Source organism: Anolis carolinensis, chromosome 1, assembly GCF_035594765.1.
Source record: "Anolis carolinensis isolate JA03-04 chromosome 1, rAnoCar3.1.pri, whole genome shotgun sequence".
Classification (NCBI taxonomy): Eukaryota; Metazoa; Chordata; class Lepidosauria; order Squamata; family Dactyloidae; genus Anolis; species Anolis carolinensis.
Genome location: NC_085841.1, coordinates 260562988 through 260706068, shown reverse-complemented (window position 1 = coordinate 260706068; position 143081 = coordinate 260562988). Strand labels below are relative to the sequence as shown.

The window sequence follows — 143081 nt, the reverse complement described above, 5'->3', positions numbered from 1 at the left end:
TGGACCTGCATTGTTTGAACTTCATTGAACTCTGCACCCACTCATCACATAATGCAGTTGAAACTACATCATTTGGCAGTGTAGATCCAGCCCAAGACAGAGAATCTGACATACCCAAGTCACCTGAAGGCACAGAAGCAACAAGGGGATTTCCATGGCTAAATGGGATTCAGATCTTGACTCCTGATTTCACATCTGAAACTCTGCTTTTGGAGGCTCCTGCCCCATCTATACATATACTGACCATTCAATGCAGTTTGAAGCTAGCTTCAAACTGATGACCAGAAAACAAACTCTCCCAAAAGCACACAAAATAAAGCCCTGACTGTGCATTGGTGCAGGCCTCAAACTGTTTCCAAGATTTCCTATGTGATATTCTGCATAGCAAAACCACTTTCTTCAATACCGATTTGAAAATATATTAAAGAGTTAGTGTAGATGTGCCCTAAAATTGTTCAGCACTAATTAAATCTCAAACATACTTGAAACATCAACAAAAGATGCATTTAATATTGGGAATACCAAATATTTTTCATTTTCAAAAGGTGCTTCCACCTGTAACCCATTGTAGGATATAAATCTAGATTCATCTATACTGAAACAGTAGCATGAGGTGAGCAATATAACTTCACTGATCACTGCCTGCTTAACAATGAATGTATATTGCCTACTACCTCATACTATTGTTTCAGTGCACATTGATTTTTTTATTATTTATTTTTGGCTTTCCTATTGGATAACACATGGAAACTTCCATTGTCAAAAGTGAATCAACAGTGACAGCTGTGAAACATGCGTATAGCAAGACTTTTTAAAAGATGCAAGTCACAACCTACCAACATTACTGTCTTCCATTTCATGTTTTGTTGCCATTGTATTTTGCAGGAAAAGGTTTGTTTAAATTGCTATAATATTGCAGAATCCAGTGTCACCTTGAAGGTCAATTAGTATATTGTGGCATAAGCAACCTTGGTGTAAAAACTCCAAAAGTTAGATACACATAATGATATTCTTGGTTGGTAAGTTCATATAGGGCCTGTCCACACAGCCCTATATCCCAGAATATCAAGGCAAAAATCCCACAATATCTGCTTTGAACTGAGTTATCTGAGTCCACACTCAGATAATGTGGGGGTTTTCTGCCTTGATATTCTGGGATATAGGGCTGTGTGGAAGGGCCCGTAGTCTCTCCTTATTTCTCTTGCTTGCACATACTCATACACATTCTTAATGTTTCCGTTGAACTGCTGCAGTGCTAAGGCCTGTCATTGGTGTGCATAAGTACACACCAATGTCCTATTCACCTCGGCTGGGTTAGTTCTGAATAGATATGCATAGGAGCACTCAGGAGGCCATCCTATTGCAATTTATTCAGTGTAATTCTACAGGACTAAATAGGACTGCTGAAGAAACATAAATAAAACCAAATGTGAATCCATGTTGTCTATATAGCGGGTCCTCGATATCCACCAGGGTTTGGTTCCAGGACCTCATGTGGATACCAAAATCCGTGGATGCTCAAGTCCACTCTCCTTAATGCAGTGAAGAATTACATTGTCTTTTTTTGGCCCATGTATCACATTGTAGGTTGATATTGCATCCATTACATAAAATGGAGAACAACTCACATGAATGCTGGAGAGAGCCTGAGGAGCTGTCTAATGGCAGTAAGTATGCTACATACAGCAGGGTAACGCTCAACGTGGCAAAATCAAGGAACCGGATTTGCTATCTCTACTGGATGATCTAAACGTACTGTGTGGATTGCTGCAGGCTCAGTTTGTTCATGGGGGTGGAATTCTGTTAATTCCTTGTAAAGTTTCTGAAATCCTGCCTGCTTCCTGAATGTCTCACGCAGTAGGGAGGCCACCAGGAAAAGAGATGTAAAGACACAAGAAACAAAGCCCCCTTTCCTTCTGAAAACTTTGAAAAAATGCATTATGGAATATTTTCTTTTAGAATAACAGATAAAATGTTTAGGACACATGTGTTGCTCTCAAATCACTTATAAAAAGTATGCAAGAGGAATAGTGTATGTAAAGACTACATACTGCAGGGTTGGGCAAAATAGAGTGTTTGGTCTACTTGTGGCCTTCAGGGCAAATTTTGTTGCCCTTCAAGGGTATCTTACATTTTTATGGTATGTCATTCTTTGAAAGAGAAAGTGAACAAAACTTCTATTCATTTGTTGTAAAAAAAAAAACAGGCCTCTTCTGGATGTAAAATGTCCAAAGAGGAGCCAAAACCATGATGAAAGTACTCCTTGTCCCCAGAGGGCCATTTGGAGCAAAAACAATACTTTCGTTTCTTTTGCGAATGTTGCAATTGACCACCTTGATTAGCATTGAATACCCTTTCAGCTTCAAAGCCTGGCTGCTTCCTTCCTTTACACTTGCTTCAAGCAGACAATAGTTCTTTATCCCACCCTGGACCTTCCACAGATACCATGTTTCCCCAAAAATAAGACAGTGTCTTATATTAATTTTTGCTCCCAAAGATGCGCTAGGTCTTATTTTCAGGGGTTGTCTTATTTTTTCCATGAAGAAGAATTCACATTTATTGTTGAACAAAAAAATGAAAAATTATTATATACTGTACAGTAGTTGTTCTCACAAACCAGCATAACCACACAAACTATTAATCCTATCAGAAATTTCTTGTTACTACCATTATTTCCATCTATGGGACATACATTTACCAATCCTGCATACTCTGGTGTTCTGTTTGGCGGGCATGCTTCCAAACAAAATTTTTTCTAGGTCTTACTTTCAGGGAAGGCCTTATATTTAGCAATTCAGCAAAATCTCTGCTAGGTCTTATTTTCAGAGGATGTCTTATTTTCAGGGAAACAGGGTATATAAAACCCACTTGCCTAGTTTCCAACAGACCTCATTACCTCTGAGGATGCCTGCCATAAATGTGGGTGAAACATCAGGAGAAAATGCTTCTGGAACATGGTCATACAGGCCGAAAAACTCACAGCAACTCATTATAATCATTGTTCTGTGAGATATATATATATATATATATATATATATATATATATATATATATATATATATATATATATATGAATATATATATGAAATACATGTTAATATGTGTGTCTTATATAATGATTATATGTTTTGAGCTATGAGGAGAGGTGAGTAAGAAAGAAAATTATTATTATTCCTTGTCTTGTTTTTTAGCCCTCATTTCTTTGTATAATTTACAAATCCAAAATCATTTCTAAATTTTAGGAGCACAGAAGTGTGTTATTACTGAATGTTTCAATTACCGGTATTCTAGAAAATACCAGGAAAAACTGGTTTTTTCCCCCTATGGCTTCCAAATTTCTGGAATGTTTTGTTTCTAGTCAGGCACAGAAACTAAGGTGACATTATTCTTCAGTAGCTTATTCTATAATTAGGTGCCACTGCCTTGACATCCCCAAAGCATACCATTATGGGATTGGGCACCCACGTTGCCGCCCTTGTAGTATTTGTGATTTTGGTACAATTTTATATTGGTTGCAGGAACAAACATAAAACAGCAGCCCTTGATGTGCAGACATCTCGTTTCTGTAAAACTGATACATATACTGAAAGCAGCACCTTGCATATTGTGCCAAAGTCTTAAAAGCTTGCAGCCTGGAGGTGGATGTTTTAAGTGTCTGGTTGAGCTATTTGAATCTATCTATGGGGCAAGGAATTGAAGTTACCTAGAAGGATTGCTGAAGAAGCGGAATTGTTTAAACCAGGGCTTCTTAAACTTTCCCAGTCGGGACCCATTTTGGTCTGAGAAATTTTTACATAATCCCAGGTATGTAGATATCTAAAATAGATATAAAAATAAAACATTGACCTATAACACATCAGCATTTGCAAGGCTTTCTAAACCAACTGCTTTTCTTTTTTATGAAGTACAGCTGAAGCATAGCTGCATCACAAATTCGTCTAGACATTTAAACGAGTGACGTTCAGAAAATTTTTCCTGTTGCCAAATTTCTGGGGACCCTAGCATTGAGCTAAGGGGATCCCGTTTGGGGTTGGGATAAACAGTTTAAGAAGCAATGGTTGAAACAATTTGATGCCCAGGAAAAAATCCCAGGATCCTATGAATAGGATCGTGCACACAGCCAAAGTTCAAGATGTGGAAGAAGAGAGTTTTTCTGATCCACAGACTGTATGCTAAGGATCCTACATCATTCTATATTAAAAGGAGGTCTGGAATCCGTATACCTGCCCTCTTTGTACAGAAATGGATTGATATTTAAGCCTTCAAATACCAGCATGCATCACCTTCTTTTAACCCTAGGTACCTGGAAATCTTCCAACCTTTACTGACTATTCCACTATAATACAACATGACTCCATGCAAACAGGTGTCTTTTTCTTATCAGCCAGTCTATAATTAGTGGTATTCTCTCAATGCAGCCTAGTTGGATTTTTGTAGAAATGACAAATTACATCCTCCACATACAATTATTGAAATTAAAGGTTTCCATTCTCCTGCCAAGGTTTTTTATTATTAGAAAGGAAAGCCAGTTCCCCAGGTCCTATAGTTTTACCTGGGGTACTAAAAGCCAATTTTCACATTTGTGTCAAGCTTGTATAAAGGAGGCATGAATGATATAACCTGCTGAGTATATATTTACCTACAGCACGCACAGAAGAGTAGGCATTGTGCATCAACTTCCTGTTATGTTTTTGCCCATTTGTGTTATTTCCTTGAGCCTTGCCATCGGTCTGGGGAAGGAGAGAAGAACTGTGCCTCCCGCTTCTGCCTTTGCTTTGATGGCCGCGCCGAACCGGGCGACCACCTTCCAGCTTCCTTTCCTATCTTCCCCATAGTGAGAATCAGGCCCCAAGCCTCCTTATCAGCTCTCACAAAGAGAAGACAGCTGGGCCTTTTCACCGGCCTTAGCGAACCGGGTGGACTGTACGAAGCGGCAGTATTAGGATCCTCAGTGCTGCAGCCGCCATCTATTTTATTCTATTTTATTTTACTTTATTTTATTTTATTTTATTTTATTTTATTTATTTTCCCCATTGAGTGTGTATATGTGTGTATTACAGATAGGAGTGAGAAAATTTTAATGTGATGCAGGGAGATAGATTAGATTGTTGATAGGAAGCGGGCTTATGTATTTGGTACTTAGACATAGGAAGTGATCACATAGGATTTGTGAGTTCCTTGAGGTTAATTTGACTGGTATATTGATGGTATTAGAATGTGAATTGATGGTGTGCGCATGTTGGCTGATATACGTCTGAGTGGAAAGAGTCAGTAGAAACGGTGTGTTAACTTTGAAAGATCAGAGTGGTTACTATAAGAAGGTTTTTGAGAAAGTATTAGGAATGAGTTGGCAGAAATCTCCGAGGAAAAATGAACTTCTTCACTTATGTGATTTGTTGGGGAAATCGTTCAGTACTGTTTTGTATCAACTGGAGACACTGAACAAGAAAATTGATCACCTTTTCAAGGGAATTTCCCTGATTGTGAAAAATCCTTTCCTATAGACACTATAACAACTGTACCAACTAGTCTTACTAAGATTAATGAGGAATTAAACGCTTTGGAAGACCATGGAAGAATAAAGCTAGAGGAGCAGAAGGTAGTTGATAGGTCAGATTTGGAAGTGGCCAGGGATGGGGATGGGTTTTTATATGGGGAAGAGGGTCAGGGGAGGGTTGCCTGGAAGGAAATTAATAGAGTCTCTCAGAGGACAAACAACATATTGTCCCCAGAACTGTTTGGACAATCTCGGGATACTTCCTGCAATCTGTTGAGAACCACCAAGGTAGCAGTGGAAGTTTCAGACTCTCTATTGAATAGAGGCAGATGGACATCTAAGCGAGCGGTCCAGATATCTCTCTCACAAATCCTTTCCTTAAGCCGGTCAGAAGTGAAGATCAAGACCATTGACTGGCTTCGCAGAGACTATCAATCCTGGAACCGCTCCTTATGTCTTCTCATTGGGTTGGAAGATAGAATGGTACTGGAAGAATTGTTTATGTGCGGGCCGAAACTTCAACAGTGGGGTATCATTCTTAAGAAGGTATTAGTAGACCCTTTGATTCGCCCTCTAGTCATCGGGCGGAACTGCAATATACAAGATTCCCCAATGTCTAGCCATGTCTGTTCTACCCCTCAGCCCTTCCATCAGTCATCAGTGGTGCCTAGCCCCCCTCCCACGTTAGATGATGTTATCATATTAGATGACACCTCTTCCCTCATCCCAGCGGAGATAAGCCCCTCCTTTAAACAATCAAGTACACCTGGAGGCTTCCCATCCCAAGACAGTTGACTATACCCCTCAAATGGCAATCTCAATCAGCCAATACTTCATGACAAAGAGGATCCACACGGGTGGGGCCCCATTGAGGTGGTGTGGGGGAGAAGGAAGAACGGTCACCAACGATCCAGGGAGAAGCGCAACAGAGTTATTGCGACCCTGGAGAGGAATAGGTGTGGTAGTCTGCAGGACAGACCCCCCAGCCTTAAGGTCCTGCTTCTGAATGCCAGATCCGTCAATGGTAAGACAGCTATCATCCAGGATTTGATCCTGGATGAGGGGGCGGATCTGGCATGTATTACCGAGACATGGTTGGATGAACTGGGGGGGTGAATCTCACCCAGCTGTGTCCACCAGGTTTCGGGGTTCATCAGCAGGCCAGGGCTGGGGGGCGGGGAGGAGGAGTCGCGGTGATCTTCCGGCAGTCCATCACCCTGATCAGATGCGCTGTTCCGCAATCTACGAGGTTTGAATGTGTCCTACTGAAGGTGGGAGCCCGAGACAGCTTGGGGATTCTGTTGGTGTACCGTCCACCCCGCGACCCAACAGTCTCCCTGTCTGAGCTAGCAGAAGTGGTCTCCAATGCGGCCTTGGTCTCCCAACAACTTATAGTTTTGGGAGACTTTAACATCCATGCCGAGACCACATTAACAGGTGCAGCTCAGGACTTCATGGTTGCCATGACGACCATGGGGCTGACTCAAGTTATATCTAGGCCCACACATCAGGCGGGACACACGTTGGACCTTGTCTTCATTGTGGACGGTGGGACAGTCAGAGTGGAAGAGCAAAATATTCTTCCATTGTCATGGTCTGGCCATCATCTGATCTGTTTAAGTTTCGCCGTGTCTTCTAACCTCCGCAGGGGTGGTGGACCCACTAAGATGGTCCGCCCCAGGAGGCTGATGGATCCGGATGGACTCTTGAGGTCTCTTGGGGATTTTCCTGTTCTGGAGACTGGCGATCCTGTCGATGTCCTGGCTGATCACTACAATAGTGAGCTGTCAAGGGCACTTGACACGATCGCTCCCGAACGTCCCCTCTCGCTGCATAGAGGCACGTCGACTCCTTGGTTCACTGAGGAGCTGGCTGTGATGAAGCGTGCGAGGAGGGGACTGGAGTGCATCTGGAGGAAATCTCAGGATGTGTCTGACCAAGCACGGGCTAAAGCCGCTATTAAGGCTTACTCCGTGGCTTTGCGAGCAGCCAGGAAAGCTTTCACGACTGCCCGCATAGCGTCTGCAGCCAACAGGCCATCGGAGTTGTTCCGAGTTGTTGGGGAGCTCCTGCGGCCCCCCGAGACCCAGGGGCTTCCCGATGGCTTGGCAACTCGGTGCAGCGAGTTCGCGCACCATTTCGCAGGCAAAGTTGCTCAGATACGTCGTGAGTTGGACTCCAGCTTAAACGTGGTCTCAGCGGAGGTAACCGAGGCACCTGTCTGTTCGATCTTGTGGGATTCTTTCCGGCTTGTTCTTCCTGATGACGTGGAGGGGATTCTTGGGTCTGTGAGGGCGACCACTTGCGCTCTGGATCCTTGTCCCTCGTGGCTGGTTAAGCTGGCCAAAGATGGGTTGTTGGAATGGTTTGTGGCTATAATAAATGCCTCCTTGGGTCAGGGGTCATTTCCATCCTGTTTTAAGCAAGCGGTAGTTAAACCGCTACTAAAAAAGACCTTGTTAGACCCATCGGTTTGTGACAATTACAGACCAATCTCCAACCTCCCATTTCTGGGCAAGGTTCTGGAGCGGGTGGTTGCCACGCAGCTCCAGGAGTTCCTCGATGACACTGATTTTCTGGACCGCTCGCAGTCTGGCTTCAGGCCTGGGCACAGCACTGAGACGGCTTTGGTCGCCTTGGTGGATGACCTCCGCAGGGAACTGGACAGGGGGAGTTTGACCCTGCTGGTTCTCTTGGACATCTCAGCGGCTTTCGATACCATCGACCATGGTATCCTTCTGGGGAGGCTCTCTGGGATGGGGCTCGGTGGCACGGTTCTGCAGTGGCTCCAGTCCTTCCTGGAGGGCCGTTCCCAGATGGTGAAGCTGGGGGACACCTGCTCGGACCCCAGGCCTTTGACCTGTGGGGTCCCGCAAGGGTCTATCTTATCCCCCATGCTATTTAACATCTACATGAAACCGCTGGGAGAGGTCATCCGGAGTTTTGGAGGGTGTTGCCATCTCTACGCAGATGACACGCAAATCCACTACTCGTTTCCATCTGATTCCAAGGAAGCCCCTCGGATGCTGAACCAGTGCCTGGCCGCTGTGGCGGACTGGATGAGGGGGAACAAGCTGACAATCAATCCTGACAAGACAGAGGCCCTCCTGGTCAGTCGCCCGTCGGATCGGGGTATTGGGTGGCAGCCTGTGCTGGACGGGGTTGCACTCCCCTTGAAATCACAGGTCCGCAGTTTGGGGGTCCTCCTCGATTCAGCGTTGACGCTTGAAGCACAGGTGTCGGCGGTGGCTGGGAGGGCCTTTGCACAACTCAAGCTTGTGCGCCAACTGCGACCATACCTCGTGAAGTCTGACTTGACCACGGTGGTGTATGCCTTAGTTGCCTCTAGACTGGACTACTGTAATGCGCTCTACGTGGGGCTTCCCTTGGAGACGGCCCGGAAACTACAATTGGTCCAACGCTCGGTGGCCAGATTAATAACGGGGGCAAGTTACAGGGAGAGATCCACTCCCCTGTTTAAGGAGCTCCACTGGCTGCCGTTCATTTTCCGGTCCCAATTCAAGGTGCAGACCATCATCTATAAAGCCCTGAACGGTTTGGGACCCACCTACCTCCGTGACCGTATCTCCTACCATAAACCTGCCCGATCTTTACGATCATCCGGGGAGGCCCTTTTATCACCACTGTCTATATCCCAGGCCCGCCTTGTGAGTACAAGGGAGAGGGCCTTTTCCGCTGTGGCCCCCCGACTATGGAATGCACTGCCCACTGAGATCAGGCAAGCTCCCACTCTTTTGGCCTTTAGGAAAGATTTGAAAACATGGCTCTTCCGCTGTGCTTTCGGTGAGTAATTTTGCTATATATGTCTGTGTTACTCCCCCCTTAGCATTTATTTTCTAGACTGCCCTACTTTCTTGTGTCCCTGCCCACAATGGAGTACCCCCTCTGTCCCTCTCACTCTGAGTTTTATCCTTGTGTCCATGCGGCCTGCCCTTGTTTAACTGGTTTTTTTTTTTTTTGGATTTCTTGATGTAATGTCTATTATCATCTATTGTATTGCTTTTAATTGTGTTATGATATGTTGTTTTTGTATGTTATTATATTGTATTGCTCTGGGCGTGGCCCCATGTTAGCCGCCCCGAGTCCCCATTGGGGAGATGGTGGCGGGGTATAAATAAAGTTTTATTATTATTTATTATTATTATTTCAGTGTAGAAGTATGTGTTTTAACATACAAAATGTCCATATTTAAAAGTCTGATAAGTTCTTTACTCTTCCTTTTGGCTATCTTACCTAAACTACACTGGAAGCAATGAAACTTCCCCTCTCACTAACTTTGCTTCATTTTGGAACTGGTCCTGAAAACATTAGCATCCAAATATGAGTACATTGTTAGGCACAGTCAATTACAGGGCTGAATTAATCATTATACTAAGTACTCTGCAAAGTGGATCCCCCTGCCAAATGGGGGTTCTTGTCATGCTCTAATTATCCAAGAGCATTCCCAATATGAAGAGTATATTGAAGATGCTTTCACTACGGCCTTTTAAAATCCCCTCTGGTCCAGAACTTGATGGCTATAATTTTATCATAGAAAAGGGTGCCAAGTAAGGGGGAATGGGATAATGGAAGTCTTGCTGGCAAAGAAGCAAAAAACATTTCAATTTGCAGCGATGTTTCTAAGTGTGCGTTCATGTTTATAGCGGAATAGTGACAAGAAGCAGATCTTGGAAATTTAGAGCCATAAAATGTGGTTTAGTTTTATCTAATCACAGACTATTTTACCCTATAAACTACAAGCTGTGAAAACCATGGTGCTACTAAATTGCTTGGAACCTGCAAGTTATTGTTCAAAAGCCTACAGCACAAATACTTTCCAATGCTGTTTCTGTTGCCAGGTTATTTTCACAATATTCTTGCTATGATTTATATATTTAAGCATATGTTCCATGGAAATCATGGGTTGTTGTTTGACTCAGGACACAGAAGGCTAAATTAGAAATTGAATTTTCCCTCTGGTCCTGAAGTTTGCGTCCAGGAGATTTTTTTGGAAAAACAAAACAAAACAGAACTCATTATAGATAATAGTATCCACTGTAAGAACAACCACAATCATATTCATACTCGGACAATGAGGGATTGCCTAAGTAAATGTTGTGATGGAGTTTTCAAATAGAGATCCTACTAGTTGTATTAGAAGAGACAGGAAAACTGCTCGTGAGCAAGACTGTGATGAGGAGCAACAAAGGAAGAGAATCCGGGAAATACTTACGGAGCCCTCTGATGATGATACCTTTGAGGGTTTTGAAGGGGATTGTGGGACTGGAAGTCAGGAGGATGGGATGTCAGACTCTGGGAGTGAGGTGATGGATTGGACTAAGGTTCAGGAGATCTGGGAGATTCTTGAGGAGCCCACAAGCAGTGGTACATTTGAGGGATTGCATGGAGAAGATACAGATGGATCCTGGGGAGTTATGGGTTTGGATAGAAGGTGGTCTGGCTGGAGAGATCGTAGAAGGGCTGCAGCTGGAGGTGGGGCGTTGGGTGATTCCAGCTCTGATGAGGATTTGCAGCAACCAACTGTGGATGGGGCGTTGGCTGGCTCAAGTTCAGAGGAGAGCTTGTAGATAAAAGTAAGTTTGTTGCTAATGTAACTTTGCAATCGGCAAGGTGTTTTGTTGGGCGCTTTTCGGGATCTCTGTTTCAGAAGACGTGTTTGGAAGACTGCTTTGGGACCTGCTGGCTTCCCTCCGTCGCTTTGGCTCTTTGTGTTTACCTTGGACTGGAATTCGGTGACTGTGACTTCTTCCTGATGACCTGGACTGGAATTCGGTGACTGTGACTTCTCCCTGACGACTTGGACTGGAACTCGATGTCTGCGACTTCTTCCTAACAATGCGGACCGGACGTGGCAGCTGTGACTTCTCCTTTACAATGTGGTTTTGCTTTAGCAACGTTTTGGGGCATTGTGTGGCCATTGGTCACTGTGGGTTACTGCTTGTAGCTTTCATGTGTTTGTTTAGCTCCAACCAGCAGGTGGAGCTAGTTTCCAGCCTTTTCAAATAAGTTTGTTTTAATCTGGATTATTTCCCAGGATAATCCAGATTATATCCCAAGTTTGGGTCTTTTGAGTTCTTTTTGGACATTGTTACCTCACACTGAAGAGAAAATGTTTTGAGCCTCCTTTTGGTTGTTTCTTAGGCTCTTTTGTGTTGTTTTTGCAATAAACTGAGTTGTTTATATTGGCTGGCATCTGACTCATAACAGTAAAAGTCTGTAATGTCTTCCTCAAGCAGTTGCCTTTTTCAGATATTAATAATATAATATTTATTTTTATATCCCGCCTCCATCTCCCTGAAGGGACTTGGGGCGGCTAATGTGGGGCCAAGCCCAGGTAATCACAATAACACAAAATAAAATACATACATAGTAAAGATAAAGGTTTCCCCTGATGTTAAGTCCAGTCGTGACCGACTCTGGAGGTTGGTGCTCATATCCATTTCTAAGCCAAAGAGCCGGCGTTGTCCATAGACACCTCCAAGGTCATGTGGCCGGCATGACTGCATGGAGCGCCGTTACCTTCCCGCCGGAGTGGTACCTATTGATATACTCACATTGGCATGTTTTCGAACTGCTAGGTTGGCAGGAGCTGGGGCTAACAGCAGGAGCTCATTCCGCTCCCGGGATTTGAACCTGGGACCTTTTGGTCCACAAGTTCAGCAGCTCAGCGCTTTAACACACTGTGCCACCAGGGGGCCCAAGCCCAGGTAATCACAATAACACAAAATAAAATGCATACATACTTTGTTGTTATTATATGTCTTCAAGTTGATTCTAATTTATGTCAACCCTGTCATGAAAGTTTCTTGGAAACATTTTTCTGAGTAGGTTTGCCATTGCCTTCCTCTTAGACTGAGACAATGTGACTTGCCTAAGGTCATGCAATAGGTTTCCATGGCTGACCGGGAGTTTTGAACTCCGCTCTCCTACAGTCCTAGTTCAATCACTCACTCCCCAGATAGTGCTACTTCTTGTGAAATCAATTCCCTAATAATATCTCTTGGGGGATACAGATTATTATCAAACTCTACTGTGGGTTTCTTTACCTTAGAGAAAAAACCTCAACTGTAGGCTGTTTCCCTCCCTAAAGCCACATTCCAGAGTTCAAAGCTAATCTCATACAATGAGAATGAGGCAGGATTTGTTTATTGCTTACATCCTTGATAAGCAGAAGTTTTTTTTATTCAGGGCTTGGACTTCTCATTAAGATGGAATCACTATTACTATTATTATTTGTATCCTGGTATCTCTCTAAAAAAAAAGAGACTTAAACCACTCATAATAAAACCAATACAATTTAAAACCTCAACATATACAAACACAATAATAATAATAATAATAATAATAATAATAATAACAACTATTTCTTATCCACCTCTCCTCGTTGCTTGAGGCAGGTTACAGTATAATTAAAACACACAAACATTGTAAAAATATCACAAATACATGTATTAAAATGTTTTTTTAAATAAAAGATACATATTAAAACTTATTCCTATAAAGTACATGTTAAAATTCACAAAACAGAGATTAAAGAAAGGACATCCTTAAATCATGCTTAAAATTAAAATTAAACATCAATGATATTAAGTAAAAACAAACAGTTAAAACCCTTGAAACAAATTAAAAACATATTCAAACCATCTTTAAAAACCTGTCTGAATAAAAAGGTTTTAGCCTGCTGTCGGAAGGACAGCAGGGAGGGGGCCATGCTGGCTTCCCTGGGAAGCCACTGAGAAGGAAGGTCGCTTTCTTGTTCCCACCAATACAACTTGTGATGGAGGTGGGACAGAGAAGGGACTCTCTCGTAGACCTCAGGGCGACCTGAGTTATAAAGGGCTTTAAAGGTCATAACCAATACTTTGAATTGTGCCCTGAAAAAAACTAGCAGCCAGTGGATTCTATCTGAAATTCTATCTTTTTCAGAACACCTAAAATGTAGGATGGCCATAACACCTTATTGGCTTACTTTCTTTTTAAAAGTCTCAGTCTGCTTCAGAGAAACTGGATTAGTTTACCCTCTTTCTTCTAATTTGCTGCACCTACTACAAGAGCAGTGCTCCCCAGATCCTTCTTAGGAAAATCTAATGAGATACAGCAGATGTGTTGCCTGTATAATCTTTCTCCTCTTCCTCAGGTGTTTGTGTTTTAGGAAAAGATCTTTACTGCCTCCACTTTTTAACCAATCTCTCTGCCCTAATTTCTTCTATTGTGTATGTATGTGCTTTCAAGTCACATATAGACTGTGGTGATCTCGTGAATGTTATAGTATTTTCTTAGGCAAGGCATACTCAGAAGTATTCCAACTCTTTCCTCTGAAATATAGTCTATATAGCATCTAGCATTCATTGTTGAGCTCTCATCTAAATACCAACCGTGGCTGACTCTGCTTACCTTCCAGTGTTGGATGGGGCGTGGTGCCTTTAGCGTATTTGGGTTCTCTGACCACTGAATACAAAATTGCTTCTCCTCCTATAACATCCAGCCCCCTATAACATCACAAGTGTAGTGTCAGTCTGGGTAATGATATGCCTTGCCCTCAGATTAAGTGTGAGTTCCTATGGTCTCTGAACACAAACTATATTTGGGGACTTCAGCATTAAAATTCAGCATTTTTTTACTAGACTGTCTATTATTTGATCCAAGGCTTGGAATAACATCTACAATATCAAATGAATGACAGAATGAAGCCATAATATTAGAGAGGAAAAGCCAGAAGTAACCAGAACATGCAATTCTTGGGCCTGCATAAGATTTACTAATGTCAAGAAAGGGTTTTACAGATCTAGGATGAACCAGTTGCTCTATGATTATAAGAGAACAAACTAGCCTGAGGCAGCAAGAGAGATATGAGAATAGGCCATTGCTGTAAAACAAGGAAGTCTGTGATTACATTGTTTTCTTAACAAAACCATTGTAAATTAAGCAGAATGTACTTGGATTTAAGTTCCAATTGCCTCAGCCATTTACAACAGTTTTCAGAATAAATTTTTTAATGGAAGTTGTATATTTGTACACCCATTTTCTCATCTTTGTGATCAGGTAGCAGAAGAAAACAGTTTTATTGGTCTAAGACTGAGGATAAGTTAATATACTTGAGTGTCTCCAATGCCTTTGTAGACCTGTGCACAACTCCACACTTTCTAAATATTTTATGTATGCAAATGCAAATTGCATAAGGGGAATCAGGCATTTTACATACTGACAGTAGTGGGCCAAAATACAACCAAATCATAGAAATAACATAGTATTGGTTCGTTATATACTATTTTTGTTCTAAGAATATATTTTTCCAATACTCATTCACAGAGTTCAGGGAAGCACAAAATTGCATAAATCTGTGCAATGCCTGGCCTGGCCCAATAGGATTTTGCCTCCCACCTCCAATATTATTTGTAGTATAAAAGGTCACAGAATCCTGGAAAGACAAGGAGAAAGTATATATACTAACTTTATATAAAGTTAGAATGTAATAATTTTATTGATTAGCCCTTAGGCTGTATCACAATGCCAAACCAAACAACAAGGCTTGATAGGATTTAATTACACTCTATGTAGTAAGTTAAAATAATACACTTATAACAAGACAGTAAATAAATGTGATACAACTGAATATATACATCATATTTCCTTATCACCCCTACAATTTAGAATTTTATAAGTTTAAATTGGCTTTCTGAATTGGAAGGCAGCAGATTCTCATGGGAAAATGCCTTTCAGTACAACCCTTTACTTGGTATTTGTAAGGCATATACTATACTAACTTTATATATCACATGTTCATTTTCTTGTACATTTTGTTGGGTACTTCCAAATGAAGCATTTATTAAGTGCCAATTCACATAATTTTACAAGGAGTTCAGATATTGTCTTTCATTTGTAATCACATCCACACTCACCTCTGATGTTTTCTCATTGGCTTTCCTCTCAAAACTTCACATCTACTCGACAGAATATCTATTCATTTGCAGAGAATAGAAGTTCTACACAATGTCTTCTGATTGGTAAGCTAGGAGTTGTCTGTTGGAAAATATGCCTTGACAAAATGAGCAAAGGAAAAAAAATGAACCATTGTGTTATATACAATATACAGACATATTTGCAGTGTTGCCAAAACCACAGTAGATGGTGCTGTAAGCCAGTTCAACATGTACAAACAGATGACATCTACCAGTATTACCCTGAGTAATATGGGCTGCCAGTCTGGCCATCACATTACAACTATGAAACATGTGTCATATAAACACATACCTCATACTCAAGTTGCATCTACACTGTAGAATGTATGCAGCTCGACACCACTTTAACTGCCGTGGTTCAACTGGAGGTTGTAGTTTTACAAGGTTTTTAGCTGTCTGCTGGTGCCTCGCCAAACTACAGCTACCAGGATTCCACAGCATTGAGCCATTGCAGTATAAGAGGTGTTAAACTGCATTAATTCTACAGTGTAGATGCACCTTGTTGATTTGTACACAAACATTTTGATTTCCAGCTACCACCCAAATCATATTCCAGATGGTCCATTGTCTGTGGAAATCCAGTCTTTAAGGCAAAACTACATCTCCGTTGCTCAAAGGGGCTTATATGAAAATGATATAATCTGAAACTTCAACAACTTCAGTTGATGACAATTGTGATAATCTGTTGTACTGCTTTCTGTTGTACTGGATATTTAAAGATATGGCTCTCTGTTGCGAAGAACTAAAATCTTTTTATAGCTTTTCGCTTTTGACCTGTGACTTTTGACCCAGTCTAGTCTCTGTTGGACAACTCTTTATATGAGGCAGTTCCTCCACAACACAAAAAGGGCAAAAAACACACCTTATGGAAACCTTTGACATAAAATGTCAGTTCCTATAAATACTCATGCATTTCTCCTTGAGTTTCCAGTGAGTTATGGTGATTATCAGTTAAGATAATATATGAGCCTGTAGCAAATGCAATGTGCTAGATGTCTTTATACTCTATTGTGAGGTAGATGTCAGTTCTTTTATATATATATAATTTTTTATTTACATACATTAACAACTTTCAGTAAAACAAAACACAAAAGCAATGAACATTTTACAAACACATAACCCCCCACCAAGGCCTGAACAAGTATCATTTCCTTTACCATAAGATTTATAAGTCAATCATTAAAAAAATGTCATATCCAAAATTCCTGACCAACATGATTATATTGTCAGTTCTTAATGGAATTTATTAGCATTGCATTGAGTACCTACTGCATAGGTCAATGGAAATATATGTATGCTAATTGCTTTTACTAATAGTTTGCATATACATCTTTATATATTGGCTGACAAGGATTACAAACTCACCATATAAAATCTTGGAAATAGCCATCTCATCATTAGTTCAGTGGTGCATGCTTCAAGGAATTTGGGCCCCTTCTACACTGTCATATAAAATCCAGATTATCTGCTTTGAGCAGGATTATATGGCAGTGTAAACTCATATAATCCAGATCAAAGCAGATAATGTGGATTATCTGTTTTGATAATCTGAATTATATGGCAGTGTAGAAGAGGAATGCAGTTGGACTTAACAAAGAGTTACAGTATATGGACTTCGTCATCGTCTTTTGCAATGCATATTATTGCAAGTTGCTTCCCCCACCTCACAATGTATACAGAGACTGGTTAATTTCTTGTTACATGTTTACCTTAAATACATTATTGTGGGATAACACAACTTAAAAACCTTATTAGATATTTTCAACTTTATTATTTCCCCTTGACATTAAGTCTAGTCGTGTCTGACTCTGGGGTTGGTTCTCATCTCCATTTCTAAGCCGAAGAGCCAGCGTTGTCCATAGACACCTCCAAGATCATGTGGTTGGCACGGGCTCCCCACGTTTTATAACTCAGGCAAAAAATCCCGGGACCTGACAGCAAGTCCACAAACAGACCTGTCAGACCTGGAAAATGGTCCCCTGCCGGCTTCATAGCCTTCCTTTGTAGCAGATCAGGATAGAGGGCAGATGAGGGACATTGGTGGAAGTTTCTTTCTTTTTAAAAATTCAGTCTAATGTGCTGGACCTCATATATGCACATGCAAATATCTTAATGTAAACTCAAGCAGATTTGCATGTGCGCATATGAGGTCCAGCACATAGCACAGTGAATTTTTTAAAAAAACCTTCTGTTGAATCTCTCTCTTCACCCAATTGTTAATTCAAGCTCTCCTTAATATTATCAAGTTTAAAAGAAATAAATTTCAGAGAGTTCTACTTGCTTTTCCATTCTGCATTCCTTGAGCCACCTGTGTGTTTGTGGCTCCATTTTTTGACAACCAGATCAGCTGATAAGCTGCTTTGGGCTTTTTAAAAGTGCATGTGCACTGGAGCAGTCCACACAGGGAAGGGAAGGAAACACATATTTTGCATGACTTCCCCCTTTAACTCTGTTACTTCCAGGTTTTTAGCCATGTGTAGAAAGGCCCTAAACTACAGCAACTATATCTAGGCAATCACACTAACATAAACAAATCCGCACCAATAAACACATTTTAAACATATAACTACTGATTTGGTTTGGTGAGAGGTTGAGCTCTATGTTTTGTTCTATGTTTCTTTCAGGGTGGGGTGCCATACCTCTTGGGAACCACAGTCCTAAAGCAGTATTTTGAGATATATATATGTATATATTTGTTTATTTATTTACTACATTTTTACCCTGCTCTATCTCCACCCCGAAGGGGACTCAGAGGGGCTTCCAGTTTGGCAATGATTCAATGCCACATAGCAACATAAAAGCAAATAAATATACAGCACATTAAAAGTTAAATGCATAATAAACCGTATGAATACATTTAAATAACTTATTAAAACCATAGCATCTAATCCCATAGTCGTAGTCCAAGCCGATTCGTTTGTCTTAACTTTGTGGTTGCATATTGCATTGTGGATGTACTACTCCTCAAACTCCTGATTCCACAGCCAGGTTTTAACTTCCTTTCTGAAAACCAGGAGGGAGGAGGCCGATCTAATATCACTGGGGAGGGAGTTCCATAGCCATATTATATCTACACTATAGAGCCCCCAGTGGTGCAATAGGTTAAAGACTTGTACTGGCAGGACTGCTGACTGACAGGTTGGCGGTTCAAATCTGGGGAGAGTAGGGGAGCTCCCTCTGTCAGCTCCAGTTCCCCATGCAGGGACATGAGGAAAGCCTCCCACAAGGATGGTAAAACATCAAAACATCAGGGCGTCCCCTGGGCAACGTCCTTGCAGATGGCCAATTCTCTCAAACCAGAAGTGACTTGCAGTTTCTCAAGTCACTCCTGACATAAAAAAAACCCTATAAAATTAAGGCAGTTTGATTCCACTTTGACTGCCATGGCTCAATACTATGGAATCATAGGAGTTGTGGTTTGCAAGGTCTTTAGCCTCTATTAAAGTGCTGGTGCCCCACCACACCGTAACTGCCAGGATCCCATAGCATTGAGCTGTAGCAGTTCAAGTGAGGTCAATGCATTGATTCTACAGGGCAGATGCCACCATTGATTATAACTTTTACTTCCTGCACTTTGCTAAATATATATACTGCATATACTTGACAGGTTTTTTCTTTATAAATATTGTAAATGAGTCATACTGCCTTTGACACATATTTTTTCTGTAACCTACCTACCTCTACCACTTTTGCCTATGTCGTATTGTTCGATTGCATTTTCTGTTACCTTTTCCTGCCTTGAAGAGGTCTGCTCTAGCCTACTTGCAGTGCCAGGATAGGCTCCTGCCTGCTTATAGTTGTAAAGTATGTCCCCTTCCCTCTTTTCCTGCATGTGTAGAGAAAAGTTTGTTTGTAGCCTTCTTTCCTCAGCTTCACCACTCTTACATATCTAAAAGGTGGTTCAACTGTGTTTGTTCAGTTTTTCCTCACAAATATGGCAAGAATGCAAGCAGAAATCTTACTTTTCATGTTGTGGAAGCTTACTGGAATTTTTTTATTAAAAATCTATCTTATTTATGAATTATTTATTAATTGAATTTATATTTCACCTTTCTCCCAGAATGAGATTCAAGGTAGTTTAATCACCCTTTCCAAAGCCTGGACTGGAAAATCAGAATTTACATTATTGTTTTGCATCTGTGCAAGTGACTTGTATGTAAAGACAAGTATTTTAAGTCCTTCTGCATTACATTCAGATATTTTTGCATAGCCAATTTTGAACATAACACCAACTATCTATATGCTTTTCCCCATTGCACACAATCACACCTCTCTTGATTTCCAAAGTTTAGGAGACAACATTAACATCTGAACAGCAAGTTCCTTCCAGCATGTAGTGTAGGAGGGCATACATTGCTCCATACACCAATGTTCATGGCGCCAACCATTTTCTTTGAAGAGACAATATGTACTTCTTTAATTGCTAATGGGAAATGCTAATTAACTTGTTCATGAGGTGAATCGTTATTGTCCAGGAATTCAGACAAAAAGCAACTACAGAGCTTCCTTTTATGGGGAAGAGGGTATGTAAATAGGGCAGGGTTCAAAATGGCACTATTCTGGAAAATACACCCCTAGGAAAGGAGAAAAGGTGTCCCTGCTTCTTTTAATTTCTCACACTTCAGAACTATAAAGCTCAGATCCAACCGTTGTTGAAGGGCAAAGGACCTTTCCCCTGAATTCTGCTTGGTTCTGCCACCTGGAAATCCATTTGGGAATGCTGAGATCAGCTCCAAGAGTTTTGTCACTCCAACCTGGCACCCAAATTTTGCACTACAATGACTGCTGCTTGTCATGCTAAAAGCTTTACCTTGCCTGCAAGGAAGTTCTGACGTGCTTGGAACATTTAGTGGTCAGGAGTTCCAAGACAAGCTCAAAGAGGGGTCACTCCTCCCCCTGAGAACCACATTTTGAACAATGAATATGGCTGGCTGGGACTGGGATTGAGGAGATACATTAAGGATCCCACAGACTCATGGCAGGTCCCCAGGGTCGCCAAAATAATTAGAACAGAGCTTTCCGAACTGTGTGTCCTGACACAGAAGTATGTTGCATGCATGTATGTGATATAATACCAACTCACATGCATTTTTATACAGCAAAGGTGTTGATTAGTATTTGTAACATTGTTAATATTAGTATTAGTAACATATTCACAAGTGAGAAAAATCTTGGAAATGTATGTTGTTATCTTACAATTAACATATTTTAAATATAAATAAAAGGTTTTCATGAGATATGTTGTGTCTCCATACATTTCATTATTGTTTCTGCATGTACTCTCTGCCCTGGAGTGTGGTGGAGGCTCGTTCTTTGGAGGCATTTAAGCAGAGGCTGGATGGCCATCTGTCAAGGGTGTTTTGAATGTGATTTTCCTATTTCTTGGTAGGGGGTTGGACTGGATGGCTCGTGAGGTCTCTTCCAACTCTATGATTCTATGTGTTTCTTATAAGGGATTGGTTTAACCTTCGGTTTGATAGTCAAACTGAATTTCGATGTCACTAAATGACGCTTATTGAAAAAATGTGTCATCAACATGAAATGTTTGGAAAGCTCTGCTTTAGAACCTAGTAAAACTGAGAGACAACTCCCACAAGGGGATTCCCTCAAGAGCCACTCCAAGATCAGGCAGGCGGGACTTAAAATGAACCCATCAAAAAGGGGTGGGTGGGGCCACCTGTCACTTTTATTGTCCTGATACTATTTTTATAGTGTTGACATAAGAGCAAAAGACAGAATGGGAAATGCATATAGTCTTTTGAATTGTCTTTATCTTTTTCTCATGTATTTGCTTGATGATACTGCCTTGTGCCTGATTACCCATATAGTTCTGCCAACTACACTGAAACCTATTTCCTACTTGCATGTTTGTTTGTTTGTTTTTTTGTTTTGTTTTTTTTGCTGCAGCACAAAATGCAATCTGCTAGATACAGTATTAGGATACAGGGGTGAATCTACACCATCCATAACACAGGGCTGATCCTGTGTGCAGAATGTCCGGTTGACCAGGAGAATGGTTCCAGCCTCTGTGGAGACGGGAGAGAGTCCCTGATGTCCAGAAGTGCTGAACTTGGCTTGACATTACTAAGTGCCCACTCTAACTGTCCCCTTGCTTTTGTTATCAAGAAATGTGCACCAAGGGAGGCAGAGAGGATGAACTCCTCTCCTATGCCCCCCCCCCATGCACCGTGTTGCCCTAGCTGACATCATGGCCTATGATCACAGGCAGGGAGGAGACCACCATGACACCAAGGGCAAGTGGGTGAAAGGGCCTGGCCACCTGAGCACAAGAAACACAAGATAGCAGTGTGGACTGTTGCAGTTGCTTCCTTTTCAGAGTCCATCTGTTCCCATAGACCCTAAGTTAGGGGAAAGTTTGACTTTTGCCTATCTCTGAGTAATGCTGGGCAAGGCTGCTTTGAGGTGGCATTGCCCTGAGTTACTTCAGATCTGCCTCCTATGACGTTTGGCTGCGATGGGTCTGATGCACCTCTAATATATAGACAGGGCCCAAGTTAAGCATCCTTTATCTGGAATTCCAAAATCCAAAATACTCCAGAACCTGAGGTAGCACACCTTTGCTTTCTGATAGTTCCATGCACACAAGCTTTGCTTTGCACATTAAATAATTTTTAAAAAATACTGCATATAAAAATTTGGCTTAACACTATGTGCAATAAGGTGTACATGGAACACCAACAAATATCATTGTGTTGTCAAAGACTTTCATGGCCAGAATCACTGGGTTGCTGTGAGATTTCCTGGCTGTATGGCCATGTTCCTGAAGCATTCTTTCCTGACATTTTGCCCGCATCTATGGCGGGCATCCTCAGACCTCACAACCTATGAGGATACCCGCCACTGATGCAGGTGACGTTGGGAAAGAATGCTTCAGGAATATGGCCATGCAGCCCAGAAAACTCACAGCTACTCAATGAATCTTATGCTTTGCCTTGGGTTCCATCGCCAAGATAGCTTTAGGTAGGTACTTACTTAGGCAATCCCTCATAGCTTGAGGATGATGGTCCTCCAAGTGTAGTGTCTTGGTGGTGGATGCATAGGTAGCTGTGGAGCCCTATTCTTGACCTGCATGTTCTTCCGCAGTGAAGATATCAGTTTCCAGACAGAAGGTGGTCCTGGTTAGGGTTGGCTTGACGTGCCTTCCTCTTGCATACTTTTCCCTTTCACCCTCCATTTGTGCCTCTTTGAATTCTGCAGCACTGCTGGTCACAGCTGACCCCCAGCTAGAGCTCTCAAGGGCCAGAGCTTCCCAGTTCTCAGTGTCTATGCCACAGTTTTTAAGGTTGGCTTTGAGCCCATCTTTCAATCTCTTTTCCTGTCCACCAACATTCCGTTTTCCGTTCTTGAGTTGGGAGTATAGCAACTGCTTTGAGAGACAGTGATCGGGCATTCGGACAATGTGGCCAGTCCAGTAGAGTTGATGGTGTAGGAGCATTGCTTCAATGCTGATGGTCTTTGCTTCTTCCAGCACGCTGACATTTGTCCACCTGTCTTCCCAAGAGATTTGCAGGATTTTTCAGAGGCAACGCTGGTGGAATCTTTCCAGAATTGAGTGTGACGTCTGTAGACAGTCCATGTTTCAAAGGTGTATAGCAGAGTCGGGAAGACAATAGCTTTATAGACAAGCACCTTGGTATTCCTATGGATGTCCTGATCCCCAGACACTCTCTGCTTCATTTGGCAGTGTTGTATTTCAGCGTCAATGTTGACTTTTGTGGAGAGGTGGCTGCCAAGGTAGCGGAAATGGTTAACATTTTCTAATGTTACACAATTAAGCTGTATTCCTGGCATTGCAAAGGGATTGGCTGACAAATGCTGGAAGAGCACTTTGGTTTGCTCAATGTTCAGTCAGAGGCACAACTTCTCGTATGCATCTGCAAAGGTGTTTAGAGTGGCTTGTTGGTCTTCTTCTGAATGCGCACAGACTATGTTATCATCAGCATATTGGAGTTCTATAACAGATGTTGTTGTGACCTTGGTTTTGGCTTTCAGTCTACTGAGGTTAAATAGCTTCTCATGTGTCTGATAGATGATTTCCACTCCGGTGGGAAGCTTCCCATCAACAAGATAAAGTATCAGAGCGATGAAGATGGAAAATAAGGTTGGGGCAATAATAATCCCCCTCGATGGATTGTCACCTTATTGTGGTGAGGGGACTTGCGTGTTCCAATGAACCTGAGGGCACAACCACTGGAGTGATGCACTCCCAGGAGTGGCCACACCAAGACCTAGAACAATCCAAAGACCCAAAGACCTCAACAGCGGAGAAGGCGGAGGATATTATGGTACATGTTACAACGGCTGTGAAGGCGGAAGAAGGCTGCAACAGACTGAGAAGCCACTCTCATTGTGTAATCACACCACTGCTGGAACCTCACTCTGTGAAGACTGTGTGTTGCCATGCACCAACCTCCACACATTAAAAAAAATCATGCACAGGCATCTTCCAAGAAAGATGGAAGATAATCGTCCTCGAACTACGAGGGAACACCTAAGGAAAGTTTGATAGGGAAATACAGATATGCAAATACAGAGACCCCCAGAGTCACAAAAGGAGGAACCCAAGACGCTTCTGGTCCCAAGCATTTTGGGCAGGGAAGACCCGCCCTGAGACCTGAGTGTTTCCTTTCAGGTTTGGCCTCACTGCTGCTGCTGCTGCTCAGTCGCATAGTCATTCCGACTCTTCGTGACCTCATGGACCAGTCCACGCCAGAGCTCTCTGTCGGCCGTCACCGCCCCCAGTTCCTTCAAGGTCAACCCAGTCACTTCAAGGATACCATCCATCCATCTTGCCCTTGGTCGGCCTCTCTTCCTTTTTCCTTCCATTTTCCCCAGCATGGTGATCTTTTCGAAGCTTTCCTATCTCCTCATGATGTGGCCAAAATATTCCAGCTTTGCCTCTAATATCCTTCCCTCCAGTGAGCAGCTGGGCATTATTTCCTGGAGGATGGACTGGTTGGATCTTCTTGCGGTCCAAGGCACTCTCAGGATTTTCCTCCAGCACCAGAGTTCAAAAGCGTCTATCTTCCTTCGCTCAGGCTTTCTTATGGTCCAGCTCTCGCAACCATAGGTCACTATGGGGAATACCATTGTTTGACTATGTGGACCTTCATTGCCAGTGTGATGTCTCTGCTCTTCACTATTTTATCAAGGTTGGCCATTGCTCTCCTCCCAAGAAGTAAACGTCTTCTGATTTCTGGCTGCAGTCTACTCTGGAAATCCAGTAACCTCACCCAGGGGGCCAGTAGGCAAGGCAGCCCCCAAACCCAGGCTTGCTTTTTCCTGCCTTCCTGCCTGGCTTCCCGCCTTGAAGGGCGCGGGGCGGCTCCCTCTGGCCTCCGCGGCGAAGGCGGCCCAGCCAAGGAGGGCATCGCGGCGCCCGACGCGGAAGTCCTCCCTCCACCACCTGCCCGGGGCTTCCTCGGGGCTGGACACCCTGGGAGGATCCCTGGAGGGAGGGGCGAGTGACTGACTGACGGAGTGAGCGAGTGCCAGGAGGAGGAGGCAGGAGCGTTGTCGTCCCAAGGAGAGAGAGGCTGTGCCGCCATGCAGGTAAGCAGGAGGAGGAAGGGAGGGAGGGGCGCCCTGGGCACCTGCGCTCCCTGGGACGCCCCCAGCCCCCCCCCCGCGCCTCTCCGCCCCCTTCCGCCAGCCCCTCCACGTCCTGGAGTCAAGGCAGGTTGCGCCCACTGGGATCCGCGCTAGGGGATCCTAGAAAGTGTCCTTTTCCAAGACGTTTCGCTTTCTCTACCACAGAGGGCTGGCTGGTGCCTCACCAAACACCGAGGATGCCACAGCTTTCAGCCATGGAGATAAAAGCGGTGTCAAACTGCGTTAATCCGACAGTGTGCGTAGGCGTTTCGGTGCCTGGCAGCCTGTCCTGCGGAACAAGTGGCTTGAACTTCGCTTAACGCTCAGCGCCGCAGGAAAAGGGGAAGCGGTGCCGTCAAAGCGTTTCTTGTTTCTGACTTAGGCAGCCCCGAAGCGAGGCCGTCATGGGCTTCCTTGGCAAGCTTGCTCTCAGGGCATTTCTTTTTGTCTTCCTCTAGCCTGAGAGAGTGCGCTTTGCGTTGCTTTGTACCTTTCAGTCATTTCCGATGTATTCCACCTGAACATGAGGAAGAACTTCCTCACTGTGAGAGCTGTTCAGCAGTGGAACTCCCTTCCCCGCAGTGTGGTGGAGGCTTCTTCCCTGGAGGCTTTTAAGCAGAAGATGGATGCCCATCTCTGGGGGTGCTTTGAATGTGATTTCCTGCTTCTCGACAGGGGGTTGGACTGGATGGCCCATGAGGTCTCTTCCAACTCTATGATTCTGTGATTCTATGATTCTATGATGAATTTTTCCGGGCGGGTTTGCCACTGCCTTCCTCTGAGGCTGGGAAAGTCTGACTTGGGAAAGGGCACCCAGTGGGTAAGGAGCCCCCCCCCCCCGGTGGAGCAATGGGTTAAACCCTTGTGCTGGCAAGACTGCTGACCAAAATGAACGAATCTGGGGAACGGGGTGAGCTCCTGCTTGTCAGCTCCAGCTTCCCATGCGGGGACATGAGAGAAGCCTCCCACAGAATGATAAAACATCTGGGTGTCCCCTGGGCAACGTCCTTGCAAACGGCCAGTTCTCTCACACCAGAAGCGACTTGCAGTTTCTCAAGTAGCTCCTCACACACACACACACACACACACACACACACAAACCCAGTGGGTTTCCATGGCTGAGTTGGGGTCTGAACCCTGGTCTCCAAAGTCCGAGTCCCATACAAATTACTAGTACAATGCACTGGCTCTTGAACCCATGGATTTTGGATCCACAGCTTGAATATATATATATATATATATATATATATATATATATATATATATAGTCCCAAAAAGTAAACCTTTATTTTGCCATTTTGTACCAGAGACACCATTATGCCATGGTATACAATGGGATTTGATCATACACAGGTTTTGGGATCCACACGAGTCCTGGAACAAAATTCCAGCAGATACTAAAGGCCCACAATATTTACATTCTATAAATTTGGAAGACTGTGAAATCTAGTTATATCAATTTCGCTTCTGGTGTGAGAGAATTGGCTGTCTGCAAGGACGTTGCCCAGGGGACTCCTGGATATTTGATGTTTTACCAACTTGTGGGAGGATTCTCTCATGCCCCCCCCCCCATGGGGAGCTGGAGCTGACAGACGGGAGCTCACCCCGCTCACTGGATTCGAACCGCTGACCTTTCAGTCAACAGTCCTGCTGGCACAAAGGTTTAACCCATTGCGCCACTGGGGCTCCAGGTGGATTAAGTAAATCCCCAGTGAATTCAGGAGGACAGACTTTGATGTGTTATTGTTGCAATCTTACCTCAAAATCTGTCTTCCTGAATTCAGCAGGGACTTAATTTTCAGTAGACAGATCAAAGATGTATTTCATGGTTCTGACTTCCCATATATTCAGTTCCTTTTATTTTCCATCCATTTAGAATGCTTGGTGACCCCAAGGCTATGATGGTATTTTCTTGACTAGCATTTATCAGAGGTTTGTCATTGTCATTCTGTGAGGCTGAGAAAATGTAACTTGCCCAAGATCACTCAGGGTATTTCCATGGCTGAGTGAAGATTGGAAGTGTAGTCCCTCAGAGTAATGGTCCAGCAAGGACTGTTTTCCAGCCACAAATCTCCCCTTTTGGATAATGAAGTTAAGAGCATTATGTATATAGATATTTTAAATAAAACATTCTAGATACTTTACAAAAAATGACCCTACTCATGAGTTTGTTATCTTTGGGTAAACTAGTGTTTCCTGATTACGCTCTGCTGGTTGGCAACTTCTTTGAAGGGCACCAGGTTACAGAAGGCAGGTTTAGAAAATACAGTATTTCTAAAGGAGTGGTTCTTAACCTGGGATTCCCAGATGTTTTGACCTTCAACTCTCAGAAATCCTAACAGCTGGTAAACTGACTGGGATTTCTGGGAGTTGTAGGCCAAAACATCTGGGGACCCACAGGTTGAGAATGCTAATGATGCTAAAGTATCATTAGCAAAAATTTCATTACTATTACTTGGAGGACAGGACACATTTAGCATAGAGGTTTTTGGCTCTATGCACACAGCATACAGAGAACAATGTAGCCCAGGCAGTAACCCTCAAAGATTCCCTAAAATGCTGCTAAAATATAAAACAGTCATAAGGCAAAAGGTGCCCACCCACCCCAAAAAAGAATGAGGAAGCCCTGCCTGCCAGTGCCTGTCTCAGTGTCTCTACAGCAGGGGTCCTCAAACTTTTAAAGCAGAGGGCCAGTTCACAATCGTTCAGACTGCTGAGGGGCCAAATTATCATTTGAAAAAAAAATTCTAACAAATTCCTGTCTTATTTGCAGTGCAAAACAACAACAATGAAAGAACAATACAATATTTAAAAATGAAAACAATTTTAACCAACATAAACCTATCAGGATTTCAATGGAAAGTGTAGGCCTGCTACTGGTCAATGAGATAGTCAAGTGAATTAGGATTGTTGTTGTTGTTGTGTGCCTTCAAGTCATTTCAGACTTTGGGCGAGCATAAGTCTGAAATTAATTAATTAATTATTCACTACATTTCTTTACTACATTTATATCCCACCCTTCTCACCCCGAAGGGGACTCAGAGCAGCTGTATGTACATACAATATATTATATTTATTATTTATTTATTTACAACATTTATACCCCGCCCTTCTCACCCGAGGGGACTCAGGGCGGCTTACAAAAATTGGCAAAATTTAATGCCCAAAATGCAATCATAAAAACAAAACAATATAAACAGATCCATTAATAACATCGTTAAAACACATTATAAAAACCTTAAAAACGTGCTTCATCCTTAAATCAGGCCATGTCAACTTTGTCATTTACACATCAAAAGCTATTGATATTATATTATTAGCATAGCACAATATTAGCATTCTATATTACGATATTGAACTATACCACTATACTGTAATATTATATGTAACATATAACGTATAATTAATATTATTATATGGTATTATTATTAGAATTATATTGTATAACATTATAATATTTTTATCAATATTATATGTATATACAATATATGGAGATGAGTACCACACCCCATTGTCAGACATGGCTGGACTTAACGTCAGGGGAAACCTTTACCTTTACAATATATTATTAAAACTGATATAAAATATTATATTGTAAAACTGAGGGCGGGGGCCAGGTAAATGACCTTGGAGGGCCGCATCCGGCCCCTGGGCCTTAGTTTGGGGACCCCTGCTCTACAGCATGCAAAGCTTCTCTCTCCTTCTCTTTCCCCAGCACAAAGAGTCAGCCTCAGCTATAGTAAGCTATAAGTTAAGCAATAGGCAGTCTCTTTCTCTGTCTTCTCTGGTGCAACCTTGTACTCTATGCCTGCCTGCCTGGAAAGCTAACCCAGTGAGGAACTCCTCTCTCTTCCGTTTCCCAAGTGCGAGTGGAGGGTTCGGTGAGATGCTGGGGAATTTAAAGAGCAATGGCTGTGGCTCCACCTCCTCCCCCCCCTTCCTCAGCCCTGATTGGCTGAGAGGCATGGCAACTTTTTGGCTTCTCCTCCCGTTAGTGCTTGGTTGCTCTGTGGATTAAAACTGCATTACAGAGGGTTACGACATTTACGCAATTTACAAAAAAAAAAAATACTAGGCTAAAGTGTTTTGTTTTTTGTTTTGGCACGGACAATGACCGTGCATCGGATCTCACATCGTAAGTACAAATCTAATGAATTTAATTCGACTTATGATGAGTTACGAAAATTCTGCACAGCCCTAATGTTTATTCAGGAAAAGATATTCTAGCACATTTGGTGATACTTTATTCCCATGGAAAGGGCTAATTGGAGTATAAATTGTGGCGAGATGCAATAATATTTAAACATTTCATTAACTATCATCTTTTTTATTAGTTTCCTTGTTTAAAAGCCTTGAACTGATTAACATTCCAGTTTTGGGGAAGTTGGCAGTTGAAAAAAGCATGCTGAATGTGCATGTAAGCACATTCTCCTTGTGTAAGCAGTTTCCCAAGTTGTATGCCTTTTCAGGGTAGTGGCACATAGTTGGCAGAACATGGCAAGGGATGAAACTGAAGCTGATCGGCACTCCCTTATTACCAGTTAGCTGGTTTCTTTATTGATTTGATAATATAGGCCTTCAACTTTCACAAGCATGAGGGGCACAGAACCTCGTAGAAAGATCTCTGGAGTCTCTGGGGCTGCTGAGAGCTGGATTCCTACAGGATATGGAGGACTACACACAGTTCTCATCCCTGTTCTGTTGGATCTCAATGCACAGAGGGGGGTTACCTCAAGTCCCTGGGCTCCTTTCTCTGACTTCTCCTTGAGGAGCATACAGAAACATTATCTTCTCCAATTCTTCAGTAGAGTGAGTAAATGGGGTGAATCAGAATAAGAGACAAGATAAGAACAAGAATGGATCAGCTTGGAACAAGTCCAGACATTTCTTTATAGCTATGAAGACAAAGCATATCTGGAAAAATCTGCTGGGTTATTGACTTGTTGGAAATCTACAATATTTATTGCCTCTGTTGTGTAACAGAATTTTACTTCTCTTGAAGTGTGAGGGCAGAAGATAACTTTGATGCAGGGTGTTTCTGCTCCTAAAAGGGAAGCAGATTATGGATTGAAGCAAAATGTAGAAGTCAGACCAAATTTTTATTTTTTATTGCTGTTGCCTTCAAGTTGTTTCTAACTTATGGTGAGCCTGAGATGAATCTAAGTTAAAAGTGTGTGATTTCACAAAGTCATCCAGTGGGTTTTAATGGTTGAGTAGGGACTAAAATTCTGTTCTTCATAGTGATAGTCCAATGCTCAAACCATTATGCCACACTGTCTACTTATAATGCTAAGCTGAACTGTGCTATATTACAGAAATAAGTAAAATAAATCACTTGAATCCCTATATGTTTTATCGTTATTGTTGTGTGCATTCAAGTTGTTTCTGACATAAGGCGACCCTATGACTGTGTTTTCTTGGCAAGATTAGCCAAGAGGATTGTCCTTGCTTTTCTTTGAGGTTGAGAGAGCAAGACCTGCCCATGGGCTCTCAAGGCATTTCTGTGAATGAGTCACAATCCAGTGCTCAAACCACTACACCATGCTGGCTTTCATATTTTCACAGTTCAATGCAATTATGCATTGATAACAGGAATGCCATTTGCCTTAAGATTCTTACCATGTTTTGTTTTGTCTTTTTGCTAGATTGTCAAAAACTCATTATTGGTGCTCACATGCAGAGACAGGAAAGATTATTGTTTTGTTTTGTTTTTGCAGTTGTTATTTGGTTATCTATATATATAAAAGAGTGATGGCATCACGGCGATTCACAAAACAACAAAAGTACAGGCCCCCCAACCTCAAAATTTGACAACACAACCCATCATCCACGCCTCAAGGTTGATACAACAAAAAGAAAAGAAAAATAAAGTCCTAATTAGAGGGAGAGCAATAATTTTTTTATCCAATTGCTGCCAGTTTAGAGGGCTAATCTCTGCCCACTTGGTTGCCTAGCAACCAAGGGACAGCCAGGTTTCAGTTAGGGGACAGGCAGATTTAGGCCTCACTTAGACTTCTTCCACAGATTATCTAATTTGCACTGGATTATATGGTAGATTCAAGGCCCTTCAACACAGCTATATAACCCATTTATAATCTTATATTATCTGCTTTGCACTGGATTATCTTGACTCCACACTACCATATAATCCACTTCAGTGTGCATTTTATACAGCTGTGAAGAAGGAGCCTCATATAATCCAGTTCTAAGCAGATAATATAAGATTAGAAATATACAGTAGAGTCTCACTTATCCAACGTAAACAGGCTGGCAGGATAAGTGCATATGTTGGATAAGAAGAAGGGATTCAGGAAAAGCCAATTAAACATCAAATTAGGTAATCGTTATACAAATTAAGCACCAAAACATCATATTATACAACAAATTTGACAGAAAAAGTAGTTCCATGCGCAGTAATGCTATGTAGTATTTACAGTAGAGTCTCACTTATCCAACGTTCTGGATTATCCAACGCATTTTTGTAGTCAATGCTTTCAATATATCATGATATTTTGGTGCTAAATTCATAAATACAGTAATTACTATATAGCATTACTGTGAACTGAACTACTTTTTCTGACAAATTTGTTGTCTAACATGATGTTTTGGTGCTTAATTTGTAAAATCATAACTTAATTTGATGTTTAATAGGGTTATCCTTAATTCCTCATTATCCAACATATTCGCTTATCCAACGTTCTGCCGGCCTGTTTATGTTGGATAAGTGAGACTCTACTGTACTGTATTTACAAATTTACCACTAAAATATCACAATGAATTTAAAACACTGACTACAAAAACATTGATTATGAAAAGGCAGACTGTGTTGGATAATCCAGAACATTGTATAAGCGAATGTTGGATAAGTGAGATTCTTCTTTAATATGAAATAATTACTGGGATAGAATAATGCAGAACAATATAGTCTCTAAAACCAGGACAGTAAATAAACAGGGGAATTCCACACAGGAAACAATCAGGGCCAGCTAACACCTCCCAACAAAGTATTCCCATCATCAAAGTCTGGAAAATCCTGTTTTCTCAGGGCCACAGACAGTAGAAGCACATAAAATATCGCAAACAACACCACTCTGAAAACAAGGGAATTCCAAACAGGAAAGAATCAGGGCCAGCTAACACCTCCCAACAAAAAATTCACTCAGGGAGGAAACAGCCAGGCTTTAAAGCTGCAAGGCCATTACATCCTAATCATTTTTCCTAATTGCAGCATTCATACTTGCCTCCAACAAACAAAAAAAAACAATCAGAAATATTGTATATTCACAACCTTTAGGAAATAATATCCCCTGATGGCGCAGCGTGTTAAAGCGCTGAGCTGCTGAACTTCTAGACCGAAAGGCCGCAGGTTTGAATTGGGGGAGCGGAGAGAGCCCCCACTGTTAGCCCCAGCTTCTGCCAACCCAGAAGTTCAAAAACATGCAAATGTGAGTGCATCAATAGGTACTGCTCCGGCGGGAAGGTAATGCCGCTCCATGTAGTAATCCCACATGACCTTGGAGGAGTCTACGGACAACGCCGGCTCTTCGGCTTAGAAATGGAGATGAGCACCAACCTCCAGAGTCAGGGGAAAACCTTTACCCTTGACCTTAACTACCACCAATTCCTCAATACTTTATTTCCCATACCACCAGACTTCGCCACAGCAACGCGTGGCTGGGCACAGCTAGTGTTTCTATAAAGCTAAAACCTTATCTTGAAAAGAAGGAACTGTATTATCAAACCACTGTTAATTAAAAGTCAACATTTCCATTTATTTTAAATTAGTACATTAAAACCCTACTAGAATTAAACCTCCCATCCCATCCGTGGTTATTTCCTCCCTGCCGTCATTATTTATTTTGAGCTTGGGACAGAAGAAAACATCAGCATGCATTTGTTTTAATCCTATTTCTCACCCACTCATAGGAAATAAAAGAGTAAGGTTAAACTAATTATATGCATATACCAAAATTATTCAGAAACAAAAAATAAATCTATAAAATAGAAGCTAAGTTGTCAATACGCCACAATAAAATCAAAAGCTGCAGCAAGATAAGCCGGCTACTTTTCAGATTAAATCTATTTCAAAATCCTAATGAAATCTTGTTCTATAATAATCAAAACATAAAATAATATTCCTCTATCCATTTTCATACATCAGATGCTTGAAATTAATAATTAGGTACACAGTCATGTATGTATAACATCTTTACTGGATGTATATAGTTTAAGTCCTATTTCTTACAACTAAAGGCCCTTCCACACAGCCATACAACCCAGAATATCAAGGCAGATAAGCCACAGTATCTGCTTTGAACTGGCTTATCTGAGTCCACGATGCCACATAATCCAGTTCAATGTGGATTTTATACAGCCGTTTGGAAGGAGCCTAAAAATATTTCTCTTTTAAATACCTTCCAATTGAGCATATCTGTCTAAAAAGGTGGATTATGAACTATTAATTTTATAATTAATTACAGTGTCTACAAAATAGCCCCTGATTTTATGAACTATGATATATTTTTTGGTCAGTCCACCTCTGAATGACCCATTTCCTTTCTCCTGGCTGCTTGATCTCTTTGTCCTCTCTTTATTCTTCTTTTCCCCACCTCTTTTAAACAGGAATGGGAAATTGTGCAGAGGGGACTTCTTTTTTCCATCCTGTATCCATTGGGTAGGCCACATTGGTGCATTTTGGTGCTCTCAAAGTGATGTGACATCATATCTATCATTTTGGCCAATTAGCAACTGAGTTTTTAAATTTCTGTTGAGGTTTGACAGCTCAAGGGAAACATACCACTGCAATTTGGACATATTTTGGGTGGGTTGACAAAAGAAAAATCACCAAAAAATTGGCATGGGTTTTTTTGGTATTTTTTTTCCCTCTGGGGTCTGTGAAAGGGGCAGACTTAGGGCCTCCCAAAGGTTGTATAAGGACTGTATGTCACACTTTTACCACCTATCTTTATAAGTCTACTAGCTAAACCCGCCTACGCAGTCACCCCAACTCCTGCGTGTATGTAGTGTTGGCCTTGTGTTTGCATGCCAGGTTTGGTCCAGATCTGTTGTCAGCTGAGCTGGATAAGGGTGATCTACAACTCCCATAATCAAAGACAACTCCAATATATCACAGCAGTATATTCAGTTGGTCATGGGGTTTCTCTGTGCCAAATTTGGTTCCAGTCCATTGTTGGTGGGGTACACAATTTCTCTGGATGCCGGTGAACTATATAACTCCTGTAAATAAAGGTTCATATCCCCCAAACTTCTCCAGTATTTTATGTGGGTAATGGGGAGTCTGTGTGCCTAGTTTTGTCCATGTCCATCATTTGTGTGGTCTGTTGAAGTTGTGGCTGAATCGTGTGAAGGTACTGCAAATCCCATCATTTGTGGTCCATCCTCCTCCTGTCAGCATCATTACGTGAAGTGGGTATTGGGTGTCTGTGTGCCAGATATGTTCCAGGTCTGTCATTCGCTGGGGTCATAGTGGTCTGATTTGGGTGAAGGTATCGCAAATCCTATCGTCTGTGGTCTGTCGTCCCCCAAATGCACCAGGACATAAAGTTATGTGCTAGGTTTGGTTCTGATCTGTCATTGCTCCATGTCGCAATGGTCTCTGGGAGGTTAAGTGATTGAAAATATAGCACATCCCATCATCCATGGTTCTCCCTCCCCCAAACTCATTATTAAAACATACACGTATTGGTATGCCATTTTGTTTCAAAATTTCAAGTTGATTGACCAACTACTTTTCGAGTTCTGCGTGCACAAATATACACAGGCTGTATTTTTATATATAAAGAAGATTTATCCACTTCTGTTGTTGCCAGTGTCCAGGTCCTATGCTGCAATTACACAAAACAGCAAGTCAGGATTGTGAACAGGATGCCACATTTTGTTACTTTTCCTTTTTTTACCAGCAGAAATGGCTACAGTCAGGGCCATAGCCAGAAAGAAATTCGGGGGATTTTTTTTAAAGCAAATAATGAAGAGTAGTTCCATAACACAAAATAATGTAAATTATATGGTTCATTCTATAGGTTTATATATAGACTTAATTAAATCAAATTTCTATTTTAGTTACATAGTTTCAAGTCTTTAATTGATAATTTAGTGCTCACAAAAGAATACCACAATGCCTGTTGGAAACACTTGAAAACTATGTCAACACCTGTATAACCACGGAGTGTTAGGTACTTTTTCAGGGGACAGACTAGGACCCGGAGAAATGGGTTCAAATTACAGGAAAGGAGATTCCACTTGAACATTAGAAAGGACTTCCTGGTCATAAGAGCCGTGGAACCTTCTGCCTCGGAGTGTGGTGGAGACTCCTTTTTTGGAGGTTTTTAAATAGAGGCTGGATGGCCATTTTTCAGGGGTGCTTTGATTGTGTTTCTCCTTAATGGCAGGAGTTTGGACTAGATGGGTCTCTTTCAATTCTATGAATCTATGATTCTATAATCTGTTTGATCACAAATGTGTCTTCAATTCCCAGTTGAGGGTGATAGTTGTCGATAACAGAGTATTTATTTTATTTATCACGTCAGAAGCCAACCGAGGGTACAGTTATAATGTATTAAAAACACAAACAAAGTTAAGTTAACACCCTTTGACAGAAATAGGGCTTCATTGATAAACTTTGATGGACACTTAAGCATGAAATTCCAGTCAGTGTTTCTTGACCCATTGTGCTTCTTATGTGTGTTTTCAAATGTTTAAGAGTTGAAAATGACCTTTTATTTGTAGCTGTTGACACTGGCAATGTTGCAGAAATCTGAAGAAGTTTTTTCACATTCAGAAAAAAACCTGTCAGTCACACACAAGATATGCTTCCAATGCATTTGATGGTTTTTCTGCAGGTGCAATCTTTTTCCATTTTCTACACTAGAGGTCAAACACTTTCATCAGTGTGTCAGTATCTTGAAGGAATTCATTGTAAAGTTCTATGCACTTATTCAAGTTGGATCCAGAATGGTCCCAGCCCGAGGCAACAACATCCCAAAGGTGTGAAGCCCGACATGAGGTCTGAACAAAATAGAGACCTCCCAATGGCTTCCTAATATACTGGTAAAGGCTATAAAGCTGAACATGAGACCTAGAACAAGATGGACGCCTCCCAATATAATGACGATGCCTAACATGAGGCCTGAAACAAAACAGAGCGCTCCCCTAATATAATGGCAAGAGCTACACCTAACATGAGGCCAAAGCTTAACTCCTAACATGGAGTGAGAGAATTGGCCATCTGCAAGGACGTTGCCCAGGGGATGCCCGGATGTTTTGATGTTTTACCATCCTTGTGGGAGGCTTTTCTCATGTCCCAGCATGGAGCTGGAGCTGATAGAGGGAGCTTATCCGCATTCTCCCCGGGTGGGATTCGAACCTGGCAGTCTTCAGGTCAGCAACCCAACCTTCAAGTCACAAGGCTTTTATCCCCTAGGCCACCGGAGGCTCCTTCCTGGGGCTGAGAGAGTGTGACTCCCTCCAGAAACATTAAGCATTATTTTAAAGGAAGGAGTTGTCAGGAACCCTCATCTGTGATCTAACAATCATGACTTTAGGTCGATAGAGTGTGACTTACCCCAGCAGCAATTTATTAAGAGATTATTCTAAAGAGGGGAGGGAGGGCAAACCTCCTCTGGTACAGGATGTGCCTTCTTTGAGGCAACCCAGGAGAGGAACTCTGCTTAGTGCAGTCACCCAAACTTCCAGTTTAACCCTTATGCTCTGTTGCTGGGAAATCCCTGCCAATAAATGCCAAGGGCAGAAACTGCCCAAATTGTAGGTTGCTCCCTTTGGAAACCCTACTATCCCCTGGAAAAGGGGAGGGAGCAAGGAGGGAAAGGCCTAATGCCTCATAGACTTAGCATGGGGGTTTGGTTAACCAGTTAAAATTCATGAGTAAACCAGTTTTTTTACCTGAAAATTTTCAAGGGGGGAGGTTGAACCTGGCTACAGTAAACCCCATACTCACCCTGAGGAAAAAGTTTAGTATTATGCCTGCATCAGAAATTCTGGTTTGTTGCTTCTCTGCTTGCTAGTTTTTCAACTTGATGTTAAAGTGGATGCTCATCACCTATAGTCGCTTCTGTTTATGATTACATGCCTGGTTATCCTGTTACTTCCAACCATGCTTATTTGCAAATTAAGACCTCGTTGAATTGTTAGGATTATCACCCCAATATACATGTAGAGCAAACTTTTTAAGCCAAGGGCTGGTTCATTTTCTCTCAGACAAATTCCTATGCACACAGCATATCTTATCTGTAGGGCAAAATTAAAAAAAACAACCCACAAAATAACAATGCAATATTTAAAATGAAGAAGAATTTTAACCAACATAAATTTACCAGTATTTCAATACATCTTCACAACACCTTTGCCAAAACACCGGGCTGCTTTTGCTCTCTCTCATGTTTTTACCTAATGTACACTTAGCTGCTTGAGACAAGCTTCCCATCATTGTTGCCCTCAATATGCTGTCTAACACACTGCTGAAGTTAAATTAATGTCACATAGTAGGAGTAGTTATGTCTGATTTAAGGCAGCACTTCTTACACAAGCTTAGCAGTAACCACAGAGATTGATGTTTATGCTTCATACAGGGATAATAGGGCAGACTCTCACAAAGTGATTTAATCTGCAGAGGGAACATTTAAAGTGAACAGATTGTAATGGAATATTATCATTTCCCCAAATATCTAAATTTTCTTGTGTTGTTCTGTTGAGATGTCTGCTTCTGTCTATTGACATCTGGGCCTAGTTACTATACCAATCCATGGAACGTATTGGAGAAAGAGTCACCACCAACCAGTAGTACAAACCAATGTTTCTGATAGATTCCTCAGTATGACAGTTTCATGAGAGGTAGGAATTCTAAAGGGAAAATTTTCCCTTATTTATGTCACATTGGAAAAAATCAATTTAAGCACCAGGAATAGCACTATGATTATGCCTAACCAGTATTGACTCTAGGAACTGATCTAAGAGGTGCTATGTCTACATGTTGCATAGAAATCTGGATGCTTTAATCTTAGGAAGAATGTATGCAGGATATAGATCAAAACAGCTCTATTACTATATCATCTTTTTCTGGTGATATACCGTATATACTCGACCCAAATATAAGCCGAGGCACCTAATTTTACCACAGAAAACTGGGATAACTTATTGACCCAAGTATAAGCCGAGAGTGGGAAATGAAACAGCTACTGGTAAATTTCAAAATAAAAATAGATACCAATAAAATTACATTAATCGAGGCATCAATAGGTTAAATAATGTATATATATGGATACAGATATACAGGTACATAGATCTATATGTATATAGGATTTGCAAGGACCTGCAAACATATGAGGGGAAATTCATATATAAAATTAATGTATATAGATAGATAGATACAGATATACAAGTACATAGGGAGTGCAAATGCATGCAGGGGATTAATCCCTATATATCAGTAAGAGAGATTACCAAATATTTCAGGGGAAAAGATTAATGGATATATATATTTCTTCTTCCTACCTTGCAAGGGCGTGTTTGCCTTTTCAAAACATTCTCTTGGTTAAAAGCAAGGGAGGCTTTGGAAAACACACTGATAAGGGAGGGTAAGAGAGAAATATATCATATATTGCAAGCCATGGTTTCCAGGTTCTGCTGCCTGGCCTTGACCTTGACCCCATTATAATCCGAGGAAGGCTTTCTCAGCTCAAAAAAAGGGCTGAAAAACTAGGCTTATCTTCAAGTATACACGGTATTTATCAAGTAATTCAATAGGAAGGCAGGTATGCTGGGGAAGGTAGAAGACAGCAAGAAAAGAAGGCCACATTACAGATGGATCCATTCAATCAAGGAAGCCTGAGTTTGCAGACCTGAGCAAAGTTGTTGAAGATCTCTTGTTCACAGAGTTACTATAAATCACTGATAAAGTGATGGTGAATAGCAACAAGTAGCAATTTCAGGAGTATAAGGTACCCCCATTTGTTTCTGATTACAGAAGGAGTTTTTTTTTCACAATTTCACGATTTCCTATATCACTGGGAAATTCTTTGCAGGTGCTTCCAGATGCAACTGTCATCATACAATTGCATGGCTTTGTTCATGGAATTGTATGGAGTTCTCAGCTGATGGCATCTTCCACTTTTCAAATGCTGTTTCCCCACTGCTTATCCCATCTGTTTTATTTTCAAAGAAAATCTGTTAAGGAGGGAAAGACAGAATATCCATGGAATCTCTTTGGGTTAATAGCCCTCTGCATCCAGCAATTATTCATCTACAGTTTCCACCATCTCCAGCTTGAAAATATTGCCTAAAAATTAAATTAAAATAAAAACAGCAAACATTGATTTTGCCATTTTATATAAGGGACACAGTTTTACTGTGTCACTTTATATAATAGAGCTCGAGCATCCACTGATTTTAATTTTTTATTGTTTTCTTGTGTATATAGGAAATAAAACAATCCAAAAAAAGGGGGGGGGGGATATACAAAAGAATAAACAGGTTTACAAAATACAGTCAGCACTCGTTAAACAATTGAAAAGTCAAAATTGGCTGTACATTTATTATACCTTAACATTTCTTATCCCCTCTAACCTCACAGATTTTGGTATCCAAGGGGCATCTGGAACCAAACCCCAGCTGATAACAAGCTGATAACTAATACCTCTAACCTGGAAGCATCTTGAATCTTAACTCTTTGCCTAATCCTTTGTTATAAATTATTAAATGCATATTTTTATTACAAATAGGGCTGTTTTTCTGCTTGTCTTCCCCTTCCATTGCTACTGCATTTGTACCCTGCTTCTTAGGGCAAAACTCTCATAAAGCAGATTCCAACATACTTTAAAACGAATAATTAAACTGTAAATGCTGTCCCACACATGAAGGTCATTGTGAGCAGAGTCCACTTACTAGGCAACAGTGCCAATGGAAAACAGTAGGATGTCTGAGTATTATTTGGAAGTAAACAGAACTAAGTACAGAAAGACACACTGCTGAATCAGCTGTAGGCTGCATGGTTACTGTGAGAGAGAATCAAAACATGTCATGTGCATTAAAAAACATGAGTTTTTGTTTACTGAAGGTGACATGATGAGACATGATTCCAAACTCAGGTAGAAGTGAAGTTGATGTGGAGGGCCAGACAAGTTCTTCTGGTTTTTGTTGCCAGCAGAGTAATCTATCTTGCAGTTAGGAAATACTGCATATTCTAATCAGTGCTTGGCAAGATCCAGGCAGAGTGAAGAAGTAACTGGAACCATGTTTCTGTTCCTGCAAAATTTAGTCTGAGCAGAAGAAACTGGATTAAATTAAATACTCGTCATCACATTGCTGATGGTGAGTAAGTGATGATAGTTATCTTAGAAGAGAGTTCTCTACCTTTGATTGTCCAGCTATTTTTTTTCAACTTTCAGAAGCCTCTACCTGAGTGGCCAATGATAAAGGATCCTAAGAGCTGAAGTCCAAAGGTTGAGAAGCCTCTGTCTTAGGGCCCTTCCACACAGCTAAATAAAATCCCACATTATCTGCTTTGAACTGGGTTATCTGAGTCCACACTGCCATATATTCCAGTTCAAAGCAGATAATGTGGGATTTTATTCAGCTGTGTGGAAGAGGCCTTAGAGCAACGTTTCTCAACCTGGAGGGTCGGGACACTTGGGGGGTTCGCAAGAGGGTTGCAGAGGGGTTGCCAAAGATAATCAGAAAACACATATTTCTGATGGTCTTAAAAACCCAAATTGCTCCAATATTTTCTATTGGTCATGGGGGTTTTATGTGGGAAGTTTGGCCCAATTCTATAATTGGTGGGGTTCAAGGAGCTTCTTGATTGTAGGTGAACTATAAATCCCAGCAACTACAACTCCAAAATGTCAAGGTGTATTTTCCCCGAACTCCACCAGTGTTCACATTTGGGTATATTGAGTATTCGTGCCAAGTTTGGTCCAGATCCATCATTGTTTTGAGTCCACAGTGCTCTCTTGATGTAGGCGAACTACAACTCCTAAATTCAAAGTCAATGCCCATCAAACCTTTCCTGTTGGTCATGGGAGTTCTGTGTGCCAAGTTTGGTTCAATTCCATCATTGCTGTAGCTCAGAATGCTCTTTGATTGTAGGTTAACTATAAATTCCAGCAACTACAACTCCCAAATGACAAAATCAATGCCCCCACAACCCCACCAGTATTCAAATTTGGGTGTATTGGGTATTTGTGCCAAATTTGGTCCTGCATATCAGATGTTTACATTACGATTCATAACAGTAGCAAAATGACAGTTATGAAGTAGCAACGAAAATAATTTTATGGTTGGGTGTCACCACAACATGAGGAACTGTATTAAGGGGTCGCAGCATTAGGAAGGTTGAAAACCCCTGCCTTAGAGGATTCCAGTTGCAGGTTAATCTGCAGTAAGATGGCTTACTACTTTGAGAGTTTACACCATATAAATGGGTTCAGTTTGTTTCAATTAGAGCTGGGCTTTAACCATTGACAGCCTATTCAGGTGTTATAAATAACAGGTTTTGATTAAACTAGAAGGAAACTTGTGGTTTCAGAATACTGCCATCTGAGCTGGCTCCACAGTGGCAGACTGCTGACTGTGCATAAAAGTATTACAATGGATGATCACATCATCTTGAGAAAACTACTAATGCAAGATAAGGCAATTCTAGGAGAGTCGGTGTGGGGCAGTAGTTTGGGTATTGGTTTATAACTCTGTAGACCAGGGCTTGAATTTAAACAAATTGAAAGCACACATAACAAATGCAATCCTAATCAAGGCTATGACTATTACTAGCATTCTATCAAATTTAATATTCAAGGAAAATGTATATGAATGATGGAGCTCATAGAGCTGACAAAGGAGACCACTCAGTAACTTGCAAGTGTTAAGATTTCCCCCTGAAATTAAGTCCAGTCGTGTTCGACTCTGGGGGTTAGTGCTCACATCTCCATTTCTAAGCCGAAGAGCCGGCGTTGTCCGTAGACACCTCCAAGGTCATGTGGCTGGCATGACTGCATGGAGCGCTGTTACCTTCTTGCTGGAGCAGAACCTATTGATCTACTCACATTTGCATGTTTTCGAACTGCTAGGTTGGCAGAAGCTGGGGCTAACAGCGGAAGCTCACTCTGCTCCCCGGATTCAAACCACCGACCTTTCAGTCAGCAAGTTCAGCAGCTCAGAGGTTTAACCCATTGCGCCACCGGGGCCTCCTGCAAGTGTTACCTGTAATAAAATCCTGCCTCTAAAGATGATACTCCTCACTTTCCACCAACTTCCTACTTCCCCTATTTGCTAAGTAAAAAAAAAAAGAAGGTTGCAAGATGGAATGCATCTGTAATGCAGTTTGACACAACTTTATTAGCTGCTTTGAGTCCCCTTTGGGAAGATAAAGCAGGGTATGAATAAATAATACTTTAATCGCCATGGCTCAATGCAGTGAAATCATGGAAGTTGTAGTTTGGTGAGGCACCAGCACTTATTGACAGAGAAAGCTGAAGCTCTTTTAAAACTAAAACTCTCATGATTCCATAGCACTGAGCCATGGCATTTAAAGTGGTGTCAAACAGCATTAATTCTACAGAGTAAATGCATCCTTTGAGATCCTCCATTTTCCCAAAGAATTGCTATCTCTGGTCCCTTCCCGACAGGCCCCATATCCCAGCATCTGATCCCAGATTTTCTGCTTTAACCTGGATTATATGAGTCTGCACTGCCAAATAATCTGGGATAAACAGAAAGCCTGGGATCATATCCTGGTATATAGAGCCTGTCTGGAAGGGCCCTCTGTTAGAGCTGGATAGGAGACTCAGTTTTGTGGGTTTTGGAAGCCCTGCTGCTTCTCTGATGTTGATGATGGTGTGAGGGTGGGATTGGCTGCTGCACACTTGTTTCTTTACTCTGTAACTGCTGCACAATTGTACTGCTGTGAAACAGTGCAGCTGCAAAATGCCAGAAATCTATAATGTATATTCCTCAAAAGAAAATATATTTGTCACAGAATTTCCTGCTGGGAAAGTAAGTAAATGGGAATCTCAGTGGTATGCAGTTGGAAGATATACTACGAGAGCTTGGATTCACTTTAAATCCACTTTAGGGAAGGGGCTTTAAACAGCTCAGCCAGATAGGTCCAGGGCCTCCCCAAACTACAAATCCCAGAATTCTGCAGGAGGCAGAAACGGGATTTAAAGTGGATCCATGCTCTGATGTGATGAGGCAGTAGGTCGTTGTACGGCACTTGGAAAAATGACTGCCACACTGCAGTTATTTGAAGTCATACTGGCATGACACCACACAGAAAGCTCCATGGGTATAACAGCTTTTCTGGTGGATTGATTGCCATTGTACAGTTGATTTCCACACCGTTCTAGGCCAAGCTTATGCTAATTTTCTGAAATAAATGCAATTTCTCATGTGGCATATGCAAAAATGTCCAGCATATTCATTTGAATATCTTCCCTTCTGTTTGGAAAACAAAAACAAAGCAACCACATATCCATTCTTTTATTCTCTCTTTGTGGCTTGTTGTGTGTTGAATTTGCTTTAAATTATTTTATGAGATATCTGCATAGATTAAATGACTTGCAATAGTTTTTTTCAGGACTGTACTTAGCACTTTGTGGGAAAAAACACAAGCAGGATTTAAGCCTCATCCATAAAACAGACAAGAAATATTCCAGAAAAGCAGACCAATTCATCTGAGTGTGTGTGTATTACTGTTATTACACTGGGTTTTATGGAACATGCACAATAACAAACAAGTATGATCATAATCTCTTTTTCCATTTAATTAATATTTAACTATTACCAGTGACTCTGAACCCAATTTAGCTCTTATCGTGAAAATACAAACACATACCAAGCATATGTTTCTTGTTAGCACAGCAATTAAGCATGCTGCAGCTCCTTATACAGGATAAAAATATGGTATATTATTAGGGGATTTATTTCTGTTTTTTATTCCTGAGCATTTCAAACTCATTGCTTTCTAGTCTTGTCTTTGCAGAGACAACAATAAAGCCCGGAGAACACAATTTGAATAGTTTGAAAAGAACTGAAAACAGTTTGAAAGCATCTATATAGTCTGTTGTGCTATTTTTGTTCCCAACGTTATCTCTGATCAAATAGATGTGTCATAGTTTTGGAAGACTACAAAGGTGACATGAATATATTTACCATGCACAATGATCTCTCTTTCAAACTGCCTTCAGTGTTATGCAAATACAAATATCCACCTCCCCCCATTTAAACCTTTAAACTTTGAGTGGAGTTTCATATTAGACTGGTCAACATTTTAATTGCCTTTACTTCTGTGTCTTGCCCTTGCTATTTAGATGAGGATGATTATTATTATTATTATTATTATTATTATTATTATTATTATTATTATTATTATCATCTTTATTTATATCATGCCTTTCTCCCCATGGAGACTCAAAGTGGCTGACATCTATCCACACTAAACACTATAAAAAGAGCAATATAAAAGTTAAAAAACCAAATAAAAACAGTGTGATAAAAACAATTAAAATACAGCAAATACATCAAAGTGGCCTTTAAAATTCATAACCTCCACACAATCCACCCCAGTAGATGTTTAGTAGGTGAAACATTTTGATATAATCATAAAGTTATAAGAGTTCCTAACACTGATTTACAGCCAAACACTCAAAAATTAGTAATATTGTTTGAAAACAATATTAGCAATTAAGTCTGCTACATCTTATTATATTTTTCTGTAATGTCTGAACACACACCTTTAACATATTTAATCTCTTTCTTTAGGCTGAAATTTCACTGATGCCTTTATCTCCCTTTGAGGACCATGAAGCTCTGCTTCCAGTAAGTTATATTCCTTCTTCTATTTTGGGCTTTTAACAATTGAATTGCCATAGTCCTATATAAAATGGGAAATCAAACTAAGGCCTCTTTTACACTGCCATAAAATCCAGATTATCAAAGCAGATAAACCACATTATCTGGTTTGAACTGGATTATCTGAGACTTCACTGCCATATAAACTGTAACTGAACAATTATCAAAGTAATCTAAATAGTGGAAATATTTCTCATTGAAATTGAGACCCTTCAAAACTGCCATATAAAATCAGATTATCTGCTTTGAACTGGATTATATGGCAGTTCAAAGCAGATAAACCATATTATCTGGTTTGAACTGGATTATCTGAGTTTACACTGCAATATAATCCAGTTCAAAACAGAAAATCTGGATTTTATATGGCAGTGTAGAAAGGTCTCAATTTCAATAAGAAATATTTCCACTATTTAGATTACTTTCCTAATTGTTCAGTAACAGCTTCCACAGTTGTTAAGAGTGTTTTAGCCCAGCCTTTATCACAATTATTACTTTTTGCTATAATTAGATGTAGCAACTCCTGTGATTTGCTATATGTAAATGTATGCAAATTCTTCTGTGTAATTCCCATTCCTTTGAGTTGCTAACATTCTAAGGAGTTCAATCAGGAGTTAATATTGTGCATAATAATACCATGCCAATTGCTTGATTTAGAAATTCAGTGTGCGTTTTACACCCTTTTAAAGAGTTTGTCAAAACACCAGATTAGAAATAAAATACTATAGTAATTGCAGCTAAATGAAGCAAACAAAGATTACTGCAACGCACTTTACGTAGGGGTTGCCTTTGAAAACTGTTCGGTCCAACGGATGGCAACCAGACTGCTCATTGGAGTGGCGTACAGGGAGCATACAACTCCCTTATTGCGCCAGCTCCACTGGTTGCCAGTCTGCTACTGAGCACAATTCAAAGTGCTGGCTTTAGCCTATAAAGCCCTAAATGGTTCGGGCCTAGCTTACCTGTCCAAACATATCTCTCCTTATGAACCATCTCAGAGATTAAGATCATCCAGGAAGGCCCTGCTCTCGGTCCTGCCTCTCTCGTAGGCATGATTGATGGGGATGAGAGACAGGGCCTTCTCAGCAGTGGCTCCTCGGTTATGGAACTGCCTCCCCAGTGACATTAGATCAACCCCCTCCCTCCTAGCCTTTAGAAGAAAGATAAAAACCTGGCTGTGGGATCAGGCTTTTAGTGAATAGGGCAGTGCAATAACAGATCTGGAAATATGAAATTGACTATGGAAAGGCCTGGATTATGATTATGGATGGCGTGATTTTAATGTAATGGTTTAAAATGTTTAATATGGGTGTTTTTTGATTAATTTATTTTTAATGTCTGTATTATATGTTTTAAGGCATTCTATTATTGCCTCCATGTAAGCCGCCTTGAGTCCCCTTTTGGGTAGAGAAAGGCGGGGTAAAAATAGAGCAAATAAATAAACAAACAAATCTCACCAGATAGCCAAGCACTTTTCTAGAGAGGTACATTTTAAGCCCTTTCTATAGGCTAGGACTAATAGGTACAAAATAGCACTATCTCTGTAGTGTTATTTTGTACCTATTAGTAAATATAATCACAGAACGCAGAATTACCTCATCTCTACTTATGATGGAACCTAAAGCAAGATCTATACTGAAATGTTTATTTTCCAACTGTATCAATTTGCCATAAATACTGCAAATTAATCCTGTTATCCTATCGCTTCAGCTGCTTTTAAAGTGTTCCAGTTTCTCCCACTTTCCTCATTTGTCTTACTTCCATTGGTGCAAACTGAGTATAAAGTGCAAGAATAGATTGTGCTCAGTTAACTCAGCAGTCAGGAGAGGAGAATCTTGTCCTTCTCTGTAGACTCCAGGAAAGACAAACTGCTGCAGTCTTTTCGAGCTTGCCTGTTCTTCCCTATTGGTGACTTTTGCCATTTTAACCAAACTCTGATCTTGCTTGTGCACAGTTTTCATCTGTGAAATGTGGGTAAGTATACATTTAACAAATCACATGGAGAGAGGGGGCCTCTGAGCAAACACTCAGATGCTGGCGATTTCCTTTGAATTGTTTGAGTGGCAAAACTTAACAAGCCGTGAAGCTTACAGGAGACAAGAAGACCCCAAAGCTAAACATGTGTGTATTCGTACAGAGATTTGTAGGTTACATTCGCTTTGAATACATTTCTTTGAAAGATATCCCAGTTTTTAAAATTGTCATATATTTCTGTTAAGTTAACTTGTGATTACTGTGCTAGCTTTGGAAAATATTGGTAACTGGGCAGTGCTTATAGCCTGCTCATTCTTAGAGGGACTCCCTGGTAGTCTCCTCTTACAGGCAGTGGTGGAACTGAGCCTTTAAAATAATGAAGTCACATCACCTCATTATTTCCTGAGCACAATGGGTTTGTGTGTATGTATTCTTGTAACACTCATGCTGCAAGCTTACATGTATTTAAAGAAGTATGCCTAAATTAATAAATATTACATATCTATCTCTGTCTCTAAAAGAAGAAGGGATCTTGGGCAAATTAAAGGTGTTGTGCTATATAGAAATTAAGTATTTGGGTCAGCTTAAGAAATGGGAGATTAAGTATCACCCTAAGAAAATGGTGAAAGGCAAATGTGAGAAGTCGTATGTTTTTACTGATTTAACACCCATCTGTACCTAGGAGTGTATGGCTACTGGCAAAATAGTTGAGATATTCAAACCACTTCTTTAATTGTTTTGAAGTGAGCTAATTATTAAATATATATTTATTAGTTGTACAGTATTTATAGCCTGCCTTGCCTTCACTGTCCTAATGTTCTGTCTCTCCTTCTTAAGCAAAAAGAGACAGACAAGCTGGTACAAGGTCACCCTGTTGATTTCATTGCTGAATGAGAATTTATTCAGCCATGACATTTATTTATGCTCAAATGATGCTCAGTTGATACAGACACTTTAAAAACTCCAAGTAAATAACTAAAAAGTGTCTCTTTTTAAAAAAAGCTTTAAAAAGTGGAGCAGATACATGATTTCATTTAGAAATGTATCCATAGTGAATGGATGTTAGTGATCTTTTTTACTAGCAGAAGCAAGATAGTAAGGGAACAAGTAATCATAGTCCATTGTGAGACAAGGATCTGACACTTGGTTTCAGTTTATGTTGTTTTCAACCATTTACATAAAGCAGGAATGGTATATTAGTGACTCCCTGGGTATTGATTATCATTCGTCACCATTGGTTCTACTTGCTAAAACTGATGGGAGTTGCAGTCCAGCAACAACTGGGGAGCTATAACTCCTCCATACCTGATTTAATGCATTTCTCTCACACTTTTTCTACAGTTAAGGAGTGGCTTATATGACAAAAGAGCAATTGTCTCTCCCAGCAGTCTCATGCTGGGGAGGGAGGTGACATTTCCTGTATTCTCTCTTCCATTTCTCAGTATTTCCCATATCGCATGTCCCCACTCATAGCAGACTAGGTGGCCTTCCAGGTGTTCTTGGGCTGCAATGATCATAAGCTGAAATCCAGCAACACCTAGCATACCCCTTGTTATTGGACAATGACATAAGGCCATCTACAAATAAGGTGATGGCTTCTTTGTATTATAGAGACCCCTAGATATGCAAAAGATTAAAGCCTGTCTGTCAAGGATCTTGTAAATCTTCCTAAATTACCTTGTTTTTAAGATGTTTAGAATCCCAGGCACTATTGTCTGGAAACTTGAAATTCCACAGTATTCTGTGGAATGTCAGCATTCAAGAACTTGGAATGCCAGAGTCAGCATCATTCGCAGCTTAAATGACAGTGAACCTTCCCCCATGAAGGTATCATGACAGCCATAGCTTGATACAGCTGGAAACTCTTCTCTTTCCAGAATTACCTGCAGGTCTAGTGGTTGATACTGGAGGAAAGGCAGGATATAAGCCATGCTCAAGATGGGGTATGTGACTTTCCCCCACTTTATCTTTAAAATAACCTATAAGGTAGATTAAACTGAAAGAAGGTAACCGGCTACTCCATGGATTCTGTAACTCAGTAGGGACTTGAATTTCTTAAGTAATCTGTGCTTAAATTTGGTTCTTGATTACCGCAATATCATTGGTAGTACTTTCAATTTGATGATGTTCATCACTGAATTATACTGTTTCTCTGCATCAGTAATGTAATGCCATTGTGTAGTTCACTGGTTCAATTACATTTTTTTGTCTATCAATTTCAAAACAAGCTAAATATACCACTAACTGTATGAAATTGTGCATTTTTGTTGTGGCTTTTCCACTTGCCAATTTCCCATAATTATTTTTATAATCTTTTTTTTATCTTTTGGCATGATTGGATAGCTATTAGATCCAATATGCATGTGGGTGCCATATCTGTTTTCAAAAGATTGTGGGCGAAAGGATTCCTTTTCCTAAACCCTTAGGCTGGTCCTGGCGATAAAACATTCACAAAGAGGAATATGATGATTACAAAGTTAAAGCCACGTTTATGTAGTTCTAAGTTTCAGTAACATTGTTTCTCCTTCGTGGTATCTGTTGAAATGAGCACATATGGTGCTTGGTGCACCTGTACAGCAAGTACCATATGTGCTAATTTCACAGATCACCACTTGAAGAAACATGGTTACAAGTAAGCAACCAGCATTTTTCTTGCCGTTTAATTAACATTGGATTGTGTTCACTGGCATTTAAGTGATTGTGATTTCACTGCTTGAAAATATGCTTCAGTTAAATTATCACACTTTAAGTCATGTCTTATCATTAAGTAAGAAGCACATTCTAACAACACTTCCAATGCATTACTCTTTGTCTCCTCAAAAGCAAACACTAGTATGTTCAGAAAATATAGCATATTCCCTAGAAAATAAATATATGATTGCAAGACCTTTTCTATCCATGATGTGTTTTGTTCATGCAAGAACAGTATTATAGTATTATTGTCTTTCCAACAAAGGGATAATCGGTACTAGTATTAAATGTATCAAAATGCAATATGCGTAGCTTGAAGAAACAACTAGAATTAGAATAAAGGCCGAACTAGTTCTTCCAGATTGAATTCCAGTTGCTGTTATTGGCACACAAGCAGTCATTTACTGATCTTATGACATTTTGAGTTCTTTAACACCATAATTGTGTTGGACAATAATGCTTGAACCCTCATGATTATAAACTAAAGACAATTGCCTCAATTTCATGTCATTTTGTGAAAAATGTTTATGTGGCAAGAAACATACAGTGGTTAGAATTCATGAAAATGTAATTTTTATCTGTTTGTGATTGTGGGTTGGTTTTTATTTTTTTCTGTTTAGACTCTATCTGCCCAGTAAATAATTCTGTGGTCCAGTACACCATTGCTGGACTACAAAAGCGTGTCTCTATTTGTTGGTGGACATATGGAATATTCACCTGTATAATATCAAAGCAATACAAAACAAATAGGAGGGAGAATGAAAAAAATTAAAGAAAGAATGTAGAGGAAATGACAGTCATTCCAACAACAGTTTCTAGCAACTTCATGCTCAAAAATCCTAAAACAAAATTTAAAAAGTGCAGTTTGTTAAAAAAAAGCAAAGATTAAACCATCGCACAACTGAGAAAGTACAAAAAAGGTGAAATCTAAGCAACAGATACTATAAAATCACAGTTAAAACTTGGGAGGAAAAATATATGAGTGCAAAATCAGAAATAATCTGAAGGGAAAACTATTGATAGCATGGAAAAAATTTAAAAGGTCAACCGTGTTTTTTTAAAGTATGACAAAGAGTTCTCATACCTATTATTTCTCAGGTCAGCAGTGGCAAATTATAATCAGTAAAGTTAAGTATGTGAGTTCAGTATAAGATTACCTATTTGATATCAACAAACATGACTTTCAGCAAACAGGTAGTGTTGCCTGTTGACTTCAGATGACCCAATGAGTTTCACAGGGGTTTCTTAAGCAGAGAATACTCAGATGTGGTTAGCTATTGCCTTTCTCTGAAATTTAGCCAACAGGTACTACCTACAACAAAATGCCAGTCACACTATCCTCCAGAACTAACAATTTCTCTACCACCCATTTTTCCAGGCTTCTTTCTACAACAGTCTGTGGCTACTAAGCATGTTTCAGTTCTCATCATTTTGGGTACCCTTCCCCATTTGCTTTTTTCTTCTTCCAACCAAATATTCATACTTCAGCAAATCACACCTTCCCCGTGCCTGGTGAGCTGCCCTTCTTGTTGATAGGTGGTGATCAGGCCTGTAGCGAGGGGGGGGGGGTGGGTGTTAGGGGTTCAACCCCCCCCCCCCCGAAATTTTTCAAGTTATAAAAAAAATCTCGTTTACTCATGAATTTTAACTGGTTAACCAAATCCCCATGCTAAGTCTATGAGATGCAAAACATTAAGAGTCCCTCCAGGCACTATCTCAAGCAGATATTGACAGGTTTGTAGCGGGGAGGGGTATGTGCTAGGAGTTCAACCCCCCCCCCCCCGAAATTTTCAAAACCCCTCCCGAAATTTTTTTCTGGCTACGGCCCTGGTGGTGATGTCCTGCCCGTGGAAGCATCTGAGCACTAGAAATAGAAAAGGAAAACATATACATGTTTTATAATAGAGCTAGGTTATTTGAAACAAAATAAAAACTAAGTAACACTGCGGAATTTTGCATAATATAGGGAAAAGAAAACTACAGTATTTAAAGAGGAAGGAAAAATCTCCTAAATTCACAAATTTTATGCAACTGTGCCCTCATTAAAAATGCAAACTATTTAAGAATGCAGGAGTAAGAGAAAATTTGATTTAACTAAAGCAGATATAAATATTAAACCAAAGCAGCTATTAAAGATGCAAGAAGGGGTATTGGAAGTGTGGGAAGAGAGAAGTCTCATTCTTAAATTAGAAAGTGGGCATAGACCTCAGGGAAAGGTGCAGTGGGATTCATTCTGTTGAGCCTGCCTTGAGAGTCCCTGAGTTAGAGCAACTTTGTGTGCCAGGAAAGGAGAACAGAAGTTATTTAGGTGAGAGCACAGTATGGGGATTAATGTGTTTGATCTGGTGATTGGTAACTTTGTTACTGGTTTTGTCTGTTTGTACACGTCCTTGCATGAATTTCAGGGGAGTGGGAGGAATAGGATACTACCATTAATGTGGTCCTGGGTGGAAGAAGATATGGTAATGTGGCTTAGCCATGCTAGATAAGGGAAAAGCTGGGTACACAATTGACACTTATGCCATTTTTAAGTCCTTCTGTATTCTTAAAGATCCAGTTTGTCCTATCATCCCACCCCCTGGCCTGTTGATACTGTTGTTGATTGCTAAGCCAATCCACAATCAAATAGTTACCATCAATGACCTGGCTGTGAATGAAGCGTCTGACAGAGTGGGATGAAAGAGCTTGGGTCAGTGATACTTCCCACCTTTGTGCACCTGGGTACATGCACCACCCATCCTATTACCCAGAAGTGTCTCTGACTAAGTTGGCCAATGTGGTTCAGTAAAATACAGTAAAAAGTATGTAAACAAGAATATGCATGAGGATTCTTCCAACAAGGTGCTTGGTGGTACCAGACTCACACTTGTTTTCCTGAAGCCCTTCCGGTAAGGGACTTGCGGTAAAGCCAAATGGGAAAATTGTCTTGTGTATTAAATGGAAAGCTATCCTAAAGAGAGCAGTCAAGGGGAAAGTGTTCAATCCACTATGGTCTGAAAATCAAATTTTAGAAAAGTTATTGGGTAGGGTAGCAGATCCCAGATTATCTAACCAACATGTTCCAAAAATTAACTCTTCCAAGGGCAAATACATTTAAGATGATGTATACATGGCAGAGGAAAGATGTATATGTGAACAGTTGATTCAATTTGTTATTTTCTCTGTCCAGTTCCCAACCAAATGGGATTTTGTCCTAGTCTGTGACGATCACAACCCCTACAGTGAGAAGTATCACAAGAAAAAGAGGTTTCTTGAAGAACTGCATAGGAAAGGCTTCATTATTAAGGTAAAACTGACATATTCTCAAGCAAATATGTTACCTGATTTTCACCTTTTTGATGAAGGATGCCCTGTCTCTCTTTTCATTTTGATAAGAGATTTGAAGCTCTTTCCTGGCCAAGACAGAACTGGTGCACATAGCTTTGTTTCGAGAGCAGGGAAGGCCAGCTTCTTGAATACACAGTATGGTCTCTGCATACATTCCTGAACTTTTTGTGGGAATCAGAAAATATGGATAATAGCAAACACTATTGAAATGAATAACTTCTGCAGGATGTTGTCACAAAGATGCCCTATAGAACTTAGAAAATTCCTAGGGAAAATTCCTCTATAGGAATTGACTAGATCCTTCAGGAAGACACTATGGTAACTTCTGATGGAAACATCCCATATAATCATCTGAGAGAATCTAAACAAGTCCTAGAGAGTATCTATTTTGTTGATTGCAGGAAGGTGAAACTATTACCAATCCCATGGGCATAGGGATCAGATGGTAGTTTAGCATGATGTCTTCTGCAGAATTTCAATATATTCCTTTCTTGGACTGCAGCACCCAGATGCCTCTTATCAGAAACCATTTTAGCATTTTTAACTTTGTCATTCAAAAAAACCCCTTAATTTCACCTGCTTTTACCATGATTATAAATGGCCTTCCTTTTTGTTATTACATCTTTTCAAGTTGGGTATTAATTCATCATGTCCTAGGATTTTCTTGACAATGTTTTAATTCAGTGAAGGTTGGCTTTGCTTTCCTCTAAGGCTCAGAGAATGTGATTTGTACAGGATTACCTAATGGATTTCCAGTACTACCCATTACAACACATTGGCCTGGTTTTATTCTCTTCATTGTTGTTTATTTTTCTTAATGTCGCTGATTTTTAGATGATTCAAGACAAAAAGCTATTTTATGGAATTAATGCCCCAAGTGGACTTTTCCGAAAATACCAGTGGCTTTTGAAAAATCCAGACAATGAACCAGAAGTTCTGGGTGGACAGCGACAAGAGGAAGAGCTGGGAGTACACATTTCACCAACAACAAGGTAAAAAAGAGAAGAACCTCCCCTCAAACATTGTCATCTATTGTATGTGTCTGCCACTCTATCGAAGCCATTGCAAATGGCAATTTTTATCATTGGTTTTTGTCAGCAGAGAGATTTTTTATTTTATTTATTATTTGGCTTTGTGTTCAGTCCCTAGCTGGGTAAAAAGGGGTATAGTCTTGGATTGCATCAGCACTCCCTGAAGTCTTCCTTGAATACCATCTTAAGTAAACATCGCAAACAAAATGCAGGCCTGTTACTCTATCATGGTCACATTTTCAGTTGTATGATTTTTAACATCTTTGATTAAGAAATCAGTAAGCTTCAAAATCTAGAGTATTGCACTTTGGATCATTTGGTTTGTCTAATAAAGGTCTATTATTTTGAATTTTGTTGTCCAGGGTGAGTCTCTGGAAATCCAAAATCTGAAATACTCCAAAAACTGAATCTTTTTGCCACTAATTGCTTATTTATCTTTTGATGAGGACACTTACGATATTCATGTAGAAATACTGTTGAGCTGTCAGTACTAATGTTAGGAGGATTCACAATTGTTTGATCAAGTGAACCCAGAGAGTGCTCACTAATAGTTCTCTTCATCCTAGATAGACGTAATTAGTGAGGGGCTTCAGAGTTCTCCCCTGGGTCCATTATGATTCAACAACTTTATACATGACTCTTAGACAATGGAATATAAGACATGCTTATCAGATTTGCAGATGACACCGAATTAGGTGCTATATTTTGGTCAGAATAATGAAATTAACAAACTTTGGAAGAATGACATCTGGCTTGAAAGCAATAGGATCCAAAAGGATTTAGGTGTCTTCAAAGACTACATTTGAAAGGTGCACCAAACAGCTTTTCCATAGACTACAACATGAACCAGTTGATTCGAATTACAAGAAAAGATATGCCATCTAAACTCTCCTGCTTTTCAGAGTGAAATAGCTTGCCTTAGAGTGTGATAGACTCGTCTGCTTTGGTGACCTTTAAAGAAAGGCTAGATTGACATATTCAATGAGTATAGTTGTGCATTCCTGCATGGCAGTGGTTGGAATGAATGACCATTGTGATGTATGTGTATGATTTGAACTGAAATGAACAATCCCTTTATCAGACCTATATCTTAAATCTTCCCCTGAAGGTGGAAGTAGAAGGTTATATGGATGTTTTTTTAAATTACAAAACAGCAAAAACCTCAAAACTAGTATGACATGTCCAAAGCCATTTGACTTTAAAATGCAATTTAAAAATATATGTAGATGCCTTTGTCAGTCACCGCAGTGCCTTTGTACTTGGTAGCTAGAATACTAAAAGGTGGGAGGCTAACTGCTTGCTGAGCAACTGTGAATTTCTGCCTGTGTTTGTAAGTTAGAGAAATAAAGAAATAGACTTGTACTGAACATGAGGGTGAATCTTTAGATGAGATTGTTGCAATATCCCCAGGTGTATGAAGTTTGACATCCACTTCTAGGGCTAATGTCCCAAGGTAAACTCTTGTTCATCCTAAAGGGAAACGTTATACTGTAGTGGTTTCAGTGTTGGACTAGAACAGTGGTTCCCAACCATTGGTGTTTTGGACTTCAGCCCCAACAATTCCTAACTGCTGGTTAGCTGGCTGGGATTTCTGGGAGTTGAAATCCAAAACACCTGGATGACCAAAGGTTGAGAACCATTGGACTTGGACTCTCAGAGACCAAGATCCAAATCCCCACTCAGCTATGGAAACCTTTGTAGTCTTGAATTAATCACACTTTCTTATGTCAGATAAAGGCAATGGAAAAACTACTCTGAAGAAATTGTGGAAGAAAATGCCATCATGTCACGACCCAGGCTGCAGAGCACCAATAACCATACACCGAGGCCAGATTCTATCTAATATCTTTATTGAAGGAATATATAAAGTTAATAAAAGCAAGTGTATGAAATAGTCCAGAAATAGACCTTTCAGGAAAGGTCAAAATTAGTCCAAAGAAACAATGTCCAATATGAAATATTAAGGTCCAAAGTTGTAATCCAATAACCGAAACACTCACTTTGCCAGGCAAAGTGAGGGGAGATGACAAGGTCCTTTAGTCCATGGAACTTGAGCGAGGCTAGGGAGTAACTTGAAACAGGGCTTGATACAAGGCAACAAGGACGAGGAGCAAGAACAAGATCCGTGGAATACTTGGCAAAATCCGGAAAACAAGGCAAGGCAAGGCAGAGTCCTGGAAAACAAGGCTGAGTCCTAGGAAGCAAGGCAAGGTCCGCGGAGGTAAACAAGGCTGGAACGGGAACGTAGGCTTGGAAACAGGAACGAAGGCTTAGAAGCGGAGTAGCGCTGTCCACACACAACCTACTCCAGTTGCTGACGAATTGACTCCGCAAGATCCCTTTGTGGGCAAAGCACCTAAATAGGATCTAGTTTTCCCACCAAAGAGCAGTTCCCTGGAGAACCAGAAACGAAAGCTATTCTCTGAGTCCAGATGCATGACTCCTTAAAGTTTCCCATGGAAAGCAGGCTTAATCAGCTGAATGCTTAGCAGCTATCCTAGCACTCCTGCGGGACGCCTGTTGAACTCCCCTCTGTTGTTTACAAAAAGCATGGCGAGAAAACGTAGGAGATTGTGGCTCGGGGCTTGTTTGACAGACTTCTGGAAGACAAATCTCTTGCAGGTGCAAGGTTTCCAAATCTGGCTGGGAAAGTTCCAATTCTGGCTGGAACGGTGAAAAACCCAAGTTTTCCTCTTCATCTGGCACCACAGTGCCAGGAATGGGACTACATTGCCCATGGGTCATCACACATCATAGGGTTTCTTTGAGTTGGAGTTGACTTGAAAGTACACAATGACAAAAAAAACTCTTGCCGTGTGAAAGTAATAATAATATTAAAACTTTATTTCTATTCTGCTCTGTCTCCCTGAAGGGACTCAGGGCGGATTCCAACAAGCAACGGCATACATTCAATGCCTTCATAAAACAGATAGATATTGCCATAAAATCCCAACAAGACCCCACATATAAAAAAGCGTTAAAAACCTAACATCAAATTAAACCTAATATCAGTGAATTGGACATAACATTGATAAATTAAACCAGTATGTCAGACAGAATCAAACAAGAATTATATGGTGACATAAAAGCTAAATAAATGTTCACAGTAATTTATGATAACCAACTGAAGTTGTATGGGTTGGATTATGTAGCCTATGGTGGTAAATTGGGCTGACATAGACTAACAGAGCCCAGATACAGCATAGTTCTCAATCAAGATCCGGAAATGGTCTCTCATTAATTAACCCTCCTCCTCTCCATATGCTAACGAGCAGAAGTAGGTCTTTAGTTGTTCTTTGAAGGAGAGGGAAGCCTTATTTCTTTAGGGAGGGAGTTTCAGAAATGGAGGGCAGCCATGGAGAAGACCCTCTCTCTCGTTCCCACCAGCTATACTTGAGATGGGGGTGGGACCAAGAGCAGGGCCTCCTCCGCTGACTGCAGTGCCCAGGTTTGTAAGAGGAGATGTGATCGGTCAAGTAATTTTAGATAACAGCTCCATTGTCAGTCAGTTCATCTCTCACCTTTGGAAATTCTGCATGTTCATTCTTTCCTTTCATGTATGAGCAGAACAAATTAGGGCTGCAGATACCTTGTAATCCTGTCAGGTGCATGATTGTAGTCAGAAAGATGAAAGGATCTATGCTTGTTGCCACTACATACCAGGCATTAACTGTTTTCTGGCATGGATAAAAACTATTACTGTTTCTTGGTCAATGAAGAGTTTATTGCTAATTCCTGATGATTTCATGTTTTAGGATACGTATTGTCAGTTTTATCCTGGAGAACACAGAAATCGATAGCACTAAAGGTAAGGACAGGTTTTTTATCTTTGTTTTTGTTCATGTTTTTTCTCTCTGCCTGTTTGTAGTATCCATCCTATAGGAACAAATGTGCTTACAATTACAATTTTATTAAACAAACTAGATATAGTAAGCCGCCCTGAGTCCCCTCGGGGAGAAGGGCGGGGTAGAAATATTGGAAATAAATATATAGAAACATTTCCTTAGGTCCATTCATATGATCGTTTTTGCATGTAAGAATGGACATTGTGATGAGCATTAGTAAAACAATCATGTAGCTCCTCACTAGATTGTGATAAGCTACAGGTCCTTTTTTTAAAGTTACCTTTTATGTTTTTCTTGGGATTACTGCTCACTTTGCAGTGGGTGTATCCTGATCTAGTAAGTTGCAGTGTGAAAATTTGCTACTATGCCCACTCAAAACTACCTATTTTGCCATTTTTTTTCTTTAGACCATAGAGGAGGAGACTGGTTAAAGCTGCTTTTCCCAGTTCAGTACTCTCTAGCTGTTTTGGATTACAATCCGCGTTAATATTAACCAATATGGGAAATTGGCAGAATGGTGGGGATCATATCTGAACAATAGAGGATTGGATTATGTGTCTTTTCCTGCTTGTTGAAGACCTTAAGGGTGATAACCAGTTCTTGAACTTCACCCAGAAACATATAAAAGTGGAGTGAACCTGTAAAAACCAGTGGTTAAAATCTTCACAGGTGCATTTTCAACCACACAAAGATTTCTAGACTTTCTTCAAAGGCAGCTTCACATTCTAATAACAATTTCAACTCTGTCATAAAAATTGTTTTCTCTAGAAACTGATGCACCTGTACCTATACCCAAAGAGGATGAGGAGGATGAGGATAATAATAACAACAATAGGAATAGAAATAAACACATAATATTTACTCTTGATCTTTTCCATCAACTGAGATGGAACAGTTTAAACATGAATTTTCAAATGGGAGCATTAACCTGTACAAAAACCAGCCAGACTTATACAATCAGTTGTATGTACAGTAGAGTCTCACTTTTCCAACACTCGCTTATCCAACGTTCTGGATTATCCAACGCATTTTTGTAGTCAATGTTTTCAATATATCATGATATTTTGGTGCTAAATTCGTAAATACAGTAATTACTACATAGCATTACTGCGTATTGAACTACTTTTTCTGTCAAATTTGTTGTATAACATGATGTTTTGGCGCTTAATTTGTAAAATCATAACCTAATTTGATGTTTAATAGGCTTTTCCTTAATGCCTCCTTATTATCCAACATATTTGCTTATCCAACATTCTGCCGGCCCGTTTATGTTGGATAAGTGAGACTCTACTGTACCTGTTATTGAATTTGCTGTCAGTATTTTCTGCATAGAATTTTGCTATTCAAATCCACATTTTTTTAAAAAAAGTATAAACTACTCAGCCATTGAACTTACCTCTCAGTCTGATCTACCTTGCAGGTTAATGTGAAGCTCAAATAAAATCTGCTCCTTGGTGAAGAATATATGTAACTCGTATAAGATTCATTTTTAATTCAGATGTGTACACTGTAATTCATGTGGCTTATGAATATGGTTTTTTGGTGCTTCATTTTAGGATAGCCATTTAAAATTATGCCTTATTTACACAGCATTAGAAGAGTAGTGCTATTTAATCATTATCTTTCTACTTCTGCTTTGATATAAGAAAAACTTCACGACTTGATAAAGAAGAAAGTATTTGAAACAGCATTTCCTTTACATGAGGTGAGAAAATCTGAGGGCCAAGGTACACATTTTGATTGTTTAAATGAAATTAATAAGCGAAATTTAAAATGTTAACAGAAATTTAAGAATCACAAGGAGTAGAGAGAGACTTGAACCCTCTCCTTGCAGTCATAGTCTGCCCCATCAACAAAAAAGAGGCTTTGTATTCCATCACTTCTTTTGGCAAAAAATAGTTACCTAATACAAAATATCTGAAAATAAATATTCAAATGGCTGAGCATGACCAACAAGAAAAAAAAAATATTTGGAAGATATGTTAATATTTCTGTTCAATATTTTTTGGGTGCTTGCTGTTCAGACCTTTAGAAATGTCTTAAGGAGCATGTAGGCTGTTAGGAGTTATAACTTCTGAAATCATATTGTATCCAGAGAGAAAATCTAGGAAAATTCTTGAAAATGAACTGGGCCCGATGGAGAGAAATTCTGTACCCGCAACCAATTGGAAAAATCAGGTATGGCTTAATTTTTAATGCCAGCAGTTATGGTGAGGATCTTTTGAATTACAAATGTTGAAACTAAGTGTTTCACTGTATTAATATATTAATATTGGATATAGAAGCTCAGAAAGTCATTGCTACGCTCAGTAAAACTGGCTTATTGAAATGCCTAAGTTGTTTTAATCACAGCCCAATATCCAAAGACAAAAATGCCTAAACACCCCAGGAGGTTATTTACCAGAATTAGATTTGAACAGCTGTATACAATGGTCACACATGGAAAATTTAACCAAGTTCCATATAATGAACGCCTTTGTATCTGTGGAGCATCAGAAGTAAAAGATATCACACATGTACTGTACCTTGTATAAGAAAGAGAGAAACCAATATCTTGGGCCATACTTAATACAAAAGACACACTGGGATCTTTATAGTAAAACTACATTTTTTATTGGCCAGCCAGAATGCTCAAAGAATATACAAAATTGCCCCTTTTCTATTTAAAGCAACTCAGCTGAGAACTGGATATTTTGAATTGATTGGTGTAAATTGTAGGGGTAATGCAAATATTTGATCTGGTTAAGGATCTTGACCTCTTGTTATTAGCAGTCTGTTTATTTTAGCTTTGGTTGTAATGTGAGTTGTATGTTTTATGTGCTAAATGTGTTTGTCAAATTTTTGATATGGCCGATTGGCTAATCAATAAAATGTACTGGGGAAGAGGTTTTATTTTATGTGGGATAGTGGTTTTGGGTGCGTGTATGGCCTGTCGTGTGTAATATGTCATGTGTTGCTGTTTGAATGATATGGTGAACTCTTATATTTAAAAATTATTATTATTATTATTATTATTATTATTATTATTATTATTAAAAATGAGTAGAAAGCTCAGACTGAAAATAGTGGATAACATGTAGAAATAGCAAGACTGTGTTGTCGAAGGCTTTCATGGCCAGAATCACAGGGTTGTTGTATGTCTTTCGGGCTGTGTGGCCATGTTCCAGAAGCATTCTCTCCTGACGTTTCGCCCACATCTATGGCAGGCATCCTCAGAGGTTGTGAGGTATGGATAAACTAAGTCAGGAAAGGAAAGAATATATATCTGTGTAGAGTCCAAGGTGTGGCAAGAGTTCTTTGTCACTGGGAGCCAGCATTAATGTTTCAGTTAATCACCCTAATTGGCACTGGAAATGTTTTGTCCCTTGCCTGGGGGCATCCTTTGTTCAGTCAAGTCCTCATTGTGTTGGTTCCCATCTACTGTTTTGATTTTGGAGTTTTGTAATACTGGTAGCCAGATTTTGTTCATTTTCATGGTTTCTTCCTTTCTGTTGAAGTTGTCCACATGGTCCAATTTACCAGCTCCAATCTTGTATGATGATGGTCATACAGGCAAGTTCTTTGGAACTAAGATGTTTTTGCCTGTATGACCATCATCATACAAGATTGGAGCTGGTAAATTGGACCATGTGGACAACTTCAACAGAAAGGAAGAAACCATGAAAATGAACAAAATCTGGCTACCAGTATTACAAAACTCCAAAATCAAAACAGTAGATGGGAACCAACACAATGAGGACTTGACTGAACAAAGGATGCCCCCAGGCAAGGGACAAAACATTTCCAGTGCCAATTAGGGTGATTAACTGAAACATTAATGCTGGCTCCCAGTGACAAAGAACTCTTGCCACACCTTGGACTCTACACAGATATATATTCTTTCCTTTCCTGACTTAGTTTATCCATACCTCACAACCTCTGAGGATGCCTGCCATAGATGTGGGCGAAACGTCAGGAGAGAATGCTTCTGGAACATGGCCACACAGCCCGAAAGACATACAACAACCCAATAGCAAGACTATATGTTTAAAGTTAAGTTATTGATAATAATATGCACTCAATGTCAGAATTAACTGGTTGATTGACTAATGTAGATATGCATGCATACATCAAAATTATTGTTACCTGACTATATCTTCTATGATTTGTTTTTGTGTTATGTACCATAACTATAATAAACTGTCCCCCCCCCAATAAATAAATAAATACATAAATACATAAAATGTACTGGTACTGTTCTCCCAAAGTGGCAACTGTATTAATATAGTTTTCAAATTCAAATTTAGGCTAGACGTAAAAGCAGGAAATTATTTTTTAAAAAACATTTTAAAAAAAACAAAAACCCCTAGGCTTTGTTTTTAAAAATAAAGCCAGCACTTGTCACCTTTGGGGAATGTTACATCATTTAATTATTAGAAATTGTCACACTGGATTAAAGCAATGATCCTAGTATTTTACTTTTAAGAATAGCCACGAACAGTATACTTTGAGGAACGTATGCATCTAAAATAAAGGATTTATATCTGGGGAAGGCACAGTTGACATGATCTTACATCTGTTTTATATAAATACAAGGAATTTTCTTCAGAAAATATTTTCAAGTTTCTATGTTTTTGTTTTAGGACATATTTTGGGGAGAAAATTGCCCTTTATTTTGCCTGGTTGGGTTGGTATACTCGCATCCTAGTCATAGCAGCCGTGCCTGGCATTGCTCTTTTCATATATGGGTTCGTCAGCTTCAGTAGCAGCCAGATCAGGTGAGTTATCAGGATTACAAAATAAATTTTCTTCATGGCAGTTGGTGAGTTACATGCAAGACACCTGTGCATACAAGATGTACACGGACATTAGCATATCTTTGTGTGAATAGTTTTGTGAGTCTGGGTTATATGAGCACCTATAGAATAAAACGTAACTTTGTGCCATCACAATAAATACTTTTTGATTTATTTAGCCTTATGTAATTCCATCAACGGTTTTTGGTCTTTTATATGAGCAGTTTGTGAGGCTGTTGTTTTTGCTTGAGAGATTAAGATGGAATTGTTTTGCGAGGTAGTGATTTGTCAAGCTTGTTGAAATTAAATTGATCTATGAGTATCTGGATTTAAAATCCACTCTGGAGCTGTGCATGTTCTGTCTTGATATCATCAAGGCAAGATATTTACAAGGACAAAGAACCTTTTCCCCTCCCAGTGTTTTGGGCAGCAGGTATAATTCCTTATGTTTGTTGTGAGTTAGTCCAAAGCCAGAGTTCACCATAAGCAAGCAGATTTGCAATCTTCGTGATGCACCTATAATACTTAACTTTTATACCTTGCGCCTTGCTTTTATATTTTGACTATGTTTTTGCTGGTAAGTTAACCCCTGAAATGCAGCCAGTATTATTTATCTTACAGTCCAAACATATAACATGACCTAATGTCGGCTTGCTTTGAATACAAGAATGTGGCATTGCTAAGTGTGATGCTTATCAAATAATGGACTATGATGAAGGGAGAGCTTTGGTAGAAAGTGCAGTCAAAGCAACTGATTGGTTTGTGTGTCTGACTGTGACCACATAGGTTTTGATTTCAGTAGCTTTTGGGTGCAACTGTGTCTTTGATCTTTTGTTGAATAGGTTTAATAATGAGATAATAAATCAAGCATATGAACCTTTCTGTCCTTCTTGATATAGCAAAGAGATTTGTTCTGCCAACACCACTATAATGTGCCCGCTTTGTGACCAGAAGTGCCCATTTTGGCCACTGTCAGACACTTGCACATATGCCAAGGTAAGAACTACACAAATCTTTGTTCCCCCCTTATCATGTTCTTATAAGTCCAATTTGGATTTGTCAAGGAAACAAAATGTTTACTGTTGGTCATAGTTCCTCTGTGAAGATTTAAAAGTCCTAGCCAAAGACAATAGTCGTGTTCTGCCTTTGTCTACTCTTCCACCTTTTTCTGTTCATCTCATGACTTATTTTTTCTATGAGCAAGTTTTCAGTGTCATACACTACTCTCTTGCAATGACAACTTTGACTCTTCTTTCCTTTACCATTCAGGTTACCCACTTGTTTGACAACACAGGGACAGTCCTCTTTGCAATCTTCATGGCAGTGTGGGGTAAGCTTGAGCTTGGAGTGATCTATTCTAAGTTTGAAGAAGAAAAATATTTTTCTCCTTCACTGTTGACTGAAGTCAATTGAGTCCTTGGATTACAAATGTGTAGGAGTTACATTATACATTTGTCACTCCTGTGAATTACAATAATAGGTTTTAAAATTACTGCTTTGTTCTAGATTGGAGCCTAGCCAATAATAATAATAATAATAATAATAATAATAATAATAATAATAATAATAATAATAAACTTTATTAATAGACAACCCTATTTATGTAGAGGGACTCACTTTCTGGTCTCCCCAAGACCAGAAAATGAGATATGATAGAAAGCTAATGTGGCTGCAATTAATAATATACACTATTCAGCACTAGCTAATTGTATTTTTAAAATTATTTACATTTATTTTATTTTATTGGCATTTGAGAAGTTAGATGCCTGTGGGAAAGGGCAAGAAAATCTAACTATAGAAAACACAGTAATGTTAGTTGTTGTAATATCTGAAATATTGCTTTTAGTCCTTTTATGATTCTCAGTGCCTCACAAGACTTCTTCACACTGATCCCTTTTCAGTGTGACAAACAAGTGTGCAAGAACTGTGGTATTTTCACACTTTACCTTTAATATCAATAGGTTGATACGGTTTCCTGCTTTTGTCTTTTCACAGCACAGCTCTTGTTTCCACCTTCCATATTCTTTCATGCCTTACTTTCATGTATGGATGTAGCCTGGGACATTTTGAGTTACAGAATGTTGACATTCAGACTTGCTCTTGGTTTCAATTTTTTTTTAATACAGTAGAGTCTCACTTACCCAAGCTAAACGGGCCGGTAGAACCTTGGATAAGCGAATATCTTGGATAATAAGGACGGATTAAGGAAAAGCCTATTAAACATCAAATTAGGTTATGATTTTACAAATTAAGCACCAAAACATAATGTTATACAACAAATTTGACAGAAAAAGTAGTTCAATACGCAGTAATGTTATGTTGTAATTGCTGTATTTACAAATTTAGCACCAAAATATCACAATATATTGAAAACATTGACTACAGAAATGCATTGGATAATCCAGAACCTTGGATAAGCGAGTCTTGAATAAGTGAGACTCTACTGTACTAGGAAGGTAGAATTGCTGAGTTACAGACTTTTTTCTTTTTGCAACTTTTCACCATTTAGCACATTATGAAACTTGGTGGATCGTTGCTATTTGCTTTTCAGCACACTCCCATTGTTAACATCTTGTATGGAAAAGCCCACATTCTCAAAAGTTGCCTAATATTCATCTATTTAGGTCTCCTTTTGTTTGGAATCTGATTCCTTTATAAATTATCTCTATTATGCATCTTGTTGGAAGTCAGATTTTCTACAACCAAGTAGACTGACTTGAAGACTTCTGCAGAGTAGTTGGGTGGGAAGGTTCCTACATAGATAGTCAGTATCATATATAGGTAGAGTGTCCCTTATCCAAAGTACTAGGGACTAGAAGTGCTTTGGATTTTGTGGGGGGTTTTTTGGTTTTAAGGGTTTTTTTTTTTGGTTTTTTTTGGATTTTGGAATATTTACATACTCGTCTTGGAAATGGGACCCAGGTCTAAACATGAAATTCATATATGGTTCTACACAACCTGCACATGTAGCCTGAAGGTAATTTTATCCACAATATTTTAAACTTTTTATCATGAAAAAAGTTTGTGTACACTGAACCATCAGAAAGCAAAGGTGTCACTAACTTAGCCACCCCAATGGACAATTTTGGATTTTGGAGCATTTTGGATTTTGGGATTCTGGATACTCAGCCTATAATATGTTTTTCTCTCTAAATATACAGCCACTGTGTTCTTAGAGCTGTGGAAGAGACACAGAGCTAGAGTTGTCAGTGAGTGGAAACTGTACTTGTGGGATGAAGAAGAGGTAAAGTTTACTTACACTTGCTGCCATCTTTATTTCTGTTGACCAGTGTACCAGTTATACCTGACTTAAATGAACGTGCCTCATTGCTGCTTATGGCTGTGAGGAAAACCTTTCTTTTAGCAGTTCTAGCGTATAGAGTGCTAGTGCTGCTGTCCTGCTTACTGCTGTGGAAATAGTAGGGCAAGGCAGGGAGCTTTGAGTCCATGGGGCTTGGGAAGTGGTCCCATCCAAGGAAGAGGAAGATTGAGTTGAGCACTCAAGGCTGCAACTCAGTTGCCTTGCTCCTTTCTTGCATTTCCGATGCAGGATAGACAAGAGATGAATAAAGCTAAAAGTTCAGCAGAGATGTACTTCCAGATAGCAGGATCTGAGGTCACAAATTTAAGAATAGACCCCTTGCCTGTGAGCTTGAAGAGGCAATGCCCATCAAATGATTGGGCAAGAAAACGTAAGGAATGGGATCTCATTATGTTCATATGGTTTGAAGGTCTGGGGGCAGCATATGCCCGGCTTGCGGATTGGAATTCATGGCAAGTGCTTTTGTTCACTGGGAATTTCTTACAATAGTAAATTTATTTATTTATTTATTTATTATTAGTGACATTTATATCTTGCCCTTCTCACCATGAAGGGGATTCGGGGTGGCTTACAAGTTTTATGTACATACAATGTATTATATTATTAGTATAGCACAATATAAGCATTATATATTACTATATTGTACTATAACATTATGCTGCAATATAATTAGTAATATTACATGTAATATATAATATACAATTATAATAGTGTATTATTATTATATTGTATTACATTATAATATTATCAATATTATATATACAATATATTATATTATTAGTATAGCATAATATTAGTATTATATATTATCATATTGTTATATTGACACAGGAGACATGTGCATTTGGAGAGTGTATTATGAAGGAAAAGGGTGTCCAACTTGATCTGGAGTGTGAGAGGTTATGGCAGGTGTTTTGGACTCCAACTCCCAGAAATCAGCATACCAGCTGTTAGGAACTGTGGGAGCTGAAGTCCAAAGGTTGGGAACCACTGGGTTAGGGAGAAAAGCAATGAGCAACCTGGTAGTGGAATTTGTTCGTAATCCTGAGCTACAATGTTCTCATACCCAACTTCACGGTCCTAAATGTAGGATATGAAATTGAATCTCAAGTAGCATTTCTACCATTTTTGGGGGAAGGTTTAAATAGGACAAGGCAAATGCCAAATTTATCAAAGACAGCAGTCATATGCTTCTTTGTTCTAGGCAATTTGTGTGGCCAGAATAAGAGTGGGAAGCAAAAACCTTATACCATCTCAAGCTTCAGTCATCATTATACAGTCAAATGTGATTGGCTATATGGTGATGAAGTCATTAAGCCAAATTGGAGTGAGGAAATGAAGTCAAGATGGAACAAGGGTAATTGTTATTCTGCTCTCTCTAGTGTCTTGTTTGTTTTTTGAATGCTACCTACAGGAAACCTTTGTGGGGTCTTGTAAGTGTTGCTTAACATTAGAATAGGAAAACTAGTACTGGAATGTTCCAGCTCTTCCACAGGATATATTATTGATCTTTTAAAATTTTGATTTGTTTTTAAACAGGTTTTGAACTGTTTTATGAGTTTTTATTGTTTTAAATTTGTATTATGGATATTTTTAAATTGTTTTTGGGAGCAACCTTGGGTCTCACTCTGGGAAAAAGGTGGCATAAAATTGGAATAAATAACAACAACAACAATCCACAAGCAATTATGTTCATGAAAAGAACATAAAGAGAAAAATGGTGAACCTTTCTCTTGGCTTTGCATGTTAATTGAAAAGTATAATAAGGATTTGTCTGTAGCCTATATTTCTCTTTCTAGGAGGAGCTGGCCATGGAGCTCATTGACGGCCCAGAGCACGCTTTCCAGCAGTACCAGCATTCCTACATTCGTAGCACCATTGTGCTCATCTTGGTTATGCTAATGGTATGTGATTATCTTTTTTTCTAGAGCACGTACAGTCTACATTTTAAACATTCACAGATTGATAATATAGCTATAAACTTTAGGTGAATATTGGGAAATACACTTTTGAGAAAGCAGATAGTTCTGATCTGTTGTTATTATTATTATTATTGTTGTTGTTGTTGTTGTTGTTGTATGACACAGCAAACAAGATAGATATTTCTGGGTTGTCACATCTCTAGAACAACTTGCTAGGGTGAACATCCCATTTTTTCTTTCCTAGTTTACTACAAGACCTAGCAATGAACATTTCCATGGATACCTCCAAATGAAGTGTGTGCATCAGCAAAATAGAAATTAGGCAGTTAGAAAGATATTCAACAGTGTCATTTTCAGTAGTTTAGTGTCTAAAATTTAATTTTGTGGTCAGTGTGATTGTATATTTTCATATCTTTTGAACACAACTTATTTATGTACATAGATATATGTTTAGCTTTCATCCCACACAAGAAATCTGCTGTTTGCTCTACACACCCAGTTATGTTATGTGCTTATTTATTTATTTATTTACAGTATTTATATTCTGCCCTTCTCACCCCGAAGGGGACTCAGGGCAGATCACATTACACACATAAGGCAAACATTCAGTGCCTTAACATAGAACAAAGACAGAGACAAACGCAGGCTCCGAGCTGGCCTCGAACTCATGACCTCTTGGTCAGAGTGATTTGTTGCAGCTGGCTGCAGCTGTCTGCTCACCAGCCTGCGCCACAGCCTGGGCTTATACTTTTTAGTAATACTTTAGTTCTCTCTACAACACCCTAGTAGTGGTTGTTTCTTAGAGAGCGATGGAGACTATGAATTGTGTTAGAAACTCCATCATTAAACTACAGCTTCTGCAAGGGGCTGACATGGGTTGCCAGTCAAAAACTTTCAGTCACCAGAATCGTGCAACACAGAACAAGGCCAGGGACCATTCCCAGCTCCATTTATGTAGCTAGGAAATTGGGTATGGCAAAATAATTTTAGCAATTAGTTTGCAAATCCAAGATATTCCAAAGAACAGAGACAAGATTTAGCTCTGCCTTCTAGTTTAAAGTTGGACAAAGGAGCAGAGATCATTTGTGCACTAAAACTCAGCTATAGATGGGTAAAGTGATGGGCTTGGAATGTTATTTATTTTAGACTGTGGTTTTCAGAATCTTCTCCTGCCTGGAAGTCATGCTGTCTTATGTGATTAAGTCCACATTCTGTCTGGAGCTTGGTACAGTGTTTTGTGTTTCCAAAGTGCTCCAAATAGCAACAATGAAGAAACAACAGTCCTGGGCTAGGGAAGAGAGAGTGAGCACTGGTATAGCACTGTGCTTCCAAAGAATGCAAAGAATCTAGTGAACACTGGAGAAAAAGATATAGACCCCAGTTTATTTTCTATCTGAACTCTGAAGAAGGGGGTATTTGTTACATCTGCATTTGCTCTGCACTTTAGTAAAGGGGTTTCCCTGACATTATGTCTAGTCGTGTCCAATTCTGGGGGGTTGGTGCTCATCTTCATTTCTAAGCCAAAGAGCCAGCATTGTCCATAGATACCAGAAAGGTCATGTGGCCGGCATGACTGCATAGAGCGCTGTTACCTTCCCGCTGGAGTGGTGCCTATTGATCTACTCACATTTGCATGTTTTCAAACTGCTAGGTCGGCAGAACAGCAGGAGCTCACCCCACTCCCCAGATTCAAACCGCTGACCTTTCAATCAGCAAGTTCAGCAGCTCAGCAGTTTAACCCACTATGCCACTGGGGGCTCTGCACTTTACACACCTCTAAAGCACACATTTCCAACTATGATGGTGATCCATGTCCTTCCCCCAGCTCCATTATTTAGAAGAAAACTCGGGTTATTGTGCTCACACATGCTCACATGATGAACTGAATTTTGAATTTTCCAAAGGATTTTTTTGCAGTTAGTTAAATTAGATTAGAACCAAAAAACTTCAAAGGGTAAATTTACCCTTTGTCTTCTCAGGAGGTTGCAGTCTTGCCACCCACTCTTTTTCTTACATTGTTTCCTTCATTCTATCAATACGTTCTTGATTTTTAGATTGTCATGCTGATTGGAATTGCCCATGCACTGGTCATCTACCGAGTTGTAGTGACAGTAATCTTCACTCAGTCCGACTCAGAATTCTTTCGCGAAAAAGCCATTACCATAGCAGTAGTGACAGGGGCTGTCTTGCACTACCTGACCATCATCACTATGAGCAAGGTATGGAGATGTGTGAATTTCTAGCCGTTAGTCTTGCATTTGTTCTCTGTTACATCTTATTTCTCTGAACATCTTATTTCTGTTTTAATTTTTGTTTTACTCTTCTTTGTTGCAGATAAACAGGCGTGTAGCACTCTTTCTCTGTGATATTGGTAAGAAAAACTGATGCTTTGTCCTTAAATGCATTGATGTGAAATATGTTTGGATTGCATAGCTATAAAAGGTTTTTGGGCTTTCTATACCTTGAAAGCCACACTTGTTTGCATGTCCTGGAGATCAGTGTAGATAACTCACACTGGTTTTATGTTTGGTGTCTGGGAAAACTAGACACCAAACATAAAACCAGTGTGAGCTATTCCCTGTGACCTTGGACAGGGGAAAAGTGGCAAGACAATAATGCTTTCATCTTTTAAGCATCTGATGAGCCTGCATTATTGCTTCAAAGAACTCCTGTTCTCTAAACACAACAGAGCTAATAGTCACAGCCAGTGTCATCAAATGGTCAGGCATGGCAGGATAAATATTTCAGCAACTCCTTAGAATCATAGAATTGGAAGATATCACAAGGGCCACCTGCTTCAGCCCCCTGTCATGCTGGAACACCTTAAAGGCCACAAGTCCACTGTGATAAGTTAGGATAAAACAGTTGACCAAGATACCTAAACATCTATTTCTAGTAGGATTTGGAGTAGGCTTCCTTAGATGAATAATGCTTACAATTAACGTTGCTGTCTTATGTTCCTGTTTCCAGAGAAGCCGAGGACATTCAGTGAGCGTGAGAAGAGCTTCACATTCAGATACTTCACGTTCCAATTCTTTACCCACTTTTCTTCTTTGATCTATGTTGCTTTCTTCCTAGGAAGGTAAACAGAAAGTAGCAAAGGGGGACAAGCTCAATGTGTCTCATGAGCAGGGATGTTAGATTGCAATTGGGAAAAGTAGGCATTAGTAAAGTTTCACCACTCCCCCTCAGACTTACACCTCTAAAATGGAAAGGATGGTAGCCTTCCAAGTGATGGTGGATTTTGAAGCAAATTTAAAGATGTAATATATTTATACTATTAAAACGATGCCATCTGAATAATTGGTGTTACTATGGAGAGGTACACATGCAATGAATTATTACTGTGAATTTGCTTACTGTAGGACACCTTTGACAACTCCTGTATTCAGAATACATGGAGTAAATCTTATTTCTGTTCTTATTGTTTTTCCTCTCAGCTTGTTAATTTGATTTTTTTTTAAATCTGGTTATGGGGCTCATTTTAGCCCTATTTTATCATTTTGCTCACAGTGATTTGTAAATTATGTGATTATCACAAGTAGATAGCTTTAGGAATTGATAATATGTCAACTGCACTTTCCTATTTAGGATTAATGGTCGTCCAGGAAATTATGTTCGCATTCTTGGCAAGTGGAGACTGGAAGAAGTAAGTTGCTTCACTTCAATGGTTTCTTCTTTCTCACTTTCTTGGTATTCTGTTCAACAATATTTGTCTTCCTGACACATTCTGTGAGCAATTTTTGTATCTGGTGGATACTGACCACCTTTCCGATTCTCAAAGGTCATCATTTTTTTGGATTTCCTTTCACAAATTTCCAGAAAAAAGTTGCCCAAAATGGCAGCCAGCCTGCATTATTATAACTTATAATAAATGAGTAAATATGCATTTTAGGTTCAAAAAGTAATTATTCTCCCTGAGTGACCTTAGACCTAACACCATTTCTCAAAGCTGCCTTCCAGGGTTGTTATGAGGATAAAAATATGGGAAGAGAACTATGTGTACAATCTTAATTTCTTAACAGGCTATAAATGTAACAGAGCATCTATTTCTCTCTTCTGTTTATCTCAGTGCCATCCTAGTGGCTGCCTTATAGATCTTTTTATCCAAATGGCCATAATCATGATATTAAAGCAAACCCTGAGCAACTTTGTGGAGTTCATGCTTCCGTAAGTCACCATAAATTATCATATTAGATCTACCTTTTCTTTGGGGAATTGTGGAATTATGAAGCCAGAATGAATACATTGTGTGGAAATGGCTTGTATAATGATAACCCTTCTGTAGGAAGTACAGTAGAGTCTTGCTTATCCAACCTTCACTCATTCAACGTTCTGTATTATCCAAAGCAGTCTGCCTTTTAGTAGTCAATGTTTTTGGAGTCAGTGTTTTCAATACAGTGTGCTGTTTTGGTGCTAAATTAATAAATACAGTAATTAATTACTACATAATTTTACCGTGTATTGAACTGCTTTTTTTGGCGATTTGTTGTAAAACATGTTTTGGTGCTTAATTTGTAAAATCATAAAGTAATTTGACATTTAATAGACTTTTTCTTAATCCCTCCTTATTATCCAACATTTTTGCTTATCCAATATTCTGCCGGCCCGTTTATGTTAGATAAGCGAGACTCTACTGTATCCGGAAATTATACTTCAGCCTTGAGTGTGATAAGAATTATTACATTTGGGTCTAGGGAGAATTTCTGTTTCTTCAAACCAGATTGGCTAACTTGAGAGCATGGTTTAGAATTCCATTCTTTTGTAAAATCAGATGTGGCTCATTGGCTTCAGTAGCCTAAGTCTTTGGTCTTTGATTTTCTACATGTTTTGGTCTTCAACTCCCAGAAGCCCCAGCAAGCATGGACAGTGGCCAAGGAGTATGAGAGTTGAGCCCAAAACAATTGAAAGACCAAATGTGGAAAGCCATTGATAGTAGGCTTTTTACATGAACCCCCAAAACACTCTGTCTAGCCCTTTCTCTCTCCCCGCTCCTCCTCCTATGAATTCTTTCCCTGTCCTTCCCCCCTCCCCAAGGGGTGAACTTCCTGTCTTAAAAGCTTCTAGGAGACTCAAATCTGCCTATTTAAAACAGGTTGTAAGTATTTCTAGTACTATATGAAGCATCAGATCATATCAATTTTTAAAGAAAGAAATTGACTAGTTAATGCAGCACTTGGAGTGTATTGGACTCCAGATTGACCCCAGTTGTCGTCCTGTGGAGTAGTGCATTTTTCTCATTTTATGTTTTATATATATTGACCTGTTTGTATGGAATGATCTACTAGGGAGCTAAAATGTAAAACATCTTTTCTTGATGCACTAAACTTCTGTTTCACAGCTGTAATTTTGAACCATTTTGTACAAATGTGTATCTAGGGAATTCATGAGGAGTAATAGTGGGCTCCACCTACACATAGACACTATTTGTGATAATTGGATGCCTTCCTGCAGGGAACAGTGTGGGCCTTCAGTTATTGGCCTGCAACTCCCATCACATCTTATTCTTTTGCTCTGCAGTCCAGTAACATCACAACGTTGTGGCAATCTTTTATTAGGCTACGTCCATCAAATTGATTACAATTATTGCATGTATGTCCACTGCGTAGAAAATCTCGCTCCTTAAAATTGTGTCTCTTCCAAAATTAAACATGCTCACTAACTTAATAGGTTGTCTTCCATTATCTGTAGGTCCTCATCTGGTCCACTTCAGATGTAACTCAAGCCTAGGACAATTATTTTAATTGCAAACAAACCTTATGAATTGTTTTTTTGAGAGAAATCTACCAATTCTTCAGGAAATAGGAATCCACCCCCAAGTTGTTATTTTTTAAACCACAGAATAGCAATTGTCAAGGTCTTTGTGAGGAGGACAAGTTAGCGTGGACTGAAATTGTCATCTTAAAAGCAGATATTCACAAATATTTCTTTCAGCTCACAGAATTTGTATTTTGAAATTTGTCTGGTCTTGTTAAATGTTACATGTTTGTCCCTCCAGATGGGTAAACTATAATCTCCACCTGCTGTGTGGAAAGACCCAAAGCAACAGCAGGGTTCATTCAGAGGAGAGAGCCCAGGACCCCTGCAGGGAAGAATGGCTCTGGAACTATCAGCTTAATGAAGTCAACCCCTTCTGTTTGTTTGATGAGTATTTGGAGATGAGTAAGTGGTCCTAACCGATCATAATATCACAAACTTTTCTCTTATGTTAGATTCACTCATTTTTTCAGTTTTAAAACAGCAAAAAGTCTTGTGGTATCTTTAATACCAACTTTGGCGTACATTTTCATAAACTCAATTCAAACAGCTCTTTTTATCTTCTGTTTTATTGTTGGATCACAGAAGGCTTTTTAGTTACTGAGGCTGAATAATTTAAATAGGGACTCATAGAAAACTTTGTAGCCAGCACTTATTATGCTTCTAGGGGAGAAGGCATCTGCATCATTGTGGTTTATGCCACACAGGTTATTGGACTGCAGTATACGTATAGCCTCCGGCCTAGGAAATGTAGATATAATTGCTATAAATTTGTCTTTAGTTTTCTGCCTCTTTCCAGTATATTCCTTTCTAAATCTCCAGTGATTCAGTACAGCTTCACTACCATTTTTGTGGCTGCCTTCCCCTTTGCTCCATTACTGGCCTTCATCAACAACGTCATTGAAATTCGAGTAGATGCCATCAAGATGGTGAGATTACAGAGGAGGATGGTGCCCAGAAAAGCCAATGACATTGGTAAGATGAGTGTCAAGGAGACACCATTTAGGTATTATATTCTGAGATGATTGTTGATTGTTGTTATTACTGTATTAATCTCATTTTCTCCTCACATGCTTCCTGAAACTAAGACTCAATGATGCTTAGTGATGAGATTGTTTACCCAGAAAAAGAGTGAACCAAAAGGTCCTTTAGGAAGAAGGAAACATTATAGTAACGTAGAAAGTTACTATATGCTTTGAATGCGATTTCCTGCTTCTTGGCAGAGGGTTGGACTGGATGGCCAATGAGGTCTCTTTCAACACTATGATTCTATGATTCTAAGTTTTTTTATGTCAGAAACTATTTGAGAAACTGCTATCTGCAGGGACGTTGCCCAGGGAATGCCCAGATGTTGATGTTTTACCATCCCTGTGGGAGGCTTCCCTTATGTCCCACATGGGGAGCTGGAGCTGACAGAGGGAGCGCATGCCCCGCCCAGGTTTGAGCTGCCGACCTGTCAGTCAGCAGTCCTGCCAGCACAAGGGTTTACCCCATTGTGCCACTGGGGGCAAAATAGAAAGTTATCTGATATTGAATGAAATGTTTGTCCATGAAGCTCAGTACAGGTGGAACATCCCATATCAGGTTTTATGAAATTCAAAATACTCCGAAATCATGCACATGGACGTCTGAAAAATATGCACCTGTTCATCGTACAAAAGTTTGTTTCATTCACAAACATTTCAAAAACATTGTGTATGAAATTACCTCCAGGCTTTTTGGGGGGTTATGGAAAGGACCTCTATGTTTTGTTCACTATGATTATATTGCTTATTTCTCAGTCTTGTACTCTCTACACCTTGTGCTATGGAAAGACAAAATGCAAACGAAAAATAAAAGGTGGGTGAAAGTCAAAAAGAAAAAGAAAAAAGAAATTACCTCCAGGCTATGTGTTTAATATTTATATGAAAAACAAATGACTTTTGTGTTTAGACTTGTATTGTATCTCAAAGATACTTCATTATATACTTACTAATATTCCAACATCCTAAAAAATCCTAAATCCGGAACACAAACATTTTGAATAAGCATTTCTTCAGTATAACATTTTCTTACCATATTCCTACCCCTTTTCACCCAGTTAAATATGCTGTAGCTTAAGTGGTATGTTCATTTGTATGCTTCATTTTCCACAAGTGCATGTTCTCAACTCATGGTGAGCCTGAGGGGGGAAGGGGGGCATTCACAGCACTATGTTGGGTTGAACAACTCCACCACTTTGAGAACAGGTTGCTTGCTTCTGCCCTCTGAGTTCAACTGATCATGAAAAGGTCTCTTTCTGGCTTTCTCACCCATTGCAGGAGCCTGGTTGCAGGTGCTAGAAGCAATTGGCATTTTGGCAGTCATTGGCAATGGCCTAGTAATTGCCATCACTTCAGATTTCATTCCCATGGAAGTGTATCAGTACATGTACAGCCCCTGTGTACAGAAGAACCTCACTAACATAGAGTAAGTTACCACTTGGCATTTTAAGGTCGCTGACAAGCACAGAAATGTGGCAAGCAAAAATGAGGAAATTTCACAAGTATCTTAAAAAATGTGGCATGTTTGATGCTGAGTGTGCAAGAAATAACATTATTTTCCTGAAACTTTCCTACGCAAGTATCTAATATTGCCCAGTTAGTAGTTGCATTCATTGCCTCATATTACATGAGAGTATTGCAGCTAGAGAAGTATGACACTATTGGAGCATTTAAGAATTCATTGTTTTAAAAGCACTGTAGAATTTAATGGAGATATATATTCAGTCTATACTGCTTTCTTTTACATAGTCATGAAGTCAGGAAGGATTATTCCAATAAGAACCAGGCTAAATAGTTTTTTTTGTGCAACAATAAAACTGAAGTGCTATAAGTTACCCATGAATTACCCCAAAAAAAACTCCAAAGTAAAAAATCCAAAAGGCACTTAGCTGCACATAATTTTTAGTATGGCACATATCTCTGAAATTCAACATTGAGAATGAAAACAGCCATTATATTAACACTTGAAAATGTAAACCAATTGTACACAAATAAGTTCTATTAAAAGCTGAAGGGAAATGACAAGTGTTCAGTTTCATTCAGCAGTTTGCTGAAAACTGTTTTGTGTTTTTCGTGCTGGTCTTATAACCCACATAATTTGACTGGAATTATATTGCACCCCTTATGATTGTAAACATTTTTGTTGCATGTAGCTGTTTGACAGGTTACATCAACTACAGCCTTTCTGTCTTTAATGTCCACGACTTTGAGAACCAAAAAGATCTGGCAGAGCTGAAGGACTCCATGGGGAACAATATAACACACTGCAGGTATTGACAAAAGCATAATGTGTCTCCAGCATGGGAACTCCGCAGATGAATCCATTAAGCATTATATTGGTCTCAGCCTTACTCCATTCAATAGAACTTGTGTTAGCATCACAGTGGTGGAGCAGTCTGATTGCAAATGGACATAGGAATTATGAACTAGCTAATCTGAGCATACTTTCCTTCAGTATCCTAACGAAGGAGAACCCAAGCTAATAGTGGTTCACCCTAAAAGCTATGCTCTTATATTTCGAAGGCACTTGTGAAGATCAAATTGTTGATGACACGTTTGTCACACTTTTGTGCAAGTACCCAAAGCCTTCTTGAAAGACCAAGAAAGAAAAAATGGACAAGTTTTGGAAACTGGTGGAATATTTTCTCCTGCTGATAGTTATCCTCTTTGCTGCCACATTGCTAGCAACCTCCCTGACATGCATTTTCTGTGAAACAATATGGATGTTTCTTCTGCCTCTGTTTTAAAATGAAGTGTGGTGATTGTGCTGCTACGATGATGCCAGATTTTACCACAGTGACGGTAAATTTGTCTGCGTCAGGTATAGGAAAACAGTTGGAAAGGCCACAGATAATTTGTAATACTTTATGTGAGTTTATATTTGTGGAGATGCTCATGGTCATAGCTTGCCTAAAGATGTGTTTGTGTCAGATGTTTTCTCAAGGCAGTTTGAAATAATGTTTAATGCCTCTATTGAGCGCTTTAGTTGCAACAAATTGTGGTTGCAAACATTATTTCCTATATTCTGATAATAAGAGAGAGTTCCCTGCCAGCTGGACAACTCATGTATTCTAGCCAATCCATAGACTTCTTCAAGTCCAGGCTATTTACAGATCTCCTGATGAATACTCCTGCTGTTCTTTGTTGAATGAAATTGGACCTTTGACAAAAATAGTGAGAACTTCCTTAGGATGGAGAAAAGAATATATAGTCTAAACAAAAAGCCCTAAAAACTCTGAAGCAAACATGAAAGCAAAGTCTAGAACGATAGCTATGTTACTTGCTGGAGCACAACAGAAAAGATTATGTTACTAAAAATGGCACATCACAGAATTCTGGATAAATATTTATATATTGCTTCATTGCTTCCTACAGGTACCGAGATTACAGAAACAGTGATGACTACAGCTATTCAGTCCATTTTTGGCATGTTTTTGCTGCTCGTCTTGCCTTCCTTATTCTCTTTGAGGTATTTATTTGCAAAAGCACCTGTGGTAGATTTTCTTATAGAGGGCAGAATTCCAGCAGGTTAGTTTTCAGTGAATCAAAATGTGATTGTGAAGGAATACTCAGGTTTTTTTTCTAGTCTCATGAAACGTGCCATCCTGCACTGGAAGCATGTCATGTCTCTTTCAGCAAATTGTGATTTATGGTGTTCCTTACCAAACTTGTCCCACTTGTAAAAGAGGTGAAAGGGTTTCTCGGGAAAAAAACAACCCTTTCAGTTGCACTAGCATTGGGTAAATTCCTGGGCATCACTGCAAAGAACAAATAAATATGGAACAGATACTTTTGCTACATATGTGAGAAGAAATTGGATCTACAGGCATATGCCTACAACTTGCTCTAACACTACTATAATAAAATAATGTTATCCTGCAAGCACAACTGCATGCCATGGGACACTTCTTTCCTCCCAAGATGATTAATGCAAATGGGGTTGCCATCTTAATTGTATCCCGGTAGTAGACACTGACAGGCTAAATCAGCTTAGCTCTGGAAATAAAACAGTGGCATTCAGTTTATTATCTGGACCCAAGATCAGACATTTCTTGCCAGCTAGTGTGGGGCAGCTAGAATTAGTCTTGGCTGCATTTCCCTGGCCTGTACAGAAAGCTTGCCTTGAATTATAATGGAGCCTTAGTGCAGATGGCCTTTGGATGTGATTCAGTGCTGGGCTCATAATGGCAGGATTTAGATGGCTTGTAGTGAGAGTTTGATGTAGGATCATGCTGTTTAATAACCATGATGCAGTAATTAAACAGTTGTGTGCCCAAAAGAACTTTTGCAGCATAGTTGATATTCATCAGGTTGGAATAAAATACAATCGAGTGTTTTCTGAAGTATTTTCTGAAGGTTTGGGGAGTAGCAATATGTTTCATGGAATAAAAATGCCCAGTGTTCCCAGGAATATTTGTGTGCAGAAAACAAAACTTATTCCATGTTATTCAAATACACAAAGACAGAAAACACAGGTTCACAGAGATGACTGGAAAAAAGTAACATACTGCACACACACACACACACACACACACACGTTGTGTGTGTGTGTGTGTGTGTGTGTACAGTATGCTACTTTTTTATATATAAAATACTGCCACTGCTATTTTAACTGAAAAATGAAGGGGTGATTATGAACTCCAAAAAATGATGAAACTAGCTTTAATTTTTTAAAAATTACTTTAATTAAAAATCTGCATTAATGGAATGATGGTTTTTGCTACTGGCTCCGACTTATGACAACCCCATCATAGAATTTTCTTGGCAATATTTATTCAGAGGGGTTTGCCATTGCTTTCCAATGAGCCTTAAAGTGTGACTTGCCCAAGATCACTCTGTAGGTTTCTTTGGTCAAGCATGCATTCAAACCTTGGTTTCCCAGTGTCCTAGTTCAATGCTCAAACCAATATACCACAATGGTGGTGCAGTAATGGTATTATGGAGTGATTTTCTGCTTTAATAGCAAAACAGTTTCTGCTGATGGAAATGTCCTGCAATTAAATGCTTTTTATACTAGCCATTCTACAAACAACAAGAACATGTACTCTAATGCCTCAATTCTAGGAAGCAAATTTCCACATGTGGCCTGCCAGTTTCCTTATTTATTCTCTACTGCACAAGCAAAAGTTTGTGAATGTGTGTTCTGTAGTATGATACCATTGAATGATAAGTCTTTTTTCAATTCTCAGCTGGGAAAAATGCTTTCCAGAACATTTCATTCTTTGGGTAAATATGGGTCACCTTCTGTTGTCACCATACTGTTTAGTATGGTGACAACTTCCTGTTTAGGTAAATGTCTCTCTTTGTGAGATAATATGTCATCTTAACGTAACACCATGCTTTATGACATACTTTATTTACTGGGCATAGAATATTAAAATGTCTCTTCTGGTTGGATGAAGGTTAATCAGAGCAGGTTGCATCAAATTCAATAGTCATCTGTCTAGAAGATTATGATTGCAATTTATATGCTGTGAGGAATGAAATCTGATGCACCTCCTGGCTTTTTGCAGCATGTGGCCCTGTGTATCAAATTGATTGCTGCCTGGTTTGTGCCTGATGTGCCCAGGAAAGTGAAGAATCAACATCTGAACGAAAAGCGTAAAAGGCTGATGGAAAGGCTCAGGTACGTGTTGTGCTGAAGTCAATCCAACTGTCCCAACTTGATGGATGGATAGATAGAAAATCTTCCTGGACTTATACATGTTAATGAGTTTTAATGTTCTTCTCCTCTCCTTTCTTGTTCTAAATACTGAGCCATCTTGTTTCAAGCGGACTAGCTATAATACAGCCACTAAGTTTAGTCACCTGAATACTCTTTTGGAGCAAAACTGAAAAAGACTCAAAAACTGTACAAATGTATTTGTTCTGTGGTTTTAAAAAAGACAACTTTGATAAGCTGTCGAATGGAAAGTTTACAAAATCTGAAGAGCTTTGGTTAGTTTTGATTGTATTTCATTGCACTGATAGAGGGTTCTAATATTATTGTATTAATAGCTAACTTTGTTTTTAATGCAAGAATGAGGGCTATCCAGAAAGTAGATTACTTTTTGGAATTAAAAATGAACAAAGTATAGGAGAGAACATTTACCATATTCAGTTGAAAGCCACACCCTAATACCACTTCTCAACATAGTCCCCATTGAAATCTAGGCACTTATCATAGCAATACATGACCTTGGAAACCCTTTCCCCACCAAACTTTGCCACTTGGCTTGTGTCCTCAACCAGGCGGGCGTCCCTCCTGCAGCTGCGCATGTGCATGTTATCAGCTCGTCCTGGATTGCTCTCCTAAGGTTTTGCAAATGCTTGCAAGGAAAGTTATGATGACCGTTTTTTGGGACAGGAAAGGTGTGCTTCTTGCAAAACTTTAGAAGAGTGGAATGTAATATCAAAAATGTAAAATTGCCATTGGGACAATTTAGGTTCAGTTTATTTTTGTGTGTAAAAATTATGCATGACAAATGACTGAAATTCAAAGACATTGTTTACAGCTTTTCAGGTAATCCTGTTATATGTCAAACTCCTAGGTCTCATCTGCCACAAAATGTGACTCTAGAGAACTAAAATGTTCTGAACCAATGAGCATAGTCCTATTCAGTTTATTATCTTTCTGTCAATATGCTTATTAATCATGTTATAGGAACATCCAAATAGGCCTTTAGCTAACTGTAATTTTTGGATAGAATACAAATACTCAGTGGTACATATCATACCCCCATTTGGCTTGCAGGTATGATCTCTATGAATATCTATATATATAAAAGGGTAATGGAATCGCGGCACCGAGGAAAACAACAAAAGTAAAGGCCCCCCAACCTCGAAATTTGACAACACAACCCATCATCCACGCCTTAACGTTGAAACAACACAAAATCACTTCACGCACCTCCACATGGACAGAACCCACAACGCACCATCGGGAGCCATGCCGGGAGGGAGGGAAAGAGAAAGCATAATGGCCACCGCAAGAGGGAAGGCAGGCAATGGGAAAAAGCTGTCCCCTGGGTCCTAGCACCCGCCCATCATCCGTGGCCAGCCAATATCTCTACAATCTCCACCATAAAAATAATAATAGAATCTTACAGTCACATAGATAGGAGAGACCCCTAAAGCCCATCCAGTCCAACCCCTTCCTGCCATGGAGAACACAATCCAAACATTCCCAACAGATGGCCATACAGCCTCTTGATAATAATAATACTAATAACAATATCATGGAATCTTCATGTTTGCAGACACCCCTAAGAATCATCCAGTACAACCTCCTTCTACCATGCAAGACCACACAATCCAAACACTCCTGACAGATGGCCATCCAATATCTCCACAATCTCCACCATAAAAATTATAAGACAATCCTACAGTCACAGAGATAGGAGAGACCCCTAAAGGCCATCCAGTCCAACCCCTTCCTGCCATGGAGAACACAATCCAAACATTCCCAACAGATGGCCATACAGCCTCTTGATAATAATAATACTAATAACAATATCACGGAATCCTCATGTTTCCAAACAACCCTAAGAATCATCCAGTACAACCTCCTTCTACCATGCAAGACCACACAATCCAAACACTCCTGACAGATGGCCATCCACCCAATATATAATAATAATGATGATAATAAAGATAATAATCATGATGATAACAGCAGCAACAACAACAACAACAATAATAATCATAGAACTATACCATCCAATAATTTGGAGACACCCCTAATGGTCATCCACCCCAACCCTTTCTACTATGCACCAAGACACAATCTAACCATTCACAACACTTGGACAACGTATGCATACTATACAATACTACACAGCGACAAAGACCCCCTCTACTCTCACCACTTTCACATTACACAAACAACCAAATACATACTAAACATAAAGACAACCATACAATGGACATTCAATACCACCACTAACTCAACAATTTCTCACCAACACCACCAGACAACGCCACAGCAACACGTGGCCGGGCACAGCTAGTTTTTTATATAGAAGGTAAGGCTTGCTGTATTTTGGTAGGGTAATGTCCATATACCAAACAGGGTATCTTGAAGTGCAAAGTAAGATAATTTTATTGCCTATTATTGTTATCATCATCATCATCATCATCATCATCATCATCCATCAAGACTTATAGTAGCATCCAAATGCTTCTGGTGGTTTGCCAACTAAATGCCATGTTTCCTTAAATTCACCCTTGTTTAGGATTAAATCAGGGCCATGTCAGCCTCATGGTTGTCTTCAAATGGCCATTGAATCTATGGATAGAGAATCCATGGATACAGATAATTAATTATACTTTTTTAACATAGTGGTCGGTGCTCTTTAGTTTTTCCCAGTTTGGATCCCCAGGTGTTACTGAATAACAACTCCCATCACTTTTGATTATCCATCATATGGACTGGGAATAATGGGAATTGCAACCCAACAGTGCTTGTGGCTCTGAGGTTGGGAAAAGGTTACAGGACATTTTAAAGTCAGATATCCTATCCACAAGCCTTGTATCTAAATTCCAACCCTGCTATCCTGACTAAACAGAGCAAACTGCAGTCTTCCAAATGTTAGGTAAAGGTAAAGGTTTTCCCCTGATGTTAAGTCCAGTCGTGTCCGACTCTGGGGGTTGGTGCTCATCTCCATTTCTAAGCCGAAGAGCCGGCGTTGTCCATAGACACCTCCAAGGTCATGTGGCCGGCATGACTGCATGGAGCGCCATTACCTTTCAAATGTTACTGTATCAAAACTGCCATCAGCTCTATTCATAATGTCTAATGATGAGGAATTCAGGAGTTGGAGGCCATCATCTGGAGGGTCACATGAAATGACATGGTGGGCCAGATTCGGACCAAGGACCTTAAGTTTGATACCTGTGGATTAGATGCTTTCTAAATACTGTACAATGCAACTAAAATTAGAGAACTATTTCTGTATATTTTAGGGAAATGGACGACTCCACAGAAATCTAGCAAAATGTGAAGGAGTGTCTTGGGATCAAGAGAAGAAATCCTCACACCAAGTGCCTAGCAGAATCATATTTGTATGCTTTCAAGATGCCAGGTGAACTCTGCAGGCCTAGCTTGATCTTTTACTTATACTTTTTGTGGACATTAACTCATCAGTGAAATGAAACAATGCAAAAAATAGCAGTATTCATGGGACAAGTGAGACCAGTCGGCATAAGAGGTAAAAAGGAATGAGAATATTCTGCTGATGAAAGATGTTACAGAAAAACTAAAAGCACCTTAGTTTCTCCAAAATTCCCCTGCTCTTCTACCATAAATGGTAGAAAGGATCTCAAAACTGACAAATGTCAACAGCCAAAATGCATTGGTCATTTAACAGCCACAAAACATATACATGCATAGCTTCCTCAAACTCACAAAATATATCATAAATATTATAGTTCATCAGTCAGCAGGAAATCAGTTAAAATTGAATTCACATGGGTATATCAGCACACATTTTTATTCCTTGATTTGAATCTAAAATGATTTTTGCATAATGTAGCTTAACCTACAGGCACATGGGCTCAGTACTCCCAATTTTTTAAAATTGCTTGGCAGTAATCTCAAACAAGACCCCCATTGCTCCTTACATTTAAACTGTTGAAAAGCAAACTCTTCAAAATAACTTCTTTCAACATCTGCCTCACTCCCCTTGACTTTTTAATGGTATGCTATCTGATACAGGGACATGTTTCAATGGATACTCATTCATTAAATCAGTCAAATTATCTACCTACCTCGCTAAAATGATGGGAGACTTAATGCCACTCTAAAGCCTTGTTGATATGGTAAGCATGTCCTGCTTCTATCATTCAAATGAACCTTTAGGAAAGATGCCCTCAATCAGGTTACAAGAAGAACACACTCAGAGGTGGCAATTTGTGTAGCTGTATGTACTTGCCTCACCTGACTTTTTCAGATATAATTTGATCCTGTAGAGACACATTCACACATAAATGTAAGCACTGTAGTAGCTCTCTTTGAATTCTTTATTCAAAATGCTTTTGGAACCCATTTTTATGTTTTGCCAATTCAGAAATGGTATATACACATGCAAGGACAATATACTCCACTCGTAACTCAGCCAAGAGAATTCAGATTATCATAAAATGCTGTATTTACAAAAAAGAAAAAGAAAAAAAGATGGAGCAGAGCATAAGGGCATTTTAATGACTGCACATAAAAGGGGATTTTAACAGGTGCACCACAGTATAATATGTGACAGAACTCACACCAGTTTCAATTCACTTTTCTGTACAGGGGCTGTGTATTTCACCGCACTTGGTTACTATATTTATAAATTGTTATGTGTGTTGTATTCTTTTGTGCTCCCTATCAGGATACAAAGCAAAATATGGAAAGCAAACCATGTTAATATTTTGATACGTTCCAATTACTTTTGTCTATTGACGTAATTATATTAATAAATTAGGTAGAACTGAATTAATCCTGCAATTGATATTTAGCATTATCACCATTACACTGAAATTCTCTGACTTTTCATTGTGTGCTGATATTACTGTATCATAAATGGAAAACGCTCAGGGTATGCTGAAAGGCAGTTTTGTATTTTTACCCTGAGCAGAATCTTGACTTTTTGGAAAGAGATTTAGCTGTTGATTTCAGTGACCACAATTATTTTCCCTGGCTCCTGAAATCTACTTTGCATTTGGGACTCTAGATGCAAAAGATCATGCAAAGACGACATCACATTTAGGGGAACTTAAATGAAAAGTTAATTATCAAGGTTCCATTGCAAATTCTGCATCTCACTGAAGTTAAACATGGCTGGCAAAGGCATTCTTTGAAATCCAATGCATACTATGTAGATGAATCAGCAAAACTGTTTAATGCCATAATATTCAGGAAGGATTTTACTCAGGGAATCTCCTTTAAAGTTATGTCTTATAGTAACAAGAAGATCAGAAGTTTGACCCTGTGAATTATTTGAAAAGGAATTCTTGTCTATGGAACTTGGGAACCTTTTTTTTTTAGATAATCTGCAATTCTTCGTGTTTTCTAATCTCATGTTTCTCGCTGTTTTTAAAGTTGTACTTTTAAAGAAAACACACACTTATTAAAATTTTGTACATGTTAATTTTTATTAAATGAAATTTTATACAATAAACTTTTTTAAAAGAAATGACAATTTTTAAGCACAGAGTGGACTGACTTTATTTCAGTATGGATAGAGCTGGCAGGAATCTTGTGTTTTCTTCAGAATGCAACAATTTGATCATAGGCCAGAGGATGGGAAGTGCATGGTTCTCCATCATCCCTGACTACAGATCAGTGGTTCTCAACCTGTGGGTCCCCAGGTGTTTTGGCCTCCAACTCCCAGTTTACCAGCTGTTAGGATTTCTGGGAGTTGAAAGCCAAAAAATCGGGGAACCCACAGGTTGAGAACTACTGCTATAGATCATGCTAGTTGGTGCTGATAGGAATTTAGAGTCCCTGAACGTTGGTTGGAACAGTACTACTAAAAACGGGGTAATAAAACTTTTAAAATGTTGCTCTTCCTTCTTCCCCCATTATAAAGGCTTTCCATGTGTGGTCTATATTGTTTCCTGTGACGTTTCATTTTACTCTCGTTTTTATGCACATACATCTTATAATGGTGTATTCAATAGCATTTTTACAGAGTATGATGATGTTTTCAAATATATGCATTTAGTATTCCTTAATACAGAGAGTTTTCCTTATTCTCTATATAATAAATTCTCTGGTATGATTTCTTCAAGCTTAATTCTATTCCAGAAAGCATTTAATGGATGCTGTTTCTCTGATGGAGCCAGCATGATGTAATACTTTGAGTGCCGGAGACCAGGACATAAGATCCTGCTTGGCCATGGAAAACCACTGGATGACCCTGGGCAAATCTCACTGTCTCAACCTTAGAGGAAGGTGCTGAAAATTTCTTGACTAAGCCTTGATAGGAAAACTCTAGGATAAGGTTGCCACATATTAGATGCTACCTGAAGACACAAAACAACAATTCCTCTTGCCATTCTTTGAATTTTTGAAGGGATAACCAGACTTTTTGCTAGTAAAGTTCTGGTTTTGAAATGACCCTTTCAAGCCCTATATGACTTAGAAACAGAACTATCTCCATATAAGTCTGCAGGTTAGAACACTAGAGCAACTGCTTCTCTAGATGTTTCTACCAGCCAGTGACAAAGCAGTTGTAAATTGAGGGCTTTCTTGATAACAGCACCCATGTGTGGAAACATTTCTTCAGGATGAAATGTTTGGTGTGCACATTGATATTTTTTGAATCACATGGCAAAGGCCCTGATCATTTTCATAAGTCTCCTCTATTTTTAAAGTATCCTTTAGATAAGAAATTATTGTATTAAAATGGATTTTTTTGTTTTGTTAATTGTAAATTGTAGGAGCCCCGCTGGCGAAGTGTGTTAAAGCACTGCGCTGCTGAACTTGCAGATCGAAAGGTCCCAGGTTCAAACCCCGGGAGCGGCGGGAGCAGCCGCTGTTAGCTCCAGTTTCTGCCAACCTATCAGTTCGAAAACATGCCAATGTGAGTAGATCAATAGGTACCGCTCCAGCAGGAAGGTAACGGCGCTCCATACAGTCATGCCGGCCACATGACCTTGGAGGTGTCTACGGACAACGCTGGCTCTTCGGCTTAGAAATGGAGATGAGCACCAACCCTCAGAGTCAGACATGACTGGACTTAACATCAGGGGAAAACCTTTACCTTTAATGTGAATCTATCACAGGGTTACTTGGCAAGATTTGTGATTCACATTAGGGTCACCAAAAGTTGGAAGTGACTAAGGGCACCCAACAACATCCATCACCTTTCAACAATGAGTCATGTTAGATATCATTTGAGTTCTCAGATGTCAGGGCCTGTACCTTGTTCTCTGGTATTCAGGGTAAAGGGGAATAATCTCATAATGGGAGAATTACCTTTGAAAATGTTTGGATTGATGTATGTGTGTGTGTGTGCGCGCGTGCGTGGATGGATTAATAAATATTCTTTCATTGATACTCTGTGCAGCTGTGGTTGATGTTTAATGTATCATACTGAATGACATCATTGGAGACTACCTTTTGTGACATCACAAGAGCTTGCTCCTAAGTCTCAGCTGAGCTCTTGGCTTTACAATTTCAGCAACTAAGATAGCACAGATCTGGTAATTTACTATCCCAAAACAGAAACATAGTTAAAAAATAATTTCTGAAGTGAAATTATGTAACTTTGGGCATAAAAATTAATGAAAGATAATTTGGGGATGCTGTTTTTCTACTCCAGTTGTGACAAAATGTAGAAAAAGCTGTAACTTTGAAAGGTAAGATGAAAACTCATACGAGTAACTTGTTATAAACTTACAATATCACCTGCCCTGCACTTACCTATGTTAATGGGAACACTGAATTTGTTAAGAGCATCTTTTCACTATAATAATGCTGAATCTAATGCTGAAATGTACATTCAGTACTTTGGCTATTTATGCATCCAATGTTTATTCTGCTCTTTGGGCGTGTAGTCATAGATTTAAAAATTGCAATTACAGCTCTGAGAAAGAACAGAAAAAGTTTGAATTAATTTTTAAACTTTAGATCCTAGATTCAAGGATAAATTCATAGTTCTGGACATATTGCCTATCTGTAAGTCTAGGCATGAAGATGACTGCAGAACCAGACTGCAGCCAGGAAATCAAAAGACATTTCCTTCTTGGGAGGAGAGCAATGACCAACCTCGATAAAATAATGAAGAGTAGAGACATCACACTGGCAACAAAGGTTCACATAGTTAAAGCAATGGTTTTCCCCGTAGTAACCTATGGATGAGAGAGCTGGACCATAAGGAAGGCTGAACGAAGCAAGATAGACGCTTTTGAACTGTGGTGTTGGAGGAAAATACTGAGAGTGCCTTGGACCGCCAGAAGATCAAACCAGTCCATACTCCAGGAAATAATGCCCGGCTGCTCATTGGAGGGAAGGATATTACAGGCAAAGATGAAGGACTTTGGCCACATAATGACAAGACAGCTTGGAGAAGAGAATGATGCTGTGGGAAATGGAATGAAAAAGGAAGAGGGGCCGACCAAGGGCAAGATGGATGGGTGGTATCCTTGAAGAGACTGGCTTGACCTTGAAGGAACTGGGGGCAGCAACGGCCAACTGGGAGCTCTGGCGTCGGCTGGTCCATGAGGTCATGAAGAATCCGAAGTGACTGAACGAATAAACAACATAGACTTGGAAATGGGTATTGTGACACAATAGTATTTAAAAGTTAACCACTAGCCTTGTCTGTATACACAAGCTGATTGGAAGGCTGAGGAAACATACACCTGCCCTGAATTGCAGTGATTTCATTTAGCATCAAGAGGTCCGGTAGTAAGCATTGAATAACAAATGAGCTCTAAATGTAGCAGTGCTACTTTATTGAATTTTTGAAAACAATTCTAAAGTCCATACATTTATGCATGCAATTGTATCTGAACTGGGATAATATAAACTAATACAGTAGAGTCTTACTTATCCAAGCCTCGCTTATCCAAGCCTCTGGATTATCCAAGTCATTTTTGTAGTCAATGTTTTCAATATATCATGATATTTTGGTGCTAAATTTGTAAATACAGTAATTACAACATAACATTACTGCGTATTGAACTACTTTTTCTGTCAAATTTGTTGTATAACATGATGTTCTGGTGCTTAATTTGTAAAATCATAACCTAATTTGATGTTTAATAGGCTTTTCCTTAATCCCTCATTATCCAAGATATTCGCTTATCCAAGCTTCTGCCGGCCCGTTTAGCTTGGATAAGTGAGACTTTACTGTATATCTTATTGATTTTAAGGTATTGAATTCTAATCATATGAATTGGTCAAAAGGATTCTAGAAGATAATGTGTTAAATAAAAGTTGAAGATTTAGTAATTATCCTCTTCCACAGTACGATTTACAATAAAATCTCCAATAAATGAGGGTAAATGACATTTATAGTATTTATACTAGAAATAATTTGTTTTCATATCCACATTGCAAGAGCTAAAGTGCTCTGTAGAAGACAAATGGAAAGGGAGGTTAGGAATTATTATAAAATACATCAAAGTATGCTTTTTTGTTGTGTGCTTTCAAGTCATTTATGACTTATGGCAACTCTTTAAGGGTTTACTTGGCAAGATCTTTCCTCTATTGCTCTGTAAAAGAAGGAGAGAGGGGTAGGTTAAAACTAAAGTGCATCAAAATGTGTTTTCTTCTTCCTTGCTGTAACAGATCGTGATTCTTTGCTCTGTAAAAGGAGAAGTTGATTAATAATTAGCTATTTTGAGTCCCTTTAAAAGAGAAAAGCAGCATGTAAATATAATAGTAATGATGATAATAATATAAAATGCATCAAAGTTTGTTTCCTTCTGCCCTGCATTTTGACCACCACACCACTTGTTTTCCATTTTTAATTGGTGCCATTATACTGAGTGATGACAGCACACAGTGTTTAATATTCAGATGTTGAAATCTACTGTGTATGGAATGAATGGAGCAGAGGTTCCTTCTCAACAGTGTCTGGGTCACTATGGCAGCCCCTATCAAAAGATCCATCGAATAGAGACAGAATTACTGGAGCACATTTAGCAGAAGGAACATCCTGACACCTGCAGCTGAATTGCCACAGAGAAACACTTGCTACTTTGTGCCTCTTAGAGCTCTTTACGTTCCTGGCAATGCGCATGATAAAAAGTGGTTTATTTTGGAAGACAACGCTTTTAGTGTTGGCCATAAATTCTCCCTGTACACAGGATTAGTTTGATGGGCTCATTATTGTAAGTTACAGTCATTTATTTATGCTCAGGAGGTACAGAAGCAGGAAAGTGAAATTACACACACCATTAATACTGATTTCAAAGCTTGTCTAATGTCTGCTATTACTTCCTTTCCCTACTTGAATTCTGCTCAGCTTTTGCTTTCCCTCAGCAGTTAGCGCTGCAGAGAGCACTAATAATCCATTATCCATGTGGGACTTCATTTCACCAAAATACAGTTAATTTCTACATGGTCCTCATTTACCATTAGCATAATACTGAAGTATTTCAGAATTTTTTAGTACGGATCATAACAATGTCCCTGAAGCGCTGATAGTCTGCTTGCCTCCCTAAAATCTACCTCTGAGTATTCCTTGTCTAAGAACTCTTTTGAAATTCATTAAGTCGACATAAATAATTGTTCTTCATGTCGAGATAAAAGGAGAGGTGGACAATAAATAAAAATGTTGTTGTTATTATTATTATTATTATTATTATTATTTTATTATTATTAAGTGATAGGAAACTAGGAGGGCACATACACATACATATTCCCTAATTCCATGAGCAGAATGGTTCAGGGCAATGTGCCAGGGTTAGCTTTCTCTGGAGAAGAAAGTAATGAAGAATAATGAGGTTTTGTAATGAAAGCGATGTTAGGTTTAAAAGGGCATATAGCACTGGCTTCAATACATCATCATCCTTTATTCCAAAGAAAGAGTCTGTAACCATACTATTAAACAACCATAGTATTTTGCTACCAGTTTAAACTCCATAGTCCAGTTCTATGAAATCCTGGGATTTGTAGTTTCATAAAGGACTAATGGCATTTCTGTTTAAGTGTTCTAGTAACCTAAGATGTTAAACAATCTACAATTGTTTAGACTCTCTCCTTTTTTAAAAAAAAGTTTGTGTACAAAATGTCCCAGCAGCAATACATGCTTGTTCTACCAGGGTGCTCCGATTTTAGTTTTAACACTCTCTTTTGGAGCATCTGCACTGTACAGTTAATGCAAATATGTAATCATAGGAAAGATAGTTTTACAAAATCATTAGCCTTCTCTTCCAAAGGTCCCTGGTGCCTCTCCAAACTACAACTCCCAGAGTAACATACCATGAAGGCAGCCATGGCAGTTAAAGTGGTGTCAAACTGCATTAATTCCACAGTGTAGGTGCACCCTTACAATGAACTGTCTCATTGCAAAACCACCTGGGCTGCCAGCTCTGCACAATTTTTCCTCCTGGCTGTTAGAAATTGTGGGAGTTGAAGTCCAAAACACCTGGAGGGCTGAAGTTTGCCCAGGCCTTTTGTTTGTTTGTTTTGTTTAATTTATTGATGTTAGGTTCTAATTTTACGTTTACATGTGGGGTTATTCTGGATTATTTTGTCAAATATGTGTTTATTTTATTAAGGCATTGAATGTTTGACTTTTTGGTATGTTGGAGCCCCCCTGGGGAGATAGGGCGGAATATAAATGAAGTATTACTACTACTATTACTGGGTTGGTGTGCATTTTCCGGGCTGTATGGCCCTGTTCCAAAAGCATTCTCTCCTGACGTTTTGCCCACATCTATAGCAGGCATCCTCAGAGGTTATGAGGTCTGTTGGAAAACTAAGCAAGGGAGCTTTATATATATATATATCTGTGGGAGAAAGAACTCTTGTCTGTTGGAGGCCAGTGTAGCATATAATTATACTACTATACAGTAGAGTCTCGCTTATCCAACATTCTGTATTATCCAATGCAGTCTGCCTCCCACCAGGATCCGAGCTGTTTCTCTAGGCAGCAATTCCATATTTATTTGCAGCCAATGTTTTAGTAGTCAATGTTTTCAATACATTGCGATATTTGGGTGCTAAATTCATAAATACAGCAATTACTACATAACGTTACCATGTATTAAACTGTTTTTTCCGTCGATGTGTTGTAAAATATGTTTTGGTGCTTAACTTGTAAAATCATAACATAATTTGATGTTCAGTAGGCGTTTTCTTAATCCCTCCTTATTATCCAACATTTTCGCTTATCCAACGTTCTGCCAGTCCATTTATGTTGGATAAACAAGACTCTGTTGTATATAGAGTAGAGTCTTACTTATCCAAGCCTCGCTTATCCAAGCCTCTGGATTATCCAAGTCATTTTTGTAGTCAATGTTTTCAATATATCGTGATATTTTGGTGCTAAATTCGTAAATACAGTAATTACTACATAGAATTACTGCGTATTGAACTACTTTTTCTGTCAAATTTGTTGTATAACATGATGTTCTGGTGCTTAATTTGTAAAATCATAACCTAATTTGATGTTTAATAGGCTTTTCTTTAATGCCTCCTTATTATCCAACATTTTCGCTTATCCAACGTTCTGCCGGCCCGTTTATGTTGGATAAGTGAGACTCTACTGTACAGTAATTACTACATAGAATTACTGCGTATTGAACTACATTTTCTGTCAAATTTGTTGTATAACATGATGTTTTGGTGCTTCATTTGTAAAATCATAACCTAATTTGATGTTTAATAGGCTTTTCCTTAATGCCTCCTTATTATCCAACATTTTCGCTTATCCAACGTTCTGCCAGCCCGTTTATGTTGGATAAGTGAAACTCTACTGTACAGTAATTACGACATAGAATTACTGCGTATTGAACTACTTTTTCTGTCAAATTTGTTGTATAACATGATGTTTTGGTGCTTAATTTGTAAAATCATAACCTAATTTGATGTTTAATAGGCTTTTCCTTAATGCCTCCTTATTATCCAACATTTTCGCTTATCCAACGTTCTGCCAGCCCATTTATGTTGGATAAGCGAGACTCTATATAGTTATACTACCGTATAATGCAATTTCCAACTGCGTAGAGGACAGTGTAAATGAGGACTTCCTCCTGCTGCTGGCTCCATTATTCATTCTACCTGTCCCCACCTCCCTCCTACCTGTGCTGCAGGTGGAAAAAAACAAAGGGCAAACCACACCCTGCTCGATGCCACACAGGTGCGTGAGGGAGAGCGAAGGGATGCTGGGAAACGTAGTCTTTGGCCTCAAAGGCCCGCAGCCGGCCGCCCTGCTCCAGGCACTCCATGACCCAGAGGGCAGCTGAGGCGACAGAAGCGGGAGGAGCCTCAGGGCGGCCTACTCGAGCCCAGGTGTGGGCGGCCCCAAGGCAGCGAAACGGGGCACCGACGGGTTGGATTTGCCTGGCTCTTCTGCTCCTGGGAGGCCTTTCAGACGTAGGGGGCTTGCTTTTCTCGGAGGGTGAGATAGTCGGTCCGAGCTGGGGTGTGAACCCTGGGCTGCATCTCAACCAGGCCTGGGCAAAGTTTGGCCTTCCCTCGAGGTGTTTTGGACTTCAACTCCCACAATTCCTAACAGCCGGTAGGCTGTTAGGAATTGTGGGAGTTGAAGTCCAAAACACCTCGAGGGAAGGCCAAACTTTGCCCAGGCCTGAGCAACACTATAATATTTATGTATATGTAAGAATCTCAAAATCTGAAAAGGCATGGGACACTTTCAGATATGGGATGTTCAACCTGTAGAAAACCAGGGCCTTCAAGGCAGGCATGGGCAAGCTTCGGCCCTCCAGGTGTTTTGGACTTTAACTCCCACAATTCCTAACAGCCGGTAGGCTGTTAGGAATTGTGGGAGTTGAAGTCTAAAACACCTGGAGGGCCGAAGCTTGCCCATGCTTGCTTTAAAGAAATGTTTTCTTGTTTTGTTTGTATATATGGGATATGGGATACCATTCATATATTCCACCTTATTCTGCAGTGAAGGAAGAGTTTGTCCTGCTGGTTTTTGCTTTGGATTTCCAATCAAAGAATACGTACATTCTTCTGATTTTTATAATTTATCGTGTCAGAAGCAAATTGGGAATGCTTATAATGTATTTAATATCACAAAGTTTAAAACTTAGCCTTATGCATAATTTCCTTTGACCGGAAGCTGGGCATTTGGAGTGCCTCTGGTGTTGCTATTAGAAGGTCACTGCTTTGCAGTAAGTGGCCTGTGGGTTGCTCTTCTCCACATTTGCATGTTGTGGACTCCACTTTGTGGCCCCATTTCTTAAGGTTGGCTCTGCATCTTCTGGTGCCAAAGTGCAGTCTGTTCAGCGCCTTCCAAGTCGCCCAGTCTTCTGTGTGTTCAGGAGGGAGTTTTTCCTGACGAAAAGGTCTAATGAAAAATTGAGAAATGGAAAAATCCTAATGAAAAACATGCTCCTGGCAATGCTTACCTTTAAGCTAGTTTACCAGCTATTAGGATTTCTGGGAGTTGAAGGCCAAAACACTTGGGGACCCACAGGTTGAGAACCACCGTTTTAAGCTATTCCCACCGTTTTCAGAGGAGCTTGCTTTCAACATCTTGTTTTGGCTGTTGCCATTGCAACTCCCCTGAAAGTAAGCTTTGTTGAACACATTTGACTTTTTTCCTTATTCATTGAAAATATTAATTACCTTTCTACCAGACAAGGCTTCCATAGCTTCCACGGGTTCTGCATCCACAGATGCAACCAACCACAGCTCAAAAACATTCGGGAGGAAAAATCCCAAAAGCAAAATTTAGTTTTGCCATACACCAAGCACTACAGAGAAGTAGTGCTGTTGCACCCACTCACCATTTCAAAGATTTTCTCATCGGCATTTGTTTGAGTTGTTTGCTACTTTATAAAAGGGATTAGATAATTGTATTCAATGGGACTTGCATATCCTTGGATTTTGGTTTCCACAGGGGGCCCTGAAACCAAAGCTCAAAAGATACCAAGGAGCCACTGTACAAATATAAGGTAAAGGTTTTCCCCTGACATTAAGTCTAGTGAGGTCCGACTCTGAGGGTTGGTTCTCATCACCATTTCTAAGCCGAAGAGCCGGCATTGTCCACAGACACCTCCAAGATCGTGTGGCCGGCATGACTGCAATTGAGTGCTATTACCTTCCCGCCGGAGCAGTACCTATTGATCTACTCTCATTTGCATGCTAGGTTGGCAGAAGCTGGGGCTAATAGCGGGAGCTCACCCCACTCCCCGGATTTGAACCACCAACCATTCGGTCAGCAAGTTCAGAACTTAGTAGTTTATATACAAACACACACACAGACACACACACACATATATAGATAAAACAGATTAAAACTGTTTTAAAGGCTGCTTCTTTATTTCTAAAAAGCCTTATTCTCAAGTACTTAGTACCTTCAAATATATATATAAATGTCTTTCACTGAGTTCAAATTAAAGAATACACCTGGTCTTATTGACATAGCAATAAATTTGCCATATAATACTTCACTTTAGCTGAATTGGCCTCTATATTTTATAATTACTACTTCTAAGTCCGAGAAATTGCTAAAGTAGAAGGTAATTGCTAGGGGATCATATGTGATATCTGACATTTTACAGAGAATCTGTCCATTTAAAAGTGGATTTCAGTTTATTCGCTGCAGAGTGATAATTAGAATGAAGTGGAAACGTTGGGAGGTGACTGATCACTAGAGGAAGAACTGAAAATGTGTGGTTTGGTTTCTAGGGCAACAGGCTTTTGTGTAGCAGTCCTGAATGAATGAAAACATGCACAAAGGAGAATCCTGTGATCTTTTGGTAAGATTGAGACCTCCCTAGCTTCTTCAATCTGTTCTTGTGAAAAAACTGATCTAAAATCACATCATCATGAGCTATGTACATCTGACAGTGTCTGAAATGAAACATTCCCCATCGACTTGCGTATGTTATTGCCCATTAATTTAGCCGTTTTAATGATAAACAGAATAGATAGAAATATTCTATTTCTTTTGCAGGGTAGATTTTGTAAAATTGTTATATTTATGTCTTTTTCTGTTAATCCTTAAATTACAATAAAAGATTTGCCTGCTCCACTGTAACGTCTTACTGAGATCTGAACTTTAAAAACCATTCACATAAAATATTAAATATTTGCTCAGAATTAACAAAACTTCACCCTACAATCTAGTCTCCGATAGCACAGTGGGTTAAACCCTTGTGCCAGCAGGACTGCTGATCAACAGGTCGACAGTTTGAATCTCGGGAGAGCGGGTGATCTCCCTCTGTCAGCTCTAACTCCCCATGCAGGGGCATGAGAGAAGCCTCCCACAAGGATGATAAAACATCAAACATCTGGGTGTCCCCTGGCCAACATCCTTGAAGACAGCCAATTCTCTCACACCAGAAGCAATTTGCAGTTTCTCAAGTCGCTCCTGACATGGAAAAAAAACCCCAACCCTATAATCTTAGACTATTTAAAGGTTTGACTGCAGCCACCAACAGTCATAGTTAAATATGACAAAGTTTTAAAATTAAGCTTGTTCTTCACTCTTGCTTCCATGTGGGTGAAGCAGTATGAAGAGTCAAATCATTATTAGGGGCAATGATGATAAACCAAGCTCATACATTAAAATCAGGATGAAAACATACTCAGACTGGCAATAAAGGTTTGGGAATCTAAGAAGGTATTGGCCTGCCTCTAAAATGAGAATCTGTTTTTGATTTGAAAAAACAAAAAGCCACGCATAACATATGTTAACATTTAAGAAAGCTCAATGACCATATTTGGACCATTCGTGAGAATATCTCAGAACTCAGAGAGTAAATTTTCCTGATGAATAGGCAGATGAAAATTCAGCATCCTGCTTTAGCTCTTTGCCCTTCACTATGATTTGAAGAATAAATTATGCAGAGGAAGCAAATATGGACACTTACTCTTAACATACTGGTACATACCTGGTAAAGGTAATAGATTCAGATTTCTTTCGCTGGTGAGTGTGAGTTATTTAAGTGAAGAATTTAGATGGGTTGGGTTTTTAAAAAAATGTATAGCTCCTGTACAGCCTTTCACAAATGTTGTCAGGCTTTAGTGGCTTTCAATTATTTCTCTGTAAGACCTTTAGTGCTTCAGAACACTTGTGGCATTTCATTTTTTGCCCAGAAAGTGTCAAGTCTGCCCCTCCCAGGGAATCATGCAAATGATTCTTTGCTGTAGAAGCCTGAGTCCCTTACAAAGCTTTTTCAAAATTAAAAATAGTATTGCCTTCTACTCCCTTGAATGCAGCATTATCAACACCTGTTTTCAGCACCATGATTAAACATGATATGCAACTTAGGTTTTTTCTCATTGTTATCCCTTTGAAATTGCAGTAACTTCTGATTTTTCCTGCAGTTCTTCTTCACAATTGAATCTTTTCCATTTGTAGTCATTTTTTATTACACCCCTTTTTTCTTCTTGGCAGGGAAAGGGTAGTGATAAGAAAAGCAAGTTGCAAGTAGGAGTGAAGATGGAGAATTATTGTACAAGAGATTGCATGGGTAATCAGTCAATTTACGATGCATGTTAGCATCTGCTGTTCAAGAAAGAGAAGGAGAGGCTGGAGCTAGTTGAGCAATTCCAGGAGGATAATAGTAATGGGAAAGAGTAGCAAAAGGGAATGTGTGAAGAAAGCATTTTTTTGTATATGGAAAGGTAGGGAAATAAAAGGAACACTAAAAGTTATGAAAGATGGAGAGGAGAAAGAGAGAAAAATACAGAGAATTAAAATAATGCAGTTAGTACTGCCTAACTTTCAAGTGGATAATATTACCAGGAGGGGGGAGGAATCCTTGTAGATGCAGAGATGGCATTAAGATATAGAAAGCAAACTATTTCATAGACATCTACTCCAGGTAGCCTAATTTAATTGCCGTAATGAAGTTTCCCCTCCCTCAGTGTTTCTGTTGGTCCAGGTGAAAATCATAACTTACTGACTTCTGGAAGGCTGACTTTGTTTTCTAACTTTCATCAAACAACGAAGTCTGGCAAGAGCTTGAAGACATACCACCTGCAGCAAATCCTAATTGCAACTCTCACAGGAATTAGTTAAGCAATTCCATATCCAACAGATCAGATGGATATGGCTCTTTACTGAGATTGAGGGTACTTCCCAACCCAAAATCTTTTGCTATTGGAAATACTGGAGGTTAAGGTTGAGATCTCGTAGATTTAAGATATGCTGTTTGTCTATTTAGATCAGTCTGTTAATGTGCTCCTTAAGTAGCTCCTTTTCATGTTTAACACTAAATGAGAATCATGATATTAACCAGATCTTATGCTGGTGGTCTCTGAAAAGCAGCAACGGAGTAGGGTGCACAAGAGATTTTGTGACCTCTGTATTACATTTGTGTAGCAAAATGTTCAGAATAATGTGTTGATATGTCAACAAAAGACAGAGCAAATGCTCTGTGTGTGTTCTTGTAATATTCAGATATATTCAGGGTGGAGGAATATGGTGTCACATATTCCACAATCATCCTCATGGCAGGAGAATCAAGAGACCTCCCAAAGCAGCATCATTGCATGATTATGGTCACAGATCATAACTTGTATTAATGAACTCAGTTAAACATGCAAATTGCTTTGCAAACTGAAAGTGCTATCGAAATTAGAAATAACAAGAATTTAAAAAATGCTAGGTTTCAAGGTCAGTAGTTCATAAAATCTCCAAAGAACACTGAAACTCTTACAAAGAGGCATGCAGTGTTTTGTTTCTGGTGGATTATGGTGTGATATAAATTGTCACTTTACTTCCATCTCCCAAACAGAGTAAAGGGCAAAGAGAGGAAAGGAAATGCAGGGTCTGGAAACCCAATAGTAAGCACCCGCTTTGTAAATCTTCTCCTGCTTGAAAGCAGAGGAATTCTTTACAGGGTCAGTCCTACCATTAGGAAGAGCAGGTTGACTTGTCTCAAGTGATGTGTTTGGGCCATCATCAACTACGGCAAATTTCTAGATGTTTTACTTTTTTATTATGTTGGCCTCAACAGGTTTGTTGTTTGGAATTTTGGTCCCAGGAGCCAAAATGTCTGGAGCCTTCACTGACTTCCTGGCTGATTATTTCACAAAGATTAGGGATTCCATTAATACACTGCCATTCATAAGGAGTGCTAAATACTTTAAAATGCATTCCTATGTAGGGTGGCAATTTTAATCATGTTTGAATACAAGATCAGCAAGTTCAGTGGCTGTTCCAAACTAGCAACATTTAGATTTCAGAGAGCATCTCTATTATCAGAGAGTTTCATGTCCTTCTATGGATTGTCTCTCACATGTTGGCTACACATCAGCCTCATATCATCATCAGAGTTGCATCTCGCATCTTTTGCGTGCAAAAGAGAAGAACCTGCACATGGACAAAATAATTTTGTTCGTTCAGTAAAACTACTTCTAGCAAATGATATAGAGTAGTAGTTGTTTTTTTTTACTTCAACTCACAGAGGCCCAAGCCACTATGGCCAATGCTCAGGGGTTCTGGGAATTGGAGATCCAAATATCTGGAGAGCCAGATTTTGAGAACCACTGATATAGAGGTTGTTTATGTTTTGTCTTGTTCAATTTATTATTGTTGTTGTGGTTGTAGATGTTTTGAAACTTCACATTTCCCTTCTGCACAGAAGTAAATTCCCTAGTATATTTTCCTTATTAATGGTAGGATATGTGCATTCTCACTAGGTGACTTTGGGCAAGGCACTCTCTCTCAGACTCAGAGGAAGTTCATGGCAACCCCCCTCTGAACAAATCTTGCTATGAAAACTCGTATGATAGGGTTGTCTTAAAGTGGTAACACTTGAATTCTTGCCTAAATACCCTAAAGGAAAAAGATCCCATCTGATCTTTGAAGCCAAGCCCTAATTAATAGTTAGATAGGAGACCACCAATGAACACCAGGTGTTGTAAGCTTGATTGCAAAAAAGAAAAAAAGAAAAAAAAGAATTGACAAAATAACTTTGAATATTCCTTGCTTAAGAAAATACTATGAATTGCGATGAGTCAGCCAGTGACTTGAAGATACATATACATACATGTATATTTTGGTTTATTTATGGTAGCAGCTCCAGAACAGCCAGGATATCTGTTTGGCTTAAAGCCACAGAGTAGCAGTCATCCTGGCTACAGAGTTCTTGAGCAACCTACCTCTCACCTCTTCACTGAACAAAGTCCTGGCCTGCTTTTCTGTGCCAACAGATTGGGTGTGTATTTCAGTGTCCAGGTTTCATTACCCCATTGTATGCAGGTGGAAAGGTGGGTGGAGCAAAGATAAGCAGATGAGAAGAACTGGCCCTCTCTTAATGCAGGCCGGCAGGATTGTGATTGGAGGTGGAGAAGGGAACAAGTGATTAAAGGATGAGACGGAATGAACAAAGGGGAGGGATACTGAACTGGCAAAGCAGGTCTATTGGACAGTCATGTGTTCAATGTGGCTACAAGAAGGAAGTACAAAGCAAGGACACAGCCAGTCTCAGGCTTTGAAGTTGCCTGCCTGAACCTGGAGGGGGAAGTCCAAAAAGGTAAATACTTTTTCTCTGTTCTTTTCCAATTTGCAGGTGCTGCTCATAAAGTAAGCTAAAATGACTGTGAAATTCCTTTTCCTTCTGCCTGTGCCATCTGTGCTCTTGGTTTTCTGCTTTGCCACAGGGAGTGAGCATGAAGGCACAACAGCATTACAAGGTGAGATTTAAAGTCAGAGGGGCCATGGTACCGGGGTGTGTGTGATGAATTGACACAGACTTGGAGCACTTGCCAGTAAATGCACCCAATCTTGAGTTTCTTGTTTTTTCTTCTATTGTATCATTTGCTCAGGTTGCCTGGTTTTACAGAATTATTGCTTGATCCAGTAGCTTGTCCTGTAGATAGGAATGGTGGGTGTTCATCTTTGAAAAGAATGTCCTTTATTCTGAGACCAGATTTGTATTTGTTCATTGGTGTTTGATTGGCTGAGCTCTGCCCTCTGAGGCATTTTAAAATTCAATTTTAGTCTGTTCAAGAAGGCCCTCTTTTTTTCTTGTCTCTTCCATAATGTTTGTCCTAGGCCTACATGGAGCTTTAGAAGGTGGCCAGAAGTACATCCAGCATTCTTCTGATCAGTTCATCACAGTTTCACTGTCATTGGCTTATGCAAAGTTTATGCAAGCCAGGAAAACAGGAAGTTGTACACTTGTGGCATAGGCAGAGATCTGTCTCTCCTGGGTGCTCAGGGTGCCAGAAGGCTACTATCAGCTGAAGTGGTGACTTATAGAGCAACATAATAATAGGCTGACTGCATCCTAAATTTGTTGCCTGGCCAGCTGTATTTCTATCTGTTAACGCTATTGGTTTGTTTTCATTTTTTTAATTTATTGTATTCCTGTTCACTTTGTAGGGTATCTTCTTGTAGCATTGGAAGGTTGAATGATAAATATTGAAAATGAATAAGTGATGGCTGATCTTTGCATGCCTGTGTGCATATACATACACTACAGAATATGATGATACTACTCCAATATGTATTATATACAGTAGGCTCTTCACTTTAACGGGGCTTGGTGTAATAACCATAAATTTAAAAACACTATTTTTTATCCAAGATACCCTCTCTAGGTACAAAGGGTTGATATAATAATAATAATAATAATAATAATAATAATAATAATAATAATAATAATAAATAAAAAGAAACTTTTTTCCTGGTAGAACCCCTCTCTAGGCATTACTCACTCTTCCAGCATGATAGATTGACTTCCACCAGACATTGATAATAGAATTGTGGCATGTATCACAATACAATGCGTGCATCAGATGTGTGTGTGCTCATCCACATTCATAGAGTTGGAAGAGGCCTTGTGGGCCATCCAGTCCAACCCCCTGTCAAGAAGCAGGCTTTATGGTCAGCAAGAGAATCTATATGCAGAAGCTGCTTCTAGCTTCTTGACCAAATTATGGCATTAATGTTAACCTAGGTTTTAGCCACTTCTTCCTCATGCATATGTACACAGCTTTGGTGTGAGAGCTGAGCACCGAGTGTGAACTGAACTATTAGTGTCTGGAGAAGTGTTGTTAAATGAGGATTTGGTAAACTGAGACTCACCTGGACAGTAGGTTCCCCATATCTACAAGGGATACATTAGAAGACCTACATTGGATAGCTGAAATCATGGGTAATTGAAACCTCTATATTTTCGTTATACTAGGGTCAGAAGTATACCATAGAGTTATACTGGAGGACCTTGAGAGGCACACAAACATTTCCAGGGGGAGGGATTTTTTTTTTGCGGGATAGAAAATTTTAAATACGGAAATATAGGCTGCTATAATTTTAACAGTTTTGTGATTTTTTTGTTTTTTGCACTATGAGTTGTGTCTTACATCTGAATATCCATAAGTTTTGTATTTGATGTTGAAGAGGTGGTTACGACCTTTCCAAACAAGGGCTGATTTCATTTTCTGTCTCATAGGAATAATATTTGGCTTATCAGGGAAAATGAATTTTCCACTCACTCCAGTTCAAAGATTGCGTGCTTGCTTATGAAATTACGGGTTACTTCTCAAAGGCCTAAGCTAAAATGTCCAAAGCAGTGTAGGTTCGTTGGATGTTGAGATAAGTATCTCTGTGCCCCTTTCATTATCTGGAGTTTGGTACATTTGCAATGACTCTGGGGAAAGTATTGACTTTGTCAGTACGGTACCTCTTTTGTCTGTTGAACCAAGAAAAAGTATTTTGAGTTTCAAAGAGCTGAATTCACTTATTGTTGTGGAAGTGGATCAATCTCATTCTGTCTTTAAAAATTGAAGGCTGCAGCTTGACTACTACAGAATCATGGCTTTCCATAATGGTTTGTTGCATCTTTTGTTGCTAAGGAATAGCCATATAAGTTGTTCATTTCTAAAAACTGTAAGAGGTAAAGGTAAAGGTTTCCCTCTGGCATTAAGTCTAGCCATGTCCGACTCTGGGGGTTGGTGCTCCATTTCTAAGCTGAAGAGTTGGCGTTGTCCATAGATGCCTCCAAGGTCATGTAAAACTGTACTGGATGAATAATGGTTGAGCAAATGCACAACCAATAAGAAAATGTGGATTGAAATATTTTAAAGTGCAGGAAAGGTATTATCTCGGTTAATGTAATTATTTTTCAAACTGTTTGTCTTGAGTAAATGTTCTACTTCTGCAAATCCACAATGGAGTGGGAGGGACACACTTTCATAAAACAATAAAAGTTCACAGGATGTCATGAGAATGTGGATGGAACTTTGCTCAAAATCTGTTAGAAAAGATAATATTTTTAATTAAAAATGTTATAGGTTCTTCTTGAAAAAGTGTTCTGGCTCAAAATGCATAATTCTTTTAAAAATCACAACATTTGCAACTTTAAAACAAAGGAACTGTGTTGTTGGTGCTGTCTTCAATAACTATCAAGTAGATGTTCATGAAAACATGGAAGTGCTCAATGAAACTAGCAACATTATCTATAATGCATTATTTTGTGACACATTGAGGAGGTAAAATGTTCAGGTTATCCTTTTCTTTTGTGCTTCTGATTGTGCAAGATTACTCCTTTTGGGGAAGGGGAATCAGTTATGATTTAGGTATTTTTGTTCGTTTTTTTTTACAGTGTTTTTATATAAATAGTTGGAAGATAACATGTTAGTAATCCATTACTAAGTATTGTGATGTTTGTCTTCTTTGCCCCACACGTGACAAGAAATAGACACATGCGTGCACACACAAATGTAAAGATATATATGCTTATCTGTGTGGGCAAAACTTAATACGTTAGCTTTGAAAAAAAAATATTCAAAGCTGTGGTGCTGTCACGACCCAGGCTGCAGAGCACCAATAACCATACACAGAGGCCAGAATCTATCTAATATCTTTATTAAGGAAATATGTAAAGTCAATAAAAGTAAATGTAGAATATAGTTCAGAAGATGACCTTTCAGGAAAGGTCAAATATAGTCCAGGAAAACAATGTCCAATATGAAATAGTAAGGTCCAAAGTTGTAATCCAGTAACCGAAACACTCACCTTGCCAAGCAAAGTGAGGGGAGATGACAAGGTCCTTTAGTCCATGAAACTTAGGCAAGGCAAGGAAATAGCTTGATTCTTGGTACACAAAGCTTGATTCAAGGCAACAAGGAACGTGGAGCAAGGACAGGATCTGTGGTAAATTCGTGGCGAGGTCCAAAAACAAGGCAAGGTCCGTGAAGCAAGGCAAGGTCCTGGGAAGCAATACAGGGCTGGAAACAGGAGCAAGAACTCGACCGCGGGAGTAGCGTAGTCCACACACAACCTACTCCCGTAGCTGACGAATTGACTCCGCAAGACTCCTTCGTGGGCAAAACACCTAAGTAGGGTCTCGGTTTCCCGCCAAGAGCAGATTCTCTGGGGAACCAGAAGCGAAAGCCATTCTCTGGGTCCAGATGCATGACTCCCTAAAGTTTCTCATGGGAAACAGGTTTAATCAACCATTTGTTTGGCCGCGATTCTCAGGCTTCTGCGATTAGCCTGTTGAGCTCCTCTCTGTTGTTGACAATAATCACGGCGAGAAAAAGGGGGAGATTTTGGCTCAGGGCTTGTTTGGCAAACTTCTGGAAGGCAAATCTCCTGCAGGTGCAAGGGTTCCAGTTCTGGCTGAAACGGAGGAAAACCTAAGTTTTCCTCCTCATCTGTCTCAACAGTGTTAGGGACGGGACTACATGGCCCATGAGTCATCACAGGTGTCCATGGTGTATGCATTGTCACATTTCCCCATAATATGCACTTCAGCCTGTGAACGTGCTAGTGGCAGAAAGAATCATATTCTCCCTATGTTGAAATATTGCTGTTTGAATACAGACATGCTCCAGTTAACAAAGCCTCTTAACAAAGAAGCTCCTTTTATAAATTGTTTTAATGGGAGCCCAGTCCCCCCTTTCTTCTATCCAACTCAGTGGTTCCCAACCTTTGGACCTCCAAGTGTTTTGGACTTCAACTCCCAGAAATCCAATCAGCTTACCAGCTGTTAGGAATTATGGGAGCTGAAGTCCAAAATGCCCGGAGGCCCAAAGGTTGGGACCCACTGATCTAGCTGAAGGTTTCTTTTTTTCAGCACTGAAAGGATGGCAAAGAAGGGCTAAAGGAAAACAGTGCCTGCATGTACACTGTAGAATTAATGCAGTTTTTATACCACTTTAATTACCACAGTTATAGTATATGGAATCACAGGACTTGTAGTCTTGCAAAGTCTTTAGTCTTCACTGCCTCACCAAACTACAAATCTCAGAATCCCATTCCTAATTTAAATTATGACAGAAGGAAGGGAATTATTCTACGTTAGGCACCCATTTGTGTAGCACCTACATGGACCAGGCCTGGCTGTGGGATCCACCAGAGAAAATGCCACAGAAAATGTACTGTGCCTTAATATCATTTTGAACAAGATAATCTTTTTGCAAGGAAGGATTTTGCTAGCAGGCACTAATCTAAATGTATTGTGGCAATTAAACAATAGAGGAAATCATTGATTTTACCTTCCAGGTTCTTTTGCCCTTTTGATGAAGTTGTGTAACCAGTTTATCATCTTGCAGTGTCACAAAAATGCATGCTCATTTTTTTTCTTTTCCAAAGGGAAAGTGTTCTAGTCTGTTTCACTATAAAAGGAAAAAGGAAAAAAGGAGTAATGTAGCATCATTAAGGTTAACCGATTTATTTCGGCATAAGGTAATGTAGAAATAAATTGGTTAGTCTGCAGGGTGCCACAAGAGCTTTTTTTTCTTACTCTCTCGTTAATGTTGTTTGCAAGCTGAAACCCAAAAGGAACAGATGGATTGTTAGCACCCAAAGTCTGGCCCAAAAGGCATCTTGCTGCGAACTAATGTCCACAGACACCGATCTCCCTTTCAACCTCCACTGCCTCCAGCAGACTTTGTTGCTGGTGTGAGGGAAAAGGCATTATTTTATCAATACTTACCTTCACCTAGGGTTCACCCGTAAGTTTACAGAACAGTGTCTCTGTATTAATTAATGGAATGCTCTTTTTCAAAATACAGACTTACTTTTCCTTCCACATCCCCAGTATCTTTTCACTTAAGGTACCTTTGATTAGTTGCCCAGAGCTCTGATCTTAATCATATTTACTTGAGGGTATGTTTCATAAACTGGTTGGACTTGTTTGAAGATGCATTGCCAGTCTTTTTTGGCAGCGGAATACTTTTAGCCAAAAGTTAAATGCAGTCAGTCCACCATATCCACTGAGTCTTTATTCATGGATTCAACCTTCTATGGCTTGAAAATTCTGTATTAAAAATTCCAAAATGAAAACCTTACATTTTCCATTTTATCTGATGGACTCAGATTGTGTCATTGTATATAATGAAATTTGAGCACCCACAGACTTTGGTATCCATAGGGTTCCTGGACCCAAATCGCAATGGATACCAAAAGGGATCCGAACTGCATTCTTTTGGAGCTGGCATTATTTGTAGATGTTGAAGGGTTGAAGACCAGAACTGCTTTTTATTAGCCTCAGATCATAGGCTTTGTCTCTGAAGAATAAAGATTTCTGGACTAGTTGCATGCAAGTATTGTTACGTTATTTCTAATAATATGCTTTTAGCAGCTGCAACTATTCCAAAATGCTGCTAGGAGATCAACACATATCACACTGATTTTTCTGCCAATAACATTGGCTACTGCTTTTCTTTCTGGTCTCAGTTTGAAGTAATGGACTACTTCCAAACACTGCCTATTCTGGGATTATGTTTTTGAAACACCGTTTTCCTTGATAGATGTTAAGCCAGGTCTGCTTTGGTGGTCCTGTTCTCTGTCTTTCTATGGATCAAGTTGAGGTTGACAAATACTAGAAGCAGGGTCTTAATTGTGGCCTACAGTTGTGGAGCTGGCATTCCCAAGAGTCATATCAAACTGCCCTTTTTGGACTTTTAAACATAGGCTGAAGATTTGGCATTCTTCCTGTGACACTTGTTTGCCGCTACAATCACTGCTGCTATTAGTTGTTCAAAACATTTTTAAATGATCTGCTTTGATGTACAGTAGAGTCTCGCTTATCCAACGTAAATGGGCCGGCAGAACGTTGGATAAGCGAATATGTTGGATAATAAGGAGAGGTTAAGAAAAAGCCTATTAAACATTAAATTAGGTTATGATTTTACAAATTAAGCACAAAAACATCATGCTTTACAACAAATTTGACAGAAAAAGTAGTTCAATACGCAGTAATGCTATGTAGTAATTACTGTATTTACGAATTTAGCACAAATATATTGTGATTTATTGAAAACATTGACTACAAAAATGCGTTGGATAATCCAGAACGTTGGATAAGCGAGTGTTGGATAAGTGAGATTCTACTGTACTTGCAATCTTTTTCAAATGATGTATGGTTTCTTGTGTTGGTCATTTCTTACAAGTTCCAGTGAGTACCAACAGCTATGTGTGGATGGGGCAAGGTATAAAGAAAAATCCCTAATCTCAATCTTTGTTCTAATTCTTTAAACATACTGCTGTGCTCAAATATGTGTCATTGGTGTTTTAGTCAACACTAAAACCTGTTTCCCAGACATGAAAATGGGATACATAAACACACTACAAGCAGCGCTTTTCCTCTTACATCAACTACTCCCTCTCAGTCCTAATTATTCTGTATCTTACCTGCTTCAGGGTCTTGTCTCTTACTTCTCTGGAGTGCTTTAATATGAACACAATGAAAATCATAGAAATCTATATTGAGAGAGAAAATGAACACACTCATACTTTGTTCTGTGAAGTGTTCACTATCAATATTACTAAATAAATCTAGAGCAGGAAGTATTTTATGGCTAGTTACAGCCACAAGGTCCTCATGGCAAAATGATGTAGTCCACTGCACTGCATTTTTATGGGTTTATATGCAAGATATAAACCCTTAATTGAATAGAGTTTCTGCCTGTCCAGCAGTGTTAGTTGTGAAATACTTCTTTAACTACCGATAATTGATATTTACCCTGTTTTCCCAAAAATAAGACATCCCCTGAAGAAAAGACCTAGTATAGTTTTTGCTGAATTGCTAAATATAAGGCCTCCCCCAAAAGTAAGACCTAGCAAAGTTTTTGTTTGGAAGCATGCCCACCAAACAATACCAGAGCATGCAGGATTGGTAAATATACATACCATAGATTGTTGTACATGGAAATAATGGTAGTAACAAGAAATTCTTAATATGATTCACAATTTGTCTGGTTATGACAACTACTACTGTACAGTATATAATAAATGTTCAGTTTTTTTGTTCAACAATAAATGTGAATTCTTCTTCGTGAAAAAATAAGACATCCCCTGAAAATAAGACCTAGCACATCTTTAGGAGCAAAACTTAATATAAGACACTGTCTTATTTTCGGGGAAACACGGTATGCACCAAAACTATAGCATAGTCAATGGAATAAAAAGCAAAAGCTCTCTGATTATACAAAAGGACAGATTACATGGAATGGTGTTGAATTAGACCACGAAAAAGAAAGTGGCCGGTTGCCACCAAAGTCATTTCTGAATTGACTTTAGCTTTGCAAATTAAAATATTTGGGAAAGGATCTTCTGAGATTTAATACTTTTTGAGGTAAGTTCTGTGTTGTGTCTTAATGCAGCTGTAGCTCCACCAGGTTTCACTAGGTTTCTGTGCACTTTGAACAAACCATCAATTTGTCCCTATTCTGTAGACTGGGTGTGTGATCCACAGCTCCTTCATGTACAGTGTAAGCAAAAAAGAAAAGAAAAGAAAGAGCAACACTTCTTCCTGCAGCCGCTCCCTGATCAGGTCAAGAGATGTTTGGCCAGGAAACGGAGGCGGAGTATTTACATACCACCAAGGACCCAGCCCAGTCATAGTATCGGGAATGGAGCTTAGATATTTACTTCTTGGATATGTTATGTGGCATGCTGACTTGAGGGAATTTATGAACTGTAGTCCAAAAATGTAATCACTGGTTAGGGATGTTCTGGAAGTTTTAGTCCAAAAAAGTAACTTTTCCTAGTTCTGGAAACAGTCCAACAATTTGCATCAGTGGCTCATGGTGATAATTTTTTTGTTTTGGCTCCAGTTTGTATTTCTTCCATCGTAAGTCTATGATTTTATGATTCCACATTGTTCTCTTTTTTTTTTTTGCATGGCAAGGGGTTGGACTGGATGGCCCATGTAGTCTCTTCCAATTCTGTGATTCTGTATGAATAGAAGGCAGAAATCATGGAATAAAATTGTGTCATGAGATTACTCTGTCAATTACTCTTTGAGTACATTCAGATGATGTGAAAATGAGCAATAAAACACATTCAGGAACATGTTGCAGATAGGTTAAATTAGATCCAAGTCCTTATTGAACTCCATGGTCATACCACTTTCTAGTAAACGTTTCTGGGATTGTGATTTTGGCCTCTTGTGTTACTGGGATCAGCCTGTGCTTCTTATAAGCAGCCATCCATTCTTTTTGGCACATAGTGGATTTCACATTTTAAAAGTTAACAAGATGTGTTAATAAAATAATTCTACTTAGCTGTAGTTTTTACCTGATAAATGCTTCAGTGTAGTTATCAGAGATATTTTGGGTCTAGCTACTGTGCATACTTACAGCACTTGGATTCTACGCACTTTAATTGCCTTGACTCAATTCTGAGGAATCCTAGGATTAGTGGTTTTAGTCCAGTGCTTCCCTACCCTAGACTATAGTATTAGGTTTTTCTCATCTTAAGTTCCTTACTATACTAAAAATCCCAAGATTCTATAAGATACTGTCATAGCAACAACAACAAAATGAAACTACAGGTAGTCCCCAAGATACGAACAAGATAGGTTCTGTAGGCTTGTTTTTATGTTGAATTGTCTAAGTTGGAATAGGTACATTTTTAAGTGTACCTCCAGCCATGTATATGTGTATGTATGTGATATATCTATATCTATATCTATCTATCTATCTATCTATCTATATATAATACATACACATACACATGGCTGGAGCGTGCGCATGCATGCTTTGGATGGCACAGGGAAGGGCTAACACCCCTGTGGTGTTTGTTTTGCTGTCCCTGTTCAGAAGATTTCACCTCACTTTCAGTCCCTGTGATCATTGAATTTTGAAAAATTTGGCTTGTTGTGGAAACAAGGATTGGTGATAAAGTTTCAGTTGAGATACCTTCTCCCCATATTAACCCTTCCAAGAGTGAATTTCCCTTCCTAGCAGTAAATTTCTCTCACTTCCTGTTGTCTTACCCCCATTCTTAACTATGAGCCATTTGTAAGTTGGTTGTAACGCGGGAACTGCCTATACTATAATTGTGTGGTGTTGATAAATCTAATTATGATGCACAATATTCAGTAGTATGGCTGTTCATTATGTATATGCATCCCTTAATGACAACTTTGAATAATGGATGATGGACTTAGATATAGTTGAATAGCATATTTATGTGCACTGTTAAACTTGAAGTTGTAGTAACCTCTCTGTGTCAAGGAAGTCCATAACTGTATAAATGATCAGTAATTATATCATACCATTAAAATTATCCTCTCCCCTTTATAATAGTGTTATATGATTGTGTATGCTGGTTTTCTGTATCCATTTGTATAATGCTTGCTTCAGTACTCCTAGCATAGTCTATGTGTATGACTACAGAAAGGCTTCAAGGTAATGGCTTCAGTGTAATGCAGTCAAGTGCATTTATATCTTGATTTGATTTAAGGATTGATTGGAAATCTGTAGCAGAGCCAATTAATAATAATAATCAAACTTTATTTATAACCTGCTTCCATCTCCCTGAGGGGACTTCGAGCGGTTCACATGGGGACCAAGTCCAATCAACAGATAAAACAATACGATTAACTTTTAACTAACTATACAGTGATGAAGTTACAATAATAGGTGAAGTTTTAGTTGTGGTTATTTGATTTTCCTGGATGTTAGGTATCTATATTTCTCTTTCTTTGCCCTTGTCTTGCTGCTGCACCAGTTGGACTCTTTAGATGTTGTCTGTGCTCTGCTTGCTTTAGAATTATGGTAGGATTATGTGTCAAAGGAGTGGTAACAGATTGACTATTGTGTTTTATTTTTAACTTATTTCTCTGCCATTTTCCATCAGCCTCTACCTTTTCCTGCGTGGACCCGGATCGCTTCTATGACCACATTGTTTGGACGCGACTGGAATCTGTTAATCATTTGTTCTGCCCACTGGATAATCAGAGCCTGCAACTTCTTCAGTCTGCCTCTGAGTTTGATATCGTGTGGAGCAAAGACTGTCACCCGCTTCACTTCATTCCCTTAGGCCACCTGAACAGCACATTGCAGAACACAACTGCATACCTTACCTTTGAGAGTCCAAATACCAGTGATGCTGGAAACTACACTTGCACACTCTACTTGAATGGTCAGAGAAACGCCTCCTTTACAGTCCATCTGGACATGGCGGGTGAGTACAAGAAGCATGGAAAATAGCCACAAAACATGTCTCTGGAGCCAAAACCTAATCCTGATTTACACTTCTTTTCCAGCTGATCTAGGAGGAGAAGTACTTATGCTGTTGTCTTTTTAGTACTATCTTTTAAGTGCCCCATATAAGCCGACCCGAGTCCCCACAGGGAGATGGTGGCGGGGTATAAATAAAGTTTTATTATTTATTATTATTATTCCAGACACCGAATGGTTTTGAAATATCAACTGTGAAAGCAAAAGTTTTTGCCTTTTTTCTAGAGCAGGCAATGCTAATCATACCCATTAGCAAAGACGTGTTAGATAGCCCGATCTAAGCCAGTCCATCAAGTCCTGTGATTCTAGATCATAGTAGGTAATTTCTGACCCTGCAAACATTGTTGAACCTCAACTCCCATCTGTTGTAACATAGCCGGTAGTTATGGATAATAAAGATTACAGTCCAAAAGCATCCTGGTGATGGGGAAATGTGTGATATGATCATACTGGATCAAGTGTTTTTTCCTGCTAGTGCTTCCCAGAAAAAAGGAGAAGAGAAAAAATTAGTATGTTACCCATAACATTCATTTCTAGCATGTTATTGACTGGAGAGTGAAAGGACAGTTGTTCTTCTATACTTCTGTGTTTCTGTCTCTTGGCAAAGGCTATGATTTTTTCTCTGTTTCTGTAGGAGGATATATTTCTGTCTGTGAGAAAATGTGTACAAGTAAAAGACAGAAAATTAATCCTGTTTGAGCCCTTTACTGAAATTATAGTATTCCTAGGAGAGTATAGGGAACTGAAAGAGTAATGGTGGTCTAATGGATGCGGTAGAATGCAAACAAAAAAATTATAGAACTTTTGATTATTACGGTGATGCAATTGAAGAAAGAAGGCTTGAAGTGTGGGAAGAAGTTGTCCCCGTATGGAGCTGGAGCTGATAGAGGGAGCTCATCCACACTCTCCCTGGGTTGGGTTCGAATCGGCAACCTTCAGGTCAGCAACCCAACCTTTGAGGGGGCAGTCCAGCCTGGCACAAGGGTTTAACCCACTGCGCTATTGGGGGTCTCCATATGAATGAAATACTTTTAGAACAGGCAAAGAGGTGTGTATTGTCATATATTTCCACCTGAAATAGATCACTTGTTGTCATGTCAGAATTACTTGTGGATCATGTTAAAAATAGCCATATCATCAGACTCAGAAAAAATTAAGTGGGAGATGATATCTTACAAAATATTGGATGTGAATGAAAGATTCATAAAACAGTTGAAGCAAGTAAACATGTCTTCATTTGAACTTCATCATGGATGGCAATTTAATTTAGAACAGATCACAATAGCAGAGCACCTTATTATGATCTTAAAAACATGGGTCACCTTATAATGGTCTGAGGGAACATCTGGCTGAAAAAAACTTGCTTATCTGAGACGAAACCTTACAAAACACAGTGCCTTGCCTCTGAGTAGGTATACATGGAATTGCTTTCTTAATATCTGATTGAAAGCATCATTTCCCCCTCCCCCACCCCAAATTAAGATGACATTTGATTTGTTTTAAAATCTCTTGACTGTTATCACAATTTGGCTAAAATTGGATATGGGTTTTTCCCTTGCAATGTTTTTCAAATAAAATTAAGTTTTGTATATGTGTGATGATTGCAGAGACTTGTTAGCAATTAAATTCACTCACAAGGAAACCTTGGACATTTATTTAATGCTGGGTTACTGCTACACTGTAAAAATAAATTTCCAAGATTTCCTTGTGGTAATTGCTATCAAGGTTCTACCATCATCACAATATGGTTCTTTCCCAACTGTGCTATCTAAAGAGTCTGTTCCTTCCATTTTGTTTCTCTGTCCCCCTTACTACTCAACTTGTAGTATTGTTGAAAGTGTTTTTCAAGAATTGCTCAAAGATTTCTTGTGATCTGCCACCAGAGCTCAAAGTATATGTGAACTGCCTTCATTTCTTGGGTATAATAAGATAATTGCATTAAAAAGAAAGGAAGAAAATTATTTCCTGACTCACAAAGTTTAGGGAATTAATGAGGCCTGATTTTTGTCTGAAGAAAAGAACAAAAAGGATAGAGACAACTGTCACAGACATACTCCACTATTTAAGGCAGCATGGCTTAAAGGGTTCTGCATCATAAAACCCTTAGTCTACATACTTCTAGACTCCAAACTCTAGTTATTTTCCACAATAGGAAGAAATACGTTGTTTTTTTAAAAAAAGGAAAACACACCAAAGAATTCTGAAAATGTGCAACTAACCACTAAATTTAACCAGGATAAGTGAGCTGACAAAAAGCAAGATTGAGGGGGAAGAGCTGGACTCTGAACAAGGTACTGCCAGGAGAACTCTAGAAGTTAATATGTAATGCCACATTTCATATTAAACACTGCTGCTTACAGTTATTCTTTCACATCCCCTTTTCTTTCTCATGTTTTTTTACAGTGGTAGATGCCACATTTTCCAGAGAATCCAGACCTTGTGTTCCTCTAGAATCATAGAATCATAGAATAGTAGAGTTGGAAGAGACCTCATGGGCCATCCAGTCCAACCCCCTGCTAAGAAGCAGGAAATCGCATTCAAAGCACCCCCGACAGATGGCCATCCAGCCTCTGCTTAAAAGCTTCCAAGGAAGGAGCCTCCACCACAGTCCGGGGGAGAGAGTTCCACTGCCGAACAGCCCTCACAGTGAGGAAGTTCTTCCTGATGTTCAGGTGGAATCTCCTTTCCTGTAGTTTGAAGCCATTGTTCCGCGTCCTAGTCTGCAGGGCCGCAGAAAACAAGCTTGCTCCCTCCTCCCTATGACTTCCCCTCACATATTTGTACATGGCTATCATGTCTCCTCTCAGCCTTCTCTTCTGCAGGCTAAACCTGCCCAGCTCTTTAAGCCGCTCCTCATAGGGCTTGTTCTCCAGACCCTTAATTATTTTAGTCGCCCTCCTCTGGACGCTTTCCAGCTTGTCAACATCTCCCTTCAACTGCGATGCCCAAAATTGGACACAGTATTCCAGGTGTGGTCTGACCAAGGCAGAATAGAGGGGGAGCATGACTTCCCTGGATCTAGACGCTATTCCCCTATTGATGCAGGCCAGAATCCCGTTGGCTTTTTTAGCTGCCGCATCACATTGTTGGCTCTAAACTTTATTTTATTTTCTTTAATCAAACCAACAGAACTAATGTAACTCGGGTGGGTGGGTTATGCACTAAAACATGGACAGATAAGTTGTAATGCCCAAAGTGATGGATAACAAAGCAGTGATCATTGACTTTGTCAAGGGAAAGGGGTTATGCTTGGTAGCATGTCACAAGACCCAAAAGTGGCTTGACTATTGTCTTAGTTGTGCTGAATTTAGCCATGGCTGTACAAACACTTGACAAGGGATGTGCAGAATTCAAACTGGAAGTTTGGTCTTTACATTAAAAATGTTTTCTTGTCTTTTCCACAGATCTTTGCAGTGTATTTCCCAGATTCCTGAACCCCACTAGCAATGTGACTTTGGAGAGAGCCTTGGGGAGCCAGTTAACACTGAACTGCACTGTACAGCTGCCTTTCAGTAGGGACTGTGACTTTGACCTACACTGGATAAAAGATAGCCACCGGTTAGACAACAAGACCCACACTGCTTCTACACATTGGTAAGAAGGCTTTATGTAAAAGAGAGATGAAAGTTAATTTGTCTGTGTACCCTTGAGACAAAACCAAGATAAAAGCAGTGTTTTTCAAACTAAAGGTCTTGTGAAGATAACAGCTGATATTCTTGAAGGGCTTATCTTGATGATTAGCAATTTAATTCAGTAGCACAAAGTTTACTACTACAACATTTATTTTCTAAGAAAAAGGATTGAATTGCCCCAGTAGGGCTAGCTCTTTCCACTAAGGTTGGTGTTGTGTTTTCTGCAATTGAGAAATTGAACATGTGCACATAAGCTCATAAGAAAGAAGAATGAAAAAAACCCAAAAGAGTGACTGACTGTGTTTCAAAAAAGTACTGATCTTCGTTGCTGCAAGGGTGAGGGAAACAAAGAACAGCTGTATTGGTATCTGCAACTGACAACCCTAAAGAAGCCTGACTTGGCCACGGTAGTCCACACTCTGGTTACATCTCGAATAGATTACTGCAGTGCGCTCTACATGGGGTTACCTTTGAAGACTGTTCGGAAGCTGCAAGTGGTCGAATGAGCGGCAGCCAGATTAATCAGCGGAGCTGCCTACAGGGAGTATATAAACCCCCTGTTGCGCCAGCTCCACTGGCTGCCAATCTGCTGCTGAGCACAATTCAAAGTGCTGACTTTAGCCTATAAAGCCCCAAACGGTTCGGGCCCAGCTTACTTGTCCGAACATATCTCCCTCTATGAACCATCTTGGAGTTTAGGATCATCTGGAGAGGCCCTGCTCTTGGCTCCGCCTTCCTCACAGGCGCGATTGGTGGAGACGAGAGACAGAGCCTTCTCAGTGGTTGCCCCTCAGCTATAGAACTCCCTCCCCAGAGAGATTAGATCAGCTCCTTCCTTCCTGACCTTCCGCAAAAAAGTGAAGACGTGGCTCTTTGACTAAGCCTTTGAAAATCTAGTGCAATAATTAGATATGAAAGATGTGTAATTGACCTATGGAATGGCCCCGGACTATGCCTATGAATGACATGATTTTAACTTGTTTTATGGATTTAAATGCTTTAATTGTTTTAATGGTACAGTTATTTTATTGTACTATGGTTTTAAAGGCATTGCCTATGTTGTGAATCTGATTTGAGTCCCCTCTGGGGTTGAGAAAGGCGGGATAAAAGAGCTGTAAATAAATAAACAAACATTTGGATATAAAATGTAAATGGGAAGGAACTCCTTCTCAGTCCTGGTAAACTAAAGGGCATGACAGTGGTGAGCAAGGTGAGAGGAAGGTGGCTAACAGAACCATTTATCTACCTCGGCTCTGTTTGTCCTCTTTTCCTGGAGAAGAGATGCAGCAAACAGCAGAGATCCTTGGGGATCCAGGGAGAAGAAATGACAACCATGTCTGTTTCTAATTTAACTAACAAGAAGGCTCCTTAATCTCCTGGGCCCCTTGTGAAATCCTTCCACTCCAAGCTGGTTTGCCCTCAAGACCTCTAACTGAGATTGGGAGTGCTTCTTCCTGTGTATACCATTGCCAAGCAACTAACTGCATGCATGCGCACACAAACACACAAACAAGTAGCCATGTTCCCAATAGGAGCCATTTTGTAGTAATACCTGGAATGCTTTTAAAACCTTCCATGCAGGCCCACTCTCCTCAAAACGTTAGGGACTACTTTAAGCAATTGTTCTAGAACAGCATTATACAGACACCTCTCACTTTTCAAAAACCTGCTCTTTTGACTGTTTTGAAGTATACCCAGAACCCATGTATTTGATACACGTTCTACTCTTTTGACATAGTTTTATGGCACTTTTGTGATCAGCTGTTGCCTTTTCTTTCAGTTGGCTCAGCACCATCTTTTGGTTCAGTATATTGCAATATTAGAAGTCTTTTGTGATCCATCTCTTGACTTATATTTGTGCTTATAATATAGTATTTGAGATTATAATATATAATATACTAGCTGTGCCCGGCCATGCGTTGCTGTGGCGAAGTATGGTGGTATGGGAAATAAAGTATTGAGGAATTGGTGGTAGTTAAGGTAAAGGGTAAAGGTTTTCCCCTGACGTTAAGTCCAGTCATGTCTGACTCGGGTTTGGTGGTCATCTCCATTTCTAAGCCAAAGAGCCGGCGTTGTCCGTAGACTCTTCCAAGGTCATGTGGGATGACTGCATGGAGCGGCGTTACCTTCCCGCCGGAGCAATACCTATTGATGCACTCACATTTGCATGTTTTTGAACTTCTGGGTTGGCAGAAGTTAGGGCTAACAGTGGGGGCTCTGTCCGCTCCTCCAATTCAAACCTGCGGCTTTCGGTCCAGAAGTTCAGCAGCTCAGTGCTTTAACACGCTGCGCCATCAGGGGATATTATTTCCTAAAGGTTGTGAATATGCAATATTTCTGATTGGGGTTTTTTTTTGTCTATTGGAGGCAAGTATGATTGTTTCCTGTGTGGAATTCCCCTGTTTCAGAGTGTTGTTCTTTATTTAGTGTTCTGATTTTAGAGATTGTATTGTTCTGTTTTATTATACCACAGTAATTTTTATATATTCTGATTTTAGTGTTTTTGAATACTTGGAGCCAGATTGTATTCATTTTCACGGTTCACAGCAACACAATAATAATAATAATAATAATAATAATAATAATAATAATAATAATAATAATAATAATAATAATGACTTTGGTAATACACACTGCTTCACTCCTTTCTCAGTGTTTTAAATTCATTGTGATATTTTAGTGGTAAATTTGTAAATACAGTACAGTAGAGTCTCACTTATCCAACATAAATTGGGCCGGCAGAATGTTGGGTAAGCGAATATGTTGGATAATGAGGAGGCATTAAGGAAAAGCCTATTAAACATCAAATTAGGTTATGATTTTACAAATGAAGCACCAAAGCATCATGTTAGACAACAAATTTGGCAGAAAAAGTAGTTCAATACGCAGTAATGCTATGTAGTAATTACTGTATTTATGAATTTAGCACCAAAATATCACGATATATTGAAAACATTGACTACAAAAATGTGTTGGATAATCCAGAACATTGGATAAGCGAGTGTTGGATAAGTGAGACTCTACTGTAATTACCACATAGCATTACTGCGCATGGAACTACTTTTTCTGTCAAATTTGTTATATAATACTAGCTGTGCCCGACCACGCGTTGCTGTGGCTAGGACTTAATTTTTCTTTTCTTTTTGTTGCATGAACGTAGAGGCGTGGATGAGAGGTTGTGCTATCAATTTTCAAGGTTGTGGGGCGTTTAGTTGTTTTGTCCGGTGCCGTGATTCCATTACCCTTTTATATATATATATTTTGTGCTTAATTTGTATAATCATTACCTAATTTGATGTTTAATCGGCTTTTCCTGAATCCCTTCTTATTATCCAACATATTCACTTATCCTGCCGGCCTGTTTATGCTGGATAAGTGAGACTCTACTGTATATTATAATCTTATATTATCTGCTTAGTACTGGATTATATGAGGCCCCTTCTTCACAGCTGTATAAAATGCACACTGAAGTGGATTATATGGTAGTGTGGAGTCAAGATAATCCAGTGCAAAGCAGATAATATAAGATTATAAATGGGTTATATAGCTGTGTGGAAGGGCCTTGAGTCTACACTGCCATATAATCCAGTGCAAATTAGATAATCTGTGGAAGAGGCCTAAATCTGCCCTAACTGAACCCTGGCTGTCCCTTGGCTGAGTTGGTTGCTAGGAAACCAAGTGGGCAGAGATTAGCTCTCTAAACTGGCAGCAATTGGATAAAAACAATTATTGCTCTCTCCCTCTAATTAGGACTTTGTTTTTCTTTTCTTTTTGTTGTATCAATCTAGAGGCGTGGATGATGGGTTGTGTTGTCAAATTTCGAGGTTGAGGGGCCTGTAGATTTGTTGTTTTGTCCGGTGCCCTGATTCCATCACTCTTTTATATATATAGATAAAATATAAAGAAGATAGGTATAGATATATAGAAAGAAGATTTATGGATGAACTTAAAGATAAGATAGCTGTGCACAAGTACATCAGGTTGGAGGATAAACCCTACTCTCCAACATGCCCCCAACCTTCCTTTTTCCCAGCAGCATCTCATGTTAGTTCAAGTCGGATTGAAATATTCTGGAGTTTCTAAGACTTTATTACTCTTCTAAAATAATAAAATTTGGTATTATGCTAACCTAAATCTTACTGCTTCCCAGGTTCAATGATAATGCAACAGAAATATTTGTCTCCAGCACTTTGAAGGTGAATGTGACTGATGAAGAAAACTATGGAGTTTTTGCTTGTTTGCTCAGGAACAAAGAGGCGGTTTTCACATTGCAAAAATCAGGTACTGTACTTTGAAGGAGAGAAATATTGCACAAGATGGAAGAAGCTTTGAATACTTAGTATCTCAGTCTACTTTTCTTTATTTCCAGGAATAACACTCAACCTGGAAATCTAAATGGATAGTTTCTGTATAGAAACCAAATGAGCAACATGCTTAGCCTATGTATAACAGAATTTGATAGTATCTATTTTAACTGTGGAGCTTGCGTTTTAGAAATGCATTTGCTGTGTTAATCTTGGTATTTAAGAGATTATGATGACCCTACATGTGTGTTTCATTAAATAATAATTGTTTTTAAGCATAATGGTCTCAGATAATGTCAGTAACACATATGAGCTATCCCAGAAAACATATAAGACAATTTCAGAGGTAATGGTTCTCATTGGAGGAGAAGGTTATAATACTGCTAGTGTATTGACTGAAGCAGCATGGCTAAAGGGCTCTTGGACAGATTCACTGGATTTCTGATAGTATAGCCCTAAAGCGAAACACAGTCCTGATGATGGGACTAAATCCTGGTTTTAGAGGCTCAGTTTGCAAGAACAGGCTCATGACAACAACACCCAGTAATCCAGTGATTAGATGTTTCCACATGATGGCACTGGAGGTTTTGTATTACAGCCAGAGCTTCAAACATTTCTGCTCTGAAACAAGTTATTTTCTGCAAATGGTGTAGTCAAACAATATCTTTCTAAATGTTTGAGCCAAAAGTCTAATTATAGGTGCCCATATGTGCACATGAGGAAAATAATCTGGCTTTTGTTAGAATACAGTTGATTTTATTCCAACCTAGGCCTTTGTTTTATGTCTACATGAGTGTTTTGTGAAAGGGGGTATAGTAAAGGTAAAGGTTTCCCCTGACGTTAAGTCCAGTCATGTCTGACTCTGGGGGTTGGTGCTCATCTCCGTTTCTAAGCCGAAGAGCCAGCGTTGTCCGTAGACACCTCCAAGGTCATGTGGCCGGCATGACTGCATGGAGCGCCGTTACCTTCCCACCCAAGCGGTACCTATTGATCTACTCACATTGGCATGTTTTCGAACTGCTAGGTTGGCAGGAGCTGGAGCTAACAGCGGCTGCTCACACCGCTCCCGGGGTTTGAACCTGGGACCTTTTGGTCTCCAGCTCAGTGCTTTAACGCACTTTGCCACCGGGGCTCCCTGAAAGGGGGTATGTAGAGATCTTAGACCTCACAAACTCTGAGGTTGCCTGCCATAGATGTGGGCAAAACGTCAGGAGAGAATGCTTCTGGAACATGGCCATACAGCCTGGAAAACTCACAGCAACCCAGTTAGCTTTTTAGCTTGTGTTTATCCCACTTGTCACATTTTTACTAATTCTGAACTCCCTTGATGGTTGGCCTTTATTCGGGAATTACATAACAGTTTACTGCTGTTGTTGTTAATCAGTAGACTTATCTTTTTGAGATCAGAGAACCCAGCTCCTCTTCTCTCTGTCTTGGTTGTATTTGTATGCTGTTTGTTCTTAATGTTGTGTAAAGTGCCTTTTTCCATTACAACAGAGACTGCTGAGCACTTGGGTGCCGTCCTTGCTGCTCTTGTTATTGTGGCATTACTTCTATTCACCATTGTGATATATGCAAAGTGCCGTCTGAATGTTCTACTCTGGTATCGGAACCGTTATGGAGAACTGGAAATTAATGGTAAGTGTTGGTAGAGGGTTGATGGCCCCTTTTCCCTTTGACACAAGAATATGTAACATTTTAGGAACATGTTGAAATGGGTCAGGATTTTCATGTACTGTACATGGTTTTCAGTGGTTTTACAGTTTTTTTGTAAATTTGTTAACTCTTATTGTATGCCACCCTGAGATTTCGAAACAGAGGGTGGGGATATAAATATTTTAGTAAATAATAAAAAATGGTGGAATCCTTATGCTGTAATGAAGCCAGTCTCTTGGCTTCTCCAAAAAAAGATTGTGTATATAGTTCGTTTTATTTTGGAATGTTTGTATTCTGAATGCAAAAACCTCAATAATTTATCTGATGTGTCATGTACCTGTGTAGAATCTGATTCCAAGCTAAAATGTCCAAGTCAGACTTCTTCTAGGAGAGATTGTCCACATTGTGTGTGGTCAGCACCCTTTTTTGAAGTCAGTTTCCTGGCATAATATGTTGACACTTCTTTCCTTGATACTTTCTGCACAGATGGCAAACTCTACGATGCCTATGTGTCTTACGCCAACTCAACAGATGACAGAAAGTTTGTGAACTTCATAGTGAAACCACACCTTGAGAATCGCCATGGCTACAAACTCTTCATAGATGATAAGGACATTCTGCCCAACTCAGGTTGGTCTCCATCTTTAGGGCAAAACCGTGTTTCTCCGTGATCAGCATCACCTCAGCCACTGTACAGTTTTTAGGAGAACAAGGAAATATGTAAATTCAACACAATGCTATATGAAATTGAGATACTAGAATGCAAGTAGACATGCTAGACACCATTATGGATGTCAGGAAGCATGGCTTTGCAAGATTTGCCTTGTCTTTTGGCAAGTCCATTTGTGTTTTTCTTAGAATGAGAACAAATAAGATGTGTGTTTTTCCTTATATTGTCTGTGTGCTAATGAGTGTGTATCAAATGAAAATTGATCGATCAATCAGTAAATATATTGCTGGCCCTCTGGCATTCTGCGTAACTCCCAAGTTATCAGACTATATTTGAACATTTATTTTAAGATCTAAGGGTGTTCTAGATAATCTTTTATTCAGATCAACTTTATTCTGGTATCAGCAGTCTAGCTAGGCCTCATGCTTTCAGACCCTGGGTAATTGCGTTTTTTTCCAGCTGCAGTATTGTGGAAGATGCAGCTTCCCCCACATTCAATGTCGCCTCCTTAGTTTTCATGTAGTCTTGCAAGAACATCTACAAAACAGAGTGATTCAAAAGTCCCTGTGTTGCTCTCCAGCAGCATGAATTAGTGTTAGCAGGAATGAAAGGGAGAAAGGTCCTCAGGGAAAAGAGATTGGGCCACAATTATGCCCGTAATGGACATTGCTAGTTCAGAGAAGATGCAGTGCAAAATTAATACTTCAGTATTTGTATTGTCTACTTGAAAGTACACTGCAGTGCTGTGGTAATAGGCTCCAAGCTATCCACCAGCTGATTAAAAACATATTTGTACTATGCTTTGTATAATGAATCCTGCAATTATAATAATTATTTTTAAAAGCCCAGCAATTTGAAAATGGAGTAGTGATATTGAAAGTTGTGTTACAATAACCTGAAACTTGGTTCATCTGCAGGAGCCATTGGCATGTATTTTATCCAAATTAAACAGTGTCATTTGAAGGATGATAAAGTTCTAATGGCAGTGGGTTAATGTTACTTCTGTTACTTATGAGAGACTCTTTTCCTCCAGATGGAGCTGATGGCTGCAAGGCAAATCCAGGCCTGCACAGGAGCTGAATGAATGCTGAAAAGATAGCGAATTGAGGGGTAGGCATCATCTCAAAAAAGGCTCACTTTTCCTCTGCTTTTTTTCAGAACCCTCTGCAGATCTGATCATGAATGTCAGCCGATGCCGACGTCTCATTGTAGTTCTCTCTAATGCATACCTGGAACAGGAGTGGTGTAACAATAATTTCAGGTAACTGGGGTACTAGTAAGAAACACATTTGTTGGATTGTCCAGGGCTTTCATGGCCGGAATCACTGGGGTATTGTGTGGTTTCCTAGCTGTATGGCCTTTTTCTAGCATCATTTTCTTCTGTTGTTTCGCCTGCGTCTGTGGCTGGCAGATGTTCTGAAGATGCCAGCCAGAGAAGCAAGCGAAAAGTCAGGACAAAATACTGCTAGAACACGGCCATACAGCCAGGAAATCACATAACATACCAACAAATTTCTTATCCGCCAAAGCATAGTTTGGAATAGAGCTATATATATATATATCTTATTTGTCATCTTGGCTACATAGATTAAGTAACGTTTAATGGTTTTTCAGTACACATTTTACTACAGTTTGAGCAAACCTTGGAAACCAAGATTCCAGAGTGTGCTTGGTCCTCATTTTAAAAGGATCACTCATCCCACAATCTGAGAATTTAGTACATTTCCTGTTGAGCATATGGTTTGTTATCTATCTTCAGAACCATGGTTGTTTGGTCAGACAATATAACCTCTGAATACAGTCAGATATGGTAGCTTCTGCTGAATCATAGCACCCAAAATGTAGCTCATGTATTGAAAGAAGTGTGATATTGAAGAATCTATAGGTTTATTTCTCCAGCAAATGCTGAAAAGCTTGATTTTGCCAGTAATATTAATACTATTACTCATATATGTATTGTGGGTAACTGGATTCAGTGCAAAGCCCTCCTTGTAGTTTGATTGGATCACTAAGAATTGAACTGCAGCTCTGGAGGAGGAAACAAAAATTTGGCTTATGATTGTCTAAACAAGTTGTCTATTTTTGCAGGGAAGGTCTTTGGAGACTGCTGGAACTGTCCCAGAGGCCAATCTTCATTGCTTTTGAGAGCCAATATCGGAAAATCGCACATCCAGCCATTAATTTGCTGAAACAGCACAAGAGTGCAGTGACCTTGTTGATGTGGCGTGCCAGCTCCATGGTAAATTGTGAATGGAAAGGGTGTAACCTCATCACTTTGGAACATGGGGCTTCCAAACTCTCGCAGCCACAGACAGTGTAGGCAATGTTGACGGATGGTGGGAGTTGCAATTAAATATTTCCTATGACTACTTTTTAAAGTTTCCAGAAAGTTGTTCAATATGCAACGGACTTAGCCAGTTCCCATTCCTTACTTGATGCATCAACAGTGGGTGCCACGAGCATTCTGTTACTCTTTGGGACTCAGAGAATTGATATCTTTGACAATAGATTATAGATGTGTCCCAACCTATCTGTTTTGTTTCTTCATGAACCTCCTATTGGTTGCAGTTTCTCTTACTCATCTACCTGGGAAATCTACTCCAGACTTTCTTGTTCTGTGCGTGTAATGTAATATGCAAACAATATTTTTGCATATCTGCCTGGGAGCACATTGACAGCTCTTTGTACTCCCAAGGCTGCTAGCAAGTGTGAACTATCACCAAACAAGGCAGAAATTAGAAGAGTTCTCTTTGGCTGTCTTAGTTTTAAAGAAGTAAACAGAAGGCCAGTAGGGGGCACCAGACCCTGAGAGATGAGTGTTATATATACATTTCACCAAACATCTTTTAATTCAAGAACTGTACAAAGACAGGTGATAATAATAGATTAGAAAAGATGGAAGTAAATAGAACCTTTCTTCAAGGTGGATATTTAAAAGGGAGAATGCTGGCAGTTCAAAGGATTCTGATTTACAGTTATTTCTGTTTTCATATCAATGGGAAATGGACAGTAATATGATTTAGATTCACAGCTACATGTAGAATCATAGAATTGTAGAGTTGGAAGAGACCTCACGGGCCATCCAGTCCAACCCCTTGCAAGAAGCAGGAAAATCGCATTCAAAGATGACCATCCAGCTTCTGCTTAAAAGTCTCCAAAGAAGGAGCCTCCACCACAGTCTGGGGGAGAGAGTTCCACTGCCGAACAGCTCTCACAGTGAGGAAGTTCTTCCTGATGTTCAGGTGGAATCTCCTTTCCTGTAGTTTGAAGCCATTGTTCCGCGTCCTAGTCTCCAGGGCAGCAGAAAACAAGCTTGCTCCCTCCTCCCTATGACTTCCCCTCACATATTTGTATATGGCTATCATGTCTCCTCTCAGCCTTCTCTTCTGCAGGCTAAACATACCCAGCTCTCTAAGCCGCTCCTCATAGGGTTTGTTCTCCAGACCCTTGATCATTTTAGTTGCCCTCCTCTGGACGCTTTCCAGCTTGTCAACATCTCCCTTCAATTGTGGTGCCCAGAATTGGACACAGTATTCCAGTTGTGGTATGACCAAGGCAGAATAGAGGGGTAGCATATATTCCCTGGATGTAGATGCTCTACCTCTATTTATGCAGGCCAGAATCCCGTTGACTTTTTTCACTGCCGCATCACATTGTAGGCTCATGTTTAACTTGTTGTCCACAAGATCTTTTTCACACGTACTGCTGTCGAGCCAGGCATCGTCGCCCATTCTGTATCTTTGCATTCCATTTTTTCTGCCGAAGTGGAGTATCTTGCATTTATCCCTGTTGAACATTTTGTTAGTTTCGGCCCATCTCTCTAATTTGTTAAGTTCGTTTTGAATTCTGCCCCTGTCTTCTGGAGTGTTAGCTATCCCTCCCAGTTTGGTGTCATCTGCAAACTTGATGATCATGCCTTCTAACCCTTCGTCTAAGTCGTTAATAAAGATGTTGAACAGAACCGGGCCCAGGACAGAACCCTGCGGCACTCCACTTGTGACTTCTTTTCAAGATGAGGATGATGCATTGGTGAGCACCCTTTGGGTTTGTTCGCTTAACCAATTACAGATCTACCTAACTGTAGTTTTACCTAGCCCACATTTGACTAACTTGTTTGGCAGAAGGTCATGGGGGACCTTGTCGAAGGCCTTACTGAAATCCAGGTACGCTACATCCACAGCGTTCCCCGCATCTACCCAGCTTGTAACTTTATCAAAAAAAGAGATCATGTCTGGCATGATTTGTTTTTGGTAAATACGTGTTGACATGTCATGATGTTTAAAGCACTACTTCAGATATGATTCTAAAAGGTTGCAAACATCTGTTGGAATGGACAATCGGTTTCTGGGGAAAGCATGAGCTCCCTTGGTGCCTTGAGGTAGAAACAATCAGTATTTACTAGGAAAAGAGTAAACTGCATCAGAACCTTTTTGCTCCTCCAAGATTAGATGTCTTCTAGCTCAGAAAGGGATATGTCTGTATTGAGCTTCTTTCCTAGTATTTTCTGTTTTCGTCTGTCGTCTGATGGTATGATGTGCTACAATCTGAAATACTTAAACATTCACTTTTATCTCCCATTTTTTCCTCTTCTAAGTTCACTGCTATTTTACCAAGAAACAAGGTCATGCTGTGTTTGCAAAATATGGTTGCAAATACAAATGAAATATGGAAGATCATATTATCTGAGATGTGGTTCTCCCATATGTTACATCAGGCAAACCATATTGCTTTCCTTTAGAACTCTTTTTGGATATCTCCATTATGGTCATGATGGTTGATTTTGTTTTTCTGGTTTGTGCAAACAAAGTTACATTTCTGGCAGTTTCAGTGGTTCTCAAACTGGGCAGCTGTGTCAGGAGGGCCATGCTGTGTGTCCGATGTAGAAGGCTGAAAAAGTCCTCTCAGGAAGTAGCAGATTTTTCGGCTTCCCTCTAATTCACAGAAGCTTTACAGAGCTAAGAAGGCAACAAAGGTAGAGGCTGAGAACAGTGCGGCTTTGAATATTAGGTGTGGGTGGTGTTTAAGTCAAAGAGAGGATGTAAAAACTAATTGCAATCAGGGAATCATACTGAATGGAAGTGTTTGCATGTAATTTGCAGAATTGCAAGAATCCCAGTTCTTGTTTTGAAATGAGCTCATTTTAAGGTTTGAGCTTAAAAATTGTAGTGGTACTTTTTGAAAACAAGATGCCACTGGTGCTGTACCATGTTCAATTGTTTTAGGTAGGCAAGGGTGTGTGTATGTGTTTTTGCCTGAACTGATTGCCTTCTTGAAGGAACATTGCTTATAGTGCAAAGCAGAACTTTCAAAGCAGAACTAGCTTCTAGACTTTGAATCTGCAAGGCTATTCAATGCTTATCAAGCTGGCCATTTGCAACATTCACACTTGCCTCAAACAGACAAGAGTTCTTTCTCCCAACCTGAACTTTCCACAGATATATAAACCCCACTTGCCTAGTTTCCAATAGATCTCACAACCTCTGAGAATGCCTGCCATAAATGTGGATGAAATGTCAAGAGAGAATGCTTCTGGAACATGGCCATACAGCCCAGAAAACTCACAGCAACTCAGAAGTTTTGTTTTGCAGACTTTTTGTCACCTTGGTTGCCCTTTTCTAGACACATTCCAGCTTGTTGATATCCTCCTTGAGCTGAGATATCCAAAACATTAATTGTTGCAACCATTGTTACAAATGAGAGACTTAATAGCAGCATTTTCTCCTCATTTAGATTATTGCTATAGAGAGAAACATTTGACATCATTGTGATCCTGCTGTTATGATTTGGCATTACTGCATCCATCCAGTAATGATATTTGATTATCTGGAGCAACAGGTGAAAGCTTGTAAAATCTTGTAAAATTTACTAAACTAGCAAGCTCTAGATTTTTTTATGGTAGTATCAGAGTATGAAATTCTTGAATATTTTATTTATCTGCTTTTTTTACCTTCTCACCACTAAATCTTCCACTACTGCCTTGTCCAGATGTTATTTCTTTAATGGAACCATTACCAACTTTCAAATATAATAGATCCCCTGATCCCCTAGGAGGCACACTATTAAAGCCCCCCTTTCTTATTCTGTTAAATTATAGGGCAATTTAGACCAAACCTTGTTGCTAGTATTAAACCTCAAAGTATAACTGAGAAGAGGCTTTATGGGGTGACCTGCAACATGAAATATTCTAAGTAATTTGATAAAAGCTGGCTAGGAAAGTAAAAACAGCTGCTACCAATATCATGCTGAAAGAATTACCTCCTCCCCCAAAGAGAACTTGTGAAGTTATAAAACAGTTTATTTTTCAGAAAACATCTTTGGCAGTATATGGGAAAATGCCATCAAATGTAAATATATGGCTTACTTTTAGTGATCAGTGAGCTAGCTATCACCTATGCACTATTTTTTTCTTCCTCTTTCCCTCCTTCTAAAATATAACAAGAATTGTGTGTACTTCTAAAAAAAGTAAGATTCTTGGTGTATATGCCTAAACAAAAGTAGTCATGCCCTATCCTACATTAACTGAAATTCAAAATCTGATGTAATCATTGTCTCCAAAATAAGATCCTAGTGAATAAGATTGTTTTTGCTGTGTGTCTTCATTTCTGATTTATCCGAAAGTGAAACCACCACAGGATTTACTTGTTTAGAAGTGGTTTGTCATTAGCTTCTTCTGAAGCTGCAAGAATGAGACTTGCCCAAGGTCACCCAGTGGGTTTCCAAGGCTGAGTAAGGATTCAAACTCTGGTCCTTCTGACTCATGGTCCAGTAATCAAACCCACTGCACCACACAGGATCTTAAGTACGTTTATGGCAGTAGAGTTATTAAAGTGATATATCTAGCAGAAGACTCTTGTTGTGGCCAAGTCGTTTAAATCAGTAAATACAACTAACTCTGTTCTATCAGGATAGAATATGAATACAGTAATCTCTCTTCCAAAAGATGGTGGAGAGTTGCAAATTATAGACCATTCAATCCCGATGGTTGTCATAGAAAATTATCTCTGAATACCTCCTGCTAAAGTATGAAGAATGGATTATATTGTGTGATGAGACTGCTGGATCACAAACTGACTATAAAATTGTCTGTTCAATTCTAGACATCAATTTTGTGCTTGTCCATTTAATTCATGTATGTTAACATAAAAAGTGTAGCACTTTGCAGCTTTAGTTGACTTCAGATCTGCCTATTATTCCATCTGTTGCAACATACACTAGTAGAAACCTTTTTAATGTAGCAGTGATTCCAATTTGATAATTCTGATGAGTATGGAACTCAAAACTCCAGCATTTTTTTTACACTGAATGCCTATCTATCCTCCTGTGCCTAGCACTTCTAGTCAGGGCTGTACATGGTTCCTTTGCTTTCCAGCTTTTTCATAAATAATGTAACCTCTTAAAGGGAATTGCTATTTTCCAGTTATGGTTGCCAAGGGAAATGTATCCATATTTCTCTACACTGGCAATAACAACTCTCCTATCTTATTCCTGCATAAGGCTACACAGCTTATTATCATTGGGGAGAATAGTATGTTCTTTGATCTACTCTTATCCTGGGACTTTGTAGACCTGAGCAGCTTTTGGTGGGATCTCACCTCTCCCCAATACTGAAGATGTGTAAAGGATATGACTCCGTACTTGCTTCCCTTTTCATCCAAAGCAGTGTTAGAAAAAAAAATTCTGGCTTCTGAAAATCCACCTCACATCTTTGAGTGTGTTGACCTTTAGATTATTTAATTTTATTAATTATTTTTAGAACTAGTTATGTTTCACCTTCTCTTAAATTTGTGTCTTTTTCTTTTTGAAAATGACCTTTTAAAGCATAAACTATGAATGTGCATAGATCATGGCCTTCAGCTATAGCCCAGACCACCTCAAAAGGTATATGGACAATGAACCTATCTTTAAACCTATCATTACTTTGAATTATTATCCTCAGCTCTCTACATTCCAGGTCTGGTTGTTGGCGGCTGCACTGCCATTCTGTAAAATTAAAAGCTGAACAACTGAATGGTACTTTGATATTCTGGGCATGAATATGGAAGTACTGCTTATTCTACATTTGTTAAATTTTAATTCAATTCTGTAATTGCTGTTTGGATCTAGCATGCAAGGGGGTTCATCTTGGAATGTTATCACAAGAGATTATTAAGGTGTATTTTTGGAACGCCATCAAATACACTGACACCAGATTTCAGATCAGGAACAGGTTGTGATCCCAAAGGTAAAAATGAGTTTTAATCACAGCAAATTCCCACAGTCCCTTAAGTCAGGAGGACACCTCAAAATTTATTATCTTGAAGAATTAAAAGATATTTGTTTTTTGAATATATATATATATATATAGTATGTATATCTATATAGTATGTTTTTCTCAGTTTAATATATTATGAACTATTGTATATTCGGAGCCCCCAGTGGTGCAGTAGATTAAACCACTGGACTGCTGAACTTGTTGACCAAAAGGTTGGTGGTTTGAATCTGGGGAGTAGGGCGAGCTCTCGCTGTTAACCCCAGCTTCTGCCAACCTAGCAATTCGAAAACATGCAAATGTGAGTAAATCAATAGGTACTGCTCTAGTGGGGAGATAACGGCGCTCCATGCAGTCATGCCAGTCACATGACCTTGGAGGTATCTACGGACATCACCGGCTCTTTGGCTTAGAAATGGAGATGAGCACCAACCCCCAGAGTCGGACACGACTTGACTTAATTTCAGGGGAAAATTTGCCTTTACCTTATTGTATATACCTGGCATTGCTCAGGTGTTCGTGGGGCTACTGCCCCCCTGCTTCCACTCCTCCTTGCTCTTGCTCCCCTCCCCATACCTTTGCCCTCCTTTCCCTTCTCCTTCCCTCCCCTTTCTTTCTGACTCCCTCCCCTCCCCTTCTCCTTTTATTTCTGTTTCTTCCCTTTCTTTCTTCCTTGCCTTCCCCTTTCTGCCTTCTCCAGCTCTGAGAAGGGCCTGGTACCTCACAATGTCTTCATAGCAACATGGCTCTCTTTGTGGCACTTGCCTTCATCCCTACTTTCCCCTCTTACACATGTCACCTTTCTTTCCCAATGACATCACAGAGGGCCACTTCACCTAGCAACAGCCAATTCTTCTTAGCAATAGCAATTCAATGACCTCACGGAGGGCAATTTCACCTAGCAACAGCCTTTGCAGTACAAAGAGATAATCTGACAAGCATACTTTGACTTTTATATATAGAGATTAGAATCCAATTGTTGCAAAATTTTACTTAAAGGACAGAGTTTGTGACCATAATATTCAGAATGTTTTTAGGTTTTGAATTTCCAATTCTAAAACCATTCTGTAATATGTTGAGTTTTAATCATCTCACATTGGTGAATGTATCTAGTTTCACAAACAGGAAAATGTCTGTCAAATTCAAGTTTAGTGCATGCACTTTGTTTTTCCTGAGTGACACACATGTAGAGGTCACCTGTCATTGAAATGCCTAGTTCCTGAGAAAACCTGTTGTAAAATTTCCCCACTGATTGCTGAGAGATATTCTCATTGGTCAAGCTTTCGAATAATTGATTGCTTTCTGTCCAATTCATAATCTGTATTCCTCGGCCACTTGTGCTTTAGCAAGCGAGAAAAACCTTCAAATGTGGGGGGATGGGGTTCTCCAGTTGAACTGCTCATAGTGTATGTATGGGGGCTTAATTTACCACTGAGGTTTTTAAATGGATGATGTTTCTATGTTTCAAAACCCCTACTGTTTTTATTTACAGCATAGTGCTTGCAGACCTGTACAAGGATATTTATTACAGCCTATATGTGGCCAATACAAATGCATCTATCTTGCCTTTCTAACTCACTGCCCTCCCTTTGCTCAAGGAACGCATGCTGTTAGATCAGTGAAGCTGAAGGGAATTAACAAAGAATAGGCCACGGACAGGAAGAAACATAGGTCTTTTTTGTGCCTGAGGAGACAGAAAAATTCTGCAGGAGTTCCAATCAGTTATGCCACTGTACTCTGAGAGTGCGGGCAGCTTGAGATATATAAATTTTAATGCCTTTCCTACATCATTTTCTCCTCAAGAGTAAATGCTCTGAATATGCTATATGAATACTTTGCATCATTCCATAGAATCACTTCTTGTGTAATTTATTCTTTGCTTGAAGGTGTTGGATTTTTTTTTGCAAGGTTTTGGCAGAAGCATATTCTCACAAATAATTACATGAGATTGGACTTGCATCACAATATTGTGAAACATTAAGCAAACGGCAAGAGCAGGAAGGGATTCTACAGCAGACATTTTACTGGGCCAGTCTCCTTCCAGTTTTGGAGCCTTCCCTGGATACTGCCCGCACGGTCCTCCCCCCCCCCCCCCCCAAATAGTACATGTTGTTGCTTTTTAAAAAATCATTCAGAATGTATAGTTGCTCTGAAATCCGGAGTTAAAAGAAATGCAGATTCTGTTGCTTCATGTATCTATGAAAGCCTTCCATCAGGAATAATGCTACTTAATGCCTCTTGGATTTTTGCTGCATGTTTCATCTTGGAGATGAAACAAAAGCTAAATTGCTGCATTGCTTACTGGACCCTAAGTTCCTCTATAGTAATAGAATATATTATGTCCCTCTCTTTTGGAGCCAGATACTTCGCAGACTGCCTGCCAGAATCAGAGCTGTTGGGACCTGTTGAGAGATATATTGCAAAAGAGAGTAGAGTACAACTCCCTTAGCCATGGATTTTAAATCTATGGTTTCACTTACCCACTTTCCCCTAAAGTATTTCCCCTGGAAATGTTTGTGGGCCTTGCATAGGATGGGCTGTTATCAGTATGCTCATGACACCCAAATATATATTTTCCATGCCTCAGCTAAGGATAGTGTGTCTCCTCTGAATGAATGCCTGGAAGAGGTATTGGGCTGGATGAGGAAAAACAAATTGAAACTCAATCCAGTAAGACATTTAGTGCTTGCCATCAAGAGTCCTAACCTAGGAATAGAGGTGGTTCAACCAGCTCTTGATGGGGTTACACTACCCCTGAAAGACTGTTCACAGCTTGGGAGTACACTTGGATTTGTCTCTCCAAATGTCAGCCCATGTAGATGTGATGGTCAGGACTGCTTACTACCAGCTTCAGCTGGGATGCCATCTGTGATCTTTCCTGCCAAACATTATGTGAGCTGGACAGTTTTGTATGCCAAAAGATGGTGGTGCATGCACAGGTAACCTCAAGGTTGAATTTCTGTAATGCGCTGTACATTGGGTAACCTCTGTACCAAGTTCGGAAACTCCAATTAGTTCAAAACACAGTAGTCAGCTTGGTTACATCTAGGAGTGAGCAAATTACACACACATTAAAATCACTCCAGTGGCTGGCAATTAGTTTCTTGGCAAAGTACAAAGTGTTGGTCTTGACCTTTAAAGCCCTACATGGCTTGAGTCCAGATTATCTACAGGATCACCTTCTGCACAACCTAACCTGCCCTTTAGAACACAGATCCTCCAATCAGCCAGAACCCAACTGGCGACTGTCACCTAGAGGACCTTTTAGTCGGCTGTCCTAAGACTAGAATGACCTGCTGGATGAGATTTGACAGATAAACAAGGTGTTAGAATTTAAAATGCAGTTGAAGACCCATCTCTTCTCGCAGGCTTACCCAGTCAACTTTCAATCATGAGTTTTGATTTGCATTTTACCATTATATGTCAATTCTGTAGCTGTATTTGGTATAGGTTTTGTATGTATGTATGTGTATGTGCGTGTGTGTCTATGAAATTTAGTAACTTATTGTATTTTTATATTCATTTGTTTTCAGTATGTTGTATCCTGCCTCAAGCCATAAGGAAAGGTGGATATTAAATAAATTTATTACAGTAGAGTCTCACTTATCCAACATAAACGGGGCAGCAGAATGTTGGATAAGCGAATATGTTGGATAATAAGGAGGGATTAGGAAAAGCCTATTAAACATCAAATTAGGTTATGATTTTACAAATTAAGCACCAAAACATCATGTTATACAACAAATTTGACAGAAAAAGTAGTTCAATACGCAGTCATGTTGTAATTACTGTATTTATGAATTTAGCACCAAAATATCATGATGTATTGAAAAAATTGACTACAAAAATGCATTGGATAATCCAGAATGTTAGATAAGTGAGACTCTACTGTATTATTATTATTATTATTATTATTGCCAGGCCTTCAGTCCAATTCTATGGTATATTTCCAGCCCTAGTATAGGTTTCTAGTGGTGTTTTGAAATGTATCCTTCATAGATGCAGAGGTTTTACTGTTTTTATGATTGGTAAACAAACATATGACAATGGCTGTTCCTTTGTCTTGGCTACTTCTAGGTGCCTTCATCTGATTTCTGGAAGGAACTGTGTCTCAGCCTGCCTCGGAAAGTGTCCTACCAAGGCCTCAGGGGAGACCCCCAAACCTATCTGCAGGAAGACAAGGATCCTATGCTGATCCTCAACAGCAATTACCTTGATTTCCGGGGTGATTCCCATCCAGAAGGAGATACTGGTAATTACACTATTCAGTGTTATCTCTTCTGCCATTTGTTAAAATAATGAGTCTGAAGTCAACACAAACCTTTCTTTTGTTAATCCTACTTCTCTGAGTGTGTTGTTGTGGTTGTTCTTAATGTTTTCAAAGAAATTGGGACACAAAGGGTTTAAAAAAAAAAGCTTGCAACAAAGTTTTTAAATATATATAAAGAATTTATGTAAGAGAAAACATTAGTTTCCAGAATAGCAAAAACAGACAGGAGTGGTATTATTGAATAACATCATAAAAAGAATGTTTTTTTAATCAATATGTTGATATGTGCCTTCAACTTATTTCTGCTTAAGATATGCCTACTATCATGGGATTTTTTTTGCAAGATTTGTTTGGGAGGGGTGTCTTACCTAAATTACCCAGTGGGATTCCTTGGCCAAGCACGGATTTAAAAATCCAGCATCATAATCCAATACTCCAACTATTTCACTATGCCAGCTCTTTTCATCAGTAGCTTAAACCAATTCAGCAACCTGGCAATATGAATAGAGAGATCCCCAGGCACCACCACAGGAGGGGCTCTGCTCCTCAGCATTATTCTTGTCTCCAAACCTAATGGGACTGTTGGCAGAAGAATGTCTTGGTCTGCTTGCGAAAGGCCAGCAGGAATAGGCCATCCTGGTCTCTCTTGGGCAGGAGTTCCACAATCTGGGAGCTGTTAACTATTTCTGCTAACTAGAAAAGTAGTGCCTGAGTTTGAGATTGCAGTCTAAGTGAGAGAACCTTCAGGAAAATTAAATTACTAGGGATTAACTTTAAATCTCACTGTAGAGGGATTCCTGTTTTCTGAAGAAGTAAAGAACATTTAGCTTGTTTCAGGAAATATGTTGTTGTCTGAGTATTTCGCCATATCTTGGCTAGTGGTGCTACTGCTCACAGCATTTGCCCAGGACTTAAAATAATGCACTTATGCCCTATTGTTGCAGCCGCCCCCTCTCCATTTCTATTTACTGCCCTGGATCATTTGGCTACTTCCTGTCTGTCTTCTCAATGCTATTTTATATTTTTGATTGACATAGGTCATTAGTTCTACAAAGCAAGAATGCGCAAAGTGAGCCCCCAGGGCCATTATTGTCACATACACACACACCTAATTGCTCTCATCTCCTGTTGTTAAAATAGACTTCTTCTGGGCCCAAAATGACATTGTTATTGTATGCCTTAAAATTATTTCCATCTTATTGTAACCCTATAAAAGGGGGGGGGGGGGTTGGCAATTTTTCATAACCCAGTGCTCAAACCATTTTACCTAGCTGGCCTGGGGGGGCTAAAAACATGTTCCCTAGAGAGTATCTGGGGCAAAAAGGAAAATTGTTTTCTTCTGGGGTAGGTGAAGGGGCTTGCAGCCCCCCAAGATCGCCATGGGGCTAATGCAGCCCCTGATCTTCTTTAGGTGTCTGCTCCTATTATATATCCTTAGTTGGAGTTCAGTCTAACTCAAGAGGACATAGTTCTGTATTAATATGCATCAGAAGAGGCCTCCTGCTTGATTAAAAATGCTAAGGCTAGTTAGATGAGAGTTTATTTCTCCCAGAGGGCTGAAGGTGATGTGAAAGACATTTCTGTTGTGTGCGTTCATCCAACTTTTGTCTCTAGTAAATTGGTTTGCTCATTATTATTTTTAAAAGCAACAGACAGAAAAGAAAACTTTTTCTTACCAGAGGCATCTGTAGGAGCCAATGAAATACATGTGTGCAGCAGGGAAACTGAAGCTTCTTTGAATCACTTTAATTTTTGTGTTATTTTTAATTGCAAACAGTAGCACTGATGTTTGGTAAATCCTCTTCTATTGCTTGTTTGCTATCATAAAAAAAATTTCCAAGGAGGATAGGACCTGCTAAGGGGTACTTTTCAAGCCTTACACACTGCCTTATTCTTTCTTGTTATGTCTGTGGGACTGCATGTGTTTGGGGAGCTCTAGGAGAGGAGTGTGCTTACAAGCTGCAGTCCCAGTGGTTTGGAAAAACAAGTTCTGACAGTGGGGACTTGTTCACACAGGCTGAGCTTGCAGTGCAATACAGTTTAATTTTAGTAACAGGAGTGAAGTAAGTTCAGTGGTCATAAAAGATTTACAAGCAAGTGGCAACAGAAAATCTGGTTTACTTGTGCTCTGATTTATTGACAAGGAACAAATAGAGAGTAGAGTAAAATCACAGGATTTGGCTGGGCTTTTTTTTAAGTTAAGAGAGCAGTATTGGGCTTATTTTGTGGAGGGCATGTGCTCAGGGTCGTTAATAAGCATTATTCCTTGTGCGGTGTGTTGCCATTCCTATTGTGGGAAGCTTTCCTCCTTGGTCTAGTAACTCCAAAGAACTATGTGCTTGGATGCTCAGGACTCCATCTTCTTAAGGTCTGAAGGGAAGCCCTCACTTGGAAGAGTGCCCGATTATTCTAATGTTCCATCGTAGAGAAGAGAAAAAATTTAAGAATATTTCATCCAGATTGCAAAGCTGCTCTCATCTTCTCTCTTGGGTTTCACTCCTGAGGTTTTTGAAATGGTAGCTGATCTTCTATGCTGTCGTTGAAGAAGCCTTTGGTTTTTGTACCCGTCCCCCTTTTCCTTCTCTCAGTGTTCAAAAGTTGAATTATTGGTTTGTAATGATGGGCCAATGCTCCTTGGAAACAGCCCAGTATTTACAAGCTTTTTAGCAAGTATTTAGACAAATATGTTTTTGGGGTTCTTAGTTACATCTTCTTTGCATTCTTACTTAGCTAATCACTTATAACAATTATTCTGCATGCATAAGTATTTCTGTATTGGCTTTGTGAATTCTACTTTGGTTTCACTTGCTTTGCATACGCCCCTTGGCAGCAATCATAACGAACAGTTCAAAATCTCCTCCCTCAAATTAAAGAACCCAGGAACAAGATACAGTTTTAGATCTAGAAGTGGAGGAAGTCAAAATCCCATATAATACTTGTAAGTGGCAATCAAGAGGATGGAGTGCCCTAAATATAGAAGATATTCATGAATCAAGTGGTGCTTGGTTGGGTGTTCTGGACACATACTTGATGCTAATCAGTTAATGTTTTACAGAGGAAGGCTGGCTAATGTTAAAGAATTACTGGGCATTTTCCTGCAAAAAACATCTGGCTCCTGTCTGAATGCTCACCAGGATAGCCAGAATTTCATTTAACATTCCAAACTGAAGGAGAACTCAGTGTATATTAGTGTTTTTGTGTGTTTGATTCATAATGCTGCCAAACATTATGTGAGCTGGACAGTTTTGTACGCCAAATGAGGTAATTATGAATTGCAGCAAAGTTGTTCTGTATTTGTGCTTGTTCCATGCTGGCTATAAATAAGCTGGCATCTCCCAGGAAAAACATCTTTGGGTATCTAGGGGGTTTTCTGAAAGCATCAAATCAGTATGGGATAAATTATAAAGACCTGCAGGACAAGCAAGAGGATAGAATTGTGAAGTTTATTCCAAATCCAAAAAAAGTGAAAAATGAGTTATAGGTGGCAGCACATTATCGGCTAGTAGTAAAATATTATGTGCAGATCAAAACCATCAAAATTTATCAAACTTTGCATTTTATAGTAAAAGAATGCATGTCATAACCACTTGTTTTTCAGTTCCTATAAAAAAATCAGATGGATTTGGTACTTTTTGGAAACTAGCTCCACAATTTGTTCTTAGAGAGCAAAAGCGATTGCTGATTCATCTCCTCTTACATCTTGTGAAACCTCCAAAAGATATAAAGAGGAGTAACACATTAAATAGAAACATAAAAACATGTCTGTGGAAGAACACATAATAAGATCAAAGAGCTTGGGCCCAGAAAAAAATCAGATGGAGAGGAAGGAAGATATGGTGCCTTGGGGAGAAAGACAAAGGAAATCCAAGCAGGTCCCATTCCCATTTTTTAACTTAGAATATCACTATCCATTTGGAAAGTATTCTAAGCAAACAACATTAGGTGGGTGATTGGACGAATGAATAACTCTGAACTTGGGCCACATATTTCAGAGGAATGTGAACAAAAGAATTTGTCAGTGGGTTTTGTCATAAAGTTCACGTTGCATCTCCCATTCTGTTGCAATCACCGATGCTCAGCATCCAACTCTGATCTGAGTTAGATTGCCTAGCAGTAGTTCTTCCTAGGATGGAAGATGCTGATGTACTCACAACCTTCTTTTGGGATTGTCACAGGTTTTGCTTGGCTGAAGGCTAACTAGGTAGGCCTTTTAATGGATCCAGGTCAGCTCAGCTTATATTCTCACAGGGGAACACATGGTCTAATTTCTGTTGATGAAGCTCCTTTTAAGTGTGTATTGAAAAGAAACTGACTTCCCAATTCCAGGTTTGATTCAGTGATTCCTTTTAGCTCCAATCTCCTATGCTTCCCCAGGTTTTGAACTATTTAGGCCCCTTGCGTTCATCTGCCCTATTTCAAGGCATTCTCTAATATAAAACAATAAAATTAAATTGAAAATTGCCAGCTGAGAACCAAACCACATGAGATGTAGAAGGGCCATAATTGGATCTCCTGACATTTCCATTTTTGGTTAAAAGTAGCTATGGAACATTCAGTTCTGATTGGAGCGTTGACCCTGAGGAGGATTTAACCCATTCTCCAGGCTTTTTCTGCAATCAAAATGGCCCCTGGCTGCGGATTTCTTGTATATTATGTAGTTTGATCATTATATTGGCTTAATAGCATTTTTGTTCTCCCTGGTGAACTCTGGAAACTAGTTCTCTGAAGGAGCTCAAAAGAATTGTTAGCATTCTGAATAGAGAACTGTAGAGAAGTTGTGTGTTAAACAGAGATTATTGATATGATTTTATTTATTTGTTTGTTAAAAGAAAAAAGGGTTATATATTAGCAAGGAAAAGCCTAACATGGAAACTAGCCGGAAGCAGCATTTGGTAGGTTGCCATGGTAACACAGCTTCCCTTGGGAGAAAAGGGGCTTGGCTAAGATGACAGTTGGAGGATATTCCCTTTTTAAAAGTTCAGTTGCTGTGAGGGTTTAAAAAGGAGTGGCTGTTAGGGGTTTGAGAAGAAGAGTTGCGGTTAGGTTTTGGAAAGATTAGGAGCTGTGGAAATCAGCTAAGGACGGCAGCTTATGGTCACTCAGGGGAAAGGCTGGGAATATAAGTTGACCGGGGGAGTTTAGTATACTGTTTTGAAGAGAAGTTATTTAAGAAATATCCATTCAAGAAAGACTACATTGTAACTTAAGATCCTGAAACGTTATGTATTGGAACCATACGCTTATGTACCAAAAATAAACTTGAATTTTGTTATTGTTCATAAAGATAAGTCTCCTTGCCTCTCTGTAAGCCTGTTACCTCACGTTGGTGGCAGTTACCGTACCTATCTATATAAGTTACCGTACTTTTCTATATAAGTTACCATCTTTACTCATTTAAACCCAATCAGTTCCGTTATCCTTCCTTATCCACTAAATCATCCCTGTCATACATTCACACATCCTCCATTCCCCCCTCTCACACGCGCGCACATCTCCTCAATTGGAGGCAGTAGTGGGATTTAGACAAGGATTTCCCCCTGCCTGAGTTGAGTACCACAAATTGGGCTCTCCTCAATTGGTGGCAGCGGTGGGATTCAAAAGGATTCCTCCCTGCCACAGTTCTCTTCAAGAACAATTTGCAAGATTGTCTGTAAGAAGTTCTGAATGGTATGAACAGTGTTTGAACTTTAAATATGTCCACTCATAGATACTTCGCAGGAGTAATAGTAGTATTAGTCATTTTAAAGTCATAATTTAAGCTAGCAGACTGATGTGATCCTTCTCTCAGTTTACTCTGTTTTTCACCTCCACTAATTGTTTCTATTTTTCCCTGCTACAGGAGTCCGGGGGCCTATTTTCAAAGGCTCATCAGTGCCCCGTATAATTGGCCCTGATGGTCCACCACTTGGTGCTGTGGAAGAACCACAGTTTGGAGAAAGCCAAAGGAGTGAGATAGACATCTCTGATTTAGGATCTCGCAACTATGGAGCAAGGACAGACTTCTACTGCCTCGTAACAGAAGATGATATATAAGAGATGATGGGTTATTCCTGTGAAGCTCAAACCTTTTTGTAGAATGATGTTCCTTGACAAGGACAATTTCCCCCACTTGTTTCATTAATCCAAAACAACAGTATGGGGTACTAAAGGACTATAGCATGGGCATGATTCTCTTCATATTCAAGACTTTGATTATTCTTTTCATGAGTTACTTAGGTGAAGGGATTGAGGGAATCCCATCAATATTTCAGATGTAACCAGACCAAAGGGATTATAATGAACATCACAGTCAGGAATAAAATTCAAAATAGCTTCAATGCAATGAAAAACTGGCAGAAACAAAATCATAATTAGTTATAGAGCTCTGTATTTATGTGCACATAGTGGATATGTGGGTTGGAAGTAGCACATTGGAAAAGAGTCTTCAGATTACAGTCACTCATTAGCTCATCGTGGATTAGTAATGTGATGTTTCTGCAAAAACAACTAAATTGATGATAGGTTGTATAACTTGGAACTATTTTTTTAAAGTCATCAGAAGGTGCTCCTCCACTTTATTATACATTAATAAAGCCTCATCTCCAATTTGGATGCTTCACTTTGAGAAGAAGGCTGACTTCTCAGAATAGGCTCAAGGAGACCAACAAAGATGGAAAATAGGTTCTGTGTGGAATGATGGGAAGAAATGTGGGAGTATTTAGTTTGACAAAAGGTTGGCATGATAAAGGTCGGTACTTAAAAGACCCTCATGTAGAAAGGGGCAAAGACATCCCCTGCCTCAGAAAGCAGGACCAAATTTAATGGGATTATGTAATAGAAAGGTAAATTACGTACTTTTGAATCTGAGGAAAATCGTCTTGCTGGTAAAGAAGATGCTTAGTGGCAGTATGTGTTAGTTGAGGGCGTAGCTTATCCTAACAGGAGAACTTAACTAGCTACCTGTCTTTTTTGGAGGCGGCTTCAATTTTCCTTTATTATTTAAGTGGCCTTCCAGTCTTCAGCCATCTAATCATGATTCTGTACTTCTTCAACACTGTGATTGCTTCAGGGTGTTTCTATCAATGCTTCAAGAGCATCTGGCTACTTTGTAGATATTATTTAGTGCCTTATAGTCTCCAGTGATGTTCTTGAATTAGACTACCATGCTGGTTTTTAGCAGACTAACAAGTTCGATGGGCTTCTTAGCTGTCGTTAGCATTTCTGGGTAGGCCCCATCATTTCAGAAACAGATGGTGAGTATTCAGGTGAACAGAACCGTAAAAGGGCATTCTTCCTGGGAAAATGATATTAAGTAGCACCAGTGTAATGGCGGTCACATCTTTAATAGAACTCGCCTGGAATGGCAGTTCAGTTTCAAAATGGAGTTCTGAGAATTAGCTCCTGTCAGGAAAGGCAAGAAGAGTTCCATGTTACCTCTACAGTCTGACTTCGTCATATTTCCTTTTAAATAAGTACTTGGATGTCCACACTGACTTGTTTCCATGAAAGTACATTTGAAAGTTCCACTTTAGCATGCACTGGATTGGATTCTAAGATGAAAAGAGTGTGCTTGTGATAAAATGTATTTTATGTTCTATATGTACATGGCACTTTAAAGGAAGAGGAATGACAGGATACAACCCCAAAGGGCTTAACGGAGACACAGCAAAACAAAAGATGGGAAGGCATAGGTGGATAGAGAAAAAATGTGTTTATTTCAGTTATGTTTTATTTGGCCTAGTTACAGAAGAGTAATATGTACCTCTGTGGGCATGTGTTTAAAAGGCCAAGAAAGGAAAAAGCTGTTATTTTGTTGGGTGTGCAGCAATTCTAAAGGGAAAAGGTAAAGGGAAGCAGGGATTAAAAGGGAGGAGATTTGCTTGAGATGGGGGGGGGGGGGGGCGCAGGGTCTCATAAGTTTTTCCAAGAGTGCCTCAAGCAGTTATTGAAGTTGTGAGTGCCCAAAAAGCAAGCTGAAGACGATATGCCCACGCAGTTATGGGACGATTGGGCACTTGTAAATTATCCAGGACCTGTCTGTCAATTGCTGGAGTTCATCTGATCAAACCACAAGAAAGACATAGTCTATGGTGCAGAGAGGCTTTGTGATGCAATGATGCTGAAAGTCGGGTAATGATACATGGCTAAGTGTTCCTAGCTATCGAAATGCCCAAAGGGTTCCCTGCCAGGCTAACAGGATAGAAAGCTGTGGCACGCTTGTTTAGTACATTTCTTTGTGACTCCACAAAAAAGGCTAAAATTGCAAAATTAGCATTTCAGATTGTCTTTTTGGCTATATTTAATAATTGGTATTGTTTGGCCCTAAGCACTTCCCAGGACAGCTGCTTTCATATTGAAAACACAGAGTTCAAATTAAAAAATGGAATTTTAATCTAGCTGTGGCCTTTTCTCTGTCTTTTAATTCTAGTTGTATGACATAAGCATAACAGGTGAAAGTCCTGCAAGTGAATACTGAGATGTGTCCCAAAACAGGACCAAGAAGATTGGGGATGGGAATAATATCACTCTGCAGATATTTTTAGACTGCAAGTCCCATCAGCCCTTAGACACAAATGCGGAATTCTTAGAGCTGGAGTTCTAAAGGGCTGCTTATGCAAATGTTGCTGAGTAACTAGGGAAA

The 143081-nt window shown here is 39.5% G+C and overlaps 2 protein-coding genes across 10 annotated transcripts; both read left to right on the top strand.

Moving 5' to 3' along the window:
* The first annotated feature begins 24955 nt into the window (after nucleotides 1–24955).
* On the top strand, nucleotides 24956–85779 carry ano9 (anoctamin 9). 3 transcript variants are annotated; one of them, XM_008108844.3, is made up of 24 exons: nucleotides 24956–25050; nucleotides 44878–44934; nucleotides 52799–52915; nucleotides 53791–53948; nucleotides 57743–57795; nucleotides 59479–59537; nucleotides 59928–60010; nucleotides 62455–62589; nucleotides 63507–63603; nucleotides 63877–63937; nucleotides 65769–65851; nucleotides 67729–67833; nucleotides 69906–70070; nucleotides 70186–70222; nucleotides 70822–70933; nucleotides 71443–71500; nucleotides 71924–72021; nucleotides 73850–74013; nucleotides 74431–74583; nucleotides 75909–76056; nucleotides 76784–76900; nucleotides 78006–78099; nucleotides 80144–80256; nucleotides 83574–85779. In XM_008108844.3, the coding sequence occupies exons 1-24, from the start codon at nucleotides 25045–25047 to the stop codon at nucleotides 83599–83601; spliced, it is 2301 nt and encodes a 766-aa protein (XP_008107051.2). In that variant the 5' UTR covers nucleotides 24956–25044; the 3' UTR covers nucleotides 83602–85779. The 3 variants fall into 3 exon arrangements, with proteins under 3 accessions (XP_008107051.2, XP_062823593.1, XP_008107058.2); XM_062967523.1 differs by lacking the exon at nucleotides 75909–76056 and having other exon boundaries at nucleotides 76795–76900; XM_008108851.3 differs by lacking the exons at nucleotides 24956–25050; nucleotides 44878–44934 and adding an exon at nucleotides 45424–46938.
* A 1973-nt stretch (nucleotides 85780–87752) lies between these two features.
* sigirr (single Ig and TIR domain containing) lies at nucleotides 87753–142836 on the top strand. 7 transcript variants are annotated; one of them, XM_062967522.1, is made up of 12 exons: nucleotides 87763–87953; nucleotides 95932–96002; nucleotides 100770–100893; nucleotides 111299–111625; nucleotides 115086–115275; nucleotides 119464–119594; nucleotides 121115–121255; nucleotides 121760–121903; nucleotides 123102–123204; nucleotides 124032–124182; nucleotides 134269–134443; nucleotides 140301–142836. In XM_062967522.1, the coding sequence occupies exons 3-12, from the start codon at nucleotides 100794–100796 to the stop codon at nucleotides 140492–140494; spliced, it is 1656 nt and encodes a 551-aa protein (XP_062823592.1). In that variant the 5' UTR covers nucleotides 87763–87953; nucleotides 95932–96002; nucleotides 100770–100793; the 3' UTR covers nucleotides 140495–142836. The 7 variants fall into 7 exon arrangements, with proteins under 7 accessions (XP_062823591.1, XP_062823592.1, XP_008107085.1 ...); XM_008108878.2 differs by lacking the exon at nucleotides 87763–87953 and adding an exon at nucleotides 93479–93645; XM_008108866.2 differs by lacking the exon at nucleotides 87763–87953 and adding an exon at nucleotides 93479–93670.
* Nucleotides 142837–143081: the final 245 nt, after the last annotated feature.

Excerpts from the sequence above, each read along its gene's own strand:
- ano9 (XM_008108844.3), top strand. Across the intron at positions 65,852-67,728 it reads ACTTGTGGGATGAAGAAGAG|GAGGAGCTGGCCATGGAGCT; the intron begins GTAAAGTTTACT and ends TTCTCTTTCTAG. Across the intron at positions 72,022-73,849 it reads TTTGTGGAGTTCATGCTTCC|ATGGGTAAACTATAATCTCC; the intron begins GTAAGTCACCAT and ends TTGTCCCTCCAG.
- sigirr (XM_062967521.1), top strand. The coding sequence starts at position 100,794 with ATGACTGTGAAATTCCTTTTCCTTCTGCCTGTGCCATCTGTGCTCTTG. Across the intron at positions 121,256-121,759 it reads TGGAGAACTGGAAATTAATG|ATGGCAAACTCTACGATGCC; the intron begins GTAAGTGTTGGT and ends CTTTCTGCACAG. Across the intron at positions 121,904-123,101 it reads GGACATTCTGCCCAACTCAG|AACCCTCTGCAGATCTGATC; the intron begins GTTGGTCTCCAT and ends GCTTTTTTTCAG.